Below are 144,179 nucleotides of genomic sequence, written 5' to 3' on the forward strand. Positions count from 1 at the left end.
TGCTTTTCAAAAAAGACTAAGAGGAAAAGAAATGTGGCATCATCGTAGATTGATCTGTACGATTTAATGAAGTTTAGTAAATACGTAAATTTTATGTTGGCTAAGGCTGTGACATGAAGACTTCACCCATTTGTTTTGATTATACTTGTGATTGATAGTGTTATAATGCCAAGCAGTCTGGGCTCCTAAGCATGATCAGTCATTCACTCAATTATTCAAATTAAGCATTGGGTATTACAACTGCAGCCTTAACCTCTAATGTCTTGCTTTACCGCTGCTATAAATTAAACTCTTTATTCCAAAACATTTTGAAAGAGAGGTCTCAAACGTCTCATACTTTCTGCATTTACAGTATAAAATAGTTATTTTTTTCATGACTTGGCACACAGCAGCTGCAACAGCCAAACTCAAGACCAAGAAGACCAATCAGAAAGTTGCTGAGATTCTCTCTTTCACAAGTTTTATTCAGTGTTCAATGTTCAAATCTTATATTAATCTGAATTATTCAGATGGGGCAGGGTCATTCAAATACTTATATTCTGAATTTTAAACAAATACTTTGCTGTGTAAATAACTGAATTAGTGCCTTTACCATATGCCTCTGTCTGTGCTTTTAGACAGAGGCCTAATTTATCTATTTCCAGAGTTTTCTGACCAGAAAAGAAAAGTAAGAATGAACAAGAACAATCAGACAAACCCTCACACACTTTATTTAGAACAAAGACTTGGCGGCTTGTTCAACAGAAAGCTAGCTCAGCAAATCAAAGTTGACACTGAAAGCAAAGCAGGTATGTTGTGCTTAAATGGGACCTAGCATGCTTTTCATTATAATGTTACAATGTTGGATGTTCATATTAAACATGGCCACAGTGTCAAATAATTAGTTAAACATATGTAGAAGTTATCCCTGTAAGCAAAAAGCTCCATCTTAAGACTTATCTGAACGCTTGGTTGTCAAAGTTTTTTTAATACTTTCAGTCCGAGCTGACAGCTCATGACAGATTTCTTCATATTGACATCTGCTCTACACACAGCGTGAGTTCACTGCTCTGTGCTACTAACATTATAGTCTTTCCCATTGTTTTGGGGGTAGTCACGCCAAGCCATGACTCGAGTTGAGCTGGCATGCTGTGAGTGTTTTTCCATTACACAGCTGGGCAAAGTAAAATAAGTAGTTTACCTGTTGGAAGTGTGCTGGTCTTCATCAAACATCATCATCACTATGGCTGTTGCAGCTTGTACTATTCCTCCCTGCATTATGTCTAACTGATCCACTGAACAAAAAACTCAAAATACCTTCATATCTTGTGTCAACTGTTTTTTAGCACCACAAACGAAACTCATTTCTTTATATTTCCGGCACTCTGAGCGTATTCAGTGACAACACGTTTGAGTTCCTATAAATTCTTCAGAATAAAAGTTTCCTGTTATTTAGTGATTTAAAAGATTTTAATATGAATCAGTAAAACAGGAAATGTTGGGTTTGCATCAGCAGTAACTCAACACGACTCAGCAGGCTTCCTGAAGCTGACCAATCAGAACAGAATGGGCCCATCAGGATGGGGTATATAGGGCCAGTATAAGGGAAATAAGGAGTTGAACTGTGAATCATGCAAAGCAACGATAGCGGAGTCCCATAATTAAAATGTAAAGTTGGAAATGAGCATTATAGGCCCTCTTTCATTTTAAATGAAAAGAGAAATGACATGGTCTCCATGGCAGTTAAGTTCAAGCAGCCAACAGAGATGCCACTGTGTTTTACATAGTATATCACTCAGCAAAGCATTTGTACATGTACAACAGTACGAAGATATATAAACAGTATGTGTGTCATTTAACATGATTTTCTTACATTATGATTCAAAGTATGTTTTGAGATACATACTGTAGAAAATATTTTTTTTAAATACAGTAATCTAGAGAATTATAGCACTTAGATACATTTCAAGAACTGAAGAGAGAGAAATGAAAAGCACTGAGACAGCAGCCTGTTAAAAATAAGAGCAAATCCAATCAACTTTGCAGCCACATGTTTCACATGAGCTTTAAACTCAGACATTGGGTTAAGAGTCTTAATTTTTTTTTATCTTTTTGCAGACAGATCCACCAGTCGTGGCCGATCCCAGAAAGGATTTGTCTCTCATGTCAATGCTGGCCTTAGGGACGATCAATTGCTTAAAAAATAATGGGATCTCAAACTGTGACCTTGAAAAGAGTAGGTTTGTTGGCAGCTCTTTGTTGACAAAGGAAATAGTTTCTGGCTTTTTTTAAGGTCTGTCTCGATTCAATACTGACATGGCAATACAATGTACATGAAAATAGATCTTGGTTGCTCATTCTGAGCAAAAATACAATCCAGTTTATCTGAAGCTAATATGATGCTTCAGCAGTGTGAGTCACAACAGGAACTAGCAGGTGAACATAGTAGAGCATTTAGCTGCTAAAGAGACTTTCCTCAGTAGTAATTGTAGAGCAAAACGTGAAGTGAATGTTAGACTTATGGGTGGTCAGAAACGCAAATCTAAATGAATGCTATGAATGCAAATGTTGCTCCATGTCTGTTCGGTGTGTAAATAATAAACTGTTTGCTAACAAGTTTGCAATGTTAACTTTATAAAGTGTTAATATGTCAGTGTTGTGTTTACAGCTTGTTCCACTTCCCTTAATTGGACAAAATATATTTTAATTCTGCTTTAAACATAAGCATTGATTTCATTTCATGGACAGAACATACAATTTTTTTACTTATGTCCTATATACAGTTGCAGCACCAATTCTATATTATTATGTAACTACATCAGTTAGAAAGTCTTCTGTGATAAGTTAAATCACTCAACATCCTAAAGTTTCAAACTGTTACACAGCATCAGCTCTGCGCTTGAAGGACGTACTTTCACATCTTCACACTGGGTCGGTCGACTAAAGAGGTTATTTTTCTAAAATTCAGGCGTGTCACTTTAAAAAGTCTGTGCTGGCTGTTGGTGTCTTCCTCCTCTAATGGATGTGCAGCAGATTTTGTAGCAGCAGTGAGCGAGCAGTAGCGGTGCTTGGCTCGTAGATGGACCGGAACTGTCTGTCTGTGTGACAGAGCTGCTGCAGGCAGGCCACCAACTCTCCGCTATAAACCTTATGTGTCTCCAACACCTGGCACTACCCGCACTGGCTGTCTGTTTGATGTGTATGTGCGCGTGTTTGCATGTTTGGAGTGTGTCTTTAACCATGTTGGACTGAAAGTGACTAATCCTCGCTAACAGATCCCTCTGAAGCAACCAGATGCTCCAAAAGCCAAATCACTGTTAACCGCTGCATGACCAAGGTGAAATGCTCAGTACCCTTGTTTTAACAAGTTTAAAACTTTATCTCCCAGCTCCCACAGAGACCACAGTGAAGAGTAAACTCTGAAAGAGTGGATCATCAGATGTAGTTGATGTGGATACACACCACCACGCTCAGCATCCTCCTCTGTGCCGACACAGATCAAGACCTTCAGCAGGAAGATAACTCCAAAGTGGATGATTGCTTCTTTTTTTTCCTTTTTTTTTTGAAGTGCATAATGGCTGTTGCGCAGATGTTGATTAGTTTTTGCACTAATGGTTGAGGTTAAGATAAAGGTGTGGGATGATTATACTTTTGAGAAATGGACTGCTTGGAACTTGGAACTGCACTCTAATTTGACCCCTACTGTCTGTCATCATCATGCATTAAACAAACACTCTATGAGTTGCGTGCCACTGTTTTTGATTCCAGTATGTGTGCAACAATGACAAAAAACATATTAAAACTAATCACACAGGCTTCTGGTGTGTATGGATGTTTTTTTCCCATAATGCGATACAAGTCAGTCAGCAGGAGTGTCACGTGGGACATCTTCACATTAATATTTCCTTTTTCGTTTTCTACTCTGCATCTGTCTGTGTGTGGAGAAGACAGAAAGAGGTCGGGTATTTCACTTTTTTTTGAGTTGATGACCACTTAAAACTTCTTTCTTAACAACAATCATCATTCCTCCCTTCTTTCCCTCTTTTCCTTTATTTCCTTTTTGTCTCCACGCTGTCCAAATCCCACCTACGCTGAATGTCTGTCTGCCTGTCAGAACTCTCCATATGTGTATTTATGCAAGATCCATCATGCTTCTCCCCACAGCGCATCTGTATGGGTTTTTAATTGTTTGTTGCAGGATGTAGCTGTCACGTGTCGGCGGCACACAGGCGGTGATTTGTGTGAAGTGAAATGAGTGTTTAGCGAGCCACCGTCCCGCCCCACGACTTTCATCTGCCAACAACCATCTTTATTGATTCCAAACAATCTGCCACGGTGGTGAAGGCGCACAGGGAGGAGGGAGGTGTTGGGACAGAGGAAGGATAGGGGTTGTATATAAACTACAAAGACTATCAAGAGGAAATTGGGAAAATGCCCCCTTTTCTATAAAAGCTTCATCTGTCACAAAGGGGATTGTCTTTTCCTCTCCTGAGCTCTTTGATTCTCTCCCTGTCTGGGCCTCCATTTCTTCCTCCTCCTCATCCTCCTCCTCCTCATCTCTCTTTCTCACTGTTGTACTCTACAGGATGGTGGAAAAAATAAACAGATGGAAGAGGGAGGGATAAAGAGACAGAGAGAGGAAGGATGTAGGAGTTCAAACTGAGAGAGGGGGAGGGAAAAAAAGGTAGGGATGAGAGGATGCAGAGCCGGCGGGAGGATGGAGGGAAAAAAGGGATGGAGAGCCTGATGAACTCATCTAAAAGCGCTCTGGGTTTTTTAATAAGCAGCAGACTGTGAAGCTACTCTCCGACCAGTCACTCTGAATAATGAGAGAGAGAGACGGAGGATGAGAGGATGAAAAGACAACGAGACTCATTATCCTCCGACCAATTTTCATCACTGTCCCGTCAGTAATCTCTCTCTCTCTGTCTCTCTCTCTCTCTGTCCCCCCCCTCTCTCTCTCACTCTTTCTTTCCATCGGACTCAAACAGTCTACAGCTCTGTTTGAGATGACAGATGAAGGCCAATTACGCAAACTTACTTTAACTTGAAGGCTGATTCCCTGCCATCTTCAAGAACATACACTGATAATCCTGTTGGCCCTGGAAATTACTCGCCGCTCACAGCCAGCTAACACACCTGTGTGTGTGTGTGTGTGTGTGTGTGTGTGTGTGCACGAATGTGTGTGTGGCTTTTAATTCCCTCAATAGCAAAGACCGTGTGTGAGAGGGAGGAAGTGCGTGTGTTGAAAAATGTGCACTGCTTGTTTAGTTGTCAGTATCCGACGGTAGTGAACATTCAGGTGTTTGATGAAGAATTATTTCAGGCTGATGACTGCTGATGCTGACTTGGTTTGTTGCAGTCTAATAGGTGACTGCCTTGTCAACATTTTTTTGCCACTTAAACACATTTGTTCTATCCTACTTGAGTTTATTCCGGCAGAATTGTTTATTGCTTTTGCTTTGTGTCATTTAATCTTCTCTCATTCAGAAGCTGTATTGCTCTGTTGTTGCACTGCTTCTGGTTTGGTTTGGCTGAAATGCTCTTATGTGGAAAATTAGAGAAATGGATGATTTTGCAGTTTTTTGTTGCAGCAAGCTCTCCCTGTGAGATTTTCTGCATGCTGTGTTTCAGCTGTTCATTGTGTTGGTGTTGCATGCCTGGGCAGTGCAGTTAATTGCAGTGTGATAAGTTTGTTATTTATGTGTCATAAATAATATGTGTCACATATGTAGCACAAAGCCGTCAATTATCACAGTCAACGTTAAACTCTCAGAGTCTGTGTATGTTTGGTCCTAAACAACTGCAACCGTTATCACCCATGATGAAAAGATTGTCAAACTATCAAGTTTTAATTTAGTATTAATTATGAAATTACAAAAAAATTGGTGAAAAGTTGCACACTGATGTGTTTTTTTTAAGTTCAAGTCAAAAGATTAATGTTTTGGCACGTTTTTCTTCTTTAGGATAAAGGTCAGCATTCATTTACAAATACGAATAGAAAAACGTTATTGTCCACAATGTAGAAATGCACCTTCTGTTTCACCATAAGACATGTCATAAAAACATAAAAATATATTTACGACAATAGATCATCTCAGCATACGTATTTATAGTCAGCGCACCCTGTATCTTAGTCTACTGAATCCCCCTTGACAGCACTTGGGACAAAGGACTTCTTATAGATATTTCTATTAGCTAGCTGTAATATATAACGTCTTCCTGAGGGTAAAAGTTCAAATTCATTGTACAGTTTGTGGGTGAGAAGGGTCATTAATAATTATGTTAGCTTTACTTCTTAAGAGTTCATCATGCATACTACTCAGCTGCTTTTGTGGCCTTCCTAAGAGGTCATTGTTCACTATTTTCTGCAGCTTGTTCCTCCTCTCAGTGTTCAGATTACTGTGCCACGTGTTAAACCTAGGGTGCTTACCACTAGGCGCTTATAGACAGTGTCCATTTACTAATACTGTCATCTTCTTCCTCCATATTGTAATTTTTCTATTGATAGAATTTATTTATTCTGTTGTATCCTGGAAGAGAGATCCCTTCCTATATTGCTCCTCTGGAGGTGCACCCCTTCTCTTCTGTTTAAAGCGTTTTTAATGTGTGTGTTTTTACTTTAAATCTGAAACAAGGGTCTAAGCATAGCAGATGTTGTATACTGTAGGGCAAGACAAGTCTATCTGTGTGGCAACTTTCAATAATATGGCAATTCGAACTGCTTTACATAACACATAAAAATGCATTAAGACACGTTTAAATAGAATTTAAAAGAGTTAAGTAGACAATAAAACTAAGCTAAAATAGAATAGGAGATTACAAATGGTAATGTAGTGTGATATAATATGATTAAAAGCCCCAAATTTTATTTGATAAAAGGCAGCAGCAAACAGAAAAGCCTTGATTTAAAAGAACTGAGAGTCGCAGCAGACTTCTAGCAGTTTTCTGGGAGTTTGTTCCAGAAATGTTGCATAAAACAAAAAAGAAATGGAGCATAAACACTGAACGCTGCGTCTCCATGTTTAGTTTTGACTCAGGGGACAGAAAGCAGACCTGTCCCAGATTATCTGAGAGATCTGGACATGCATAATGTAGCAGCAGATCAGAAATGTATTTTGACCCTAAACCATTTAGTCATATTTTATAATCAATTCTTCAACAAACAGGAAGCCAGTGTAAAGATCTGAGAACTGGAGTGATATGATCCAGTTTCTTGGTGTTGGTGAAGTGGAAGCGGCGATCTGCACAGTAGGTCAAGCCTACTGGATATTGGATAACACATACTGGATAACACTTTGGCCAGTTTTAAATCCTGCTGAGACATATATCCTTTAATTCTTGATGCATTTTTAAGGTAAAAGTTGGCTGATTTTGTAAATGTCTTAACACGACTATTGAAATTAAGTTCTGATCTGAATTCATGACTACATAAAGGTTTCTGGCCTTGATATGTCCTAGAGTTGAGCGCTGTATTAGAAATGTTATTCATTGGCTCCAAAAACAAGTTATTTCAGTTTTATCCTTGTGTAATTGAAGATGTTGACATATCCAATCATAAATATGTCCAATTCACTTAGACACAATCATTTGACTGACATACTGTATACTGTAGTTTTCTCAGACAGCTGTTTCAAATCAGTTAGGGCAATCAACCTGGATGCAGAAATTGACTCAATATAGAGATCTTTACAACCATGAAAGGTCTTCATCAACTCGTGAAAGAACAAACATTTCTGGACTGATGGGTACAACCACAACAGAGCAGTATTAACTGTGAAACAATCTCCCAGCATTTGTCCTTTAGTGCCCTTTGTGACCGTTTGTTGCAGACAGCTCTCTTCTGGCGTACAAGTGTCTGAATCTGCAGTTGTCGGATGTTATCTCCCTGAAGGGCCTCACAAAGCTGCAGGCCCCTCAGAGGCAGAGGGTTATGGCTGCTGCTGTTGACTTTCAGGTCGTCACACAATCACGGTGGCAAACACCTGCTGGCCTTTATCTTGCAGTCAGCCAAGCTTTATTATTCCAGCTGGATCTTGTTTGGTAAAAGTGCAAAAGCACAAAATAAATGGTGGTTTAGGGCACTTTTAATCACAGTCATAAACACAGCAACAAAGGTGGCTCATATTAGCCTAAATACCAATTAGCAGTCATTATTACCGCTGTGGGATGTGAGTTTTACATGAAACATCAGACAACTAAGAGAGCTCCAGAGTTCTACTAGTGTATATCAAGCAAAATAATGACAGCATATGACAAACACAAAGAAAAGTGCATTTACAAAGCAGAGCAGTGACCACAATTTGAAACCACCAGCAAATATGATGGCCACAGTTCCTCTCAGGCAGTCCCCAAAACGGTTTGGTCATTTAAGGCAAAAATGCAACAAAAAAAAAGACATTTTGTGAAATGTCATCATCTGTTTTTTGTGTGTTTTTTTTTTTTTTTACTGTTTTGCCATTTAAAGGTATTACCATTCCATTAGTGTAAGTGGTACTTCAATGTACCATAGATAGACTTATCACTTTTCTAATAAGCTACAGTATACAACACCATCTGTAAGTATTTGCACAGTGACTCATCTGTGGTCGTGCTGGCTCAGTACTACGCTACATTAGATTTGAAAGGAAACAATGACAGTAAACGCCAACTCACAGCTTTTAATTTGAGGGTGTTTGCATCTGTATTGTAGCCTCGTCATTGTCCTGCTGCGCCGTCCAGAAATTGGGTAAACAATGTATAAAACAAGATATACCATCAGTCACTCTTCCATTTCAAATATGCTCAAGTAAAATGTGTCCAGGCTGCACTCTGTATCACAGACACTACAGCAGTGGCTTGAATTCAAAGAGAAAATTGTCACATGAATATAGTTGTAGAAACTTAGTTGATGTTGATGTTGAGAGTCAACTTAACACTAAAATGTAAACATGTAGATGAAAATACAACCTTATAGAAATGTGATAGAAAGCAGAAGCAGCTATTCTATGTCCTCTATGTTTGCACTGCTGTTGTATGTGATGTATTGTTACAGCTATTTCATCTGTACTCTGATTAATTGCAGCCTAGCTGTGTGGTAATAAAAGAAACTTGAAAGGCAACGGGGTCATGTTAGGGGACAGTAAAACCTTTTAACAAAGAAGTCCTACATTTCTGCATTGTGCTAATGTAAAACAAATTATAGGGGAGTTAAATTAGTCCTGATGTGACTGATCTCTGGACCTAGGTTTCAGAAGAGCGTATGTGCAGTATTGGACTGTCTGTGCGAAATCAGTATGTATTCGTGAAATGTTTCAGGCCTTTTAAGGTATTTCCCTTCTAAGAAAATTGTGAGTCGGCAGCAAAGTGTGGGTGGAAAACAGCAGCCGGCACTCAGAGAGGATGAGGATCCGGCAGTTAGGTGAGATGGGTGATGTGTATGGATGAGGCCATGATGGAGAGAGCGAGAGAAGAGGGAGGAGGGCGATGTTTACGGGTGGGGGGTAGCGAGGCCAGTAAACTGCTTGTGAAATGAAAATGGCTCTTTAGCAGAATCCAGGACACTTGGGCGCTGCGCTGGATCAATGTCTCTGATTTACTGTCTGAAAGCCTGTCAGAGGGAAAGAGAGGCAGAGGGTGGAGATGCAGGCCGGAGGAGGGGGAGGCCGGACGGAGAGAAGTTAGAGCTTGAAGGTAGAAGAGTTCTTTAATGGAAGGAGAAAGAGGAGAGACAGGCAGAGGTAAGGATGGAGAGGGAAATTGTCCGTCAGAGTGACAGTGAAAGGAGGCAGAATCAGAGGAATTGCCCTTCAAGTCCTCACAGCGCAGATACAAAATCAATCTGTCATGGCGATGGGGAAGGGCAATCTTGTTTTGTGCAGGTAATTGATGTGGCCATTTGGGGTAGAATCAATAGGGGACACATGGCGCTTCTTAAATCCTTACTATCCCACAGAGGCCAGCCATACTGACAAACAGGGGAGGGTACGTAGGCTGTACACAAATCCTTAACTTGACCGGTCTTGGAAGCAATGTGTATTCTGTTGGTGACCAAAGCACCAGTGGAGTCAGATAAAGGTGGCGCTTTTTTTCTGCACACTCAAGAAAGTGGTGTAAACTATGAGGTAGAACCACAGACTGTATATAATGGTGGACGTAGCGAGGTGTGATGTCCCCTACTGGTTTGCACTGGAGACAGTTTGAAGCATCAACGTATTATAGGAACTGGACACTGGACTCACAGATGGCGTCCTTTCCATTAAATGAAAATTGCTCGCCTGGCACATACGCAAAAAGTATTGTAGCTGGCTTCAATATGCACAGCAGTGTTTGTCCTGCTGGTCCTGCCTCAGTCCATAAACTTTACATTGGGATGACGTCACAAATTTAAAATCATTTTTCAAGGATGTAGTAGACTTTTACAAATATAAACCTTTCATGGATTAAAAGTTGATAATTCAAAAAGTGATAATCGACCTCATTTGCAATTTGTCATGTCCTGTCAACAGTTTTAGCCTTTAGATGTGGTTTTGGGTCCACGGCCCTAAAACTGCAGCAATATCGTGAATGTCCACAACGAAAGAACTACAGCAAGGCTGAGTAGCTGCATCCATATCCAGTTCTCTTAATACATCCATGGTTTGAAGTCTGTGATCGTTTATCTTTTGCGTTAAGAGCCAGAACCTTTGATATAAGTAGCGTGGGTTGTTGCATTTCACCTATGTGAAGCTACTCAGGGAGAGCAGCAGGTGAGTCAACCGTCAATCACAGCTGTCAATCAACGACAACACAGCAGACATCAAAGTAACTATATTATTAACAGAGCAATAATTTTCTAAATGAGCAACAGTGCACTTATTAAAGGCCCAAATTAAATGATTAAGACCACTATGACCATAATAAATTGTTGACTTAGCTAGTATTTCATAGTCAAGTTTTTTTAATGGGAGTTAAAGGCATGTTTTGGAGTCAGCATCTAGTGGCCGTTGGTGGCAATGCACTTTAAGGTATTTCAGGTGCTTCAGCCTCAAGAGGTGCTAGTTGCAGAAAGAAAACAGTCCAAGTCATGTCTGTCTATGTGCATGAGTGTGTGCATGATGTGTGACTATGTTTCTTAGAGTATCTCTGTCTGATTAGGTAACACACACACACACACACAGGTGGAGCTCTGGGGCCGAGGACGACAGGCCGGACGTCTCGACAGGAGTGTTTTCCCGCACCTTCAGGACAAGGCAAGTCTGAGTGGGGAGTGGGGTGGTGTTTTATTTTTATTTTGAGTGTTTAATGTATTAAAAGGGGACGGGGTAATGAATTATAATCTTTAATGCAGAAACCGATCGATACCACCAAGAGAATAAATCAGCTTTTACTGAGAGCGTCAAAGCCCCTTAATACACTAGGGGAGAGAAAGGGAGTGCATGAGGGAGGAGGATGGGTGGGGTGCAGCGGGGACAAACTGTTAGCAGAGGAGGAACGATCCTGTAAGAGAGGAGGATGATGAAATAGAGTAGAGGGGAGGGGGTGTGGGGTGCAGAGGAAAGGATGGAGAGATGGATGGAGGCAGAGGGAAGGAAGTTATAGATGAACAGACTCACCTTTAGGCTAACCTCATTGAGTAAAAGCCTGGTGAAAGCACAGAGATTTTGACAGTTTTGTGAGGAGGCAAGGTTGCAGGGTCAGCCGGTGTGCAATCACACACACGCACACTTACACTTGTTATTCTTCCAACCAGCTGTATTGTGTTCTCTCTCAATGATACAATTCAATTCAATAGGCTTTGTTGGCGTGACACTTGACATGTGTGGCCAAAGCGTAACTATGGTTATGAAAGACAATGTTAAGGAATTAAATTAACAAAAATAATGAAAAGAAAAAAAGAAATTAATAGAATAAAAATAAATAATCAAATAAATTAAATTATAATATATTACTGTCAAAGTCAAGTTATTATTGGTAAAATCTGAATGTGATTTTAACAATGCAAGACAAGCAAAAACAATGCAATTGTTCATCCACACTGATCCCCTCCCCTACTTCTATTGCCTGGAGCAAAGTATAATTAATTGAATTACTCTCTGCTGGGAGAAAATGCCTAACAACAATCCGTGAGTTACAACTTTTTATTAACCCAAAGTGAAGTCTCAGTGGTGTGCGCTGAGTCTAAATCAGCTGGACTGCAGAAACATGCCTGGAAGGACTCACTCAAGAAAAAAAGTCAGGTCTGCTTGATTTGGATTCAGTTGATAGTTGCACAGATTCATCGCAGAAGCACCAGGACTAGACAAAAACCTAAAGCATCTCTAAGTATTTAGGATGCCTAGCCCGTTCAGTTAGCAGGCTAAGTGGTTTAAGCGAGGTTTTGGTCACTGGAGGCACTTCAGTTAGACTCAGTCATTAAAATTTGATAACTCAAGACAAGAACTGGAGGTAAAGGAGTTAAGGGGGGTGATGAGGAAAGATATACTCAGGCAACAGAGGTGGAGAGGTTCTCCTTAGTTAGACAACAGAACGAGGGACCTTCATCAAGAGAGAGGAAAACATTGAAGAGGAGGGTTGAGAGAGTGATGTTCGCTGATAGAGTTACTGTACACCCCTCAGGTGCTCAATAATTAAGCAGCTGAGCAGATTCTTGAGATCCAACTGTGATGTCAACCAAGGCAGCCATCCATCATTCATCACTTTAGGAATCAGGGGTAGATATGGCTCTTAATCACTCATTTTGTGCCAAGCTTTTTCTTACAGGTTTTTCTTTCTCCAAGCCTTTATCTTTTTTTTGACAGATTTTGTTTTGCTGCTACTTGTTATGCTTGCAGGCTTCCCTCAAAACACTAGTTTTTTCAGTGATAAATCCTTCTGAATAAACAGGGTGCAAATTGCAAGCAAATCAAACTGCTGTTTTTTATTCATCGTCCTTTTCGAGTCCCCCTCTTTAAGAATGTCTTGGTAATGCACTGATTTATAAATGGAAAAAATAACCTGTGAATTCTCTCACAGCGTGCGTAACCACAAGGCTTCTCCATTGAGAATTTAAAGCCTTACCCTTTGCTTTTTGTCTGTGGGCGCTGTCTGTCTGTGTGCCTGAGGGCGTGTGATTGTTGCATTGCACTCATAATAAGCCTCTGAGTGACTGGCAGAACCAATATCTTGCTATCGCTTTGCCCTGCGCTCACTCAGGCGGCTCGGTGTGCAGCCCCAGTCATGCATCTCAATTCCACAAACACAATGTTCGGAGCTGAGAGAAGGGCCCTGCTTTTTGATTAATGTCACCATGACAACTACATAATTCATGAATTGTATTAGCGATCCATTTGTCATTTGCAAATCATAATTCAGGATGTGTGTTTGGGGAGGGCAGGCTGGAGAGAAAGAGCTACGGCCTGCTATTATCCCTACTGTTGTCTTCTGCACACTCAAAAGCACCCCGTGCCCTACCGGAAGTGCTGACGTGTTCTCGTCCTAATCTGGGAGGCAGAAGCTCTTTGGAAGCTGACTGTTTTATACAAGGGACCTTTCAGCTTTATGATGAACTCTAAGGTCTGCTCATTTGGAAAGCTGCATGCTAATTCCCCCACTTCATCCGTCTGTCTGTCTGTGTGTAGCTGGCTCCACACTGACACCATTTGGTGCAACAGAGAAAGGAGTTAAAGAGGATTCTCATTAAAGCAGTAGTGTAGATCATTTGCCATTAGATCAATGACTGGGTTTACACAGGAGTCCTAAAATGAAATGGGATTTTCAGTCATACTGTATGTGAGCCAGATGGCGAGGTTTCTCCATGTTTATCCCACTGTACACAGATCATATCCAGAGGTTACAAGGAGGTTTATCATTAGATTTATTTTGCTTCCTGCATAAATCCGACCTTCAAGTCTTAGTTCTTCACTTAAAATACAGTTCTTAAATACATTTCCGTGGCACCTTTATGTGCATTTCGTGGATCTATTTGTTCACCTTGTTTCAGAGCTAATATTCCACATTTTATGAGTTCCTGGTGTCTTTTCACCTTGATGCATGTCTCACGAAATATGTGATACTTCTTTGACTCTGAGTGAGCCAACTTTAAAGAAGAGGTGATCAGAGGAAACAGCAGGAACACCGAACATTTTAGTTAATCCTATAAAGGTTTATGGATGACGGGATGAAGCACTTCTTCTAGCACTCAACTTTAATGCTTAAGTGAAATTTGCATTTCTCTGCTCCACTTGGATATTTCTTCAACCACTTAACTATACATGTATATGATGTCCTTAATTAAATCTACTTTGATATTCCTTTTAATTGAGTAGTTTTACACACTGCAGAGAAGCTGTGTTTCTGTTAAGTGATTTAGTGTTTTTAGAGCACCAGAATATGAAAAAACTGAAAAAATCTACATTAAAAAAAAATAAAAATTATATTTTTCTTTTAACCTCCAATCCGCTGGTCCTTGATGAAAACAAAAGAGAAACACTTCAAGACGAAAATAATGTTTTTAAGGTAATAACATGGTGTCTACGAACTTCTAACTAGCAATATGAAGCTAACAGTGTTAGCAACAACTGAAATGCTTTGAGTTGCAGTTTTCACAGTTCTGTATTCCCATTTCTAAATCTTCCTTAAATGATTCCCTCAACATTATGCTTGATAGAAACTCAAGACTCCTCTGCATAATGTAACAACCCAAAATGTTTATGTCAAGACCACCAGCTTGACTGATTTCAACGTTGTTTCTGAGAACTCATTTTGCTCAACAGCTTAAAACACTAACATACATTATCCATGGGCCCCATGTGAAGAACAACAAAGTTGTAAACAAAACATCTTTCCATGGTTTGCTGAATTCACTCAAAAGTGAACCAGAAATTAAAAATGTGAATTGATTTACTCTGATTGGATGTTTCTTGCAAAAAATGCACCTTGAATCTTCCCCTGAATCTCTATGTACAGTCGTATACCTTCAACTTTTTATCAAAGAACCAAATATTTTCTAACACAGATGTTCATCTTTTTTGCTGATCATTTAACTGGGAGAGTTTCATGCCGGTCGAAGCTATAGAAATTTTACAACTGTGAGTCACATAACATCGTCTGTGGGAAAGATGAATGGGATTTATAGCCTGAAATAGCTCGTCCCACCACAGCAGCATGTTGTACAGAATATGGATAATTAACATTTTCTGCACTAACTGGTGTAGTTTTAGGACAAAATTTAGCTTCAGTTAGGAAAAGACAGGTGCTCAGGTTGTTTAGCGACCAGTGTTTTTATATAAGCTAGCAAATCACAGTCCTCTTGAGTGCTTTTCTGATGTCACACACACACACACACACACACACACACACACACACCTTGGGCCAATCATTAATCTGCACATTTATGGACAAATACATCTTATTATACATGCATGCATGTGGTGAAGAAAAAGGGTAATGTTGTATGTGTTCAGTCGATAAATAAATAAATGTGAGCCAAGGAGTTGAAAAATAAAGATAATGTGATATATAAATCAGGAGGAATTAAATTATGTTTTAATTTATTTTATCAAGTGATTGCTGGTGAAAGAAAAAATAAAAAAAACTCTAAGCTCTGGTTGAGGGTTAATAGGAAAGGTAAAACACTTCATATTCCTTTTTACGCTTCATTTGAACTATTTATGAGTTGTCTGAACTTTAACTACCTTTTTTCAGTTCTGGAGCTCGAGAGGTGGTTAATTTCTTCACAATCAGCGACACAGGAAATCATTGACTGAAAAATGTATTCATTCTTGTATTCAAATATACTCAAAGGATCTCTTATTTAAAATAGTCAGACACACAAAAACATTTTGCCGTGAGCACATACTATAAAACATTCTTGTTTTAATTGCAAGCTGACTGCAGTTCAGGCCGTCGGGGTGTCGTCACTGGAATGTTGATTGTCTGGAAGCGGAGAAGATCACACTCTAATTAGCCGAATATTAGCTGTACACTGAGTGATTGCAGATGTTATGAACATTCTTTGGGTGCTCTTTTACTCTACAGTCCATTTTTATTCAGCTTGACATTTAGCTTGTTGCCTCATAGACGTTTTCAAATGCTCTGCACATAGCACACTTTTAAATTCTCTATCTGAACAAGTCATTTATTCTTACTTTAAAAATTAACATTTCTTTCAACAGGTTGAAGCAGTGTCTGAAATATTTTGCAGCTTTTCTGGTTTTAATGAAAATCTGACTTAATGACTTGTTTAGATTGACATTTCTGAAAGGCACACACATACTATAAATACACATCTTCCTTATTCACCTCTGCCTTCATCCTCCTCTATGCCCTCCTGACTGGTCAGTGGTGCATCTGCTACCTGGGGAGCATCTGTTTCACCTCTCTCTCCTTCCCAGAGGATTGTAGAGGTATTCTGGTTGGAGCGCAATCGCAGGCGGGGCGGCGTCTTGTTGTCGCCAGGACTGAAGGACTGAGAGCCTCCTCTGGCCAAGCCCAACCCCCAGCCATGACGAGACCCCAGCTTACGACGGCCCCCGGAGCCCAGGCGCGTGGTTGGACTCCCGGGAGCCGAAATGTCCGTCTCTGTTAGGGACGACACTTTTCTCAAGGGAGAGGGAGAGACAGGGGCACTGCGAGGGTCTGCAAACAGTGGGAAAGAGAAATTATTAATATTGTTTTAATCTTTTGCTTATATATAGAAAAAGATGGCAGTGATGTTTAAAATCAGTTAAGGCTGATGTCATTTTAACATCAGTAAATCACTGGTTCATTCATTCTGCTATGAGAATAATTGTTGAACAAGGTTATTGACAAGCTGACTCTCAGCATTTGTCTGCACCACACACTGTGCACCACCAGGCTGAATAAATCTGCCGGATTGTTTTACAGCACAGTGCTTCCAGTGCAAACAGAGTTCAAGCTTTCTCACAGAAGCAGATGTTGCAATAAGTGAAGGAAAAGTTGTAAGCACAAAGAGGGGTATGTTTCTTTTTAAGTATTTACTTGGGAACAACAGTAACTCCTGTGACACATCGATGACTGGTGCATTTAACTGCTAATGAACGCTTAATAAAACCTACGTTTTAACTGTACATTAAGCTACATTTAAAATGCAATGACTATTTTCTTTTAAAAATATCATTTATCCCATATGAAAAATTAGGATGATACAAATGATACTTTGAGAATTGTGGCTGCAACCACGGTAAAGAAATTAGCTTTATTCAATTTATTCAAATTGCATTTCTAACTCTATTAAAGCACATAAATAAGGTATAAAATCAAGTGTAATTAAAAGTATGTATGTATATATATACTTCTATAATATAATAACTTAAGAGCTTTCAATCGATACAAGCCTGACCATTATATTTAAAAGGCCAATCCTAACCTATTTAACAGTAGACTATATCAAATTGAAATAATTTTATTATGATTTAAATTATTCATAAATTGACCTGGCCTTAGTTTACTGAGACTGAGATTGGAAACAGAGAAAGGAAATATCTTAAACTTATAGGGGACATATGATACACATTCACACTATAGTTTTAACCTGGGTCTGTACTGGAATATCTTAACATGATTTACAGGTCAAACAACTCCTTATTTAACTCATACTGACCCTGTATGCAGCCCCTCAGTTCAGCCTCTGTCTGAAACAGGCTGTTTTAGCTCCTGTCTCTTTAAAGCCCACTCTGTTCTGATTGGCCAGTCTCTGGAAGCTACATCGGCAAACCATGCAACAAACTACAATAGTAGGATTTCACTACTTTTTCTCATTCTTTACTCGAAATGCCAGATACCTTTATATATGTTTTTTCCAGAATATGATGTGAAATATGCGAGCGGACAACGCAAACGGCACATGTAAAACAACAAACTACTACTACTACGAACTACTACAAGTAACAAAGCATTCAGAGCAGATTGAGGCACTGGCTTTTGACCTGCAGGGAGAATTTCTTCATACGTTAATCTCATCTGACATCATAGCAGTATATAAATAAGAGGAAAAACAACCAAAAACATATGTCCTCTGTAAGGAGCAAAAGCTACCACTCATCTCAACCATGACCTCATTTATTTAGACTAATTAAACTAAGATACTTGATATCTTTTAGTCTAAAGACTACAACAAATCAGGTTGAAAGATACTCGGCTTCTTCCACTTGGTGTTGAAAGAATGATTCTCTCTCAGGGTTACAGGCTCAATAAAAAGCCATCAGTCCTTTTGTTGAGGAACAGAAAGAGCCACCCTCCAAGTTTTGGTCCTGGCACACAGTTAAGGAACCCAGGGGAAATAAAATTAAATAGGGACAATAATAGTACATCAAAAGAGATGGGAAAAAAACATGAATGCAGACTGTGACTTAAATCATGGCTTTGATAATGTCTGCAGAGTTTTTTTTCCTATTTCTGAGTTAGTAAATGCATTCCACAGTCAAGGTGCATAAAAAGAGAATGAAGCCCCGCAAATCTTTCCCTTTCAACATGTGGTTAGCAGAGAAAGTCGGCCTCAGTCGGTCTTGGCACTCTACAGGGAGAGATCTGAGGAGAAGAGAGTGGTATCAATGCCGACCACACTTGGTAGTCATGAGATGATTTGTATGCATGCCTGTAGCCTCGCTTGATGGGGTGAGCATGTGAGCATATCTTTGTGAAAGCTAGTCGGCCGGTGTTTGTGTATGTGTGAAAGAGAGTTGGTGTGCTGGGCGTGTTTGTGTGTGTGTGTGTGTGTGTGTGTGTGTGTGTGTGTGTGTGTGTGTGTGTGTGTGTGTGTGTGTGTGTGTGTGTGTGTGTGTGTGTGTGTGTGTGTGTGGTCTCACCATGCTGAGGTGTGTCTGATGTAAATTCAGTGCTGTCGGCCAGATTTTCCACACTGCCCGCGGCGGTGAAGAGGGCGCGTCCCTCTCTTCCTCCTCCTCGGGGTTTGATTAGCTTTTTCATCCTGTCTGCAATCCAGTTAGATTTCCTACGAGGACACGGAGGACAGAGACCATTTACAAAGAGGGGGTTAGTCAGAGGAGTGTGTGTCTGTGTGCATGCTGACACCACCAATCAATCAATCAAACTTTATTTATATTGCACCTTTCAATTGAAGCAAATGTAATTCAAAGTGCTTTACAAGTATTCGTTAAAAGTAGGATGTTACAAATGGATTTAGAGACTAATACACAGGAAAACAACTCAAAAGCAAGAAAAAAAAGTTAATTGAATATACGACCATAAAAGATGGGTAGTTAAGATCGTAATAGATTAACAGTAAAAATAACACAAGCAATAAAAATATCAATAAAAAATAAAATTATGAAACACTACACAACATGAATAGATTATAGTAAAACAGAAAGAAAACAGAATAAAATAAATAATAATGATGATAATAAATAAAATAATGATACAACCATGAAATGATAAAAATACAACATAAAATCCAGATTAAATGGATGACTTTTTAGTTTAGGTTTGAAACTATCAATTTTCAGCCCCTCTCAGATCCTCTGGTCGGCTGTTCCAGCGGCACAGAGCGTAATGGGTGAAAGCAGCATCTCCATTCGGCACACATTATGTTAACACCCTGATTTTCCAGAAACTATTAACTTCAGTGGCCGCATCCTGTTCACAAAATGCATTGTGCTTGTGTGTTTACTGGCACAAAAATTTCAGTATGAGAACAAAATGTTCTTTGAGCTGCCAAGTGCTATTTATTATGCCAAATGATGCACTTTGTAACATGACATCAAGAAAATCCATTTGGAAAAGTTATAATTAAATTGTCATTACCATATTCATTTGTGTTCTTGGTGAGCACTTTGTACACTACAATACTAAGAGTGAAAAAACATGGTTCAAAATGCTTATTGACTGGAGTGACTAAAGGGTAAACAAACTATAGTAACCATTGCTTTCAGGGCAAAGGAACATGTCACCTAGTGATTATTAGATTTTGGAGGTCTGTGGCACAGGAATAAAATATATCAGGCTTTGGATACACAAACAATAGTTGTGAGTAGATCAATTTATTGTTGGTTTGGCTTTGCAGGTGAGATTTGTGACTGTCATGTCTGTCAAGTTTCTGTTTGCTATTGCACATTTCATGTTTATGTCTTGTCTTTCCTGTTTTTATTTTGAAATCACTAACCCTCTGTCTCTGTTCTAGATTTACTTCCTGCACGCCCTTCCCCCGTCCTGTCACACCTGCTCCCTGATTGTTCTCCCCACCTGTTTCCCATCTTCCCTCATTACCTCTTGTACTTTACCTTGTGTGTCTCACAGTCTAGTTGCCAGTTCGATGTACCTCACAGTCCTCGTCCCAGCTCTTATCGTGTATTACCCTGCTTGCCCCTTTGACCTGCCTTTTGCCTCTCGATTTGGAAACTTCTGCTACCTGACTGCCTGCCCGTGTACCGAACCCTGCCTGGTAATAAACCTGCCTTTCTTGCCTGAACCTGCTGTGTTGAGCATTTGTGTCCTCCAGCTCTGCGCTCTTAGTTCATGACAGAACGAACTGGCCATGACCGACACAGCCGACACAGATCTGGTTCGTAATGCCATTAGAGCTCAGGGCCAGAAGCTAGCTCAGCAGGAGCAACTGCTTACTACCCTGTGCTCGAGTCTGAGAGACCTGGCCACACGGCAGGACTCAATGATGCAATCTCTGGGCGGGCAGGTTAATTTGCTTCTGGAGAGATTGGACAACGCAGCCCTCCCTGTAGCTGCGCCAAATGTTGGGCCGGAACCACCGCCCATCCTGGCTGCTGCCGCACCACCACCTGATGCAGCTGCAGCACCATGTCCCCAGTTGTCTCGGCCTCAGAGATTCTCAGGAGACTCAGGTGATGTCAAGCCATTTCTCACACAGTGTGAACTCCATTTTGAACTCGAGACTGCTGTAAGGGTGAGCCAGAACACGGTTATTCATAACCCTGCTCACTATGAAGTTAAGGTTAGTTTTCACTCGCACAATGCTTCCATGGTGGTGCCAATTTTCATAGACTCTGGCTCTGATGCTAACCTCATGAACCTCTCTCTCGTCAGGAGTCTGGGTCTGAGCCAGCTCCGGTTACAACGTCCCCTCGAGGTGAAAGCGGTTGATGGCAATCCTCTGGGCCGAATTACCCACCGTACTCAATCAGTAAAAGTCACGTTTCCTGATAGTCATACTGAGAGTATTAGTTTTCATGTTTTTCCCGCCATGTCCCATTTGGCTATCCTCGGGCACCCCTGGTTAACCAGACATAATCCCAATTTTGATTGGGTAAAGGGTCAAGTTTTGTCATGGGGCCAGGGCTGTTACCAATCATGTTTTGTTCCTCAGCCAGCATTGACTCACCAAGACCCGGATCTTTATGGGGTACCTGCTTGTTACCACGACTTAGCTTTAGTGTTCAGTAAAGCGAGGGCGAAATCTCTTCCTCCTCACCGCCCTTATGACTGCGGTATTGACTTGTTGCAAGGAGCTACTCCGCCTAGGGGTAGGCTGTTCTCTCTCTCCTCCCCAGAACGTCAAGCCATGGAGGAGTACATCCAGGACTCGCTTACGGCAGGGATTATCCATCCTTCTTCTTCACCTGCGGGAGCAGGATTTTTCTTTGTGGATAAGAAAGATAAATCCCTGCGCCCATGCATAGATTATCGGGGCCTCAATGACATAACAATTTAAAAACAGGTACCCTCTCCCGCTCATCTCCACAGCCTTTGAACTCCTTGAGGGAGCCAAGGTATTCACTAAACTAGACTTACGCAATGCTTACCACCTCATACGCATCAAGCAGGGGGATGAATGGAAGACGGCGTTCAACACCCCTACAGGACATTATGAATATCTTGTCATGCCCTTTGGTTTAACCAATGCTCCTACTGTTTTTCAGAATCTTGTGAATGACGTCCTACGGGACATGCTCAATGTATTTGTGTTTGTGTACATAGACGACATCCTGGTATTCTCCCCCGATGAGGAAACTCACAAGGACCATGTCCGGAAAGTGCTACAACGGTTGCTCGACAACCAGTTGTATGTCAAGGCGGAAAAGTGTTCCACAAGCCCTCGGTGTCATTCCTGGGGTTTGTGCTGTCTGAGGGGGAAATCCAGATGGACCCTGCCAAGGTCTCTGCAGTTGCAGAGTGGGCCACGCCTCGTTTGAGGAAGGAGGTTCAGAGGTTTCTTGGTTTCGACAATTTTTATCGCAAATTTATCCGCAACTATAGTTCCATAGCTGCTCCATTGCATAACCTGACCTCTCCTAACCAAGCTTTTGTCTGGTCCATAGAATGTGAAACCTCTTTTAACCTCCTCAAGAAGAGCTTCACCTCAGCGCCTGTGCTCAGACTCCCAGACTCCCGCCAGCAGTTCATAGTCAAGGTGGACGCCTCTGATGTGGGTGTTGGGGCAGTACTTTCACAGATTAATCCAGATAATGGTAAGCTGCACCCTTGTGCTTTTCTTTCCAAAAAACTCCAGTGCAGAACAAAATTATGACATTGGGGATAGAGAACTGCTGGCGGTGAAGGTGGCTCTGGAGGAGTGGAGGCACTGGCTTGAGGGGGCGCAACAGCCATTTCAGGTCTGGACTGACCATAAAAATCCTGAATATCTGAAATCGGCCAAAAGATTAAACTCCAGGCAGGCCAGATGGTCTATTTTCTTTAGCCGATTTGATTTTGTCCTCTCATTCCGCCCTGGCTCCAAAAACACCAAACCTGACTCTCTTTCTCGTATGTTTGACCCAGACAATTCCAATCAGGCTCCCAAAACCATCCTCCCAAAGTCCTGTTTTGTTTCGGCCTTCTCCTGGGGAATTGAGGACAAGGTCAGAGCGGCTAGTGTCAGCGTCCAGGTTCCTCCGGAGTGTCCTGAGGACAAACTGTTCGTGGTCCCAGAACTCCGGGGGGAGGTTATACATTGGGGACACACCAACAAGGTAACTTGCCACCCGGGGATCCTTAAGACCCTGTCTGTAGTGCAGCTGCGTTTCTGGTGGCCCAAGATGAAGAATGATATTAATTATGTTAACGCTTGCACTGTCTGTGCCATGTATAAGGTGTCCCATCGGAGACCACCAGGGGAGCTTCTGCCCCTCTCAGTACCCAAGCGCCCATGGTCGCACATTTCCTTAGATTTTGTCACGGGGCTTCCTCCCTCTAGTGGTAACACTGTTGTTTTGACTGTTGTTGACAGACTGTCTAAGATGGCTCACTTCATCCCGCTCCCCAAGCTTCCTTCGGCCAAGGAGACAGCCGAAGCATTAATTAATCATGTTTTCAGGATTCATGGCTTCCCTGAGGATGTGGTCTCTGACCGGGGCCCGCAATTCATCTCCAAGTTCTGGAAAGAGTTTTGTAGTCTGTTGGGAGCCACAGTTAGCCTGTCGTCAGGTTTTCACCCACAGTCTAATGGACAATCTGAACGCCTCAATCAGGAACTCGAAAAGGGCCTGAGGATCACTGCGTCGCAACACCTGGTCATCACAACTGGTCTGGGTGGAACTTGCTCATAACTCCTTACCCTCTGCATCATCTGGTTTTTCTCGGTTTCATGTAGTACATGGTTACCCACTCTCTCTCTTTCCTTCCAGACCCTGATAGCTCTGTTCCATCTGCCCTGTCTTTGGTTCGCCGCTGTAAGAGGACCTGGGAGCGAGCTCGCCAGCACCTCCTGCGGCAGTCCACCGCATATAAGGCCGCGGCGGACAAAAAGAGGTCGTCTGCTCCTGCTTACTCCAAGGGTCAAAGGGTCTGGCTTTCGACCAAGAATCTGCCACTCAGGGTGGAGTCTCGCAAGCTCGCCCCCAGGTTCATCGGCCCCTTCCCCATAACCAAGGTTGTTAATCCTGTCTCTGTCCGTCTGCGTCTCCCTAGGTCCATGCGTGTCCACCCCACATTTCACGTTAGTCATGTCAAACCAGCACTCACCAGCCAGTTCTGCCCTCCAGCCAGGCCCCCTCCACCCCCCCGGTTCATCGACGGTGGTCCAGTTTTTGCGGTCAGGAAGCTCCTGTCGGCCCGCCGTCGTGGCAGGGGGATCCAGTACTTGGTGGACTGGGAGGGGTACAGGCCGGAGGAGCGGTCCTGGATCCCCTCTCGGTTTATTGTCTGCCCCTCACTTATTCGTGATTTCCATGCCTCGCACCCTCAAGCACCTGGGCCTTCAGGAGCCGGCCCTTAGGGGGGGGGGGGGGGTACTGTCATGTTTGTCAAGTTTCTGTTTGCTATTGCACATTTCATGTTTGTCTTGTCTTTCCTGTTTTTATTTTGAAATCACTAACCCTCTGTCTCTGTTCTAGATTTACTTCCTGCACGCCCTTCCCCCGTCCTGTCACACCTGCTCCCTGATTGTTCTCCCCACCTGTTTCCCATCTTCCCTCATTACCTCTTGTACTTTACCTTGTGTGTCTCAGTCTAGTTGCCAGTTCGATGTACCTCAGTCCTCGTCCCAGCTCTTATCATAGACCAAGCCATAGCCTGTTTTCGTGTATTACCCTGCTTGCCCCTTTGACCTGCCTTTTGCCTCTCGATTTGGAAACTTCTGCCTGCCCGTGTACCGAACCCTGCCTGGTAATAAACCTGCCTTTCTTGCCTGAACCTGCTGTGTTGAGCATTTGTGTCCTCCAGCTCTGCGCTCTTAGTTCATGACCGTGACAGTAAGAAAAATATAGAAAATTGCCAGCATTGTCCTTTAAAGAGGTGACACTTGGCTTCCCATGGTGCATTTTGTGCATGAAACACTCTTTGACATACAGTGCACCTGTACAACAGCCCTGCATATATCCAATCTTTGTGACGGTTATACTGTTCAGTTTGCCAAGTTGCAAAATCATTTTTTTGTCCACCAGCCAAATGGCTACTGAAAGTTTAGATTTTACCAGCCAATAGATTACCATAGTTTTTTTTGGCTGGTGAGTGAAGCAGTCACTTGCATATTTTCCCAGCATTTGGCTGGTAGCTGGTGCTAATTTAGTGCACTGGCTAAGACATATTGAGGCATAGAGAATGTTGAGTTGAATCAGCTCCTCTCTGAAGAAAACTGTATAAGGATGTGGGATTTATTGATATGTTATTGATTCACAAGTTGTAAACTCCACTACCTTTGAATACATTTTAGGCATTAATCAGTATCCTGCACTTACCGTAATCCTTGAACTACCTCCTATTTATTTTTCTGGTTTATTCGTAATTTCTTTTTCAATGGATTTTATCCTTTGACTTTTTGTTTTTTCTTTTTTACTTTCCTTATTGTTTAGTTATATAAACACAGACTACTGCTGGGCTGATATATTGAGTTGAATTGTACAAGTACAGAAAACTAAAACTCACAGCTCAGTGAATTAGTACAACATTTTTATATACTTGGCCTTGCTGGTTGGAGGTAGCATGCTGGGCTCGAGGACTCTGTACTGATCCATAATCTTCTCCACCAACTTCTGCTTCTCCCGACGGAGCTCGCCCAGCTTCTCCCTGCAGGAAACCACATGAAGCATCAGAACAAAGCAGCTGAGAAGAAAACTCTGACCAGGAAGGCTGCTTGATTCATTTCACACAATTATTATCAGCGTGAGTAGATGGGATTATTCTGTGAGTGTGTATAAAACCTGACTGTGTGATTCAACCCATTCCTAAAAACTGAGAAATAAAGCCAGATCAGAAAAGAGACTGCATTTGGATGTTAATGTCGATGTGCTGCTGCTGCAGACAGTTCGAGTTCGAGCTGTGGTATGGTCAAACACAAAGGCATTGCGGAAAAAGAGCCTGCACTCTCAGCAAACCTCCCCTGGATAAAAGACAGCTGAGGATAAAAATACTCAACACAAAGGCGCTGACACTGTCAGCTGACCTCTGGCCACCGACACACAGCTGTGGGCGGAGAAGATCCGGGATGTTAGAAGAGATGAGCACAAGTCAGAGGGAAAATGACACATTTAGTTTGGTATCATTTTCTCTGTTTTAGGAGCATGGATGGCAATGATGGTCAGTTGATCCACCACTGAAATATCTCAACAACTATTGGAGGGACAGTCATGAAATTTTGTACAGACATTCATTTTCCCCACAGAATGAATCCTACTGACTTTGGTGACCCCCTGACTTTACCTCCAGCAGTATTATCAGGTTGAAGTTTTTGGTTTTTACTGAAATATGACATTACATTACATCTGACATTACTGTCAGATGTAATGTAATGTCATGTGCCAGATTTTTTACACAGAACCATCTGAGAAGTTGTCCTTGGAAACTGTTTAAAAAACAACTTGGCAGGCGATTGGATGAACCGTCTGACTATCACCATCTTACCTTGCGAGGCAGATGGATTTGCAAAATCATGTGAGAATCCTTGTAGGACGCTGATTGGTCCAAACCACCGGAGGTTCAGACATGAGTGCATAACTAACCTGGCAAGATGGATTCTCATATAATCTTGTGGTCTTGCAAATGCAGCTGCCTCGCATGATAAGCACACTTGAAGGCCAGTACAATTCATTCTGTGAAAGCTTATTGATAGAATGTATTTTCTCTTTTGACAATGTCATTATGAATTTAACTTCTATGTCATATTTACCATATTAGATATGATGTAATCATATTTTGTGTCATTAACAAGGAGTCCTGAGTCCTGAGTCCTTAGAGACCATTAAAATAAAATGCCCTTGGGTGTACATATAAGGAAAGGAATTTGTTGTTCAAGCCTTTTGAAGGAATGGAGAATGTCTAGGGAATATTTTATAGACAAGGTTGATGAAAAAATCTGCTGAAACTGTTAAGACTAAGGTGAAGGTCTTTTGAAGTTCCATTAATGAACTGCTGGTTATACACTGAATATATAATAATGTGTATGTGTATGAGCAGTCGCACATGTGTCCATTAAGTCTGCTTGATCTAAAATATTCAGTCATCCCACCCTGTTCTACTCAAACCTCCTGAAGGATCCCACCTAACACTTAGAAAGGCTCTTCATGTTTGCTCACTAGATACACAACATTTACCCCCAACTTCAGTCTGCAATGGAAAAGTCACAACACCATTTGTTCGATTTCACTCGCAACAAAAGTGATCATTTTCTTGTAACTCAAACACTGTCTTTTGCAGTTTTCAAGGATTTAAATACATTTTGGCAGACACTTTTAAAATGAGAATTAAACAAAGAGTGTGACTACGACGGCTGTCAGGAAAGTAAAGTGCATGAACTCCTCAAATCTGCTTTTACTTAAGAAAGTGTTTTGTTTCTGAGGCAGTTTATCTGAAATGTAATTCACTTTTTTTCTCAATCAGAGAAATTTAATATTTGGAGGATTTTTGTACCTGACCTGTTTGTATCTGAACTATCACATCACATGGACTAAGAGGATGACTGTTTACGTGTTTCAAGTTGCACTTGTATTCTTCGAGTTTCATTCCAGCTATGAATACAAAGAAAAAGCTGAACAGGAGCCTTGACCAGACTGTGGTTCGCCTTCACTTCATTTTTTAATGAGAAACTGCTGGCTATGAGATAATAACATCCGTCTCTTTCTGCCCTCTGTACCCTATTTGGACTTTTATCCTGGTGTTAGTTTGGATTACATTCTCATTATTAAAAAAACACACCACAATGTACTTGGCACAGCACTAAACTGCAGGAATAAATGCCCCAGTTTAAATAAACTGCAATCAGCAGACCTTGTGATGATAATACATCATCAAATAATTCAGACTGAAGAGTTACAGCTCTGTGCACAAAACCTTATACTATACTTGCTGTTGCTAGTTGCTAATTAAAATTTAAAAATGCATTTCTTCTACTCAAATAAAATGCTCCAATAATATTTAATTTTTACATTCAGTATCCTGCAGGGAGTGTATAGAGCGGTACAAGTTTAAGAATCCAGACTTGGCAGAGTCTCGCTGACTTTTATTGAAGGTCAGCCCCTCTTCTTTTCCAGATTGACGCAACAGCTTGATATTTGTGACACGTTGCCAATCGTGTCACTCTGGCCAATTAAATTTAAGCTGCGCCTGTCGTCAGTATGTGCATACCTGCTACCTGAGCACTGCTGAGTTTTATCTTAAACAATCATACACAGTACTCTAAATAAATATTACTTACTTTTACCCCTCAGTGTGTCTGAAGTTTAGGTTACTTTAGTTTTGTTCTTCTTTCTTTATGACCACCGCTTTGTTTACATCAATTGTTTTTCACCCAAAGGCACTGTGTTGTATCCATAGGGGCTGACAGATGTGTTGCATGAATTTCCTTACTCTTTAAAACATTTACAAAGCTAATTTTTGGGGGTATTTTGGATCCTGCTTCTTTTTTTCTTTTTCTTTTTTGCATTCATGTTTATTAGCTTGCAATCTTCTTCATGTCTGTTCTTTCCTGGTGCATTGCAACCTTTCTTGGTACATTAATGCCACCAGCTGAGGGTCAGTGGATTAAAGAAAATCAAAGCCCCTCCACCAAAATATTGGTCAAAAACTCCACAGGGTACATTTAACCTTCAGTGAGCTCAATACCAAAATCGTTTCCATTGAATATCAATTATACATAAACACAATACACATATTATTTATCTGCTTGTTCCAAAGAGTAAAGCTTAAGGTAAAATATTTGAAATAAAACCAAACAAGATATGACATCCTATTTAGTTAGACGTGCTGGTAGGTGGATTTTGTTACCATTTGGCAGAGCTAGACTTTCCCCCGTTTCCAGTATTTATGCTAATCTACGCTGTTGCTAAAGTCAATAATGAATAAACTTTAATTGTAAATACTTGTAAATACTAATATCTTGTTCATCCTGTTATCCCAGCATGCACTCGGTGAGATGCAGAGGTCACTTTGGACCACTTTGGACGCCTCTAGACGTGCAGTGTATTTTCTGTTATGATTAACATCATAATATGGAGTAAACGTTTTTATACATTTCTGTTGGTCTGTGCAATGCTTGGCTGTTTAACTGAACACCTTTTTTACAGTAATAATGACCAACCAGGTGACCTGCAGCTGCATGGCAGGGTGCTGAACTAAAATGTGCTGTGAAACACTTACATATGTTAACACTGACATTTCTGTCAGTAATTGAAGGGAAAAAAGAGAAACACGGGTGGATAAAATTATCCTTTCATGAATCAAGGCTGAAAATTAACGTACAAAGAGATGTAGAGAAATGTGGCTCATTAAATGTAAAGGGTGAAGGCACCCCAGCTTGCTCACTATTAGTTCTGGATTAATCTACAACCAGTGTATTAAACATTTAAAAGGACAACTGCTGAGTGCTGTTGGACTGTGAAATTGTTGTCTCAGACTTAAAACTTCACATAAGTGCTTTTACGTAACGCATATGAATTACTGCCTGCAAAGTAATAAATGTTATAAAATATGCTCTCATGCAAACATTACAATCAGTTTGTACCTTCTTGTTGATGTAATTTTAACAATGCTGTTAAGATGAAAGTGAGGAGAAATGAGGAAGCCTTATTTCCTCTTCAATCCACTTCTGTTTTCAGTGTGTGTGTGTGTGTGTGTGTGTGTGTGTGTGTGTGTGTGTGTGTGTGTGTGTGTGTGTGTGTGTGTGTGTGTGTGTGTGTGGAAACTGACTGGTACTCCTTCTCTTCTGTATATTGCTTGTCACGGCGCTCCAGGGTCTGCTCCAGTAAAGCCCGGTTCTCCTTCAGCAGGTTCTGCATACACACACACACACACACACACACACACACACACACACACACACACACACACACACACACACACACACACACACACACACACACACACACACACACACACACACACACACACACACACACATACACATACATGAGGATGGGCATCAATCGCTTGGTAAGATCAGAATATGTAGTTTGTGTGTGTATCTGTTTGTATACTTAATAGCCTGTAGAGCTGCAGCTAACTAATTATTTTAACCAATTAATCAATTAAGCAAGTAAATAAAGCTTTATTAAGTCATCTATAAATGTTGTCTATGTTGGAAAGTGGATAACTGTTTCCCAAAGCCCAGATGTCTTGGTTTGTCCCGACCAACAGTCCATAACCCTAAGATATTCAATTTGTTATCATAGAAGACTGACTCATAGAATAAATATGAATATATTTACATTTGAGAATCAAAGAATTTCAACATTTTTTCTTAAAAATGACTCAAAACAATCGATTACTAAAATAGTTAGCAATTAATTGTCTGTAAATCAACAAATCGATTTATTGATTAGTCTGTAAGAGCATACCTGATAATGTGAGGATCTCTATGAAGGCATACCCAATACAGTGTGTTTGTGGTCAGGTAATGTAAAATGACATGGTAAAGATCTTTCAAGGCATCTATACATCCATTCATATTGAGCTGAATAGCAGTTTGCAGTATTGTGTGTCTCAGAATTAAAACAACACTTTTATAGTGTTCATGATGTCAAGGGCAGCTATGTTCAAAGACACCTGGTTATTGGTGACTGAAGTCCTGGGTATTGGTTATAGAAACTGCAAACTTAATAAATAATAAGACTCTACAGCCATGCTAGCAGATTTGTAACACAGCGGTGCTTTGAGGTAAATACTTTCTGTCTGTAAAAATTTCATGGCAATCCAACCAACAGTTGTTCAGACATTTTTCTCAAAACCACTTTTACGACCCGGCCTGGGGGGAACCCTGGTGCAACATGAAAGATGAGACACCCCTCTTCCTAACACCCAGGAACCAACGGCACCAGGATTTGCAGCCTTCTAAAGGTTTATTTTAAAATGTTTTAGCTTCAGGGTGGGTTAACAGCAAAACAATAAACCAAAGGGAACTAAAGCTAAATAACCTACTCGAACAGTAGGAACAAAAATACAATTCACTAACCTACCTCTAAGTGTAACAGAAACAGGAGAAGACAGAATGACACATAAATGCTACCCGTCCCTACCAAACCTGGGCTGGTACATCATGTTAGCAAATCTAAATACAAAATCTCACACTGAAATATTTCTGTAGGAAGTGGAGAGAGAAGAGCCCGCAGGAGCTGGAAGAAGCCAGCCTTTAAATTGCAAGCTTGGGGGCTGAAACCAATCAACTCCCTGGAACAACCTACACACTCGCACAGTCACAACCATTCAATCAGACAATCAGCCGATCTCACCTGCAGTCCATTACACACAGACACCACAGCAGGATCACCAGAGAGAAGGAGAGAGATCAACAAGACATGCACAAATACATAGAAACATCAACCTCATGGTTTAGCTAGAGGAAGAGTCGGCTGAGAGTCAGGAGGATTCATACTCTGGGAGTACAAATATCATGTCCGTCCATCAAATAGCTGAGATATTTCAATCTGGGCACTAAGTGGTGGACCAACCAACCTACAAACGGACATACAGATGCCGCTAGCATGGCTAAAAATGAACAAATTGAAAAGCGATATGATAGAGTTCGTTGAGAACTGACTGTCTGACTGACTGAAAGGCACAAACACAAACTGCAGCCTCACAAATGGCCAAAGACTTCACTCAGCTGCTCTATGAAGCCTGAGCTTTGACAGTCTCATAAAGATGCTGCTAAAGGCAGAGATGAGATTTGAAGCAAACACACTAAACAAAATCAGGTGTATGGGGCAGTGAAAAAAGGGGAGGGAAATGATCTCTTTTGTACATGTAAATGTGTAGAAAAGTTTATAAAAGTACCAAACTTGTTTTTCAAGAAGGAAGAGCCATAACTGAACGGAACATTTCCCCTCATTTCCTATTTGTGAAACTGCCTTCAATTATTTTTGCATTCTTGGTTCAGTTCTGTCCAGTCCAGACCCATATTTTAGCACCACCAGTGCAACAGGTTCATCAGTAACCTCTCTTCTGCTCCATTTTCCTTTTGCAAAACAGTATAATGAGAAGCCTGAGTGTTGGAGCAGGATGAATAAGATGTGTAGTGGAGCTTATGGAAATGCTGACTTTAAAACTCATATATTTTGGAATAATGGAGAGTTTAACTTGAGTGGACAAAGAAACCATCAGGCAAAGGCAGAAAATTGAACCAGAGAAAATGACATTTGTGACAGATTAGATTGAGTGATCATACTCAACAGGGAAATTAATTCTGCTTGTTTATTTTTAGCATTGATCTGCTATTACTTCATCATTTACAGGAACAGTTCAATGTTTTTCGAAATGAGATAATTCACACTTTGAAAGTTAGCTGAGAAGGTCAATACCACATATGTCTGTGCAAAAAATATGAAGCTAGTGTCAGCAGCTGGTTAGCCTATCTTAGCATAAAGACTAGAAACAGAGGGAAACAGCTAGCCTGGCCCTGCCTACCAGCACTCCTAAAACTCACTAATTAACATGTTATATCTCAATTGGTTAAAATCAGGGTGAAATGAAAACTGCCTTTTTAAGAACACTTTTAGATCCCCAGTAATATTGTTCGCCTATTTAATAGTATGGAGTTTTTTTTAAATACCAAAAAAATAAATTTGACAATCCCACTTTTCAACGCTCAAATCAAATTCCTCCCAATGTTATGTCCCACTAGTCTATCCTGTTTCACCTGGAAATACATCACGATGGGAAGTTAGGCACTCTTGACATACTGTTTCCTCTGTGTTTTAATCCATACAAAAAACTAATTGCAAAAGTGACAGAACACCATTTTACAATTTCTTGGCTAGGATCAGAGTAAAGATCACCTGCATTTTGGTTGTACTGAGAGCCCAACACACAACACACGATAAATATGCACGGAATATTTGGCATGGAACAAAAGAAAATGGGCTTTGAATGTAAAAATACACTTACGCATGTAAAGTTTAAGTGAAACATAAGCTGCTACGCAGCCTGTGTAAACAGCTGTGTTGATTAAAATTGAGGCACATATCTAAGGCGTATGACTGAAAAACACAGCTATCTTGAATCCTGCGCTGGGTCTGTGTGATTCCTTTCTGTGTACAAACTGAATTTCTACACATATATCAGACCAGCAGACTAAATGTCCTTCAGCAGCTTTTACAGGACCAGGTGATTTAGGAATGGTTTGATGAACAGTTAATGAAGCAGCAGATCGAAACATCTGCTGGGTGACTCTATAGAGAACGAATCGAATAATATAAAAAGCTAAATTATTTCAGACACATTATACATTTTGAGTCCAAACATATCTGTGTGTGTTTACAAGAGCACACTAACCCACTGACCTCTAACCCCAAACATGGCACACAACTAAAAGCCCAGCCTCTTCCCACCAGCCACAGGAGCAAAATGGACAGTTTTGGGAATTAACTACTTTGTTTCTTCCAGATACGAGCAGACTGAATCAACCAGAGAATTCCCCTCACTCCACAGATGAACTCCGTCCTTCCTCCTCGCTCATGCTGTCGCTAGGTTCATACATTTGGGGAGGATAAGCCACATTCCTTTGATTCACTCTCTTTCCTCCTCTCCTCTTTTTAATTCACAATGAGTATCTGACGCATCTAAGAATAAGTGAAAATATGTATCTTCACTTTAACCAATGTAAGTGTATTTCTTAGCTATGGTTTGACTGCTAAGACTGTTCTTAATAGTTCTTAACTACAGATTGGATATTGGTGTTGGGTTAGGGTTAATTTCGTTAATCAATATTGCAATTTTAAGTGTTTTCCTACTGGCTTTCATAATGTTTCAGGATTGTCAACAGGAATGGGTGAGTGTCAAAGCAAGTAGCTTTTAAATATTCAGTATGGAAAGTTATTCCCATTTAAGTTGAGCGCCAGTTTTCTCTTTACACAGAGATATTTATTAGTAATCAAGGTGTTCCCTCCTCGATCACCAAGCCAAGGATCCTTTTTATTTCATAACAGGCCTCATAGTCTATAAAAAGTTTTACAACTCTTTGTCTGGTGCTTTTTGGCTTGCTGACCGCTGCTGCTTCTTCTGTTTCACTCTCTGCCCTGCAGCTGGGTCGGCCTGATATTTCAGGCTTTGTCCCTGTTTTTTCTGTGGCTGAGAGCTCCAGAAAAGAGAAAAGAGAAGACTGAAAAATATGCCTAAAGCTACAGACCAAGTACTATTAGCCATTACACACCATTTGCCATACGAATGATCGACTATTTTTGTAATATCCAATTCCCCCCCCCCCCCTTTTTTCATGTAATTAGACATATTCTTGTACTTTTTGGGACTTTTTGGTTAGAGCTCCAGTATCCAAACTCTGCAGTCTGCCACTGAAAGCAACAAGGGCAGAACTCAGGCTGTGTGCCTGCTGAAGCCACACAGCAGGCATGCAGTGATTCCGGGACCAGATCCACCAAAGCAAAAGCAGTGAACCAAAGTGCTTCACTGAACTTGCAGCAGCAGTTCTCATCTGGCTGACACAACCAACGATCACTGAGTCTGCTTCGCCTTGCCCTAGGCTTTCTAGGAAGTTCCCCTTATCAGCCCTTCATCACCACGGAAATAGTAGGAAAACTATCTGCTACACTTCTGTCTCTGAGTTGATGCAAAGAGCTTTTCAAAATCAAATTTTATAGTTAATTGCCCCTCATTGCATTTTTGTTTTGTTTGGGATAACATTCATTCATTCATTCATTCATTCATATTGTCGCAATAACTAAAACATAATAAATATTTTTAATTTACACATTCATTCATCCATTCATTCTAGTTGTATGTAGATATGCTGAGTGTTCCCTTTTCATCCTGATTAGTTCAATATCATCATATGGTGTATTTGTGATTTCCTTTATAACATGAGGATTTCCCGTATTCAGAGTTCATGACTCTCAGATAAAAGACAGATCAAATTTGATGTAATTTCTTTTCCTCCTAATTATTAGTTAATAAATGTATTTGTTTGTTAATTAATCAATGAAGGTGGTGCACCTATATTATATATTACAATTGCATAACATTAATTTCCAAGTGTAGTAACCTCAGAACTCCATAAAGTCTGTTTCCAACTGTTTCACCCCTTTCCTGCTTGAAGACAGTTTTCAATATTCAGCACTTGTTGGGCAGCTCTGAAGGCAAAGGAGGGCCCTACTTATAATTAGGAACTTGGTATTCATATAATGTTTATACCAATATATCATTTTTTCTGATATGTCAAGCTGAAATTGGCTTTATATTAAAAATTTGAGATCAGACAGTCACTGTTTCCACTAATGATATGATAGCAATTCATCCCTGACCACAGCTATGTAAAATAGTCTCCAAAACCTGCCATAAATATCAAATAAATGTGTTTAATTGCCCAATAATGTTTTAAATAAATATGTTTTGTTTTTTCTAGAGTGTAATGTATTCGAGTGTCTCCACCATGAAGCACTAAATCCCTTTTTTGCATGCAAATGGTCAACTGGCAGCTTGAATACAAAACACCTGTGTGTGTGTGTGTGTGTGTGTGTGTGTGTGTGTGTGTGTGTGTGTGTGTGTGTGTGTGTGTGTGTGTGTGTGTGTGTGTGTGTGTGCGCGTGTGTGTGTGTGTGTGTGTGTGTGTGCGTGTGTGTGTGCATGTGTGCGTGCGTGCGTGCGTGTGTGTGTGTGGAAGGGGAGCCTGGTCTGTCATAGGCTACTTTTCGGGATGAATTTTAGACTTAAGACCAGTTAATTGGGGACCACTTGTCCAACTGGGAAAAAGATGATTTTTGGGTCATTGGTTTTTGTTAGGGTAAGTCTCCAGGAGATTAAGCCCATGTAATGTCCCCAAAAATGACCATGACGTGTGTGTGTGTGTGTGTGTGTGTGTGTGTGTGTGTGTGTGTGTGTGTGTGTGTGTGTGTGTGTGTGTGTGTGTGTGTGTGTGTATGTGTGTGTGTGTGTGTGTGTGTGTGTGTGTGTGTGTGTGTGTGTGTGTGTGTGTGTGCGTTTAAAACCTGGTACTCGCTGGTGCGGATGGCATTGTTGAGGTCCAGGCTCTGGTTGGTTTCCCTCAGGGCGCTTAGCTCCCCCTCCAGTCGAGTCCTCTCCAACTGGGAGGCGCTCAGCTCCCCCCTCAGCACCGAGCCCTGAGCCAGCAGCTCCGCCTGTGACGCCAACCCCTCCTTCTGCTGGGCCTGCAGCCTGCAGCACCAACACACATAGACTTTACTCATCACTGTCAATGACTACATTTACATGCACAATATACTCTGTTTTTTACTCTTATTCCAAAAAAGACAATATTCCTACTAAGTTGTTTACATGGCTAATGAAAATGAGTATTCCACTAATATTCCTGTTAAGATGCAGAGGGTTTTGAAGGTTTCCCTCTGCTCCAGTGGAAACAGGAAACACAAGATGTCTGCAGGCAATGAAGTAAACCAGCGAGGTGAAAAACATCGGTGAGTTGCTGCCCGATATCTATAAGTGACGTTGATATGACTGATATAAATGTATAGTTACAGGCACATCCAGTACCAAGGTTGTCCTGTGATGTTTACTACACTGCTGAGTGTTCCTGGTGCATCACCATCATCACCATCAGTCAGGATAATAACCAATACTCTCCGTCCCCATCGTGAAGAAGGCACACTCTGTTTTTCCAGCCTGCTATGAACAGCTCTCCTCTCTCCTCTCATTCCTCTTCTCTGTCTGCCTTCCTGCTCCAGCATATGTCATTTTGCCTGCGCAGGGGTGTGTTACACAACCAGCCTGTTGTGCATCTCTATCCCAGCCTTGCAAACTATTGGCTGGTTAGTTTGTTTACAATGCACAGAGCTGACCGCTAACCAACAAGAGGCCATGTGTTACAAACTTCAACAAAAACTGCAATTGAGACTCATATTCTGAATGTGCTGTATACATGTCCAAAAAATGATCCTAAAACCTGAATAATATCAACATATCCCACATGTCTTAATTGGAAACTGCTACATTCAGAATAAGGCAAAAGTACTGTCATATTCAGAATAATACTGGAAAATTACTGTGCATATAAACATAGTTATTGTGTGTGTGTGTGTGTGTGTGTGTGTGTGTGTGTGTGTGTGTGTGTGTGTGTGTGTGTGTGTGTGTGTGTGTGTGTCAAACAAAGTGCCTTGTTTCATTGTTTAGTAAGAGCTCTCTGAGTAAAGCTCATTACTGTATTATTACACAACATGATGAGTCCTCACAAAGCCAGACAACCAGTAATAGATAAATCTGACATCATCTCAGACAAAATGGTTGAAGAACACATTATGGAGCATAACTGGAGTCACTAAGTGGTTATAGTAGCATTATAGAGGTAAGCAATCATCTTTGTTTCATTTTCTAATGAAAACTGTAATGAGATGAGATGAGATCTAACGATCACTGTGGGGGAAATTTTATAGTATTCAGTAATAAACATTGGTGGACATTTTATCTTCACAATGTGTTTTCAAATTGCTTTTGGAATTAAACTTTTAATGTAACTTAAAACTGAATCACTGCTCAATATTAAGACAATCAGCTATGGTCCACATATTTCCTTGTGGGCAGCAACAAATAAATATATTCAGGTCAATAAACCTATTATTTTCTTAAAAGCTTGGTCTATAATAGTAAATAGTAAATATACTGGAAATGCACATCCCGAGTTCCCAGAGCTCATGGTGACATCATCAAATATCTTTTTTTTATCCAACCAACCATCCAAAACTTAAAGATATTTAATGTACGATCAAAGACGACTAAGAAAACCCATATTCACATTATTCACATTTGAGAAGCTGCAACATTTTGCAACTGAATTGTTGCCTAAAGAAAATATTCAAACCATTAATTTTTTATAGACAAAGCTGCATGTACACAGGGATACTAACTTTATTTTTTGATGTAGTTTTTCTATTGTGTCACCAGCAAAACAGGGTTTCCTGTCTACAGTTTGACAACCCGTCATTAGAAGTATGTGAGTAATCTGGTTGATTAACTAACTATGGTACACACATGAAGCTCATGATTATCTTTTCTTATTATCTGTCTTTATACACCTGCCACAATATGGTCATATCTCAGATGAATGAATGTGTTCAGTCTCAAATCCTTCAATGTTGTTTGGTGTTCCTTTAAACCCACAAAAAGATTTATTTGTTGCCTTCATCCTGTTTTTGATGTCTTGTGTGTTGTTGCCTTGTTTTTCTGTGCTACTGTTTAGTGCCCAAAAGCTTTAAATCAAGAAAATGTGCATTTTCCACCTTCCTATAGCACATTTGCATTAAAATAATTACTGTATTGCTCCCTGTGCTTCATATAGAAACATTAATGCTGCTGCTCTCCTATATTCAAATGAACTTGGGTGCAGGGGGAAGGGTAGGGTAAAAAGATGATTGTGAATGTGATACTAAGGAAGCTGACTGGAAAGGATATTTGTTACCTCTCATTGTCATCTTTCAGCCTCTCCAGCTCCCGTTCTTGCTCCATCCTCCTCTGTGAATCTGCTTCCATCTTCTCTCTCTCCATCTTCATCTCTCGCTCTCTCTCCTCTAGCTGTGTTTTTCCATCCAGGAGCTCCTTGTACCTTGAGATTGCAAACACAACATTCACCCCCACAAGAAACTACGACATTAAATGTGTGGCTGAGAGAGAAGATATGTGTGAGTTTTTGTGTTAGACAAAAAAAGATTTAAAATGATGTACAGTTCAGATTTCATTCTGATTTAATGCATGCTTGATGCAATGATTTAGTGCGTGCTTGTACCTGGCCTCCAGCTCCCTGTGCTGGGCCTCCAGGCTGCGGTTGTTACTGCGTAGCTGAGAGTGTTTGTCCAGCAGCTCCTCCAGCTCCACCTCCTGCCGCTGCTGCACTACCGTCATCCGCTCGTTGTCTCGCCTCAGAGCATCCACCCTGGCCGCTGACTCCTCCCGCTCCCAAGCCCACACCTTGGACTCGGCCTCCAGAGCCGCACACCTGGCCACACTCTCACTGCAGCGCGCCAGCACTGCTGCATGCTGGGAGCTCAGTGATGCTTGCTCTACCTGGGTGTGTTGTTTTGTGTGTTTATATGATACAAAACAGAGACATGATGGTTTAACAGAAAGCCAACGAGCTGTAAATGTCAAGTTTTGCTAGAGGTTTAATAAGATTTTATCATATTTTATCAACTTTTATCATGTTTTATTCCACAGGAGGCTACCACCTTGTAGAACTTATATGTACTGCTATACCATTATAAGAAGTAAGATGAATAAAAATATGTAATATGTATGTTATAATAGTTTCCCATTTTTTTCCAAGGGTTAGATGAGAAGATTCATACCGCTCTCTGTCTACAGTAAATACAAAATCACATCAGTTGCCAGGCAACCAGCAGAAATTCCAGGAAGTTATTGTACCGGCCAACCAACAGCGCCACATATAAACTAATCCTTGTTAATAAGGGAATTTTAGAGGTGCTGGTAGGCAGATTTTGTTACCTCTGGCTAGCTGTTGTCTTATGTTTCCAGTTGTTAATTAGCTAAGCTAAGCTAACTGGCTGCTGGCTCTGGCTACATATTTACATATGATATGAGATATAAGAGATGTTTTGATCTTCTTGTCTAACTTTAAACAAGGAAAAAACTTAGCATACTGTTAGCTAAGGGGGACTATCTGTCATCAAAGCAGTCTTGTAGTCCAATAATGTAACAGGTTCTTAAAAAATCTTTGCAAAAAAGATTTTTAAATTTATGACCAAAGGCTTACAAGTTTGAAGGTAAAGGTCCAATAAACTCTTTTGTTGTCAATATGGATGAATAACTTCAGATGATGTTGTCTATCTGTGTGTTGGGTCACCTGTAGCTGGGTGTTGAGTGTCTGCAGTTGGGTGCAGGACTCCTGCAGGCTGATCGAGTGCCGGCGCAGAGCCTCCAGCTGCTCCTTCAGGTGCTCACACACTTCCTGCGACTGGGACAGCCGCGAGAGCAAAGCCTCCTGCTCTGCAACTGCCACTGCTTTCTGAGAATCAGAGTGAGGAGATGCAGAGAGAGAAAGAAATCAGCTTTTTCATTTTCCTATGGCGAGAGCATAAACAGATATGTTGCTGCCACGTCAGAGGCTGTGCTACCTTTAGCATACACACACACACACACACACACACACACACACACACACACACACACACACACACACACACACACACACACACACACACACACCACTCAAAATATCCATATTATTTGAACTTGGATAGATTCTGCAGCTGACCTTTCAAAGGGCTCCCAGTCAGATAACAGCTTTATATGACATTTGTTTCAATCTATAAATATAGAAATTAAATTAATCTTATGTCATAAATAAAGGTTGTAATTAAATTCTACAGTGTTGCCACATTTTCAACTTATTTCAAGTGGACTTGACTTTGTAAATTCTGCTCTGATGAATAAAGAAATATGTTGATTGGCAGCAAATTGAAAAATGTTCATCACAAGCTTTCAGAGTTCATGGTTACTTTTCAAAATGTCTTGTTTTGTCTGACTCCAAAAACCCAAAATAATCAGTTTATTATTTTGGAAGAGTTTGACACCCAGAAAACATTTACATTTTAGATTTTTACCATTTTTACTTATATGATATTTGAATATTTAAACCTGATTACTTTTCTGTCAATCAATTAATCACTCCAGCTCTGATCCAAATTTAAAATTTGAACATTGAACCATTTATATGAACATTTTAGCAAGAATTGGCAAAGCAATAACACATTTCATATTTGCATCATCTGTAAAGTCTGGAGCTGAGTTTTTGTGGATTTTTGGATTCTTTTCACATTGTCTACCAGGACCTGCTGCACAGGGGTTTTCTTCATTTTTCAATAGTGTTTTTAAAGTTTCTGCCTTTTCTACTCCCTGCCAGTGTAGCAACAAGTCTACCTGCACCTTAATATGACTGAGATAAAGAACAGAACTCTCACTTCATCTATCTTCATTCAAAACTTAAAATTCTTAACAGTTTTTATGCAGCACTGAGCAATGCATTGAATGAAATTTCTGACCTTGGTGGTGCTGGGAGCCGACCATTACAGTTTGATGTTAGAGTTTATGTGTGTCTGTGTGTGTGAAAGAGAGAAAGAGTAAGAGCTAAAGCAAGAGAGAAGCAGAGGAGATAAGGAAGATTAACAGTAGTCGAGGTGACATTATAAAAACTGATGAGCAGAGATAAAGCTGTAGTTCTGGAAATAAAGTGCAGCACTTGGGAAGTGGTGGGCTAGTGTGATTTGATAGTCGTCAAGCATCCCTAGAGCAAGAATTTCAACATAATATAGATCATCTCCCTCACACAGAAGTACTGAACACAGACACACAGGAGACATCCTGTAAATGAGACTACACAGATAACACACCTCTTTTTCCAGTTCTATCAACCTCTCACTCAGCTGCCTCTCTGTCTCTCCTGAGGAAAGGTCACAACCTTTACTGGCCTCCGGGGGTTGATCCAGAGGTGACGTCTCCTGGATTTGTGTCTCACAAATGTGTGATTTGTTTGAGGGGTCTGAATTTGAACTAGAAGTAGCGTCTATGTCCGCACTCCCTCTTCTCTTTTCCAGCTGGAGAAGTGATTCACTAGTCTTCAAGCATTGTGACAGAGACTCTATTCTCTCCTGTGATTGGCTGAGAGAAAAAGTTGCCCCCTTTAGTTCAGCTTCGGTTTTTTGTAGTTTCATGTTCAGGCTTTCGACTTCAGTGGATAGATCGTGGGAACGAGCCTTCTCATTGGACAGGTCCTGATAAGACAGAGATAGAAAGCAAAGATTATAATCTATGCACAATAAAAACGATAATCACCATGAGACTAAATTGACTTTATGTTTGTATATATTAAATTATTGTGAAAATGTGTCTATATTGCATTTGCTTAAAAGTAAAAATCTTCACATAATCAGTTTGATACTATATCACTGTATGCCACAGTATGTAATAAACCATTCTATTCCTCACAATGGTATAATATACTTTTTTCTAATTACTGGACAATAAAAATGAATGTAATGCATCACTCAAGCTTTGTTTGGCTACTACCAATAACATTTAACAAAGAGACAGCTAAATGTTTTTCCAATGATTTAACCATATTTTGTTTTTATGGAGAGCAAAGCTAGTTTACCACTGAGTCAGTCCACTGCATTGGTCCAAACTGAAATATCTCAACAACTGATTGGATTGCCATTCAATTTCATGCAGACATTCATTCATTTTGTACAGACATTCTTTGTCATTAGGCAAACTTTGGCGATTCCCAATTTTTCATCTAGCACCACCATGAGGTTGACATTTGTGGTTTTGAGAGAAATGTCTTTAAATCTATTTGATGGATTGCTGTAAAATTTGGTTCAGACATTTATGTTCCCCTCAGGATAAATTGTAAAAACTTTAATGATCCTCTGACTTCATCTCATGTCATCATCAGGATAGATTTTGAATTAGTCCAATACTTTGGTTCATAAACAAATGCTTACAAAACAAATAGCATTCCCTTCAGCAGCACTTGGTCATTACTGCTAATAACCAAATCGTTGCCTGGTAACACTCTAAACTAAGATTGTGAACATTAAATCTGCTAAACATGAAAATGTTAGCATTGTTATTGGGAGCATGCTGACATGAGCATGGCTGTAGCTCTTAGTCTTGTTTGAAAATGATCAAAGAGCTATCCATCATCCACAATTTGTGTTGGGTAACTTAATTATTTCCAATAGTAGACTGCATTGTGGGACACTGGAAAATCCAGAAAAAAACATATTGTAGTATGGGACCCTCCACCTCATCCTTGCAGCAGTGTTTATATGTTCAGTCACTGACAGTGGCTGAACAACCACGTCACACACACACATACACACACACCTGGGACAGGGAGCTAATCTTGGCCTGATCATTTGCGTACTGTTCCTGCAGCTGCTGTTTACCCTCCTCCATGCTGGTTAATCGAGTGCTGAGCTCCTTCTCCAGGTCCTGCAGTCGGGTGCAGAGCTCCTTAGACTCAGACAGCTGCTGACACACATATCTACACATACCCACACACACACACACACAGACACACACACACACACACACACACAGGTCAGACAAAGGCTGAATGAAGATAGAGTTGACATTATAGATAAATGCGCGGTGCAGCCAAGTAGGTCCCTCTGATGCCTTGTAAAGTTAATTGCGTACCTCAACTCACGATCAAGGTTAAGTGTGTGTACCTGTGTTCAGTATCCAGAGCCCGAGCTCTCTGGTTGCTGTGCTCCAGGGCCAGGGTCGTGCTCTCCAGCTGCTGCCTCAGTCTCGCCGCCTCCCTGTCCCTCTGCCTCCCCTCTTTCCGCTGGCCATCCAGCTCTGACTGACACACCTCTTTCTCCTGCTCCAGACGTGAGGCCTCCAGCAGCGCCTGGTCTCGCGCCCGGGCCAGAGATTCGACCTCCACCGTGGCTTCACGGAGCTCTGCTTCCAACTCCTCCTCCCGACGTCGTGAAGTCTCCAAACTTCGCCCCTGACGTTCCAGCTCCGCCCTGAGAGTCTGGGTGGTGAACTCTAACTGTTCGCCCTGGCATAAGAGCAAAGGTGGATAAGTAATGGTCCAATTCCTACTGGTCACTTTGGATTACATTACAATAAATAACTAATTCCCAGAAGTGAAACCAATTTGGCCGCCCATGGACAATCATAAATAACAAAAGACACTGTAAGTACTGTAAGATACGTCATAACAGACAACATATGAAAAATGTACAACAGTAGTTCATATTCCAAGAGGACATTAGTGTAGCTCAGGAACTGGTATCAGAATTAAAACATTATGTTTATTTAATGCAACTGATCAATTAATAAAAAAAAGGCTGACCATAAGTAATACATCTGAAAATGGCACCAAAAAACTGGCAGTTAATATGAAATGAAACCTTAAAATTAACAATTTGTAACAACAACATGCAGTATATGATATAAAAACAAAGAAATGGTGCCAAAAATGAAACCCATATCTAGGAAACAAGCAAGTGTCACCACAGTACAATAGACAACCTCCTGCTGAGTATCTGGCCTTCCTCAATGGACACTCAACGCTGTTTTTAAACTACTGAAAATACTAAACTGAGGATGTCCTTTAAACTGAAGTATGGTTTGAAGTGGTTCATTTGTTTTATAACTTGTGGAAGTTATACACAATGATTTCATGCTTTTAGGAGCACTGTTCTCTCTGGATTTGAAATACTGAATGTATATTTAATCAATCCCTGCAATATTTCCAAGATTTTTTTTCTGCATGAAATGACTGAATCAACACAGCACTTCATTTTTGCTCGTGTTTCAGTTTGAACAGTTCAGTTCAGTTCCTGCTCAGCAGCAACAGGGACAAAGACGATGTTGATCTGTTGTAATTTCCTATTTGTGCTTTATTTTTCCCTGCAGCTGAGTGTACTTCATGTTTCATTTAACACTCAGCATTATAGTTGCCATTGAAGCTGAGTCTGTTATTCTTACTCTGAAAGTTTGAACACTCCAAAAGATAATTATCTCAGAATTTTGAGAAAAGTTTTCATGGAAAATAATAATTTTGCTCTGTTTCTTTGAATTAATGAGATATCTCCAAACCCCAAGAGAAGCTTTCATTCCTACTTAAGAGCTCCATTTCTTGGAAGCAAACATGTTCCGCCTGTTTAGTTTAATCCAGTTTTATGTTGGTTTTGGTTTGAAACATTGGGCGAAACTCATGTCTTTAAGTAATACAGATGGTATTGTTATTAGTTTGTTGACTCTGCACAGGCACCTCAGGACAAAAGGTTTTATCAAAACATAAAAATAGATGAAACAAACACACTAGACTAACTACAGAGCTAAGAGGTTATTTTAGTTTCCAATTTCTACCAACGATTGCAGTGGGATGATTCGACTTTAATACTGTTAGAGAAGACATCTGGATTAAGGGATTTATCTGATAACCTATTGGCAAAATAAAACTTAAAACAGGTCAAACAGGAGAAAAAGTATAATGCACTGTTCATAAAAGAACACAGAAAGAACATGAAAGAAAACGTGTGTATTAATCTTTCAGGATCTACGCCTTGCTGTCCTTACCATAATTACACTATTTTACATGCATTTTATTTTCTCAATTGAATGCATTACACTTCCATAAGAACACAACATTGATCTCAAACATATCTGAAAATATAAAACTGTGTTGATTTCAAGCTCAGGTTTTATAATTCATAAACTGAAATTAAAGCACAGTAAGTGCATTCACTTTTACACTGTGTCCAAATATTAAAGGAATACTCCACATTTGTATCTGGATCTATATATTGTTTGATGTACAGTACTAGAAAGATAATGATGGCTAACTAGGTGGTGTCATGAAGTTCTTAACATTTAATGTGCATTCAATTGGAAACTATTATATTACAGACACCGTTGAAAACATCTCTGAACTTGACTGTAGCCATGTGCAGAAGCATTTGGGACCTTCCCTTCATAAAAAGATGGAAGATAATGTGTTAGAATCAGAAGAATAGTGTGTGACTCTTTTTGAATAGGAGGTTTTCATGAATCCCTTTGATGGTAATTCTTAAATGCTTATTTAACAGTTCTTTTCCTTAGCTTGCATTTTCTTGAATGTGTAGGAATTTCACTGCGAAAAGCACCTTAAATAGAATTCTACACTTCTAAATCCTGCAGTGGAGTGTCTTGGGAAAAAAGTTGATATGTGGTTTAAATTGAGTTTTCTCCTTGGATCTACATCAAGGTAAAATGCAAGTTAATGTGTTGAAAAGCTTCAATCTGTGATCTCTCTCCTCTGAGTGTGGATAAGTTTCTTGTCAATATGTGAATATGATAGTTCAAAACACTCACTCAGTACTGAGAGCATAAAAACATCATGTTTCAGACAAATCTGCCTCTACAGTTTTCTCAATGGAATAATTCACAGCTATAAATGTATTTAAGTCCAACCATGATCTGATGTAATGCATTTAATGTAACTAAGTAATTATTTAAAGAGATTACAGAGAAAAAGATCAGCTATTAAAAATTGAGTAAAATTTTGTCACTATGGATTTATATTACATTGAAAATCCTCTGCTCCCCTTCACTCGGGTTTTACATTTTCTTTTCTCTGCCCTCATCCATCTTCCCCGAGGTAAAATGACATCTGCCATGGTCATGAACATGTTTGGTGTCACAGCTGCATCATGCGTGTGTGTGTGTGTGTGTGTGTGTGTGTGTGTGTGTGTGTGTGTGTGTGTGTGTGTGTGTGTGTGTGTGTGTGTGTGTGTGTGTGTGTGTGTGTGTGTGTGTGTGTGTTGGTGCATGTGTACTCTCCAACCTTGCGCTGGGCTGTGCGCAGGGTGTCCACGGTGCTGCGTAGCGTATCCCTGTCTCTCTCCAGTGCAGCTCGCTCTCCTTCCAGGGTGGCAATGACCGTAGTCTGCATCTTGTGAAGCTCTGCTTGACTCCGCAGATGGAACAGTTCCTCCTCCATAGCCAGACCATCTGACTGAAGAACCTAACGTACCCCAGAGAGAGAAATGGCAGGATATTCTTTCAGCTGTGCAGCTATCCATCAGTAGACACAGACATCCATAAAGGATTATCTTACTGTTGAAAAAACATTCCCAGAAAACATTTTGACACTGACTTGATGTTTTTAATAAATTACACTTTAATACAATTCTGTGCTAAATGGAAACTATGCAGTTGCTACGTGTATCAATGTGTGAATCATGGTCATAATATACTGTATTTCCCATATCAGTTCAGAGGGATTTAATGATCATTTTTACTTTGCTTTAAAGAAAGATTATGTAACTTTTGTTGCACAGCTGCTGTGTTGCCACAAATGCTGATTACAATATAATCACAGATGGACTTTCTCTTTATTTTCCATGATTCTCTAGAGTCAGTTGCTTTAAAGGCATTAGACAACCAGAAAGTAACAAACATGTCTCCTGTTGAGGTCAGTGGGCTTACTAATTTATTTACTGTATTTTTGTGATGAAAGCATGTTTTTCTCAGTTTATCAGTGAAAGAAGTAGAGAAAAGTCATACATGAAATTAAATGAAACAGCAGTGTGTGTTGTGATGTTTTCTAATATTAGCCATCATGAGCTACTGGTTGTATCAGACCAAGGGAGGTTGTAGTTTCATAACCTGTTAGTATATTAAATCGTATAAGGGGTGTAAGCTATTTGTTCTCTAACGGTTTAATAGTCTCACTTTAATATCACATTTGGAAAATGTCATTGAACATAAAACATATTCTTGTAATGATTGTACTTCTCAAATCCATTGTGGGTGTTTTCTTAGAAATTACCGGACATTAAATCTATCCACACATTCATTATATCTCCAGATCTCTATTATTACTCCTTTTAAACTAAGTCAAGTTAACTCAGGTTAAGTAAGTTGACCACTCATCCATTCATCCATCCTACAGTACTTACCTCTATCTGCCTACGGGCCTCTCCCAGACTCTCTGCAGTTTTCTTCAGACGCTGTAGTTCAGCCTCCAGCAGCACCAGCCGCTGCTCAGCTTCCCAGGCTTTCTTGCTCTGCTCTCCCAGCTTGGAGCGCAGGTCCTGGGCTACAATTGCCTGTCTGTCAGCCTCCTCCTGGGCCTCTTGGAGCTGGGTCATCAGAAGCTTGACATCAGGACCAGCCAGGGAGCATACAGCCTGGTCTACAGCTGTGGTCTCTGTATTATCTTCTTTGCTTTTTGGATGATTTGGGAACTCTGAGTTTGTTGTTACTACAGTCTGTTCTTTCTTTATCTCAGTGTCCTTCTCCTGTTTCTCTCTGTCTTTCCCTCCTCCCTCTGCCTCCCCCCTCCTTTTGGACTGGATCTCCTCATCGCACAGTTCTGCTTTTCCACCTTGACCATGGAGAATCTCTTCACCAACCCCTGATTCCCTTTGTATCCCGATGATTTGTCCTCTTCTTTCCCTGTCCTCCATCAACCTCACTGTTCCCTCACCCTCTCCCCTGCAGTATTCGGAGCCCTGGACTCCTCTCTCCTCTTTCTCCACCTCCTCTTTGTCTGACCTCTTCATTCCTTCATCCTTCCTCTTGTCTTCTATGTGTTGCAATGTGGTCACCAGCTCTTCTAGGCGCTGCTTCAAAGTGGCATTTTCATTCTTCAAGTTTTGAAACTGAAAAGTATAAAGGGAGCACAATGGAAGAGAATTTTCAAAGCTTTGTATGTACTGTATTTGTGCGTCTTTTTTTGGCTTGTTTCCTTTCTTTTGGTCCTACTGAACATGAATGCACCAAAGCACTTTTGTTTTACTAAAACTGTATCCAGATTCAATACAAGGAAGTGAAAAAGAAGAGAAATATGATTAGGTGAGAAGGAATTACAGATTGATTTAAAATATTTTTTGTTGGTTGTAAAAACAGCTCTATAAAAATAATCACAGAAACCCCTGACCAGGCTGAACTGGGCAGCCTGAAAGAACGACAGGCAAAAGCTATCATAAATAATAGTACAATCCAGAGTACATGGAAACTCTGTTTGAAATACAGTGCATGGCCGTGCAGCTGCTCTCAAACCAATTTTCATTGTTCTGTAGATTCATACAGTTTACAGTTTGATTACCATTAATTCAACACAGTTGTTGTAGCAGCTCCAGATGTTTGTAACCAGATGTTCAAAGCTGAGTTACATCCAATCACCACGTTCACTTCTCATGAAAGCAAAAAGTTAACAATGCACATGGGAAAATGTGCTTATGTATTAAGCATTTAAAATACAAGACTCTTTTTATACTTTTTATAACACACTTACTGTCAGGCTGCAACTTATTATTATTATCATTTAATACATTTAATATAATTTAAGTATCACATGTCAGAGTAATGTTTGAATAGTTAATTTAGTCTGACCAGCAGTCAAAACTGATATGATACACAAAAAAATTGATCAATTCAGTTTCTGTTGACTACAGGAAATGAGACTGGTGGCTAAATATATTCACATTCGACATTCATGAACGTCATTTACTGCTCATATAAAACAAGAGGAGGTCTAAAATCACAACAGATTACATTCCACGATCAAAGATGTGGTTTGATCAAGGATATTCTTTCAGTTTGTGCCTTTCAGTGTTATTTCTTGATTGGATGTGAACAGTGAGCTCAGCAGTAGTGTTCTCTAAGCTCACCTCCCTGAGTGTGTTCTGATGCTCCGTCTCCAGGCATGCCAGCTCATCCTTTGCTTCTGGCGAATCAGCCTGCAGTGAGGAGAGATGGATGGTTAACTCCACCAGCTGTTACTTCCTGCTTTCCATTCTTGTCTACACACTGAAGGTGCAGATAGGAAGGAGATACATATCTGACTCAGTCATACCAAGTTAACTTGAAAGGTGGGTGAACTGTTCTTACAGTTCAAAGACATAATAATTATTTTAAATGTAAGACACATTAAGGGAAACTCTTTATTGTTTACTTTACATATTATTGAGCTGAACATGTGCGATAAGCTCTCTCATCTAACTGTCTCATCTTCTTTTTGAACTCCTGCCATCACTGATCCCCAAGACTGTTTCATTAATTGAACGCTGAAGTATGTTGTTAAATCTGATGACCTGCTTTGACCTCCAACCTTTAAGGGATAAACTGTTATGGATTGATGCTACCAGTCATAACCCCTCTGACCCCTGAACCCTGACCTCCTGCTGTGCCTGCAGCTCCTCCAGACATCTCCTCAGTTCAGCGTTCTCTTGCTCTGCTCCCAGCAGCCTCAGCGCCGATGCCTCGCCTACTTCCACACTCAGCGGCTTCTGATCTGAGAGAGAGTGATGGAGAAATAAAGAGTAAAGGGAGGAAAAAAATGAAAAAAGGAAGGAGAGACAGATAGAGATGGAGAATAGGAGAAATGGATATACAAAGAGATTCACTTGGTTATTGTTGATGAATAACCCATAGGCCAGCATAACTTCCACATATTTTCTCTTATCAGTTAATTAATTATGTCTTTAATGACAAGGTGAAGAGAGGCAGGTGCTCTGACCAATCAGTTCGCTTAGCTCCCCGTCAGAGTCCAGTTCTGATTGGAGGAAATGGTGGTGAACTGCAGTAACTGGCATGGGAATACTGCCACCATCGCCGCTGCTGCTGCTGTGCCTCAGGTCCGCCTCGAGGCTCATGTTCATCTCCAGCAGCTCATCAACTCGCTGTCTCTCAGTGTCCCATTCCTATATACACGCGCACACACACACACGCACACACACACACGCACATGCACACACACACGCATTTAAGGGGCACACGCATAACACATAGGCTACATATATTGTAAATGAAATACTACTATGCCATCCAAGAACATGTACAAACTAACTCTTACACAGATTTTAAAAATGGCATTTCCTTACATATTGAGTGGTAATTTAAAGACACACATGCATACACACACAAACATAACCAACAATACAAATGTTGACAAACACATAGGCAAGCATTCAATTGCTCACACTCAAATATAATCACAAATGTGCACAAATAAGGAGACAAACACTCAGATACACATACATAGCTCCACCCACCACTTCCACATCCATGATCCTGTGACGCAGCAGAAGATTGTCCCTCTCCAGCTCTCTTACGGTGGAGCAGCGTGCGCGTGCGTCCGCCAGCTGCTCCTCCAGGAGAGTTTTGGTCTCCTGCAGCACTGCACACAGCTGCTGCTGCTCCTGCAGGGGGCGCCACACACACAGACAGGAAACATGAATTTACAAGGTTAGGTGGGGTCTTTTGAATGGCCCCCTGTTTTGATTGTCTTGAACATGTGGCTGATACAATGCAGTTCTAACAATTGATTCACACTCTTCTACAAATCTACAGGAGAAACACAACAATGTGCCAACAAAGGCATATAAGAAGACTGCAAGCCTACACATGGATATGAACAATGCAGTGTCAAAATACCCTTTTCAAATCTGTTTTGTAAATGTTTAATAAAGTGAAATGGGATCACAACAAGTTTTGGTGCAATTTGGTGAGTACAATGCAATTAAAACTACCAATAATAACCCAACTTGCTGTTTTTTAAGTGTCATACTATGGATTTTTCTTTTAAGGCATTTCTGCAACAACTCACTTTGAATCTGGGAAAACAAATTACAAATCCAAAAACAAGCAGAATTTATCCTGACAGCTAATCTGTTCTGTCACAGCGATGCAGAGCAAAGGCAGAATGAATCAAAAAAGGCTGAGAAGGTGACAAGTGAGGACACTGTGAGGTGTTTTACAAGGATATGCACACATTTTCTGCCTCAGAACAGTTATACTACCATAGAATAAATCTCATTTGGATGTAAAAGCTCCAATAACTAAAGCCATACTCCTGCTCATTGTCAATGAAGCAGCTCAAGGCTGTAAATCCTGATGACATCACACAATATAATCTTATTCTCTGGCTTTGAGCTTTTGAGTTGTTCTTACACACTCTTGATTGAAATGCTCAGGGCTGTGAGAGGGAATATATAGCTTTTGAGATTAAGTGGTACTTCTTTTTGAGATATAATAGCTACTCAGAGGAAGATTTAACAAGAAGGTCAACACCGGGTATATTGCTGGACTGTGTATGAAATGCTAGAGGGCTTTTCATTTAAAATGACAGATACAGGGAGTGGCCGACCAATGGTGTAACTTCATCACTCAGTCAGTCAGTCAGTCAGTCAGTCAGTCAGTCAGTCAGTAAGGGACAGACTTATGCATTTATAGGGCTGGTTCCTTCAGTCCAGCCAATAAGGGGATCTTCTCGATGTGACCTTCACTGGTAAGGGTGATGTAAATTCATCACTTTGAAAAGAGTGTGTGTTTGTGTCTGTGCGTGAGAGATTTCAACATATAACCTGCTACCAAAACAATCCAGATATATTTTACGTTGCATATGTCGCTGTACTGCTTGTTTTCTTTTCTGGTGCAAATGACTTATTCAGTAATGTGAAGTGTAGTTTTGTGAGTTTTCTGTGTGTGTGTGTACCTTCAGTTGAGTGCGTGTGAGCTCCAGGCTGCGCAATCTGTGTTTACAGCTCTGAAGCTCAGTCTGGAGCTGCTCAGCCCGCACAGCTCGCTCACGGGCGCAGTCCAACTCGTCCCGCAGTGCGCGCATGCCCCTCAACTCACCCTGCAGAGAACGGTTCTGCACACACAGACACACAAACACACAGAGAGAGAGAAACACACACATACACACACACACACACACACACACACACACACACACACACACACACACACACACACACACAAAGCATACATACATACACCAGTGGGGATGAGGTCAAAAAAGGTTGTGAACAGATCTGGGATGTGCAGTAAAGCAAATGTTGACAAAATTTGATACAGGAAGAAAGAAATGTGTGTGTCTGTGTGTGTTTGTATATCTATAAGGACCAGCTGCTCTAACAACAATAGCATGAAAGTGGCAGCATTTTGCTCTTCTTATTTCTACAAGATCTCAGTTTAAAGTTAAATATTAGGATTATGTTTAGATTAGATAGTAAGGTTTACACAGTGATGGGAAAAGTCTTCAGATAATATAAATGAAGATACACTTCACTCATTTTGTTGTAGTACCAAATACTGTCCCTGAGTCCCCTGAGTTTTGCAATTCTTGGATGTTATTTGGTGCTATAACAAAATCAGTGAGTTTATTTGTAATGGTAGCATTATTATATGTATATATACAAGACTGATTCAGGAAAGTCTTCTTGACTGTGAGAATGGTATATGAGATGGGAAACTCCAAATATCAGACATAAATGTGAGCTGAATCGACTTTAGATGAGACTTGTGAACATGCCCGAACAGAAAGATTTTTAATCAGGATATGTTGCACCTCTGGATAAGTGAGGTGAAATCCTTATTTTGTATGTTTGATTTTCTTTTCAATTTCCAAAACAGATTACAGAGTAATATTCATGATGTACAAAGAAAGATGGTCCTTTGATGTTTGGTACAGACCTAAATTAAGAACATACTGCATTGTATGATGAAAAACAATGACAGTGTGGAGCCTGATGTGAAGCAGAATTTATCAAAGAGTCAAAGAAACATTGAGGTACATTACCATTAGAAAAAGGCAGGTTTACTGATCTCCCTGAAGAGAAAAGACTCTGTTCGCTGAATGATTTAGGTGAGACTGTAGAAGAGGCTGATCCTTATTTATTACTGATTATATGATGATTTAAGGGCTGCAGTATTTGGTAAAATGTCCTTAATTTTTGAAGAGGTTTTTCCTGGATGAATGAAACTTGAGCTGTGTTTCAAAAAGGAAACCTTTTGTGGGGCTGATTTCATTTGTAAAGCCTGCTGCAGAAGACAAAGATCTATGTTTGCATTGTAATGTGAGAACTACAACCTTGTTTGACCCTTATCCCTGCCTGTAGTGATCTGCTCTGCTCTGGATTAGCGTCTAAACTGTCAAATTTAGCTGAGAAATTAGGTTAACAACAAACTATCCTCGGGCAAAAACTGTAGTGGGATGCAATGTGTGTCGTCTGCTCGCTGTTCAATACATAACCTGAGAGGAATCTAATAAGTGGCCATTTTAAAGCCGCCCGTGTGTGTGCTGTTGGCTAATTCTATTTAACGCCTCACATTCAGTGTATTATAGCTGCTGCCATTTGAGTTAAGTAACATTTGTGACAGAGCCTCTATATGAGTCCAAACCAAGCAAACAGTGTCTCTTTCTCGTAAAAAAGGGAATAAGTAAGACCTGATGTCAGGTTTTGTTTTCAAATCTAGAAAGTCAGGCACAGTCTTGAAGAAGTGGGTACAGTTCAGCTCCTACTGCAGACCTTGAAGCATGCATCTGTATGTGGACAAACCTCTTTCTGAACTTTTTTTAGCTGTTCTTCCATTGTTTGAATCTCCAGCTTGTAATCCAATATCTGATCACCTTTATCTTCCCTAGGAAACCAGATAAACATAAAACCATCAACACCAAAAATGGACTGTCATATTCATTTTTCAAAACATTTATGTTGCTTAAAGGGAACATATCTTGCTATATTTATATATCCTAGAGCTCTACTGGTATATCTTTGCATGATTCGGTTTTTTTAAACTCATTATTCATCTTATACTGGCCCTTTATGCAGCCCCTCAGTTCAGCCTCTGTCTGAAACAGGCTGTTTTAGCTCCTATCTCTTTAAGGCCCCCTCTTGATGAGCCCACTCTGTCTTGATTGGCCAGGTCCTGGAAATTGCACAACTGCAAACTAGCTTCAGCTCCGAAGGTCATGTAAACAAACTATGAAACAAACTATAATAGTAGAATTGCACTGCTTTTTCTTGTTCTTTACTCAAAAGGTCAGCTTCTCAAATACACCCATACATGTAGGAAATCAGAGCTGAAATACGCAAACAACCATAGCAACAAAGACTACGGCACAGACAGCCATATGTGGGCATGTGCAAGCAATCTGTTAGTTTGATGGTGAATTGGTAGTAACATTACAAACGAACCAGGACTAGCAGGTAGCATTGTTACATACCTCAAGTTTGGGAGGTATGTTTAACATCGACATTAAACATGACAACAGTATTAAAAACAACAACACAAAAAGCATTATATGTCCCCTTTAAAATGTTATACCAGTGATACATTGGCTGATAAAACGATTACAAACAACCTGAATCCAAAAATGGATTTGACTGGGCAATGCTGACCTTTTTCATATAGTCAGAATACAGACTGTGAGTCTAATTAAAGGAGGATTATGGCAAAGAGTTGGCGTTTTTTTTCCCTTTTCGTTGCTGAGTAACAACTCACAGCTATGTGTATTTTAAAGTGTAACAAAATAATTTTCACATTTTTCATTTTGACCTTTATCACCTTTTGTAAAGGTTCTTTTGAGTTTTTTCACACACAACACACACACGCACGCACACACGCACACACACACTCACTCACAGTTGTTGTTTAAGGCGGCGGAGTTTGGCCTTGCTGTCTGCCAGCTGGAGCGCCAGACCTTGGGGTGGCTCCTCGCTGTGACCAACCAGGGCCGTCGTGGTTGAGTCAGCCTGGGCCTCATGCTCCCGACACAGCTCTGCTATCCTCTGGGAGATTGAGGGAGAGTAATGGGGCGATAGATGTGGTGGCAGACAAAGAGGACAGAGGGAAGGAGAGATTTGGGGAAGAGAGGAGAGTGAGAATGGCAGATGAGGGATAAAGGAGGAGATTAGATGCAGGAAATGTTGGATACTTACAAATCTAAGTCCTCTGAATGTTACAGAAGTAATTTATAGTGAAAAACTCTTCATTGTGAATTGACTGAAAGTACAGTGATGTGATCATGTTTGCACACTTCTTTGTTTTTAGTACAATTTTCTGCAAAAATGCCGGATCTCAAATTTCCTGTGACACTTACAAAAAATAAAAAAAATCTTTTTTTATCAGCTACAAAATGCAAACACAGAGCAAAGTGAGCCTCAGTTTATTGGGCTTATTTGAGTGTGTGGAAATCATTTGATCAAAATGTAATATCTCGTGCTGTTCTGATCTTACATTAACATTTTAACTAAAGGTTTAGAGCATTATTAATTATACAAAACTGTGATAATTCATTTAATAATGCTATTTTATCCAATAAAAGCTGGTAAGAAGTCTCAGTGGAACCTCAGTGGTTCAAAGAAAGAAAACACATTATTATTATTATTATTTATTGAAACTTACATGGATCCCAAAAACATTTGTCAGTGAACTTTACAGTAAATTCAACACTATACTCAGCCTCTTAAACTGAAATGAGATTTAATTTATGTCAAAACTGAATTACTATGACTGCAAGTGGTAAATACTAGCAACAAACTGAATATGAGAGTATTGCATATGAAATGTTGATCAAATAAGTGACCCAATTAAGGGCTGATGATTTAAGGCCTACTTATGCATGTTCTTATTTTCATCTGATGAAATTTCATAACTTCATACAAACAGACTCATCTTATGACACTTGTGTAATAGAAAGCACTTTATAGGCACCAGACAAAAACACACCTTTTCAGGGCTATTTTTGTCTTTTAACATTTCTTTTTTTCTTTTCTTTTTTTAACATTTAAAATCCGCAAAAGTGGCTGAAGGATACTCAGACTTGCAGTCACTGAGCTACACTGAGTGTGTTGACCAGCACTAGTACTACAATTCTGGTTTTTGTAATGATAAATGTTTAATCTCAAAGATGTCAAGATGGTATACTCCCTTGTTGGAGAACCTTTTTTTTTCTTTAATGATTTTAATACTGATGTTTTTCCTGTATTTACTGTGTACTAAGTAATATTGTTTGAATTACTTCTGCAACTTGTCCATCACTACTTGCCGCTGCCCCGGGACTATAGGTGGATCTTTTAGCTAAATCTGGTACAATAAATATATGGTAGATTGTGCATAAATAAAACTAAATAAATCAAACATCCCCTGCAAGCAACAAACTGAGGACGTTATCATTGTATTGTATGGTGTCTGTCTTAAAACACAAGAAAGCCCCAAAAGATTTAATTTAAACTACTTTTGAGGCACAGAAGAAATCTGGAAATTCAAGTGATTTACATGCTCTCAAAGCACTGTAGCCACAGCCATATATGCGTCTGACTACATTAGAGCTGCACCGATTGGCTGATTATTTAATTGGCAATTGTTTTAATAATCAAATAATAATTTTCATCAAGCAAAAACCACAAACATCTCCTGGTTGCAGCTTCTCAAATGTGATAATTTAAAGCTTTTCTGTATCATAGAAGATGAGAACTTAATTTCTATGGATTTTGGACTGTTACTGAGACATTTGAAGGATTTCACTGTGAGATCTTAAACATTTTTAACTGGCATTCTTGACAATTTTCTGACACTTTAAAGACAAAACATTTAATCGATTAATTGAGAAAATAATCAGCATACTAGTTGATAATGAAATAATTGTCAGTTGTAACCCTAAACTCCCATCTCTCTGAACAGGTGTAGACAGTATACATGTATGTTAAGACACAGAGCAGTATAGTGTTCCTCTGCATCCAATCAACTGTATTATACAACAATCAGTTATTATGAAATGTTTCTATCATGGGTTACAGTATTTCTCCCATTGATGTGACCATTATAATGTGATTTAAGTTGTTTGCATACCTGCAGGTGTGTGTCTTTCTGTGCCAGCATGCTTTGGATCTGTTTGGCCATATAACTAAATACCAGCTTTAAGTCCACACCTTCCACCTCCACCAGCTCCTCCCACTGAAGCGGCAGCACCATCTGAGGGTCCTGAGTCACCTGAAACAAGAACAGTTTCTCAGGTCTCGAGTGTTTGGATAACCTGACACAGAATGGCAGACCTGGGGACAAATGTTGCAGTCTGTCAGCATTGTGATTACCAAGCAGCGTCTGCGTATCTGTGTGCAACATGGGGGAAAAAAATCTTTGGGAATATATCTGTTAGGGAAGTGTGTCCAAAAATACCTGACTAATGAATGCAAAACTAATGATCATGTAGACAGGTTTGAAATGTCCCCGGGCAGAAGGCATATGAACAGCAAGCAGGGGGTGCATCCATCCACACAGGAAGAGCACCTCTCACCTCTATGATTTATGAGGCTGAGAATCCTGGCACCAAACAGGCATGTGGGCAGCATGCTGTTACTGTAGTTCAGACACGCTGGTATGCAACATGCTGTTTTTGTAATGCTGGCAATTATTCATGGAGGGTATTTTTAAAGGAGTACAATTTGGCATTCATGTTTCATTGGAGGGGACAGAAAAGAAGAGAATGGCAGAAAAAGAGATGAAGGAGAGAGGATGATGTGACAGAGGAGGAGACGTGTACATGAGGGGTGGAGGATCCATCCTACGGTGGCAGCTAGGGGCACCCAGAGGTCCTTAAAAGGCTTCCAGCAGAATGACAAGCAGCTCATTTTCACATTTACTTGAAGCACCAGGAGAGGGTATAATAGTTTCACTCTCTCAACCTACAGGTCAAATTTTTTGCTAAATCATTTTTAGGGGGGGGCAAATCCCCTTAGAAGTGTCTCCTCAGGACAATATCTCTTCAAACCGATGGTCAGTCTGTGAATGCCTTTCACATTTGGAGGGTTCTTGATTTAAATAATTCTACACTCGAACATACCTGCTGAATACAGTTGGCAATGCCTGCCTGGGTCTCAATGTCCAGAGACTGGATCTGCTGAATGAACATCTCTTTATTCTCACACTGCAGACACAGAAGGATGAAATGTCAGGTTTGGTGTGCTGGATCAAAATATATCCATGTGTCAATATACAGTATCAGGTCATGTTCCTTTCGTTAAATATCATATTTGATATGGTCCACACAGACAGTCTCCTCACTGACTGTAAAAAAGGTCTGCAAATATGCAAAAAATCTGTCAAAGAAATACTGAATTGCAGATTTGCAAAAGAAATCAGCAATGCTGATCCACCTAAAATGAATCCTAATGATCAAAGTTTTAATAATACATTTATTGAGAATGGTCTTCATGAAGTTTCTGAGGAATTTCCATCCTCCAGCCGGATGAAAGAAGAGACAGAAGAGACAGCTTTGCTATTTTTTATGTGTTCATGTTTTGTTGTCTTACAATTGTCATGCACCACGCCGTTGCTTAGGTCATGCTTGTATCTTCCTTTTAATTTCAGTCATTTCCTGTTTTATTTTTCTGTGTGACTCATCTTTCCTCCCGTTCCAGATTCACTTCCTGCCTCTCGGGTGGTTTCTAGTAGGTTTGGTGATTGTCTGCCCCACCCAGACGTGTTTCACCTGTGTCTGATTACTCACACCTGATTCCTATAGTCTCCCCTCTCCTAATGTATTCAGTCTGCATCTCCACTGTCCTTGTCCCAGACTTCTTGTGTTTATTTCTTAGCATTAACCTCCCAGTTTATGACCAGCTTTGTATATCATTTCTGCCTCAGCCTTCTCCCTCGGATCTGTTTGCCTGTGTTGCTCAAATCAGATTGAATGTGACAACATCTTCATGGTGTAGGTTTTTTCCATTAAACTGACGTTCTAGATACTACAATCAACTAAAACTCCTTAACCAAAAGATCTCCATTTAACTAATTATGTGACTTTTAAAATCAACTCGCTGCACCAGTGATGATTTGACTTGTCCTATTAAAGGTGGTTAATACTTACACTAATATGTATTTTATATTTGTAATAATTTATGATCTATTTGTAAAGATATTATCACTTTGTTTTTTATGCAATCAAATATCAAAAGAGCCATTTTAAATCTACTTTTGATTCAGTGATGAAAATTTACAAACACAGTGAAACACTTTAAAGGCACTGTAGACTGCACTAGTTTCCTCTAATGTGAAAATGTTCTATAAATACGGCAAAAAAAATGAATCTAAAATATGTGGGGCTGCAACTTACTATTATTTTCATTGTCTGTTAACATAATATTTTTTTCAATTAGTTTTGGCCCATAAAACATAAAAACTGTGAAAAATGTCCAACACAATTTTCCGCTGTAATTATTTTGTCCAAACAACAATCCAAAAAGACATATTTCTGTAATGCAAGTCAATGAAGCAGCAAAAATGAAAATGAAATCATAAACTGAGGCATTTTTGCTTAAAAAAACCCTAAATGATTAATGCCAATTAATCATCTGTTGATGGATTTTGCTATTAATTGACTAATCTTTGCAGCTCTAATAATATGAGCCATCTCAGATGTCATTAATTTATACCTTCTATAGAACCACAACACGCGCATGGCTGACATGTAAAATATGGAACATCAGTATAAAATACTGGTTGTATCGACCTTCAGAAAGCGTGATTGTCATGTGAATGTGTGATCACCTGCACAGCACATCCTAGTAAGAGCAGCAAAAGTCGCCTGAGTTCATCCACGGCTGCCTCTGAGGACAGAGAATAACTGTCATCATCATCATCATTATCGTCATCATCTCCAACCCCCACCATCAGCCTGGCTATCATTATCACCTTAATGCATTTCACAGATAGCAGAGATACGGACTTGTATATGAAGCATAATTACTTCATTGCTTCTGAGAGACGTGATTCTGATACGATCATGCTCTTATCTTGTACCTGTTAGGGGGTCCTGACCCAGAATGGCAACATTTGGGAGAGGCATCAGTATCAACTGCTGCAGGTCTTCCTGAAAAGAATAAATAGGGAGAGTTTAAAGGAAAGCATGAAAGTGATCACCTGGCCTGTCCTGTCTATCTGCCCACATAAGCCCAAATAAATAACAACAGAAAAACTTTCCACCATCCTGCTTCAGTTTGTAGTGTAAACAAAGAGCAGATATCTGTTCTGAGTAACTTTTATTTTGCTCTTACAGGTCCACAAGGCTTCTATAGATTAAGTTTTATTTATTTCAGGGAAGCGCCTTTTCAGGCTTCTTTAAAGTAGCAGAAATAGAAGGTGCCATGAATGATTAACAATATTTTAAAAATAATATATAATATCTGCATTTTTTCTATAGCTGCCCTTGTGGTTATACAATATGGGTTATATGGGGGCAGTAGTCAGCAACAGCACTTCGAAGCTACGACAAACACGGCACAGTGTGTATATATATATATATATATATATATATATATATATATATATCTAGTACATATATATATACCATTTACTAACCAAAGATTTCCACTGCCACAAGCTACTCCCTGGACCCGGACAGTACATTGGCATGGTTGTTATTATTAGTAATTATCACAGATTTATCAGCAATAAGTTACAAGAATTAGCAGTACAGATATGCCAAAGATGTTTAAAGTTTAGAAAGTGTCTTTAGTTTTCCACCAGAGAGTACTGAAAAATATCCTGCTCAGTAAATACGTTGCTCACAATTATTTAATAACCAAACATAAGTAATCTTTATCAAAAATGTTTGTTTATGGGGTGTCCTAGTGGCTAAGATTATTCCACAGTAGTTCAAGAGGTCAAACCACACATGAAACAACAATAAAATACAATAAACCATCAATATCATTATCAGATTATTTAAACTAACTATTTTTAATTGTATTGACGTCAAAAATCAAACATGGGCTGATATCTACTCACTCTCATTAAAACAGCCCAATCTCAAACACTAAATATCAAGAACAGAATGTATCAAACAAACTGAACGTATAAACCTGGTCAGTAACAGACCCACTTTACTAGAACCAGTATACATAAGATGGAAACTAAAACCCACTTGATAATATTACATCAACATAAGATAAAATAAAATGAAAACACAATACACAGACTTAATACTTCAGTTGTGGTCATTTGAGAATGAATAGGCGAAAACTAAAAAAAAGTACTTCACCATGTGTACACAATCTTTAAATCAGGGCCTAGGCTTCTGAAGCCATAAGCAAACAGAACCTCCCATTTCCCAATGGACACAAACTCACCACCAGTCTTGATAAACCAAAATAAGCCTGTTTCGGCCTACCCTAGAACATCTTCCCATGGGTTTTACTTCACTATGGGTTTTATCTGTGTTGGGGGCAACCCAAAGCTGCCTCAGAAAGAAACCACCCTTAGTTGCGCTGTGGGAATTAAAAAAACACACACACCGCAGTCTTTTAGAGTTTCTACTATACACAGTGAGTAAATTGTTCCTAAATCATTTACGGCAGGCAATATAACTCTAATTTGGATGTTTCTTCTTTGGTCCTGCACTAGGAGGGATTTATAACGTGTCGAAGAGTAAACGAAGGTCCAACAACACTGTGGTCAGCTTGTTTGAGTAAGTTGTAGTTTCTGCTTCGATATCTTGGACAAATCTCTTGACAGACTCTAAATGACACTGAATCAAGCTGGATGGCAGACGCCTCAGACATTCCCAGTCCAGAAATCTGGCTTCACTGGCAGCAAGAAGATGTATATGTCATGTGGATCTGCAGTGCCTTGCTCCCCCTACATTGCCATCAATGCGATATTGGGCAGATGACTTTGCTAAAGGAATTTAAGCAAAGTCATCTGCCCACTACTTTATTACTTTATTTAGTTGGTCTTAAACTGTGAGAAGGACAGAAGCACTTCCCTGTTAATTAAAAATGTTTTTGTCAAAGAGCCACACACTGACTTTGGCGAGCTCCTATCCCAACTGCTCTGAAAGCCTGTTCACATTCTCCTGCAGTCCATCGATGCAAAAATTACCAGAGTACAGAAGCAAGTCACAATTACAGCTCTCTCTCTCTCTCTCCACTATGTACTGTAATTTATAAACTGAGGGGGGAATAAATGTACCAAGAGGCAAGCACTCCCTTCAGCAGCTCCATTGTGTAAGGGTGTGCCATCAGAGGCATGTGCAGCCAACCTGAAGTTTTTGCTCCTTCAGGGCATGTGGGATATCAGCCACTGCAGCTCTGTGTTGGTCATTGTGCATCTCACAGTTCATGATGTCAAACAAGACTTCTACAGGAGATTAGCCAGAATGAAAATTATATAGAAGCTTCTTGTTGTTGTTAGCCGCATGCAAATGTCCTCTCATGAGCAATTCTGTCTGCAGCATGATGCATTCGAAATACGTGCATTCAACCAAATCCTTCCTGCACTGTATTATATAAATCATCATTCAGTGCAGTTACATACCCTGCTTAAGTAAGACATTAACAACACGTGCAATTAATTATCTGCGCTGTGCTTAGATTTTCAGGTTTACAGGTTTCCCTTTTGATGTTAATTTCAAGAGGATGTACAATGTTTTCCAGTGGCTCTATAGTAAAATAGAAGGAATTAGTCTTTATCCCTCTGTGAGTCTGCCACTGAAAATAATCTACTCTTGCATTGTCCTGAATTTGGAATACACTTTGCCATCAAGCTGCTGCAGTCATAAAGAGAATTAAAATCCATCTGCAACATTATCTTTTCCAAATAATTCCTCTTTATGTTGTTTGGACTGGTTTTCATGTTACCCACAGACATGTTCCCTTAACGATTCCCAACACGTCTGTGGGCTGTCTCCCTTTTTTCTTTATCTTTACTTTTTTTCCTCCTTTAGGATTTAGACACTTGTGCAAACCAGATTTCATCTACAGTTTGTTTGAAGTTAATTGAAACATCATTTATTGGATCCTCAGAAGCCTTAAAAATATCTCAATTTACTGAAGACCGACATCTTTGTTAGGTCAATAAAAACATAAGCTCAAAATTAACATTTAAAATCCCATTAACAGACAGCCGAACACAGAGTGCCTCCGTTCAAAAGGCATCAAAGGCTGTTCAAATAGAATAGAATAGAATAGAATATAATAGAATAGAATAGAACAGAACAGAACAGAAAAGAACAGAACAGAATAGAATAGAACAGAACAGAGCAGAAAACAGCAGAATAGTACATAAATAACAAAAAATAGAGCAGAACAAATCGAACAGAATATAACAAATGACAGAAAAAAGAACAGAATAGAATAGAAAACAAAAGAATTAAATAGAATGACAATGAAAGAGCAGAACAGAGTAGAACAAAATCGAATAGAAGTGGACAAATAGAATAAAATACACTAGAATACAGCCCAGTAGAGACAACCACACAGTACTGTTAGAAAGAGTATACTATTTATCGTGCTCTCAGCTTCACGCCTGTAGATGTACACAAATAGCACAGTAGCTGTATTAGAAAAGCTGAGGTCATAGCAGAGAAAATTACACTCTGCCAGGCTGCACACACTGCTGCTGTGGCCACCACACTGATGTCACTGTGACACACACACACACACACACACACACACACATATAAACACATACACAGTAACACATTGTCTCCAAAAAAAAACCTGACAGTGAAGTAAAACTGTGACGAATGTGGAACTAACTCTACAGCAACAGTGGAGCCTATTCTGAGAGCACCTGGTGAGATTCTAGTGTAATGCCGACCTGATGTGAGCTTCCCAATTATCGCCAGTGTCTTTTGCTGCTCTGAGCTTCCAAGGGACATTAGTGATTCACTGAAAATTAGGAAGTGAAACCTTGTAGACTTGTGTTCTTATGTTGTGTGACAAGCTAAGCAGTGCATGTTCAGTCCACCTGACTAGTACACGGGGAGGTTTTCTCTACCGAGAACAGAGGCCTTTGAATCATCCTGAGGGGAAAGTATTGTGTAATTTCCTCAAATGCCACCTACAATGCACATTATGGAATGCATGATGCTGAAAGCAATTTGATAGAGAGTTATTCTCTTTCCTCCTGCAACCTCCTAACCACAACTGCAGCTGAAATATTCAGCTCGCCACTCCTCCATTTTTCTCACCCCATTTGCCTGATAATAAGCCAGGACACATCTACTGAGGATGGAATTTTTTTTGTGTTTCATCTTCTCTTTCGTACAAATGTCCCACCACCCCCTGTGTGCACTTCAAACTTTTAACAATATCCTTAGGAGGAATATTCGAGTCTGTAACTTGAGCTTTGTTTCACTCCTCAATCTTCCTCCTCCACCATCCTCTATTTTTTGCCACCTTACAGCAAGACAAATGCTTCTCCAGCCCTCCACCATCCCCCTGTCCCCCACTATTTGTTGTGGCTTAATTTTAGAAGTAGTTATGTTTTAGAAGGATATTTCAGTGTTTTAAAAGGCTTTTCTATTCATAATGAGTTGGGAGTCATTCAAGTCCATCCACAATAAAGCTAATACAACAGTATTTTGTAGAACATTTTGGCTAGAAATTGCGTGTGCAACTGAACAGCGCTGCACAATACTTTTTTCTAACACATATCAGATGAAGCTCAATTTAGAGTCAGACCATTCCCAAATGACTACATGGCCCGGCTCATTACGGTGTTACAGACTATAACCTCATCATTACCTGTCTGTCTGCTGACCTGCTTTACTGCTAAGATGATGCCACTGAGTTTTAAAGCATATCGAAATATCCATTCATACTCTGTTAAGGTAATATTTATATGAGGATAAATCAATCAACATTACCAGTTACCATCAATCAATTACCATTTTCATATGTAAAGCAACTACATTGCTGCCAGCAGCCAGTTGGTTTAGCTTAGCATAAATGCTAAAAACAAGCAAAAAAAGGTTGCCTGGTCTGCCAACCTGCATTTCTAATCCTCACTAATTAATACAGTATATCTTCTATATTTTATACTCTGTGGTTAATCCATACAAAACTGTAAAAAAAAAAAATCAAGTTGTGGTTTTATGTAGGGTATGTGTGGGACTAGGCTATTTAACGTCCATGACTCAGAAAGTCATTTTTACAGTTCAGTTTTTGTACCTATTAAACAAACAACATATAATGTGTCGATTAAGGCAGGATTTGTTACTTTAAGGAAGAGCCAAGCTAGCTGTTTCCCCCGTTTTCAGTCTTTATGCTAAGCTAAACTGGCTGCTTGCAGTTGCTTTATATTTAACACACAGACATGAGTTGAAACGATGAACTGAAATACACTAAAACTCTCCATAGGATCTGTAAAGTTGGGTGATGATTCATGTAGGTTTGCCTCAGAGTGACCCCTTTCCCTTTACACAAAGCAATTTGATCCATTGTGAATATAAATATATGGATGACTGCAGCTTTAAAGCCATTTTACTTTCTTTCTAGTTGTGGCGTACTGATAGTTACAATGACATGTAGATAAGACCACATTCTTGACCTCAAACAAAAACTTTTAGGTCCACCTAACAGATTTTTCCAAGCTATCAACTGTTAGTACATGAGATACAGCATGTGGGTAGGTTTTGTTGACCTACTATTTGACTCGTCTGTGAAAATCTATTGATGCAAAATTAGTCATCTGCACTAAGATGTGATTTCAAATGCAGAAGTACAATGCATGATACTTCCACATGACTTATGAAATACATTTACTTCCATGGTGATCAATAACAAACTCTTTTAAATCCTATCTCAGTATTTAAAACCTGTGCTTGCTCTAATGACTCTCAGCCCATCACTCCTAATTTCCCTCCTGATGATCTGATCTAATATCTTAACCCCCGCCCACCCGTGACCCTCGCCTACCTGGTAGAAGGCTCTGAGGTGTCGATTTAAAATAGAAAAGTTCTGGACTCTCAGCATGTGGTCATCTTTCTTGCTGTCATACAGCCGCTCCACCTTGGGGTTGGGGTCTCTGGGACGAACACAGAAAAGACACAGCGGTGTATTTACTGCAGCTTGATCAAACAGCCAGGCACCACGTCTCTCCAGATGAGAAATTCTTATGCAACAGTGCATTTAAGCAGAGAGTGAATAAAATTTTAATGAGCCTGAGAAGCAGGCGGTGAGAATCCACATGCAATTATTTGTTGAAATAACGGGGCTTAGGTCAGGCCAAATTAATCAGCTGTTCGGCAAACACTGACTAAGATCTTGTCTTGCCAGTTGAGAGAGAAATGCGTTTATGCTACTGAAATTTGAACATGGAGATAAGGAATTCAGCAGAGATGACTAACAGGGTGGCATGTATGCAGAACCCCATTTCATGATTCACTGGCAATTTGTGGAAAATATGAATGGGTCATACATTTCTACCATCCTTTTCACACTGGCTGCAGAACAATGTGAGGTTATGAAAGGGAATGTGATAAGTGTTACATCAAATGTATTAAAGAAAAGAAAAGCAGAATCCTACTTACTTATGTGTTGTAATAGTTTACACACAAACGTGTGCCTTGAATTTTAATTGGACAATGAGTTGCTGGCCAATTTTCACAATTTTTACATATTAATAAAAGCTATTGCCAATTTATACAACTAAATGCAAGGTTACATTCAATTTAGGTTTTTGCATTAATTTTCTTACACAACTGACTGCAAATGAGCACTTTAGACTGCTTTTAATTTTAGATTTTAATTGGCATCTAACATTACAGATTGACTGGGAAAGGACCTCACATGTTCATGGAAAAAGCTCTTATTTTCTCCTCTCTGTGGTCACTTTTATTGCAGCCTGAGCAAGGTTGCAGGGCAATGAAGCAAGAAAATCTTAATCAATCTTACATGACCCTCATGACCTCATTGAGGAAAATCCCGTTGGTCAGCCTCAGATAACGGTCCCGAACACTCTGCGAAATTGAGTTTACTTCCATGTACTGGCTGTAGAGCATGACTCCATCCTCCCTTTCCACCATCTTCTCAAACAGCTGAACCTGTGAGAGCCAGAGAGGGATTATGTCGTCTGTGTGTGTGGAGAAAAGCACAGAGTGTGTACCAGCCAGGAGGTGGACAACGACAAGGAAGTGAAGGCCAGAGAAGAAAATAGGCACAGAGAGAGACAAGAAGGGAAATGGAGAGGTGAAAGCATTTTCACAAAGGAAGCCACTTGAGTCAGTGCACCTGTCTGGACAGGTGGAATCTGTGCGCTCACACTGGGAAGCACTTCACAGGGACAGGCAGCCAAGCAGGACCGCAGCCAAGGTCTCTCTCTCTGCTAAGAAGAGCTGTGCCAAAGCAAACTGCAATATAATGAGGTTTATTCCCCACCTGCACCTTCTAAAAACTGCACTGTTGGTAAACAGAGTAACAAGCTCGAGTTGTTTCAGCTGATAAGGTGTGGCAGAGGAGCTCGGGACCCTGTGCGACAGGCTAAACAGGGTGGCAGAGTGGTAGACAGTATGTCCTTCAACATATGAGAAGCAGGGTGAAAGCTCTCGTGTCAATGCATAACTGCCCTTGAGCAAGATGCTAAACCTCTGCCAGCTGCAGGCACACCATGTTGAACCTGACCTCTGAACCCGCTTTGGAAGGGGGAAACAGTACAGAGAATATCCCCACAAGGTTCAGTATAGTTTCACATTATATCATAATCTATGTTCATTGACCAGAAGGGGAAAAAATCCCCCTGGGCTGATTGGTTTCCCATGTGGAAAACCCAGCTGGAAATTCAGTCTGTTACAAACACAACACACATCCTCCACCGACTTTTAGGGAGGCTATATTTTCTTGAATATACAGAAGATAACTTTGTATTATTTTCAAATCAGTACAGCCCAAGGACATGGAAGTGTGAAGGCTAAGAGAGACAAAAAGCTGGTCATTAAGACACGGAGGAAGCTGTTAAAAGCAGAAGTAGTTTGTTTGTTTGGCTGTACACAATAGGAAGAAGACAGTATCTAGGCTTTTTGTGGCTATTCTAAGAGAAATAAGGTAAGTATCTGTGACTAGAAATAATGTACATTTTGATACATCTGAACTGAGGACAGCTCACTGGCTTCTATACAATCCTCAAGGTTTTATTTCCTCTTTCTCTCTTGTAGAAATGACCTTTTCTCTAACTGAAAGCGGTAAATGATAAATGACGTACCCATTGCGCCAACGCACTCTCCATGAATTCCTCTATTATCTCCATAATGTTAGAATCCATTGTGGCGCTATAAGGGCCGTGAACACACTAGAGCACACAGCTAATTAACAAATATCATCAACGCCACGTATGTATTGAATCAAAGAGAGAGGATCCATCTTGCGTCAAGTGAAGTAGTTTGACATTTCTGCGGCCCTTCCCCTCCCTCCACCCCACTGTCTCTTCCTCTCTGACTATGCGTTTGCTCACTTCAGTTTCATTGCAAAACCACACCGGAATTTTCAAAACGCACATGTTGCGTTTTTTTTCCTTTTTCAGACGTCCGTTTTCATACACCCCCCACACAGTCGGCTAACAGAGAAATCTCAATATATTGTTGCTTAAAATAAAACATGCATTGAGTTTGGTGTGAACAGAAAGAGTTTGAAGTTTGAAAGGAGCTTTATTTCGCAGGTAACAAACAACAGGCCTCACATGTATTTATACTCAGTGCAATCTACTTTAAATGAATACTATCTGCATGTAAAATATGTAAATGTGTGTTTGTCTCCTTAAAAAAAAACTAATCCCAAACAGATGTTGATGTTGCGCTGAAGGAGGAAAATCTTGTGAAAACTCACTGGTGTGTACCCGTGAAAATCAGGAAGGATTGAGCACACGTTATTACCATAAAGTTGTCTGAGTGAAGCTGCTGTTGCTGCAAGAAAACTTACTGTGTTACGGTGTCCTCTGGTGGTGTAAATCAGAAGCTCCTATTTGCCCATTAAAAATGATCCATTACATCATTATTTCCGTAACAAAACCACTTTGAGATGTCTAACCTTTAATTTAGGCCTGTGCAGAGAACACAGTTTTACCTTTAATATGTTATCACTGCATCTGCAGTGGAGTCATTTTATAGACATGGATAGGTTCGTACTTGCTATATAAACATATTTCTATCCCAATAGCTACATAGATAGTTTGCATATTATCAATAATTAATACATGAACATGGTCCACAATATGTGTCTCTTTGCACTTAATGAATAAGTTAACATATTAAACACAATATTTCAAGTGTAAAACAACAGTCAGGTGCCCATATAAACACTGAAAGAAGGTTTTCTTCACTGTAATCATTCAGCCTGTTTTATACTTGCTGTCCATATTGGCTATTAAAAGATCTTCAAATGTGCTTTCAATGTAAAAGATAGGGGCCAAAGTCCACAGTGTGTCCACAGTCATTTTGTGCAAAAATGCATCTAAGTTGATGTGAAGCTTATATGATGCTTCAGCAGTCTCAGTTAGTCATATCAAGTGGATATCTGCCACATTTACAGTTTTTTAATAATCAGATTCTCTCTTTATGTTTTTTAGTTGGACTGCGGTGAACGTACAGTAACACAAAGAGAGACTTTGGCATTAAAAATACTGTAATGTTGAAAGATATGTAGTTTAATTTAATGAATGGAAATCTTAAATGTTTAAAGAGTAAGACTATGAAAAATTGCTTGCAAAATGTGTCTGTTTGTTTTGTTTTCTATTTAAAAAAACAAGTGCTAACTGGACTGGGTCACTTGGGTGAGGGCATCTGATGATCCCGGGTGTTCAGGTGGATCCAAAGATGATGTACATCACAGGTTGTTTCTCTGTTAATACCTTTAATAAATATAATTACTATTTTTGTTGTAAATATTTAAGAAATATAATATAATATTATTACCAAAAAATACTTTATATTTACCTTTGTGGTACTGCAGTATTAATTACTAGATTGCTACAGGTAATATTTCTGACGGATGTGATTAAGACTGAAACCAAAAAATTCAGCCTCACTCCTTTATCAAGTTATGTAACCTGTATTTTATAATAAATGAAAATGTCTTACTGCAACAACTGAAAGTAGGTTTATCTGTTTGTTACGAATAAAAGAAAACATTCAGTGGACTTGTTCTGTGATAGGGGTTTATTCAAGAAGAAGGAGCACACATTGGATTGTATTCTTTGCAAATACGGAGCATTTAAAAACTGTTTTGCTTTATAAAAGACCTTCCAGCGCAACATGTTAGTGTGCTGTTTCTGTCACTGTATGACAGAGTGTGTTCTTGTGTGCTGTCAGTGTGTGCTGATACTGCTGCTGCAGCAGTTCTGGGATTAACTACACCAGGATTATCAGATTGTTTCAGAGCTGCCAGAATAGACAAGATGACAGCTTCATATAGGGCACCACACACACACACACATATACACATGCACACACACACACACACACACTTAATCCAACTCTCCTTGCTAAACTCAGATAACCCACTGCCAGTTAATTTACCTCTCCGTTATATGATGTACAAAAGGAAGCAGACACTACAAAGCCGTTAAAAACTTCTACCTTTAATAGGTTATATAATTCATGTGCATTGCCAGTTTAATAGGTTACTAAGCATTTCATCGCAGTTTAGTGCAAATTCTATAGCTGTGAGATGAATAATACAGTGCACATGGGATGAACTTTAGCATCATGTGATTGCGACTTTGCCAACTTTGAGTCAAAATCTCAAAAATAATTAAATATGTGTCTGTGAGTGCACTCTACTCCCATTTAAATTGAATGTTTTCTCTTCTAGTTACAACAAAAAGTACTACACATCTCCTGAACAGATTCTCTGATGGACACACATTCATGAGGTCCTGCACAGAGGAGATGTTTGTTTTGGTGTCTGTGCAGAGCCTGGTAAGATTCCCTATGTGTTGCCTTGTTTGGGCCATCTGTGAGGGAGCTGCGGCTGCTGCATTGGTGGAACGTTAATCAAGCCTAATGTGTCAAAACCAACAGGTGTTCTACCAGCCACCAGCCAACTCACACAACCAAGAAACCTCAGACACAAACCCCTCCCCTGCATCCATTCCTTCTCAACTCATATTTAATAATTTTCCCTCTAGCTAGCAGACTTCTCTGCGCTTTCATCCTCAGGGGACTCTTCAGCACCACTGGGGTCAACCTGCCCAAGCTTTAGCATGGTGAGGACATTGATTTTGGCTTCTTCAAAGGTTTCCTTTACTCCCTTCTCCAAGAGATAACCCTCACTTTCGCCCTCTGGGTCCTCCAGAGCCATGGCTCCTTCCACAGCCGTCTGCAGGTACCGCAGGCTCACAAGGACTGAAATCTGGACAGAAAGACACAATAAGGATGCTGTTAAAACTGGGTCTAAAAATCAGTGTCAACAAGTAGTGTGTGTCACCAAATGAGATGCTGAAATTTTGCCTCTTGAAAAAACTGGTCTAGATATAACGGTAACCTGAGAAGAAGATTCACCTTTATAAAATCAGTCCATCCTGTTGTATCACAGATGTGAACTTTGGCTTTTCATGTAAAAATCTTTCCAAGCTATACATTTGTTTTATGATGTGTTATGATTTTAGTGTGTGAGCCATTTCAAAGACAAATTGCCATTATCTTGTGACAGATAATAGTAAAAAGTTCATGTTTAAAAAAAACAAAAAACATTAGTCTGATTTAGTCATGACACCAAAACGCTTTGGAAAAAATCAACATTATTGAAAATCATGTTTCAATAATGGATTTAAAGAATGAATATTGAGATGGAGAGTCCATATTTAAAACATGCACACTCGTATTATTGTTGAAACAAAATTGGATTTTCATCCCCAAACTGTGAACTCACATGGCACCCATCGGTCCCTGTCATAGTGAATGTACAAGAAGAAAAAACACCATACTGAGCAGCTGCATAAAAACATTGATTGTTTGAGTAGCTGTAGGCTATGTGTAATGATGCTCTGTTATACATGTGTGTGAGCGTCCTGTTCCAGCCTCTGGTCTCGCTTGTTCTTTATTTAAAGAGAATGTGCCATCAATACTGTGATCTGGCACGGGAGTGAAAGTGAATGTTTCATTAAAAGACAGAAATCAATGTGTCTCAGTGAGGTTTTCTTTTTTTCAGCTGTCATGGCTGTTTTTTTTGTCAGTGAAGATGCGTCTGTCAGATATGGGGGGGGGGTTAGTGTGTGTGGGTAATTTTGAGACAAATAGCTCAGAATAATAAAAAAATTCAGTAAAAACTTCGATTGACTATTTCCTCTAGAGAATGTTTTAGGCTGTCATGTCACCAACCTGTAGGAAGATGACTGACAGCACACCAGGACCAGTTGAATTCAGTATGCCTATGTAGTAGTCGACCAGAGCCTGCCTGCAGCCACGGCTGTACAGGTTGAGTTCTTCTGACTGGAACTCGTAGTTGTAGTGGGCTGAGTTGTCTGTCAGTTGGTACCGAATGCAGGGGCGCGGAGAGGCAGGATTGCAGCAGGTGAAAGGAATGCCATCCAACAGGTAACGCCCGTCCACGTTACTCCGGATACGACTGGAGGAGACAGAGGAAGGGGGGACAGCAGGAAGAAAGTTGACGGAGAAGAGTTAGAGGAGAGACAAAGAGAGGAAGGAACGAGGAAAAGGCGAAAACTTTTTCATTTGAAGTAATCTTCTATGGGGTAAAAGTAAAGAAAAGGCCTGGAGTAGTGCCTTTTTACAGGTGTCATCTTGTCATAACCTATCTGTTTACTCCTTCCTTTTCATTTATTCCGTCTTTTACCAACCTCATGAACAACCTTTTCATTCATTTCTATCATTCCCTTCAAACGTAAAGGCCAGATCTATTTTTAATACACATCAAATAAGTCTCCTCCACCTTCACATTATTCTTTTTCTCCCAGCATCCCTCACTCCTTCCTCTGTAACATATTGTTTGACCTTTTTGAATGTGAAGTCTACTTATCTGTCATCTAGACCTCCACCTCATCTCTTTTTGCCTCATCTCTGGCTTGTACTCTTCCCTCATCAGTCCTGTTGACTTCATTTCTCCTCTCTTTCTAATTCATCATGTTGCCTCCCTGCAGCTCATAATATGCTCATCACCGTATTGATATTCACTCACTCTTTGACATCCTTGGAGGTGAAGTCCAAGTATCTGTTGCTGACCCACTGAACCTCAAACCAATCCCTGAAGTTGTTGTTTCCACAACAGCGAAACTCCATCTGCAGACGATCGATGGTCTCTTTCTGAAAACAGCGGCCTGGCACATCTGTGTCCTTGTAGAAACGAATACCATTCCTCAGACCCACCTGAGAGTGAAGACAGGAAAAAGAAGGGGGGGGGGGGGGGGACATCTTTAAGAATGTAGTTTTGAGCTTTTTCTATATTACAGAGATTATCAGTTAAATTTGAAACGTATTTTCATTACACGTTGCCTGGTTTGTTGGTTAAATTGTTCCTCATTTTAAATGAATGGATATACAACAAATACGAACTCTAACTTTTAAACAAGCTGTTATCCTTTGCTTTATTGTTGGTTTAATCTGTCCATTGACAATGAGTCGCTGTCTACAGAAAACAATACATTTTTTTCTATTTTCTTAAATGTTTACTGTGGTTATGTTTATTATTGTTTATATTCAATTTCTTTTCCTCTTTCTATATATACCCATTTCTCAAAGTGTAGTAAAATTGCTTTTTTTTTAATGTGATTCTGTTTATCATGTGAGTTTTTAGGAGAGGTCTTTTAATATGCTCTTAGCTTCCAACCTCTACCGCACATGCATTTGTTTACTTTAAATTCATGTATAGCTGAAGATATGTAGGTAAACTTGTGTTGTTAAATAAATAGAGCCCTTTTCTATCCTAGATTCCTACATTTTACCATTTTACTAGCTGAAGGTGAGCAGGATCAATGTTCTGCTTGAGACAGGTACTGAAACCTTCCCTGCACCCTGACCTCCTGTCACCCTCTCAATCATTACTCAGCCTAGTGACCTCACCTTCAGGGACTCCTCCAGGTGTCCCTGCAGGGCGTAGCTGAGCACCACGACAGCAATAAGCAGACAACAGAGAAATGCAGCTGTGGCAAACCAGGCCAGCAGGAGAGTCTTCCAACGTGGGAAGCGGCTTGTGTCCAGGGAGTCCTGACAAACTCGACTGGCGACCCAGTTAGCTCCTATGGAGGCCAGGCCCACCATTATCAGTAAGTTGGGCACCACGTGGATCTCTGTGTTATCCATCACCTCAAGAAAGAAAAAGCACAGTCAAAGATAGTAGTTTTCATAAGAGCTGGACACGAGCAGCAGCCAACTGCAGGTCACTTTGTCATTTCCTCTACCCACTTTAGCAAGTAATAATCCTGCATTCAAATAGCATTATCTATTCTAAAAATGACCTTGGCTGCCAAGAGATTCAATTAGCTGCTGATATGCTGGATGCAAAGGCTACTATGGCAATAAGATGACAAATTGAATTCATTGCCCTGGTTACAGCAAAAGTCAATTATGGACTGAGTATATTATTGGCTGAATTCAAATTTCTGTCAGCAGTAAAAACACCTTTGCCCCATTGTTGTTTTAAAATTACCATTAAAAGCCCAGCCCAACACTGCTATCACCTAATCACCATCATGTACTGTGTGTGCAGCTTGCTGTTGTCTGAATGAGATGGTTGATATTTGTAAAAGTATGAAAGCAGTTAATCCACTTGTGAATCACTGTGAAAAACTATTCTGTTGGTCACAAGGCTTCAGATTGAGAGCTCAAAGCAACTGCAATCTCTAAGCTACCTCTACACCAACTCAATAACACTTTGCAACACAACTAAGAGATTATGGAACCCGTTCTCTCATTGGAGATCAATACATATCTAAAGGCAGGCAGTCATGGCCCGCAGCTTTCCTGTGTTGTTCACCGGATAGGCTTCCAACCTATCTGAGTCAATCAGTGATCAATCAAGCCCGATGACCAGTTGGCTTCAACAAATGACAATCATGCTGATGTCATGACCTTCCCCTTACTGGTCACATTACTTAAATTCAAAACCCATCGAGGCCTGATGATTTCGGAGAGAAAATGTCGATTTTAACATCCACATGACTGTACATGTATGAATGTGTCTCAGTGTCACTGTGAGTGTATGTACATTAGTATAATGTGTGTGTGCAATGGCAAAACAATGAGCATGTAAACCAATGTTTGTGTTATTTAGACTGAATTCATAACTTCAGCCACACTTGGACTTCTAGTCTTAATGTACTGCATGTGTGTGTTTCCCCCCTCTCTACCTCGGCCCGTCGGAGCAGCTCTGTCTTGAGATAAACCCCGAGACAAAAGATGAAGGCCCCAGACATCACTGCCAGCCAGGACAGCAGCCACAGGCCCTGGGCCAGACGCACCCGTCTCTGCTGAGTGAACGTGAGCTTCAGCAACATGGTTCACTACTATGTACCAATCAACACAAAAAGGAAGAGAAAGGAGGCTCCAGAGAGAACTGAGGGGAAAGGAGAGCAAGAGGAAGGAACTGGTCAAAAATAGTGTGTCAATCCAGAGTTCTCCAGCTGCGTGGAAAGAAACATTTATGATTTGGTTTCAGTGTTGTTATAGAATAATGCTGCAGTGTTGCAGTGGTCAATGCAGGCTTTGCACTATAGGTGAGTTATTAGCAGGTTGAGCTCATGTAAGTTGTTCCAGGTGCAGGGGATAAGCAGGTAGATCCCTTAAATGGTAAAGGACGCAGCCGATCTCAAAAGGATAATCCAAAATCTTTCACTTGGATGTTGAATTTCTCCAAAAAAGATTCTTTATAATTCATTCAATACAAAACAATCTTGAAAAAAATGAGAAAATTGTTGATGAATGAAATTTGTGAAGAATCAAGATATTCCTTTTCCAAGGGATGACAAGTTGTCCCCTCAAGTAATTGGTCACACTGACGCAGTCCCCCTTTCGAGATGAAACCAATGATTTCTTCCTCTTGACGTGATCTTGTCTTTTAATGGTGCCCCTCTGGGTCTGTGCATGTGCGGCGCCCCCCTAAACCGCTGTTCCCATGGTTGGAGGACACAGAGACTGGCCAAAGTCGAGAGTTTGGAACCGTAATCCTCCAACCTAGTCCCTGGGATCCTATTAAGATGCAGGGGCCAATAAGAAAGCAGGCCAATGTCTGTTCAGCAAACTTGTTCTGATAGACACATAGACTGGGAGGGTCTATTGAACTGTTATGACAGGTGGACTTACCTGACATTCATCAGTACAGGTTGGGCACTATGGATGCCTAAGAGACAAAGGAAATGTGTGGAGACTGATAGGGCTAAATAGTAGCGACATTAGTTTTAAGTTAACAATGCTGGTAATCTCTGGTTATGCACGGTGGGATATTACATTAATAAAACAACCAACTTTAAATTGCCATCTTTCTTCTTAAAATTATCTGGGTTTATGTCATAAAAATGAAGTAAACCATGTGATGATTACTTCCTTTTCCGCTGCAAAGATATTCATTGATTCATTTATTGACTGAAATGGGATGAATATTGACCTCAAAATGATCCCAGACACTCTGATGAGGAGTCAGGCAGAGGCTAGTTCATTTAAAGTGAAAGTAATGCGATGGAGAGGAGAAGTACACTTGAGGAGGATAATTAAAAGCGTGTGATGCAGTGAGGGAGATTGGTGGGGGTGGATCTATAGGATTAGATTGCTATTATAAGTATTTATGACCGCTTGAGTTGGAGCTGTAGTTAGGTCAGAGCCAGTCTCACATTAGCAGCTCTTACAAAACACCAAACAAAAAGCATACTCTCACGCCATAAGTCTAGATTGTCCACTAATTTGCTTTAGCATTACCATCACCATTAGTACCATAGCATTTCTGGGAAAGTAATTGAAGCTTGCTCATACTGACATAATTAGCAAACTTGTTTTCCCTCTAGTGGCAGAGATGGCAGCGTTTCTCAGTCAACCCGTATGCCTCGACAATTAGCAGGCATACGGGCATTAAATTTGGTGTGGATATCCAATATCATGACATGATTTAGAGATTCCCAACTTTTCATTCTTCATTTATTTTGTATTTATTTATTTTATAACTATAACTCATATTTGTACTCGCACTTTGTTACGACTGTTTTGAAAGGTGCCTTACAAACAAAATTATTATTATTAGCACTGACATGTTTTTCGTGTTGTAATCAGTCCTCCTGTTCATATTGACCATTAAGAGATCCCTTCATGATGTACCTTCAGTCTAAGTGATGGGGGACAAAATTCACAATCTGTGCAATTTTTTTTTTTAAAGTTTATCTTAAGTAAATATGAAGCTCCAGTCATCCAAATGAGTCAAATCAAGTTCATATCCTTTAAAGTTACTTTTTAGTACCAAATTCCACCATCATTATTCTTCCACCACAGCTCGACAGGAGAACACTGTCTGCTGAGACAAAGATTTTTACTAAAATGACAGAAACAGAAAATATCCACTTTAATTGACTAACTCAGACTGTTGGAGTTTATTATAGGAGGGGATCTTCTAATAGCCAGTGTGAACAGGAGGAATGATTACAGCAATAAAACCTGTTCCTGACTTGCTTTAAGACACACTTGAAAAAAATTGAGTCTTTGAGACGAGGGATGACGTCTCTATGTTATATGAAGAATGATTACTCTTCATGATGTTTGAGGTTGACAAGAAAAAAAGAACAAAAAATAAAAAAATAATGAACAAACTTCTGTGACCTGAGATACTGCTTTAATTAATCATTATTATATTTATTGTTGGAATAGTTATACTGGTACAATTACACATTGGTTAACGTGAACCAGCAGAATTCATATCTGATAAGGGTTGGGCGACTATACAGATAAAAGTAACATTACTATGTGATGCTGCTCTCTACCTGACCAACAATGTCACAATACTACACATTATTACAACTTAATGTCACTTAACTGTACAACAGCTTACAATAACTACTACTCAGGAATCATGTTGTTTCAGAAAGGAAGGGCTAGCACATTTTATGTATCATATATACATTTACACAGAGAAAATCAAACATTTACAAGATTCCCTACATGTACAGTAACATTACAATTGTTGCTTTCTGTTAACTTAAAGTTATATTTCACATAAAAGAGTAATTTATTTTAAAATATTTTAAAATGTAAAATTTAGTCTGAGTTACATATCATTCACCATCTGCTTTCAGTTCTAAAGTGTCATTTTTGACAATTGTACAGTGCAAACAACACAAGGAAACACAAAATGGATTATTAAGTTTGAAAAAAAAATTGGAGTTGGATTTTTTTTTTAAATTGAAAACAAATCTTGCATTGATGTTGGCACTGATGGTACAACAACCTGCTGTTGAACTTACTGAAAGAACTCCCTCAAGTGTCCAAAAAGAGACGCATTGCCTCAAGTGTTTAAAGGGTATGCACACGGTCCCTGATTTGAAAAAAGGTTGTTAGCTTCATTCAGTCTTTATCTAATTCAAGAGTTATCTATTGAATTATATGAGGTGGTAGCAAACTCAAGTCACATTTTATATCAAAAAGTGATAAGTGATCATCTCTGGTAAGAGACTTCAGTGATGAATAACACTTCATGCTAACCTTTTATTTCTATCTAATGTCCTTGATGTCATATTTTAAAGCAACACGAGACCAGTTTCTGTTTTTTTAAATTATGTTTTTCATTTCTTTTTACATTTCTTTAAAAAAATATTTATTTAAAGTAGATTTTTCCCATCTTCACGCTTGATGTCTATCATCATAAATGTTGTTGATCATTTTATCTCTACACATGGCAGCCACTAAACACAGAGGCTATATTTTGCTACAGCAGTGGCTTTGTGAATGATGCCATTTTATGTTATCAATGTGCTTTCTGTTGATTTAGGAGGAAATTATAGGGTGACAGGGAACAGAGAGTAAATGACACGTTACTAGAATTACTGCCTAAATGGAAAGATAACATATTAATAAAATTGTTGTCTATAATTGTATTTATCTTTCCTTTTACTGCAGGCGTTCTCATTTAAAATATTTCATCATTTAATTGTTAGTCATTTAATGTATCTGCTGCTTTTTCAATTCCTTTTGTTTGTTTGTGAAAATCTTGTAACTTCAATTTTGTCAATTGTTATATTTCAACATAATACCAAAAAATAACATTCTTCTCTCTGGTTAATGAAATCCACAGCTAAACTACATTACATATATCACATATTACATTATATACAAGCCCAGAAAAACAACAATGATGTTTACATATATATATGATACATATGAGCAACTAATACTCTTAATACTCTGAGACAGAATAATTTACATTCACGTTGTTGGATGACTGTCAGTCTGCCACTTTGCCTGCTTGTTCCGCCTACTGCTGCCCACCCTGCTGCTCCTTCCCTCCACCAGGTTCCTTATGGGCCTGCAGCTGTTGCATGAACTCATCCAGGATCTGCTGGGCTGACATGGAGGTCACATCCACAGCGTCCTGCTCCAAAAGCGTTACCTTTACCCCTCCCTCTCCACCCCAGCTGTCACCACCCACATGAGCTTGTGGGAGGTTTGGAGGGGTGTTGGTATGGTTAGTGACCTGGGAAGGCTGCTGTTGGCATTGGGGATGGAGAGGTTGTGGTCTAGCAGCATAACTGGCGGCCATTTTCTTATAGATAGCAGTGCTGATGTCGGCCACAGAGAAAGGCGGGCTGTGGCTGGACTCGTGCTTGCCTGAGAGACAGCCTTCAGTTCCTGTTGTTGGCACCCCCTGTTTAAACGGCATGAAGGCTGTGGCCCTCTGTGGACCTCCCTCTGATTTTGTAACCCAATCATGCGTTGCTTCCTCCACTTTAGGAGTGTGGGATTGGTTGTCTGCTTGTGGGGAGGTGGTAAAGTGGCTGACAGGAGTGGGGGCTGTCAGAAACTTCTGTATGGCCTCAGCAGAATCAAAGTGCTTCTCTAATAAATCCTTTATCAAGCACGGCACCTGGGGTTTAAGACGTCAAACAATGAAAATTAACTCTGAGTTGAGTTCATGCAAAAGAAGAAGAAACATTACTTTACACATTCCTAACAGTTTTCTATAATGGATCATAAAGATGCCATCATCTCATTTTCTGTTTGGCCTACAGTGTCATTTCAGTGCATCATCAGTTACAACACTTGTCACAGCGGATTATGAGCTGTGCACCCCTAGAGACAGACACACAAAGCCCCCTTTTACTTTCCATTCCCCTTGTCCTTAGCCCTGTATTGCTCCATGTAGTTTTGCATCTTTTCAATGACATTTTGCAGGTAAGTCACATGTAAAGTGCTGCTGTTGGTTGAAGACTGCACTTAAACTTCCGTACCACATTTTGTTAATGCTCAAGATGAAGACAGACTGTCTAACTCCTTTTGAGACCTTCCTGCTGTAGAAAATCCACACTATCATATACAGAATACTATGTGTGGTGTAGACATGCTTCTTAAAGCGGAACTATTCAGCAAACTTTACCAATCTTAACGTACGATCACTTTGGCTGAAGTATTGACTGTATTATGTCACAGAAAAAAACAAATAGGCTAATAAATCCCACTCAGCAGGATCAGAAGCAAAATGCAAGATCAGGATAACTCTACAGTGACACATAGTTAATAAAAGTCTGGGTGCCCCAAAGGGCCTCTAAACCAATGCCTAGTAGGCCTGTTAAATAATTACTTTATGCTTTCACATACATCTCTAGGATGCACAAATAAAAATGTATTTAGTTGTGACATTATTTACCATCTTGACCTGAGGGTGTTCCAGTTTAGCTTGAGATAGGAGGAGCAGCTGTGCAAACACAGGTTTAAACACTGGTGCCAATGTAAACAGGGAGTTGTGGTTTTATAGTATTAAATGTCAAAGTTAGAAAACTACCAGCCTAAACCAGGACTAAAGACGACAAATCCATACCAATACTGCATTCGGTTAAAAGGTTTGCAATCTGTCTGTATCTACTGTTTGTGGATGTGTTTGAATGTGTATCTGTATTTGTGTGTGTCCTGACAGGTGTCCAGCAGATGGCAGTGTGCTCACATTAATGTTCTCCAGGGCACCAATGGTCCTGTGGGCATGCTCCAGTTCTGAGCTCAACTGGGACACACGGTTGAGTAGAAACTTCCTCTCACTGCTCAGGCTCTCTGACTGCACACACAATAAGTTATATTTACAGGAAAGTACACAGGGGGATGTAAATGTTGTTTATCAGGTACAAGATAAAATCGCTCTAGTGGTATTTTTCCCGGGGCTTTCCACCTAAATCTCCCTGCAAGTTTCCTCACCGCTATGTGCAGGTGCTCCCCCAGCAGATTATTGGCTTGCTTGGTCCCAGTGTGTGTCTCCAAAAGGCTGCAGAAGAAAAAGAAAGAATTAAACTTGGGATTTTTTTGTTTGTTCTATTATTACTATTACTGTGCTATTACTTTTAAATTATTTCTAAACAGCTGTTTGTGAGGTCAGCTTTCAACCACAAACTTTGCAAACAAATGTGTGACAACTGACACCAAACTGGAGCCCAGTGTGAAGTGACCATTCACCCCAGTTGCTCCAGTCTATTGTAGAATGTGAGGTATGTGCTGGGTGGGCAGTTGTTTGCTAAATAAGAGGCCTGACTGGGCCCGCAGCAGAACAAGACTCTCATTGGTGAGTGTGAAGAGATAAGACAGATGACTTATCTCACTGTCTCTGTTGGCCAAAGAAAATGGGTCACTGCACGACCAAAACACCCAGAGAACCGCACAGGGGCAAATATGTGGGCTGTGCTGTTGCTATACTGTTGTCATCCATTATGTTCCATGGATCAATTAATCTATAAAAACTGTTACATAAAGCCATAGATTGATTTGATAGATTATTATTGATTATCGGGGGTATGCATTTGAGGCGACTGTCCATGGTGTCAGTATGTGTGCAGACGTCATTTTATCCTACATGTGAGACTCACGTAGCTAATCTTAAATATTTATTTGTGCATGACAGTCCACATATATAAGGTGGACATGTTGAATTTGTTCTGTTTATCATACCAGACCTTTTATACTTCTCCTTGACATTGCTAAGCTCGTCTCTGGTCCTCTGCAACTCCATCTCCAGGCTCTCGATGCAGACCACCGTCTGTAGCAGGTTCTGGTGAAGATCCGCATTCTCTTCCTGCAGTGCCCTGAGCACAGAGGGATGATGGGAAATGGAGTTTTGTCACAGAATGCATTTTTTACCTGAGATGATTTAGAGGCGTATGCTATGTGGACAAAGATGAATATTTTAAAGAACTTCTGTTATTGATATATTACTTCAATAAAGTCTGAAATCAAGGAGCAGAAGTTACAGAGCCAGGAACCATTAAAAATGATTCATGCACCTCCATTTTGAGAAACTATTTATTGTCCCAAGGAAGGGCAGATAGGGTTTGTTTTGTGTTTTTTTTGTTAAAAAAAACAAACATAAAGGCCCTTTACACCCATGGTACACAAGTGTTTTTACTTACTTACTTTAGACTGACTGACACATTCCTCACACCCTGTTAGCTTTGTTGTACCTTTATCATTCTTACTTGTGGACAGGGTTCAATGACGTCACATAATTCCTATCTGAGTTTCACCCCAACTTCCGCCTAGGTGAAAACACCTGTGTATGTGTGCAGAGTAAACAAACATGTCTACAAAGATAGCTGCTACATCAGATTGTATAATAATTAGCCAGATGTTAGCTAAATGAGTTGAGCATACTGTAAATGTTTTCAAAACAAGATAACCAATAGAGTCCCCAAAAGGCCAAAGCATAAGTGGCCACAAAAGCAGTGCATCAGACGACAAAAAAAATATTCAAAAATTCAAAAGGTATGTGTTGGTGGAAAAATACAATATATAGGAAGTAGTCAATTTCAACTCGCATTTTATAAGAAATTAATTATAATTTTATAATTTTTAATTTAATCGTAATGATTCTAAAGTTAAACTCATTTTACTTTAGGTGTTTATGTTATTTTGTCCTACCCTTCTTCCTGTCATGTATGCATATTGCTAACTACATTCAGATGCTCACATAAATGATGGCACACCTCTTCCCATTGAAACACTAGCGGAAGGAGGATTCTCATTAGTACGATCAATAGCCACTGACCCATCACAAGAGAGACCAACAACAGAATGAGAAAGGGGGAATGCATGAAAAGCAAATGTGAAGTGGGCAGACAGAGAGCACTTACTGAAGGTGATCAGCTTCACATAGCGTGTCCTAGAAAAATGACAGAAGGCAGATAAGAGCAAGTTGTACAAGAATATCATAATAATAATATCATAAAGGGAAAATTAGGTCATTTAGGATATAATAGTGGCCTAGTTGGCTTTTCATACAGAGCACACATGCAGTACAAGTTTCATTTTGGCTCTGTACTCCAGCACACTGAATTGAAAATGAAACAATCACTTTCTGCTTCAATTTGAAAGCGTTAATAATATAATATAATAATAATATGTGGCAGTTCAGGCCTGCTGGATGAAAAAGCAACCAATCACATAAAGAACAATAATTGAGTAAGAACAAGGACACAACAACCTTTCCTTTCATTTTTGTACCCACTTCTTACTTCTTACTGTTCAGTCTTACAGAGGCTGCAGCCTGGCCTAGTATGCACTGTGTAAAAGGCACACTACATCCAGGATGTGTCAGCAGTCCATTACTGAGGACATGACAGATAGAATAAAATATTGAGTTATGGCAGATCTGCTCCCGGAAATGGAGTCAACAGGAATTGATTTGTTCTGTGAAGCTGAACTATAGCCAGCTTTTCTGCTCTATGTTTGTGTGTTTGTGTGTGTGTGTGTGTGTGTGTGTGTGTGTGTGTGTGTGTGTGTGTGTGTGTGTGTGTGTGTGTGTGTGTGTGTGTATGTGTGTGTGTGTGTGTGTGTGTGTGTGTGTGTGTGTGTGTGTGTGTGTGTGTGTGTGTGTGTGTGTGTGTCTGTGTGTCTGTGTGTCTGTGTGTGTGTGTGTGTGTGTGTGTGTTTGTGTGTGTGTGTGTGTGATTTTACTGAACAATAACTAGGACAACCAAGCGAGACCAAATCCTATACCATAGCCCCATGGAAAAAGGCAGTGTTATGTAATGTTTTGTGTGTTTATCAGTACATGAGTGTAAGCCTGCGCAGATTCTTACATAACAGCAATGTGATACAAACTCTTATCCAACCAACTCTCTCTCTCACATTCTGTATAGTGCTGGTTGCTGTCTTATATTGTTAGTTTCTCATCCTACACAGTTGAACATACAGCAGCTCAGATCTGAGCCTTGTAAGGAAAGAAATACGCCATTTAAATTGATGAATCAAAAAGTTTTCCAAACAGGTTTCCCCTAAAAGCACAGAACTATCTACTAATGTCTGCTGCATTGCTGATGTATGACTCAGCTTGCAGTGCGCAGCATTGGACCCATCCCACACAGAGTGACTCAGCCACACTGCCTCTGCAAAAGAGGAGCAACACTCCATTTGTTATGCTCATCCTGTTCTTTCTATACCTCCCCTTCATTGCAGTGCTGTGCCTCTACAAGCTTAATAACTGACCTGTTTTACAATTAGACTCATGATTCATAGAGTGAATCAGGTTTCTTTTTCAGGATCATGACTCATGAGGTCAAAATACAGCACAATATACAAGGAATATAGACGGTTATAATAGTATAATTATACAGTTATATGGTATTATAATTATAGTGGTATAAATTGCTGCATAGAGGTCATGTTGCAGGTTTCAGTTGCCTATTTTCCCATATCAAGCAATTGATATTTCAAAGATTCATGTATTTCTCAAAAATACCATTGAAAATCATTTTTGTTGTCACACTGAGGTTTGTCAATCATGTGTTGCTCAATTGCTTAGAAGACATACAATATAAATATCAAATAAACAATAATATGAAAATTATATGAGCTGATCAAGCAAAACTAGACAGATAAGCTTGTTTGTTAAATAATCAAATTGTGTAACATTAAGATAATTCAATTTACAACCATGTATCACCCAAAACACATCACAAATGCTTTCTGAATTAAGCTATTTACGTTGCATTTGCGACATTTCCGTTTCAGATTAATGATCTGAGGCCTGAAATCTCTCTTTCCTTTCTTTCCCATCTTGTGATATCGTATAACAAACAGCAAAACAGTTAAAGTTAACTCACCCTGCGCGGTTTAGAGGGCCCCACATGCTGCGAATGGTGTTGACTATTGTGCTCAGAGCTGTGACTGGTGGCAGTATCTCTGGTCCTCGATGAATCTGATTTACAAGATGAAGACTCAGATCCGAGGCCTGGTCCTGAACCCTGGGCTGAGGATGGAGGGGAGTTGCCTGGTCCTCGTTGCCCAGGACCAGGTTGTGCCTGTGGAGGCTGGGGCTGAGGGCAGTGCTGGGTATGTGGATGTGGGCTATGGGATGCAGTGGTCTGCTGTTTGCGTTGGTGTCTTTGTTTAGGGTGGCTGGGTTCAGGGCTGGTGCTGGTTCCATCGGTTAGATTAGGGCCACACCTGCTATACCTGTCCCCTGATACGGAGCTGCCACTGGGTGACGGCCTCCTGTCTTTACTGCTGCTCCCATGGTGAGTATTGTGGCTGATAGAGTTGGAGTAGAGATGAGGTGGAGGGCTACCATGGTGGTTTCTAGACCCGTATGAGATCAGTTTATCGGGATTGGAGCAATCCGAGTGTTTCCGAGAGCTGCTGTGAGCTGCTTTCTCCTGTCGGCTGTGCTGTTTGGGATGCTGATCCCTCTCCTCACCTGAACTCCTTCTGTGTTTCTTGGGTGGGAGCTGAGGCTTGACTGGGCCAGGTGTTTGTGCTGGGGCAAAGGCCTTGCCAGTAGTTTTATCTTTGTTCAAACCCAAGATGTTGAGGTCTGATGGACTTATGACTTGTTTTGTTATCTCATCCAGGAAGGCTGAGAACTGCAACTTTCCCTGTACAAAATTTGCCCTGGCTTGTGCCTTCTCGGCGTGAGTGGTCACTTTGCCTTTCTGTCCACTGGGAAGTTGTTCTTTAGCAACTCTTGGGGACAACACCTCCATCGACTTTGCTTTGCGGATGTCTGCATGAGGTTCCCTGTTCTTGAGGATCCCTTTGCTGGGAAGTTGGATGGAGGACACTGCTCTCTTTGGGCCTCTGGAGACTCCTAACACAATGTCCTCCTCACTGAATGCCAGGCTTCGGTTCAAACTAGCTGTCTTATACAGAGGTCCATAGTTCATGTGTGGAACCTTGGATTGTTCTCCTACCTGATCACTTTCATTACCCTGTAGAAGGCCTTCTTCACTCCTGCTGTGACCTCGGTCAAGGTAGGAAAAACCACGCTTTCCCCTCTGTTGTGAACTCCCATTTGACTGACTACATACAGTGCCATTGCTGCCATGTTTGACGGTGGCAAAGACAATAGGCTCGCTGCTAACATCTTCCCTGAAACCCCTGCGCACATCTGAGATGTTGGAGCAGGACAGAGAATGCTGTGGCCGCTCAGTGTGACGAAGAGAGAAGGGATCATTTGCATTTGCCTCTGTGTACCAGGAGGAAGAGGAGGAGGAAGAGGATGAAGAGAGAGAAGAGGAAGAGGCCCTAGAGAGAGTCACATGAGTGTCATGGTTGTAAAGTATCTCATCCTCTTCACTGTGTTGAAATTGGTGTGTATGATGGCGATGGTGGGTGTCACGGTGAGAGTTGTTATGGAGATAGTGACCATGTTGATGCTGGCGGTGGTGCCCATGGCTTTCATCTGTATTTCTGTCTGAGTCATCAAACAACGTGTACCTACAACAAAACAACACAGGAAATTGAGAAACTTTAATGATGTGTTTGCATCACTTAATATTAAATGTACAGATAACAGCACATTTGTAACTTATAACAACTTCCAGAATATGTATGATTGATTTCAAAACTTGGCACAATAAACAAAGTTGTTTTCATTAGCAGCCTCTGTTCTGTAATGGAAAATGATCGAGTACATAACTTGGCGCCACCATGAACTCTCTTATAGTTTTTGGGGTTTTTTTGTTTTGTTTTTTGCTTTAGTTTTTGTGTGTGTGTGTGTGTGTGTGTGTGTGTGTGTGTGTGTGTGTGTGTGTGTGTGTGTGTGTGTGTGTGTGTGTGTGTGTGTGTGTGTGTGTGTGTGTGTGTGTGTGTGTGTGTTTTTATGAACTGTTTCCACTGAACAAACAGGAGTTACCTTTGCATGAGAAGAACTTCTTAGCATAAGACAGTATGTTTCCCCGGATCTATGCCCTGAATTTTTTATTTCTGTTTCTCAGTTGGGAAACATACTGACCCATAGAGTACTGGCCTGTGCCTGTGTCTGTGCCCTGAGGCGCAAGAGGAGAGGGAGATTGGCCAGCGCATCTGCACTTCTGCGGAAGAGGATTGCGGATACCTTCACCTGCAATTTTTCTGTCAAACTTACATTCCATTGCAAACAAAATGAACAATGCTAAATTTAGACAACCCCAAAAAAATCTTTTAAAAAAAAGACCAAATGTTAAAACGACTTTTTTTCTGTTCCCTAAGACCTGGCTCTGTGATTCTCAAGGAATACATCATATATGTATTTATGTATCCCATCTAAAACTACAATCAAATACCAAAATGATGAGCCCTGGTTCTCAACTGAACTGAACAAAGAGACTGCCTTCAAAATTGGAAACACAGATGAGTACAAACAGGCCAAGCAGGCCATTTCAGAAGGCCATCAAGGAGGCCAAACAGAAACACTCCCAAAACTTGAAAGAAACATTTGCACAACACAGCCACCATCTGGAGAGGACTGCAGGCCATCACAAACTACAAAAAGAAAACTCTTCACCGCTTTTCATGATTATCAACTTGCAAACTACCTCTTAGTCTGAGTCTGAGCCTGCTCCCCCAACACCCCTGCCTCCCACTTCACGCCCTGAGTATAACAATCCTCCATGCTTTTCTCCCATCCCCCATCCACCCATCCAAACAATAAGATGAGGAAGTCTGTAAACTTTATAAAAAACCCATAAGCTAGAAAAGCCCCAGGACTGGACTGTCTCCCCAACCACCTTAAAGTTGTGTACAGACCAATTGGCCTCTGTTTTCACAGACATTTTTAACCAGTCCCTGTACTTCTGGTCAGTTCCATCCGGTTTCAAAAAATCTACTATCATCTCTGTCCCCAGAAAGTACAAGATCTAGGAGCTGAATGACTACAGACCTGTTGCATTAACATCTGTGGTCATGAAGTTTTTCAGGAAGCCTGTGCTGAGACACATAAGGCCATAACAGATCCCCACATGCACCCTCTAGAGTTGGGTAACCTGGGCCTTTATATCCTCCTCAAGCACCAGAATCCTATTTCTGGATTTCAAAACCATCTGACCAGAGTTGTCCCAGCTTGGTGTGTCTCTCTTACAGATAGGATAGGATGGGTAAGCATGCCTCCAAAACCCTGACCCTCAGCACCATGCTCTTGCCCTCGCTATTTACCCTTTGCATTAACGACTGCACCTCTACCATCTTCTACGTCAAATTTCTCAAATTCACCAACAACAACATGCCAATCGGCCTCATCCATCATGGCGAGAAGTCAGACTGTTTTGCTTGTTTTGAAAGCTGAGCCAAGGCAAATTTTTTGTGTTTCTGTACTTGGCAAATAAATGATCACTGAATCCTTGACATTTTAGAATGTACATGGATTGTATTTCTCAATTCTTGTACCATTAAATCTGAAAATAAATGTCCCAGACTGGAGAGAATAATCTTACCTTTGTGACTGAGCATCTTGGTGATGCGGAAGGTGATGATGATGGTGGTGGTGGTGCTTCTGCAGCTTGATCTCGTCCGGGGCAGAGGGGTTGTGAACAGGCTTAAAATACTTCTCCATCACCTTTCTCTTTCCTGGTGGCAGGCTGGCAATGCTGTCTTGGTTGGGTTGACTTTACAAGTGGTGCTGATGGTGATCCGTGTTGGTACTTGGCTGTTTCCTCTCTGGAGTTCAAGTGTCTTTCTGGCTAATTTTTTCTCTGTAAGGCTACAACTTCTTTCTCGATGTCAGCTGAAAAGATCATCACTACAGACTCTCTGCAGTCATTCTGACCACAAAAATAGGTGTTGCATATAAATAATGAATAATACTCTAAACTAGCTAATAAGGAATCTTCTAGAAGCGTGCTCACAATAAACTTTACAAGAATAAATCTCCAAAGTATCTAGTTGTTGGATTGTTTGTGTACCTACATGAATAGGTTTGTCTCCCTCAGCATCTGGATGCAGAATAATGGGATCACTGCTCGTGAGCAGGCATGTATGAATTCCTGGATGGTGGCTTGATCTGACATCACGCCTGATGTAACAGCTGGAAGCTCATTGAACCAGCTAAAAGAGCGAGACCTTTGTCCTCATACAGGGGACAATCGAACTGGTGCCTTTGGAACATGATCTATAACAGGGTTCAATTAACCCACTGATGTAACTTTTTAATGTTGTTTTTTTTTTTTTTAAGTTTGTGGCTCCATACTACAGCTCAACTTTACGTTTCCACACTTTAATTTCATGAAACGTTTTTCCTGACTTTATTTTTCATTGCAGCTGTTATTAATATACAAAAAGCATCTTTGAGCATCACCAGTGCTATTGAACTGCATATAGTTGTGTCATTAATTTTAAAGTTTCCAGCAACCATCTGGCGGAGGCCTACATAATTTCATTTACTAGGGGTGGGGTGACTATAGGCTACATATATAATGTAAGAGGATATTATGAGATTATGTTATACTGTGGCAGCTATCCCCTTTAATATTTCTGATCGCATTAAACTATTGTTGTTAATGTTGCAAATAAGCCATATTTGCTTGGTCATATTGCACTGTTCTTAAACTTTTTGAGTTAATGTGTGATTACCAGAAGATTTAACTCAGGCCCTGCAAGCATTCAGGCTATAGTAATGATTTGACTTTCTGAGCTGCACTCGGAAGAATTTTATGTTTTTCAATCTTTGCTCCTTGTGTTTGAGCACTAGAGGCTTCTAAAGTTAGTACCTCATAAAATGATAGCTTCCACTAACTGAGCTTCCATCGCCTTAACAACAGTTTCTTTGCAGCAGTAGAGGCTTGTTTAATTAATTAACTGTCAAGTTATTTCATATATTAACAGTATCTGGTTTTGTTTTCACAACACATTGAATTATGATATAAAATGACATGTAGTCTCACATGACAGAGGACTGTGGTGGTATTTTAACATTTCACATTTCTGACAAAATTACTTTTCACAACAATAACACTAATTATAAACTATAAGACTCCATAATGACGTTGATAAGTAAATCACAGCAAGTTCTTGATCATCTAATAGAATTAAAGGCCTTTGTTTGGCTTAGTTACCACATGAAAGACGATGCTTATAATGTGTGGACTGACTATAAAACCATGAAAGAGATCAATTCATCAAGGTTGGGAAGGACTGAAACTTATCCAGAGGACAACTCCCCCACACTGTTGCTGATCAATGGCAGAGAGCTTTGATGAGAATAGTTACATAAGGTCAGTTGCCCTGATTTATCCAGGGTAGGTACTGTAATCAATGTTAAAAAACAGTTATGCAGATGAACACAGGAGAGGGACACAGAGATGTCATGTTTTGGGAGACCAGACGTGTCAGATTGCACGTCCTCAATGCTCCCTCTGCTGGTGGAAAAAAAGTAACTCCCACTGAGGCCTTTGCAGCACTGGTAATTTTCCACCCTGTCATTACCACCCATTTCCAAGCTCTAGATATTTCTGGATATTGCTGGTATTATCACGTACTGCAGCCAACGATAGCACTGTAAGTACGATAATGTTCACACTAACTTGGACATTAAGCCGACAGACGAACAATGAAGGCCATCAAAAAATGGATTTACAACCACATAAGAAACATGTTAAAATATAGCAAGCACCGCCAGCTTTTAATGAAACTACTAAACAATCTACCAAAAGAGGAGAACACACATTATTGAACATAAGCCATCCAAGTTAAAGAAGGAGATGAGCTGGCTGTTTTTCTATTGTTTGTCAATCACAAACAGCGTATCATTGCAGTAAAGGGGAAGTAGATCCGGCGATTCAACCACATTCTAGTTTGATCCGGTTTGTAGGACCGTGTTGCACATATATCAAGATTAATCCGCGCAGCCAGTCGTGTGACGTCAGCTGTTTTGACGTTATCGCATATTGCTACCATGGTTGAATAACAAAAGGACAAACTTCCCCATTGAGTGCCTCAGTTAGAATATATATTTGTGTATATTATTATTATAGTGTTGTGTTTAGGTATTCTTTATATATAATTTATTTCCCCGTATAGATTAGTTTGTTAATCTTGCTGTTTTGACAACCGAAATCAACATTTACAAGAGTTTTTTTTCTGTCATGCGAAAATGGGACTAGTTTCTCGTCGGATGAATACCTCCTCTTGTTGGAGCCGAATTACTCAAACTGTATAAAATGAGCCCTTGACGCCATTTTTCCTCACACAGCAGCACAAACGAACCCGACCTGATAGGAGGCGTCTCAGGTTAAACCGAAACTTGTTTTTCTTTGTTTTTAGTACTTCGAGATTCATTTATTAGAGAAGAAGATAGTAGATGTATCTACTTAGCTTGATATTTGTTGAATATTTGACTTTAACGTGTTTAATCGAAGCTAATAGGCGGACTTAGGCCGTTTCGAAGACAAATAGCTTTTTTATTTAAATACGTGTATTAATGTTTTGTTTAAATGACAAGTTTAATCCCGCAAATCTTACGTGAAATCGAAAACGACCTTCACTCGAAACTGAAGAATTTTATTTTTTATTTTTTGTGTGAGACGTCACCATTTAGTTATGGTGATGGCGTTAGGCTAAACGAGCCAAATATAGACTAACGTTAATGCTAACGTTGTCCGCATATTACTGCGGTCGTGAATGGACACTCAAAATAGCGCCTAATCGATTATCAACATATCAGATTATCGATATGTTTTCTTTAGAAAACAGAGCCAAAGTCTTTGCTTTTCATGGTCCTATGGTAGTTTCGCTCAAGATGGGAGCCGTGACGTAGCCGCCTGCAAACGTTGGCTATTGGTTGATTTGAACAACGCGGTAACGTGGCCGAGCTGTCCTATGACGACGGTAGGCTGACATTTTTAGGGAGTGGTCAGCTAGGTTAGCAACTGTTAGCCCTGGCAAACTAAACGACCGCTTGTACTTTTTGTCAGCCCGAAGTAGAAGGGGGAAAAGAGCAGAAGAGGAACAAAAGTCTTAGTAACCGAGAACGTCTACTGTTGTAAAAGACTTATTTGTCCATACTTGGCAGAAACAAAGGCAGTGAAGTCAGAAGTTGAAGAGGCCAAGACGAGAATGATCAGACGATCTCTGAAAATACAAGAGCAGAAATTTTAACTTACAAAAGTCAGACACTGAAGAGGCCAAGACAAGAATGAGCAGACAATCTCTGAAAATAGAAGAGCAGAACATTTTATTCACAAAAGTCAGACACTGAAGATGCCAAGACAAGAATGAGCAGACAATCTCTGAAAATAGAAGAGCAGAACATTTTATTCACAAAAGTCAGACACTGAAGATGCCAAGACAAGAATGAGCAGACAATCTCTGAAAATAGAAGAGCAGAAAATTTATTTCACAAAAGTCAGACACTGAAGATGCCAAGACAAGAATGAGTAGACAGTCTCAAAATAGAAGAGAAGAAATGTAATTTACTAAAGTCGGTATCTGAAGAGACCAAGACAAGAATAAAGAAGAACAATAATACTAAACACTTCAGAGCAACCTTGTTATGGAAAGGAGATATTATAGAAAACACTTCAGTTAATTAAGAAGTTACATTGAGTCTAATGCAAATATTATTTAATATACGCAACAGTCTCAGACTAATGAGAGGCCAAATCAGCAGCGGACATCAATAATGTAGACTGAAGAGAACATGCTTAAACTACTTTTTCCACTAAAGGAAGCAAAATAAGAAACAAAAGCTTTATTTTAGCTATTTGAAATTGCGGACCAGGTCCTGGTTCAAGTCTTTGTCATTGCTTGGGTGAAAACCTTTTTAAAGCAAGCAAGCCATTTTTTAATTTATTTATATTTTTTAATCACTTGAGTTCCACTCTGTGACTTTTTGTCAGGCGTTATGCATTTACAACATTTCAATTGCTTTAACCAAAGTAATAGACGAAAACCTCAGATTTAAAAACCAACTTTGAAGAAACGACAGCTTTCTTCACCAGAGCCCTAGCTGTAGCTCAGAGCCACAGGCTCAGGATTTCATTTTCTGTTGTCAACTTTATAAAAAAAAAAAGATGAGAAAATTATTTTTTTGCTTTAGCGAAGACAGAAGATTTTTTTTTTCTTCGGGGAAATGGACTGAGTTATCGTGGGGAGGAACGGACTTAGTTATTAGAGGAAGAATGGACTTAGTTATTAGAGGAACATCGCAGGACCAGCGTGGAGCAAGGCCGTGGGACACAGGGAGGACCAGAATGGAGCCAGGCAGGACAGGACCAGAGGGCATGGAGGGAGGATCAGAGGGTCCAAAAGAGCAGCAGGCAGCAGCAGTCATCGAGGGTACACCAGATGGAGCCAAAGGCGCAGGGCAGGGTAGCAGCGCAGAGGGGCCATCACTGACGCAGTGGCAGCAGATCCAGAGCAAGCCAGCCAGCCAGTGGTCAGAGGGTGGTGGGACAGGGCATACAAGTGTCTTCTAGCAGCATCAGTTTAAAAGGAAGGGATTGGTTTGTATGTTGGGTCGAGGTAACATTCTCGGGCAATTTAGTTTTCTAAATTTCTTTCCAGTAGAAACTGTTGTAGAACACAATGTCTCGCACAGCTCTCTCTTCCTTTTTTCAGGCAAGCCGTATAATGGTATCGTACCGTGGATTTCCCTCCTGTTGTTCGCTGACATAAGTGTGGTGGTGTCTGCTGTCATGAATGCCTTGGTAGTGTGCTGGAGAGAGGAGCGTCTTATCGGGACTTCCCTACCCCCTGCAATCAGAAGTAGTTCCCCAGCCGGAGGGAGGGGCATACCTTTGTTGGTCAATAGGTCTACCCCCAGAGAAGTTTTCAGCATTGGAGTGTGAGAGTGGATGGTCTCCTGTGCGACCGATTGAGTGTATTCAGCAACCCTTCAGTGCTTCAGCAGCGCCTCATTGGTACAAATCAGCTACATCTACCTCTTAACCCGAGCAGTGAGTTAATGCATGAAATGTACATGTGGGTGTAACTATCCTGTACATAAAGTCATTATTACCTAATGCTGTATAGTATCCAGTAGTTTTGTAATCCAAAGAAATGCATTGAAATCGTTTTTGACCCTGACTACAATAGATTTTTGGGTTAAGGGGTTGGGGGGTGGGTACCTAAAACGTGTTTCGAGTTCTTCTTTTCACAGGCTTGGCCCCTAAAGGTGACCCATCGAAAGAACCCCCCATGCTAGCTGCTCTGTTGAGCTCATCTTATTTACTGTAGTGCTTTGGATCGGGATCATGTGCATCAACTGCGGTTTTAAGAGATATAGGAAGGTATTTGGTGTTGTTCAATTAAGTCCATTTAGAATTCACTATTTATCAATTCTACACTATTTGGAAACGTGTTGTAAATGAGGTTTGATGCACATGTCTTGGGTAGCGGGAGGGTGGGTTGTGGGGCGTTAATCAGTCTCTTCCTAGACTTCACAGCTCCTCGTTACCCAACGCAAAACGGCTTGAATAGGAAACCATCCAGTCGCACCCAACAAGATTCAAGTGGACACTTTGCCTCCCAGGATAGCAACCTCAAAACTAGCCTCCTGGTGTAGCAAGAAGCTCTATTTTCCCAGGGAGTGCGGTAACAAGTCTCTTTACTAGAAGTCATTGTAATTCTGTACAGGCTGCAAATTGCTTTGTGTGGTTGGGAGGGGCTTTTTATTTGTGATTCTTGCAGATAGTTATATGGCCCGCCCTTCAAAAATTCTCCATTCAAGTCTACGTCTTCAGTTCATAAGGAAGGAATCCTTCGCGTTGAGGCCTGTGGTATTTAAATGCTTCTTCTGGAAAAGTTAAAATTAATTTTTGAATTGTGTTCATAGTCATTCAGTTGTCCTTTTCTAAAAAGGCAGTTGTACTTGTAGCTACTGTAATGCCAGTAATTGTGTTGTAGTTCTTTACTGCTTCATTGTATTTGGGGAGGGGTATTGTGGGAGAGGCTTTTTCCTTTTGCATTTTTCAGTGTGCTGTGTCCTGTGCGCTTTCCAATACCCGAGATCATCAGGAACTCTCCTAACTCATTGTATGTTCAAGTTTCCTTGCGCAGCGAGCATCACGTAAGGTCACTAAATGTGTTCACATTATCTTTAACATTCATTGTCTGGCAAAATGCCTCCACTGCAATTCCTTTGCAATTAGTTACTATGCCTTGTATTGATAATACAATGAGTGAACTATCTGTAAAGGATTTTCTTATTGCATAATAAATGCATAGCTTGTTGTGATTGAATACAGTTTTGGTATGCATTTGTTCTTTTTGGGGGCTTGTGTGGGGGAGCTTTTCTTGTGCTTTTTCAGGTATGACTAAAGCTTGGAGCTTTGTAGCGCACGGATGTGACCTGGGCTCGAATGAAATCCTTTCAAAGTGGAAAGTGAAGGCAGATAAGTTGAATCCATCAAATATTGATGTTGGAAAGCAGACAATTGTCAACTGTAGACGGTCACTTTATTGAATGGGCTCAACTGCCCTTTTCTTGAGATGAAAGAAACTTGCTATACTTGATTGTAGAAATAGCACTGTTGTGCTTTCTTACAAGATTCTCTTTGAGAAGATTTGATGGACCTTCCTTGATTCTGACGTTATCTGCAGTAAAGCATTTGGGTAAGGATAACAATAGTCAGTTCTATGATACTGTGGGGGGCATAGGGGTGTTTCTTGTCTGCCTTTTTGATCTTACAGAACAGTCCGAACGAAGAATGCAATCTACGTAGGACAACACAGGAATCATCTTTGAAATCAACCAACAAGCACGTTTGAACAAATGGAGTCAGGTCATGTTTTATGTATGTAGATAGGAGTAATTAGTCCTCAGCTACTAGCCCTTATGCAACTGTGTAAGTGGCAGGTCAGTCTGTTGTCTCCAATAATTTGCAATCGCGCAACTGTGCGAAGTTTTCAAAAATGAAGTAGCTGAGGAAAGCTGTGCATGGTGCGGCTTCAATCTGGTCTGAAATGCAGCGCAAATGTGTTGCTATAGTTTTACTGTGCATTGGTTTTGGTTGGGTGTATCCCTGCACTTCTCTTCACAGAAAGCAGAGTGTGAGACTGGTTCAAGCACGAGTGAAGTCTTCTAACCTGGAGTGTTTAGTAAGATGTTGGTTTTAATTTGTCAAATTAAACTTCTGTAATATAGTTGACAAAATGACATCTTGGAACTGGCTTTATGTTAACCTCAAATCATCAGTAACAATAATGCTTTACTAGCATATTCCTCTTTGGCCAAGGGGCCCTGTTGCTTTGCATCTTAAAATCACAAGATGAGTAGAACTCAAATCTTTGAGTATTGTGTGGTGGGTGTGTTGTGTAGATCACTCTGTTTCAGATCATTTTCGTCTGTCCACTCCGATCTCGCCTGCCTCTGAATGCAAAGCCATCTGTGGAAGCTGTCAGCGAATATGAGTGTGGCCCCCTGAATGAAGTACCAACCCCCCTCTGTGCGCTTGAGCTTAAATCTGACCCTCCCCCCCCCCTCGACGTCCTTCGCAGAAGCCCTGCTCTCTGTGTGTTTGTGTGTGTGCCTCTTTTCTTTTCCCTTTTTTGGTTTCTCAGGTCAAATTTCCTAAAAACAATTCTTTTATTTGGCATCTGGGATGGCCTAACCTGTGATGAAACACTGAGAATCCAGTCACATTAAGATCAAGAGCTGCAAGCTTGTCTCGCTAATACTGCATCACTTCAGTCTCATGGGTGCTAAGTTAAGTAATTTTGGTTCCCTTGATTTTCTTTAACATACCATGGCTTTAATGTGTAACTCAACATGTTGCATGCACATCAGCTCTACATAACATTTTATACGTAATACGCACAACTCTAGTGTTCATGAAGTCGTTGTCAACATTACAGTAGTTTTTTTGGTCAGGGTTTTATTTTTGGGGAGGGGGAGGGGCAACATTCTTCTCTCTTTTCAGATTTCTCATTCAGGTTAACTTTCTACTGAGCCAGGCGACTTAAACCTCAGCAGGAAGTCATGGGAATACTTGGAAGAATTGAGCATCACTGAGGAAGAGTAGCTGGTACACGCTCATATGCTGTAAATGACTTTATTGGCATGATTTGTCATATTGGATGAGCATTGGTACAAGTGTGGGGTTACTGTGGGAGGGGGGTGGGGCAGCTTAAATTGTCCTGTCTTCTTTTTCTTCGTTACAGCTGTAAACATGGCAGTTCGTTTTACCCGTGACTCCTGCCAACAGCTTTGAGTATCACCAGGGATGCTGGTTTGTTTAATATGGATACAGAGGAAGCGCTCATACAACAATACAGTGTCGTTCTGGGAAATGCTGGGGATTGGGGAAACAAGTTGTCTCTTTCTTCTAGTTTCAGCCTCGTGACCAAGAGAAATCCCCCTGTGGTGACACGATAATGTAGCGGCCAGGTGTTTATGGGCTTTCTTTTCCTGGAGGAACAAACTTACTTGTTCCTCCAGGTTTTGCTTTTGCCTTCTTAATACAGCAACAACAAAAAAGCAAAAGACTCCGGTGGCGGCACTCTTGACTTTGTCAGGACAGGGTTCAAGTCCCTGCGGTGTCTTGCTTTTTCAGTTTGCTGTGTGGGGAAACTGATTTAGTCAGTTAAACATGTGACAGGAGCTACAGGAAAATGAATTGGTCCAAAATATACTGAATGTTGTGGTTTTAATATATAAAGGAACAGCATTGAAACTGAAGACTGTTAAGGATGTTATTGAAATAGTTTGAATTAAACCATGTTAACATGTTAAAGATTATTTAAATGATCAATAAAACCGTCAAATCTAACAAATCAAGCCTGTTCTTCTCACTGACTTGTCCACCTGTTATCTTTGCTTAAATCGTTTTTCACTTCTTCACTACATCTTATTTTTAGACCTGCCAGATTGATTTATGTTTGAAGTACATTTTAAGTTAAAATTAAAACAAAGTTGTAAAGTCCTTCAATTTGGCTATAACGATACATCATTTCAAATATATATTTTCAGTGTTGGTGAATGAATTAAGTGTACAATAAATCAAGATACTGCATTACACATCTTATTGCATTTACTAAAGTTTTCATATTAAGTTTTAAGATGTGGTGCCTGTCGAGTTGTGTGTGTGTGTGTGTGTGTGTGAAGCCCGAGAAGGTGAAAGCAAGTTACTGATGATCCGTCTCACCCCAAAACAGACAACAGTCCCAAACACAGCTGCACAATGAACACAAGAATATTTTAACTTCGATCAGACCGTTATTTAAACTAGCCAGTGTATTACATTGTCAGTAGTAATGTCCATGCTGAAAGACTACAGCACTCACAAAAAAGTTGCTAAATCTGCTACAACTGTGAACCTATTTTAGGATAAAAATGTGAAGTGTCTGAATTTTGTTGTGGAAAAGTCTTCGATTATGTCACTGTTGCCTAGTCTTTGAGCCTCCTAACTCCTCAGTTTCAGGTTGTATGTTAGAATATCTCAGGTCAAATTGGTTGTCAAAAATGTGTGCAGAATATTTTAATGCCTTTTGACTCAACCCTGAAGCATATCTGTGACATCATCTGAATATTTTTACACAAGTTTTGACGTGCCAAAGATGTGAAGAGCCCTTGAACAAAACTTTTGTGATATTTACGATTTGGATTAGAGTGGAGGTTGCCTTGTAGAGCAACGAGTCTTGCAGGTATCTGTTTTCAGGATGGCAAACATTAACACAAACATACTGAGGAATATATAACATTTAAATGTCGACACAGAACGCCTCCACAAGACAGGTAATTATACAGGATTCATCTTAGAGCCCTATCATCAGTTTATATTGCGCTTCAAATGGTGCATACATACTTGCAGTTGATCAAATAACTAAACCAAGTAACACATAATCAACATGGGACCTATGGGGTCCATGAGGGTCTGGGGCCCAGCTGGTAATCCAGCCCTTTAAATCAAGTCAAGCTATATTGCCAGTCCACAATATGTATAGGAAATACAGAGGAGTGAAATTTCTTTGTGTGTGCACAATAAATACAGGATAAAAATCTAAAATATACATAAATACAAAAATGTACACATTAAGGTATGTACCATTATATGCAAGATGTAAACATAGGTTTAGTTTGGCACTACTATAAACTTGATTAAGGGTATTGGGGTTGTGGGTTTAAATTATCTCATAATTTGTCCATGTCTACAGGTCATTACTTGGTATTGACTTGAACATTTATAACCTCCTCCAAAAACATAATCACAAATTGTGCCTTTAACTAGAAATGTACTTTAATTCATTTAATTGAATGTATGTTTAACCGTTACATACTGTTCATATTCTGACTCTTTCAGTATCTCCTCCTGATTATAGTCTTTATAGCAATTGAATGACCCACAAATCTATGCTTTATACATAAATGCTTTATCGATCTTTAATAAGGAGGTGATAAATCCCTAATGAAGCCTTGAGAGCAGAGAGAGTGATTATTTTGTGTCTATGGAGAAAAAGCATTTACAGTCACGCTATGGTATGATGTTGTGTTACATAAAACAGAAAAAACAGGATTTCAATAAATGTTAATGAATGTGACAAATGCAACATCATTTAAAAAAAACAACCTAGATCACCCTCAAATAATATTATTTCCATGTTTGTATGTTCTGGGTCACTTTAGGACAAACATTTCAGGCTAAAAGAAGTGTTTTACAAATGTAAATATGGGTCAAGTTTGACTTGAACAGAAAGTAAGGATTAGGTTTGTTCTTACTTACTAATAAATGTGTTTGGGGTTACCATCAACCTTTTGCGGAACCAATGTGCAGGAACAAATTCCCAGGGAGCCATTTTTCATTCGTTCCTCTTGAAAAGCCAGCTGTCCAGCAAGCAATATTATTTTCCTAGGACGGCGAAGTCATGACCTGGCCTACTCTGCCTCTGATTGGCTTATTGTAATAGCCCTGACCAATCTCACTCCTCGTTCTTAAGCCTAACCAGAGCGGCAGTGAGAATTAGCCAATCAGAGGGCCCTGTAGGGCGGGCCAATACTTTACTGTACTAGGGGGAAAAATTGTCCAGCAGCAGTCTGTTTCAAGTTTTACTGTCGCTGTTTGTGTGTGTTTGATGAGGTGTGGTAGAAAGAGGAGATGTGGTCCTTTTTTGCCAGGGATCCTGTCAAAGACTTTGCTTATGAAATTCTACCAGACACCCAGGAGAAGTCTGGGATATGGACCTTACATCGGGGGAAGCGAAAGGTAAAATCCCGCCGCCGATGCTGCGCTAATGGTTAGCGATAGCTTGGAGGCCTGTAGCCGGTGTTTCGTCGTAACGAGTTACCGTGTTAACTGGTGACTCGAATTCGAATGCGTCGTGGTTGTCGTAGTGACGGCAGCGCGTAGGCGTCTTAGTAAGATACTTAAATTATCTTAAATTGAATGTTCAGTACAGTTTATATCCGTCCGATCCGTTTTGTCTGACAACAGGAAGTGTAGGTACTTATTATGTGGGGAAAATATAGATTAGCAGAGCAACTAGCGTCTCATGTAGAATTTGACACTATTATACAGGTGAATTGGTTAAATGTGGGCTACTTTCCGATTTGGGATAACGGCAAAAAATCCCATGATATGCTATATGTTTGTTTGCTACATTTTAAAAAGTGAATGCATCCTGCTTTGTGCAGTTTAACGTGACTTATCCCGACGCATCCTGCTAAGAGTCACCAGCTAACACGGTCACTCTTTAAACCGGAACACCGGCTAACGTTAGTGTCTACTCGCTATTTTGATTTAGCCTCTATGCATACGATGTCCGGTGTTATGCCGGGGTGATTATTCATCAGCCGTGTCTGTATGTTTCTTGTCTATATTGCTGATTCATTGTCAGTGCTGATTTGAGTCGTGTGGTTGGTTTATGTGACGCTATTCTCCGTTTTTGCTAACGAAGTGAGCTCAGGCTTTGTTTACTCCGGGAGACAGACACGTATTTCTCGCCACGTCACCTCGTTTTAGCCGAGTTAACAACTGCAATTGAAACCAATTACACTTTAATGCCTTGTCGCTTTAATAAAGCTTTCGTCTCCCACCACTGACGGCTACTAACAAAACTGACTGTCCTCATCAATGTCGCTGAGAGGCTCAATCATCGTCATCATCACTGCAGGGATCAATAATTACAGCCAAGCACCTGTTTCCTGTTTTCATCACCCTGAATCATATTAATTTTATTTCTTTAACTTTTTCCTCACCTCACACCCCTAACCTAGACCTATAAGCAGGGGATTTTTCGGGGGTTCAACAACAGCAATATATGCCACATACAAGTGGTACACATCACCTGAGAGCTAGGAAGCTGAAAGACTCATTTGAGATGCAGTTCAGTACTGTGGGTCAAGTCTTTCTAATCATAAATCTGTAATAAACATTGTGTTATAAAGGCTTAGAACATTATGATGGAGGTAATTGTTGGAGGTCATAAGTTGTTTCAGTAATTGTTTGGTTAATACCATTTGAATTGACAAAAATCCCTCCAAAATACCACACAAAGACACCCAGACCTCGAGGAACATCAAAGAAAATTCATGCTGTGATTTCATATCAAAATCTTTTGACAATTGGAGATTTCTGTAAGAAATGCATTTTCTGATGATTGGATGGTGAGCAATCATGTTCTAGAAATTGAAAACCTTGTATTGCCAATATATCTAGGGAAGCCACATATCCTCTGAATACCCCAGGTTGATAGTTTTTGGTTGTAAAGTTTCATATGCTTGACCATCCTAGATGTCACAATAGGTTATTTTGTACAGTGAGATCAAGTTTCAAAACTGGTGTCACTACAGTGAAATGGCTACTGTGGGGATTAACATCAACACACATTAATACAACTGAATCTACAAGAGTCTAATTTTTCCAGTCATACCCAATTTATGCAATCACAAGGATCTGGGACCCCAGTATGCAGAAATATTCAAATACAAGTGAAAATAACACATTAATACTGCATGGGATTAACATTAGGAGACTTGTGAGTGTACCCATTTTCATTTAGATAAAAATCTTAATCATCAGCAGAGCCACCTCCATCATCATGGACCCACTCCACCCCTCCCACCATATCATATGCCATCAGGGAGAAGATACAGAAGCATCAGCTTCAAAACCAGTAGGAAGCTGAACAGCTTCTTTCCCCAGGCCGTAAGGCTTATTAACTGTCTGTCCCCCCTCCCCATATACACAACCACACACACTCTAATCCTTGACAGCTAGTCACCTGTCAAGTCAAGAGACTGAACGCACTACCTGCACTTCGTGAGAATGGACTATTGTGATTTTCTTTTTATTGATTTTATTCCTATTTATTATTATTATTAGGATGTTTATTATTCTATTGATGTTTTATCTGCACTGGGGTCACTGATGAGAATCAGAATTTCATTTTCTTGTGTATGCAAAGGCACAGTGAAAATGACAATGAACTTGAACTTGAAGTGAGAAGTCAACAGACCCCTTTGGTAAATGACCATGCCAGTTTTTCCCTCGCCAAAATGTAGTATAACTTTGGAGTGTTATTTATCCCCCTTCCCCTCTATAACTTTAATTATAAACGTTTAATATAAGTTTGACTCATGTCACCCCAACCTGTGTCCTCAGACCAGTGGAGAGCCGGTGTCTGTCTTCCTGTACGAGATAGCTCAGGGAACAGAGCAGCAGACCCAGCTAGCCAAGGCTGCCTTCAAGCGTATGAAGACCCTTCGACACCCTAACATCCTGGCTTATGTTGATGGATTGGAGGTATGTGTGTATTTGTGTGTGTCAGTGATTTTTCACCCACTGTCATTGTTTAGAGGAAATGTTGTTCGGCCTGCTTAGAGGCATGTTGCTTGTGTCATGGTGCCAAATTGTCATGTAACTATCAGTTAATGAAGTGTCTCATCTGTTCTTCTCTGCATGTTTGCATTCAGATAGAGGTGAGTGTGAATATGGCGGTAGTGATAGTGAGTCCTTTTCCCATTTGTTTGCTCATCAAGATTTTAAAATATCTCCACTAATAGTTCACCTATGTTGTACCATTAGTACCATTAGTATACTACTATCCATAAACTGGTGCGTCTGACAGGATAAAAGAATGAAACATATCAAGGTAAACAAGACTAGCAAAGCCCTTCTCATCCATCCATTGTTTCCCTCCTTATCCTTGTTAGTTAATTGGACTGTTTATGTATGCTTCTGAAGATTGAAATTGAGCAGCAGCTGGGAAGTTGTAGAACTCCTTCATTTACTATGATTTCCATCTTAAAGTCCTATTTAAATGTGATTGTGTGTACAAGGCTGAGCTGTGTTTGCTAAGATAAGCCTTTATTGTCATTGCACATTGCACAATCATACCAAGTATAATAGTACAACGAAATTGGACTACTGTCCCCTCCGGTGCAAACAAGCAAGTTCAATCAATCACATATAAATTAAAATAAATACAAAAGTAGCAGAGCATAAAAGTGCAATAGAGATGAGTCATGTCAGATGTTTGCATTTAGTATTGTTATTGCCCTGTTAAAAACACTGTCTCTCAGTCTGTCAGTCTTCACTCTCTGTAGTTGAGTAGATTTAGGTATTAATTGCATTCTTACATTGTTATATTGTCCTTTTTTAAGATTGTTTTTTGGCATTTTGCATTTATTTTAGTTAGTAGAGAAAGACAGGACACATGGGGAGAGAGAGGAATATGACATACAACAAGGGTCCCCCAGCCAGAGACTGAACCATGGGCGCTGTTGTTATGTGATATGCACCTTAATCATTAGGCCAACAAGGCATTCCCATATAATGTCTTTTAATAGAAATCTGCACAATAATGTTGACAATAATGATCAAGAATACATCAGATTACTGTGTTTACCCTCTTTATTTTACCGTGTAGTACATTATGATGACCAGAAACCTAAAAATGTAAATCTTAGCTACAGTTGTTATTTAGCCCTCTAGTTGTGTATTTTTAAAGAGTAGCTTGAACAACAAAACTGCCATTAATCAAAGTTCATCTTGCTTGTTGCAGACAGAGAAGAGCCTGTACCTGGTTACGGAGCAGGTTACTCCCCTGGCTGTTCACCTGAAGGCCCAGGCAGAGAAAGGGGGATCTGGCGAACTGGAGGTCTCCTGGGGACTGCACCAGATTCTGGTGAGATTTTGGTTTCAGAGGAGCCATTGTTCAGCGTTTTCTGTCAGCGGTCCTCTGTAAACTCTCTTTTCTCTCCTTCTGCAGAAAGCTCTGAGTTTCCTGGTCAATGACTGCCACCTGCTCCACAACAACTTGGGTGTTTGGGCTGTTTTTGTGGATCGAGCTGGAGAGTGGAAGCTTGGGGCACTTGACCATGTGGTCCCTGAGCAGGGTGACCCAAGTGGGGTGTCGCTTCCTGCCCCTAAAGCAGTTTACCCAGACATGGAAAAATATGACCCACCAGAGATGCCCAACAGCAGTGGAGAGAAATGGTGAGAGTTTAGAGGAAGTTTATAACAGTGTTATTACAGACAATAAAGATACATAAATACAATTTTGATATATTGATCCTGTTGTGTTGTTATTATTTATTCTATTTTTCTGAAGAAAAGTGTGTGTTTGAACTGTTTATGATTGTTGTAGGGCAGGGGAGGTGTGGCGGCTAGGCTGCCTGATCTGGGAGGTGTTCAATGGGCCACTCCCTCGCACTTCCTCCCTTCGCTCATTGGGAAAGGTACGTCACCTCAACAGTTTCCTTTGTGTAATTTACTGCACATCACTGATTCATTATGAGAAACTGCTAGTGTTCAATATCTGCTAAAAATATCCTATTATTGTTATTATTATTATTATTATTTTGCAATCTAGACTTAATGTTTCAGTAGAGATCTCTGAGAAGCTCAATTCTCACCTTCAGGGTAGGCAATATAAACACACATATACAGCCCATTTTAGCATTTCATAAACAGGGAAAATGCTGAATATGTATTTAGAGTTTTGCATCATAAATGTTTGCCAAAGCTTTCTACATTCCCTTCATCTGTACCACTTTGAGGCTGACTTTCACAGTGGTTTCAGAAACATCTCACATAAATCTTTATGAAATGGATAATAATATGCAGTCAGGTGCTTCTTTGAGTGTTGTAGCTCACAGTGTGGTATGTTGTCCTCTCTGTACCCACAGATCCCCAAAGCCCTGGTCCCTCACTACTGCGAACTGGTGGGCGCGAACCCCCGCGCTCGTCCCAGCCCAGCCCGGTTCCTCCAGAACTGCAGAGCCTCCGGAGGATTCCTCAGCAACAGTTTTGTGGAGAGCAACCTTTTTCTGGAGGAGATCCAGGTCCATAGACTCGCATAAAGACCTATTTATTCACAACAGTGATTATCACTAATGGTTATCCACTACCTGAAGTATCAAGATAGAAACTATTCTGCCAGGAAGATTGTTTAATTTGGAGAATCAATCACTAAAACAATTATTTAGTTCATTTGTTTCTTAGAAAATTCATTCATTCCATTGTGAAAATTAAGTTTTATGGTAAGAGTGAATTAAAATGTAATAGTACATGTTTCTCAGAGCCCAAATTTCTCAGTCATAGAGCAGCTTTATATTCATATAATGCTTTAATTCAGTGCATTGTACACATTTCATCCTGGACAACTTTTCAGACCCACAGATCCTCTCTTGCTTTAATCCCTGGTTTCTCTTTAAAATGATCCTCTTCAGATCAAGGAGCCAGCTGAGAAGCAGCAGTTCTTCCAGGATTTGAGTGACAATCTGGACTCTTTTCCTGAAGACTTCTGTAAACACAAAGTCCTGCCTCAACTGCTCACTGCCTTTGAGTTTGGCAATGCAGGCGCCGTAGTCCTCACCCCCCTCTTCAAGGTAAATCCCAAGACACTTTCACACACTTATTTAAATCTTAGAGTATATAACACATCAGCTTCAGGCAAACAAAGTCAAATATTATACTGGTATTCATATCCAAGTGCTTCATTTAATTTCAGTACACATTTGGAAGTCTCTGCTCAGCTCTTTTTAAAAATCTCACCTCACTCTGTCTGCTAGGTGGGGAAGTTTCTGTCAGCAGAAGAATATCAACAGAAGATTATCCCAGTTATCGTGAAGATGTTTTCCTCCACAGACCGAGCCATGAGGATACGACTGCTGCAGCAGGTACGTAACTCACTACAGGCCTGTTTCACTAGTACTTGTGGAGAGAGTTTCCGTCTTCCGCGCAGGAGTTTGATTTGTACCCTATGACAAAATGACTGGAAAACTGGAAAGCTGACTCATGTAGCTTTGAACAAATGTTTCAGACATTTGGAAATATTGTCCATTTTATATACATGTCATAGAAATTAGGTCTGAATAAGATATTTTGGGTTTTTTTATAGTCTGCTACAGGATAAGAGATTTACTGAATCTAACATCATTTCTCAACATTTCTGTCTTCAGATGGAGCAGTTTATTCAGTATCTGAACGAGGCAGCAGTCAATTCACAGATTTTCCCTCACGTTGTTCACGGCTTCACAGACACCAACCCTGCCATCAGAGAACAGACTGTCAAGGTATTTGCATACTCAAACCACAAGCCGGAAGGAAGTTAGCACACATGACTTCTATTCTGTATGTTGTTAACCTGCTGTAGCCGTCACTCTTCTTTCTCTCCACCTCCAGTCTATGTTGCTGCTGGCTCCCAAACTGAATGAGACCAACCTGAACCAGGAGCTGATGCGGCACTTTGCCAGGCTGCAGGCCAGAGATGAACAAGGCCCAATCCGCTGCAACACCACCGTCTGCCTGGGCAAGATCGCCTCCTACCTCAACGCCGGGGTAAACCACTAATATGTAGTGCAGATGTTTTCCAACCACCTTGCCGTAGAACTCCACCTACAGTAGTTTACTTCCTTTTAAAAAATGTATCTCTTTTTTTTTCACAGACGCGACAGCGTGTTCTGATTTCTGCCTTCTCACGAGCCACTAAAGACCCCTTCCCAGCTTCACGCTCCGCTGGCGTTCTGGGATTCGCCGCCACGCACAACTACTACAGTATAACAGAGATCGCTGCCCGAATCTTGCCCACGCTCTGTGCCATTACCGTTGACCCTGATAAGAGCGTCAGGGACCAGGTACACATGACTTTAGGGATTTTTTGTTAGTATTGTCTCTTTGCTGTTCAGATAAGAAAACATCTGCACATTGGTATTGTAAGTAAATTCAAAAGTATTTTATTAGCCATCAAATGTTATAGAAATCTTTTGACTTACTGATTTCATGATTTTCTGCTTTTTTAAAATGTATTATTTCATTTATTGTTTTTTTTTGTTACTGTTGCCCTTGTTAGATAAATAAAACAAAGGCTGGATTGAAGCGAATGGTGAATTACAGTTATAATTGCAGTGATACGAGTACTCTCCCCAGCTGAATTACAGTTATGATTGCAGTGATATGAGTACTCTCCCCAGCAGTAACATGAGATGTAAACACTGCATGATACACATCTGCTACCTTGTCTGTTTTGAATTGCAGAACAACATGGCCAGGAGGAAAACAATTTTAGTTCTGCAAACCTTTATTGATTCCTTTCACAGAGACACAAACAACAGGTGTAACAGTCACACAGCAGAATAAGGGAGCACAGCGAACCCTCGCCTCTACAACAGCATTTATTACAAGATAAATAAAAGACGAGGAAATGTAGTCAAGTTAAATTATTTAAGGACAACATAATGGCAGATTGTTGGTGCAAAAAGAGAACATCTTTAATCACAGTTTCAGCAAAATGTCAATTTGTTAACTAAGCACATTAAGTGGATCGTTGCTGACTCATGACCCCAAACAGCTTGGCAAACACTGCTTTGCTTGTTTAATGTAAACACTGGCTAAATAATTCATCTTTGTATTTAGATGTTTAACCACTGTATAAAACATTTTCTGTTGCCATATAATTGAAAATTGCTGCTGGATTTCTACTCAGAATGTGCTATCCTACTCCTCTCTCTCTTTCAGGCGTTCAAAGCCATGAAGAGTTTCATCTCCAAGCTGGAGGCGGTGTCAGAAGATCCGACTAAGCTGGCTGAGATAGGTATGTAACGCACCTCACTGAGCCACAATTTGCTCTCTACATTCATGTCTCATTCAAGGAAAGCAGTGGTTGCTGTGACCTCTGAAATTAGATGTTTACATAACCAGCTCATGCTGAGGGCAAATGAAAACAACATGTCGTTCTGGTGCATGTAATTATACTGAGACACTGCAAATTATGGAGCAATTAAAATATAGACACTTTTGACCATTAACGTGTCATCAGAGTATAAATATTCTTTCTGATGCTCTTTATGATGAGGCAGTTTCATAAAAATCTATCAGTTTCACTGTATTTAACAAGTCACGGGCGATCTCTGCTGAGTGGAATTTCCTCACATGAAAGTCTCTCCTGTCTGTCCTGTAGAAAAGGATGTAGCGTCTTGTGCTCAGCCTGCAGGTGCCTCTTCCAGCTGGGCCGGCTGGGCTGTGACTGGCATGTCCTCGCTAACGTCTAAGCTGATCCGCAATGCTCCAGGGACAGAGGGAGGTCCAGCGGCTGAGGGTGACGAGCCCACCAATGCCACCAGCCCCACCGGTGCCACTGATGCAGCATCTGTACCTGGTAGGGATATATTGGATGTGCATGGACGTTATGCATCATCTACTGACATACATTTAGCCTGTTCATGCTGAATGGGTTCCACTAATGAAATTGTGTAATATCCAGTTACAATATTCATACTCGATATTCATGATATTCATTCAATCAGAGAGTCATTAGAGGAGAATATTTCCTGCTACTGAAGTCACTATAAAAAACAATATTGACAAAATTAAGACAAACAAAGGAGTCAGACCTTCTGCCACCTTGTCTTTAAGACATTATTATAGTCTGTGGAAACCTGCTAGTGAAGTACTTTTCAATGACATAAATACTTCATAAATAATGACTCAGGTTGTTTACAATAGAAAGACAGTGAGGAGAGCCTGGAGAAAAAAATGAGTAGACCGGCAGTACAACTGGGAGTACACAATAATGTGCTATATCTGTGTTTATTATTATATTATATCCTGTCTGTAACAATTGGTTCTGTTTGTTTTATTTTTTATCTCTTGTTCTTTCTTTCACAGATTCTGAGGATAAAACTCCACAAGACGCTCTGGATCACCAAGCTGAATCTAGTCGTGCCATTCAATCTCAGACTCTAGAAGTGACGGACAATGATGAGGAGCCAATAGGAGACCGCTGGGATGAAGAAGAAGATTGGGGAAGTTTAGAGGTAGGATTTTACCCCCCCTGAAAGAGAAAATTGCTAATTATTGTAGAGACGTGTACATTTATTTTAGATTATGATGCTTTTCCTATTAAGGATACAGAGAAAGCTCACACTGAGACGGATGACTGGAACACTGATTGGTCTGGAATGGCATCATCCAAGAAGAAGGCCAGTGACAGAGGAGTATGTGTCCTTTAGTTTGTCTTGTTCATCTCATGATATCACTAGATTGCAAACACTACTAATACTACTGTAAAAAATGTCTTGTTTTGTTATCATGTAGGTTGGCCGGTCGTCCTCCTCCATGGCGGTGAAAAAACAGAGCTCTGACTGGAGCAGCTCCGGATGGGATGCCGACGACAGCTGGTCCAATGAGAAAGAGGGCCAGTGTCAGAGCTCTGCGGGCGAGGAAGGCTGGGGCAACGACTGGGCAGATGAAGAGACGGACGCGGCCTCAGCAGACAAGACGCTCCCCTTGCCTGAGGGGGTGCGATTAGCCAGCGAGTACAACTGGGAAAGCAGCAGCACAACCAAAGGAGCCAGTCAGAACGACCTATTTGCCAGCGTGTCGCAGAGAAACACTGCTGCCACGGTGAGGAGGGAGGGAAGTGAATGTGAGACAAAACTGCTGAGATGATGATGCAACTTACACAGTCTGAATAATTATAATATTTAATTGTATAGCACCTTTCATACAAGAAATGCAGCTCAAACTGCTTTACAACAAAGGAAGTTACATACACCAAGTGTCTTACTTGAGAAGGACATAAAAAAAAAGCATTAAATAAGCATAAAAGCATAAAATAAAAGCATGTTAAAAAAAAACATTGACATAAGATAAGAATAACAAGTGAAAATGTAATACATAGAATGCACAAAAGACAACCACCTAAAATACTGCATTCTGTTAATGAGAATGTGAACTTTAGGCTATGAAAACATGAACATTAAATGAATTAAACAGGGGTGCTGACGTGTTTAATTGAGTTGTGTTGTGTTTTCTCTCTGTCAGGCTGCAGATGGATGGACCGCAGAGGCAACAGGAGACTGGGGCACTGAGGAGAGCTGGGAGTCAGTGGATGGAAGCCAGGGTGAGTCCATCAGCCTGTCTCCCCTGTCAGGAGCAAGGCTCTTTTTAATTGCTCAAAATGAGCACATTCCTTCAACGTTACATAATTTTCACCAGGACTTTTTTCTGTATGCTTACTTCTATTCAGGTATTCCCATTAGACAGCTGTGATGTATCGACTTTATGCCTTTTCATTGAAATGTCTTTCTTTTTGTGTTGACCAGGAGGTCTCAGCAAGGCCGAGCTGTCCAAGAAGAAACGGGAGGAGAGGAGGAAAGAGCTGGAGGCAAAGCGGGCAGAGCGCAAAGCTGCTAAAGGTCCTCTCAAACTGGGCGCACGCAAACTGGACTGATGGGGATGGAAGATCTGAGGGGGGCGGGGGGACGGAGAGGGAGGGGCACAGACTGCAGTGACTGAACCCGGACCAGTGGATGGAGGCTCGACATTCCATAAGTACAGGATCAGAGAGAAGTGTCGGCGGTGAGGAAGATACTGTGAACAGTCCCTGTTGGACATGATGAGGAGAGGAAAACACTGCTGATGCTTAAAAGACGACTTCCAGCTGTTTATCCTTAAGAAGCTCAGAGATGGGTGAAGAATCAAAAAGCAGCGATCGAGTTGAAAGAAAGGAAACGAGGGTAGAGACAAATAAGCGGAGAGACTTTCAGCACTGCTCACAGCAGAGACTCGAGTTGATTACCCCTCTGTTTGTTTTTTAAATACATAACTCACAAAGTGGCAGTTGTAAAGTAAATGTATATAAATGATGCATCTTGTCTTAAAATGACATGAAGAAAAGACACTTTTTTTAAAAATGGAAAAATATATATATCAGAATTTCAGAATCAAACATGTAGTATTAATATACTGAATGTTTTTCAGTACACACACATTCACTCACTCACACACACACACACACACACAGTGGATATGAATGTTTTAGTTCAGCTGTCACTAACTTGCAGACTTTAAATCAATCCATGCATGCACTTGTGTATTTGTGTGGCCTAACTAAAACTTTCATGGCCAGGAATTACAAATGTGTTGAGTTTACTTTCCACACACAACACTGTATGTTACTGTGCCGACCTGTCCTGAAAGGCCACACATTGGACTGGGTTCAGATCTGTAAATGTATAATGTGCACTCCTGACACACAGCGGAGCAGCTGGGACACAGACGGAAGTAAGAAAATTGAGGCTCGATTACTGATTTCAAGGGGAATTTGTGATTCTTTTGTCTTTATGAGGTATAGTGCTGCGGTAGAGGATTTGTGGAATCAAAGATTTATTTTTTAGTCTTTTGAAGGTCTCGTCATGCATTTGTACCTGTAAAGTCCTGCTCACTTAAACCCTTCATGGTCATTTAAGGAAGTGATATTTACCCATCAATAATTTTTCACGGTGCTGAGTGTGGTCGGGGTAAAGTTTATTTTACTCTTTTTATTTGTGCCTTTATTTATATTGCAGATCTGTTCTGTAAGATCACATCCACCAACTACAAGATTTAAGTTTCAAATGTAGTCCTCAAATCCAGATTCTGTTTTCATTGTCTGTCTGTGTTGGATATGGTACTGTTCAGTATGGTGTTATTTTCAATATGAAATGCTGTATAGATAAAGCAGCTGACACAATCAACAGCCACCTCCACTGGAACCATAAATGTCCTGGTTTGGGGTGGTCAGGTAAAGGAACTATGCTGCATTAACCCTGGTGGACGGAGGAAGACTGAATGAATCCAAATCATGTAGCATGTGAGCTATTCTAAAATAAAAACAACTAATATAAACTCATGTTTCTTCTCTGCATTGAAGGACCGTCTGTCTTAAGTGTCTCAAAATCAAATGTAATGCATGATCCAAATGTGTCAACAAGCCATTTGCCAGGTGAGCTGTTAAAGTGGCTCACTAACTTCATTTAGTTTCAAGTTTATTTTATTTATATAACACTTTAAAAAGCAAACAGACTTTGCACTGAAATGCTTCACAAAGACAGACAATATATATGCATATACAAGCATGAGAGGATCAAAATGAAAATAGAACACATTTTAAGCATACATTTAAAACCCAAAGAAATCAGATAAGAAATAAAACTCTTTAAATACAATTAAAAGCCAGAAAATAAAAGTGAGTCTATAGATGCATTTTAAAAGTGTCAACAGACTGCAGCGTTCTGGATAAATTGTAAGCGGGAAATGGTAGATCGAGGGATGCCATGGTTGAGTGGTGAGTAAGTGTATTTGGACTACTTACACATTCAGTCAGTCTGCTATTGTCTGCCAGGCTTTTTATTTCAGTTTAATTACACGGGATGTATTTCTCTTTAACATATGTTTCACCTCTTCATTAATTTCCATGAGCAGCTGTTGCTCACTTGGTGAGAAGTGCAGAGAGCGCACATTTATCTGAATTACTTAGACCTGGCTTGACCTAGCTGCATATCCTCATCCTGGATTGGCAAACGTGCAACGGATTAAACCAGGATGAATTGATGAGACTTTGTCCAGCCTCGCTTTTTCATTTATCCTGGATTTCTTAATTGTGCTTTTGTGCAACAGCCCTCAGACTGAACAAATAAGACACCAGGATTAATCAAGCCTGGCTGTTAGAATAGATCTCCATGGTAATGTATGTGCCCCTGCTTTTGTGCAACCGGTCCCGGGTAAATTCAGCCAGGATAAACGGGAAATCCCAGCTTAATCCGCTATCTAGGTTTTGTTCAACAGCCATCAGGAGTTCAGTCAGAGATGTTCAATCAGAGGCTTTAAAATTAAAAATAATTCAAAGGACTCAAGAGGAAAATTAATTCAAGGCTAAAACCAAACCAAGATCAGATGATTAAGAGAACTACACCATGTTGCTCCTGAAAGGAAGACAAAAATCATTACGATTTCCACAAATTCTTTATTCAAAACAATTACGAACAATTAAATGTTAGAGGAAGACATGGTGTTATAAATTCTACCAAAATGGTGTGCTCATTAGAGATATTTCATTAAAAAAACCTTGTTTCAGCTCTGGGCCCTCACTTCATCAAGGTTGTCATACATAAAATGGTACTGTATTTGTCTTTTCTGTAACAACAATTTCATTATGGCACTTTAATTTATTGTCTTCAATTTTCTGGTTGTATAGCTTATTAGGTATTGGTTGATTACAAAGACCATTTAGACTTTAATTCAAGCCACTATCAGTATCCTTTTTTTTTTTCTTCATCCAGACAAGTCTTTACAAACAAAACAAAATAATAAATCTCATATCCTTCACAATCCACAAAATATCTACAGTCATGAGAAAGATACATATTTATTCCAAAATGTCATATTAAAACAAACATATTTTATTTGGGCACCTTAATTAGTGGAAATAGTGTTTGTTGTGCTAATATGTGCTGTTTGTAGAAATTTTAAAAAGTCTGAAAAACACAGAGCCTTGATCCCAAACCAACTAGTCTTGCATTGTTATTCAAACTAAAGACGGCAAAGATTCTGGTAAAGTTGACTAGACGCAGTAAAAAATTAACCACATCACTCATAAATCACAGATGATCATGATAAGTGATTAGTTAGGCTTTGCTGGTGATCAGTTAATCAAGCTGGGCAGGTGACCCGGACGTCGATCACTGCGTATCCTCTTTTTCTTTTTTGCTGCCTCCAAACAGAGCTCCTGCCAGAGCCACGATGCCGAGACCCACCATTGCAGCCACGCCTGCGACCATGACTGTTTCTCCTGCCTTACGCACCTGCACACACACACACACACACACACACACACACACACACACACCTTTTAGTTAGAAAACAGGAAGGAGTCTTCTTCACATTCAAAACCCCATTAAAATCATCCATCCCAGGCAAATGTAGGACTAACTATACCATATTATTGATCTTATTTTAATACCATTCTTTTTTTTCTTGTCACAGGCAGACAGCAGAAATGTGAATTACATGGTGGGAGTAATTTGATAGGTTTTTATGTTTTTTTTATTTAACCTTCCCAGCATGAAACAGGTCACTATTATAATCAATTTTAACTGACATTTAACCTAAAAGAGGACATATTATGCTTTAAGTGGTTTTCTGTTATTAACATACTATTATGATGGGCTTCAACTAGCTAAGAAAGCTTCATTTGTGACAGTTTTTTCTACCTAGAGCTGACGTCGGCTGGTCGCACATGCCCATGAACAGATGACTGTTCTGTAGGGGTTTTTTTGCCGAGGTTGTGCTCATTTTTTCCACAGTGTTGTTTACATTGTCCACTCTTAAATTTCAGACTAGATTCCAACAAGAAAATCCTACTACTTTAGTTTGTTTCGTGGTTTAATTACGTGGCCCCTTGAGCTGGCCAATCTGGACAGGGTGAGCTCATCATTTTGGCTTCACTGCATTGGCTTCCCGTAAAATCTAGAATAGAATTTAAAATCCTTCTCCTCACTTTTAAAGCTCTAAATGGTCAGGCTCCATCATATCTTAAAGACCTACCAGAACACTGCGCTCCCAGCATACAGGCCTACTTGTGGTTCCTAGTATCTCTAAAAGTAGAATAGGAGGCAGAGGCTTCCTTTTTGATAAAGCTTATAATTAGGGCCGGCCAGGCTTGTCCTGGACCAGCTCCTAGTTTATGCTGCTATAGGCTTAGACTGCCGGGGGACTCCTACTCCCATGATGCACTGAGCTCCTCCTTCCTCTCTGTCTCTCTCTCTACCCATCCATCTATATCCATTAACATTCATGGGCGTTATACAAATAAAGATTGATTGATTGATTGATTGACTCATCGGAGGGGGACCTTAAAAGAGACACAAGCTAAAACAGCCTGTTTCAGACAGTGGCTGAACTGAGGAGCTGCATAAAGGGTCTCCCCTCTTTGGTTGCTACATTTCAACATGGGAATTATTTTCTCCTTCATATTGTTTCTGTTAATGCTGAGAGGACTCATGTCATTTTTTTCGCGGTAGCTTCTCTTCTCAAACTCATGAATTAAATTATACTGGTTACACTGAGTCTGAATTAGGTGCTTTTTTCTTCTTCACCTCTTTACCGTAAACGTCTCTTTGAATGCTGCTGTTGTTTGTCAAAAATCAACATATTTCCACTTTTATCCACATGACTTGCACTAATGTGTATCATGCTACAGCAATAACTCAGCACATTAATATCACTGAGTACACAGTGTATTCTCAGCAACTAGTATATTCTAGTTATGGTTATATCTGTAGTCTCTATCTTATTTTTATTTATTCTATTGTGTTTATATTTGAGTTAATGTAATTGTATTTGTTTCTTTTGTCTACATCATTGTTTTTGTGTTTTGTGACCCACATTAAGTGGCTGCTGTCCGATAAGTGATAATTCTGCTTTGTGTTTAATATTGAGCACATAGTGGGTAGTTGTGGTGTAGTGGAGTGGAGTGCATTATATGGAAAAGTGTTCCTAATATTTTTCCACTTCATGTATGTTAATGGAGTGAACAAAATATTAGGAATATTTTTATAAAAGATTCATAAACGTAAAAGTTACAGCAGAGCTATAGTATTAGATTGCATTAGAGTGTTCCTAATAAAGTTAGTCTATTTCCACTAACCTGCCGGGACTCTGCCTTGCCGTAGCGCAGCTCGTTGGCAAAGTGCTCACAGTTTCCCCTGATGACGCAATACGGCAGCTCCCGGCCCACAAGCGCACGAGCCTCCCTCACAATGATGTTGATCTCGCGGGGCTGGTATTTCTTGTCTAGGCTGTTGTTAATTTCCCAGTGATGTGTTCCTACCACGTCCCACAGCTCCTCTTTCTTCACCACAGCCTTCTCACTGAGGACAGACATCACACTGCTGGAGCCTGCACCCGGGACCTCAGCTAAGGACCGATGTATGACAGAAAGAGAGAAACAGACACAATTTGTACAGGACTTCTACATCAGACATTGTTTTTTATGGTTTATGAATAATGGATCAGTTTAATCAAACAAACAGTCTAAGTTGGTAATCTGGACAGAAAAACTGCATGTGACACTGAATGTGGTCTGTCAGATAAGGGTGCTTTGTGCTCCAGACTGGGGCTGGTCAGTATTTGGGTACAGCACTGCAGACAGCTCTATGTGTGTGAGTGTGAGTGTGTGTGTGTGTGTGTGTGTGTGTGTTTGTGTGTGTGTGTGTGTGTGTGTGTGTGTGTGTGTGTGTGTGTGTGTGTGTGTGTGTGTGTGTGTGTGTGTGTGTGTGTGTGTGTGTGTGTGTGTGTGTGTGTGTGTGTGGTGTGGAGCGGACTCACATGGTGGTGCCAAGTGAACAACAAAGCCATCTCCAATATACACAGCCCAGTGCTGATAGGTACCACGAAAGATCTCAATCAAATCCCCAGGCTCCGGCTTCTCGTCATACTTGGATCAGAAGACAGAAAAAAAATGTCACTTTGCAACAGACAGTTTGTTAATAAACTGCAGGACATTTGACCTCAATTGACTCTCTGAGACAATCTAGGTTAAAGATTAGACAAGTAACTGATATTAAGATACAATAGGCTCTAGATACAATAGTACCTTGGTCACATGCTGCAGAAATGCACAATGACACATCATTTATATAATAAAACACCATAATGGCACAAGAAGGACAATATACTGTAATATACTGATTTAGTGATGATCTTACCAGCGTTGGGGCCATGTCAGTGTGTCTTTTGTTTCGTTTCTTGCTTGATGTTCCAAATGAGTTTCAGAACCTACTGGAACAAAACATGTGACACTTCATTTCACCCAGCCCTATACACAAATATAAATTGACTGAGGCTGTTTATTTAGGTTAATTTCCCCAATTTTTAATATGCTATCAACCTGCCAGGGACTGCAGATGAAAATTAGTCTGCATGGCTCAATCTGGCACATTTAACATGATGGACTCAAGTGCTCATATTAATTAATGCACATTGATCCCTTTTAAAATGAAATTAACATAAACATAAATATGGGTTGGCAAAAAAAAAAAAAAAAGCTTTCACTTTGCTTATCAGTATTTTAATCATGCTCTTGATTTTCTGTGTAAGCTCAAAACCTTGTAGGCTATCTATTAATAAAGCACAAAAAGAATATAGTTTTCTCATTCATGTGTTATATCTGTGCGATTCATGTTTATTAAAGTTTATTATTAAAGTAAATTACCTTTCACCTACAAACAACCGAAGGGTGTGCCGTAGATTGTCAGCTAACCATAACAACAACACTACTAACAATTTCACATAATTTTGACGTGGTGGAACATTACATTCCTCTAAAATGGGTGTGTTTTTTCAGTTCAGTACGAAATAAATTCACAGTTTTAGCAAATATCAGCCACTAAAAGCAGTACAAACATCAAGGTAGCCGCAGCAGGCTGGATATTGTTAGCTTCAACTGACCAGACCACTGACGTTACATCATCTAAAAATAAACACTGTAGCATCGCAAAAAACAACTCCACTGATATTTCATTTAGTGTCTATAAATAGTTCACTAATTCTCCTCCTTACCTTAGCGTTAACTCGGATGTCCACAGCTTGTTTTAACACCAGAGACGCCAGCAAAGATGCCGACACCAAAGCTCAGCTGTGAGCCGACAGCTGATTGTTGGTCAGGTCTTAGATGGTAACTATAGATATGCGTAACTGTCGCGAGATTTATACGCGTTGCTCCTTTATTGTTTTTCATTTTATAAAATAATTATGTTTTATGGTGTGACATCACTGTGGTAAACGTCTGGTTAGGTTCAGCAGTTGTGAAAACAGTTGGTGAGGGTAGATTATGGTATAGGTTAAAATGACTACTCTCGCGAGATCTTTCGCATATCTGGGGATAGCATTTAGACAGACAACAGATCTCAAGGTTCAACTACAGCCCCAGGCCTTCAGAATAAAGGTAAAGACCTTGTGTTCATTTGAATTGAATTGAATTGGTCTTTATTGTCATTGCACTGAGGTCAATAAAACGAAATTTAAAACAGCTCCATCCTCCATCACTCACACACACATCTCACACTTAAATAAAAGAAAAATAGATGAAATATATACACATATAAGTACATACACACACACATACCCATGCACACATACATACATAAAAAGTCATCAATAATTTACTTCCTCTGATTAAAGTTATTTATTATTAAGTAGGCCTAAATATTATCGTTCACTAATACTCAACTAAAACATGTGGGAAACATTTTAGTTAAGTGAAATAAAAATAAAAACTGATGTGATATTGTGAACTTAAAAAACAAACTGAAATAAAATAAGAATATAGAAGAAACTGTCTTTAGTTTTAGCCTCTTAGGTCAAGTGTCTTAACACACAGCAGGCATGAGGAGATACAGTACTACCATATTACCATATTATAGGTTAATACAAAAACTAGCGCTGAAACTAATAAAAACTAAGTAGTTAATTATTAGTTTGAACGATAAAAAAACAAATTGAAATGAGTAAACCCATTCTAGAGAATAACTCAAACTAAAGCCTGAATTAAAAACAATAATAAATTATAAAAAATTAAATAAAAACGAAAACTAATGAAACATACAAAACTACAACAACTCTGCTTCTGAGATATTCTGTAAGCTCATAGATCAATTGGAGAGTGGCCATAAAGCACAGAATGATATTGATCACTATTTTGTCCATTCATTGACTTTATGTATAAGGAGATGGATAAATATTGTGCAGTAAAAAGGGTTGTAGTAGACAAACTTTAAGTATAAAACAACCATATCAGAATGGTGAATATAATAAGTAATTAGGGCCCGAGCACTGACAAGTCAGTGAGGGACCTATTGCTTTTGCCAAGATTCTTATTATTAGGGCCCGAGCACTGACAAGTCAGTGAGGGACCTATTGCTTTTGCCAAGATTCTTATTATTAGGGCCCGAGCACTGACAAGTCAGTGAGGGACCTATTGCTTTTGCCAAAATTATTGGTGGCCTGATTTGGCCTAGCTCAGAGGACAGCTAGGCCTAGCTGTGGCTCAGAGGACAGCTAGGCCTAGCTGTCGCTCAGAGGACAGCTAGGCCTTTTCTCGTGACTAAAATCTGAATTAAAAGACACATAAAGCCAAACAGTTTGTTAGTTTGGTAAAGATAAGACAAAGCCGGCTCATACTTAAATCATACAGCACGATGTGTTTCAGGAAGTTGTTTTTTAATCTGGTTTTAAAAACTTTTGTCCCTGCGTGAAGTTTGCGATCTACAGGTTATGATTCTGCTGCTTCAATGAGCACAAATGGGGAAAAAAACCCAGTACTTTCTGTGTTGTTGACAGTCACAGATGGCCATGTAAAAGGATGGCATTACATAAGTTGAAACTTGATCAACTTGGAAGTTCTTTTGCTTCAAAAAGCCACATAAAAATTCAGGAACGTTCTGATACATAATTGAGAAGTGGGAGTTGTAAGAAGTCAGTATTTTTTACAGATTCCCTGCAAAATACTGTCTTTTTAAAAAAATGTTTAACCCTCACATACTAATCATATTCAAACTCTCCACAGCATCTCTTCATAATTAGTCTCAGTATAAAATGTATGCACAACAAATCATCCATGAATACCTAATCAAGGCAAGGCATGGCAAGGAGAAACATAATTTACTATCAGACTATATGATGGTCCAATTCTACACAATAAGGGGGAACATGAGGAGTTATTAATTATTAATTAGTTTTTAATAAATATTGGTCAAACACTCAGCTGCTTTTCCTATGGGATCAAACTAGGGCCATAAAGATTGTGTACCTGTAGAAATAATTTGTGCGTCTGTAAAAAAGTTTTATACCTGTAGAAATAATTTGTGCCTGTGCAAGCATTTCTTCGACAGACAATCAAATGTCCTACCTTCCACGTGCGACATTGAAGTTAAAGACACAACACTCAGGGCCTCAGCTGTTGCAGCTGCTTTTATCTGGCTGACAAAAGGTGTTTTCTCTTTGTCTCTGACTCTCTCTCTCTCTCTGTATGTGTGCGTGTTTGTGTTACCTGTGTGTTTATGCACATTAATATGTCGCATTTCTTTGCTTTTTTGTACTCATCATGTGTGTCTGTGTGTGTACATATGAGTGTCTGTGCATGTTTCCATGCACACATTGATGTGCATGTGTGTCGCAATGTTTAATTTTTCACTATGTATGTGTATGTGTGTGTGTGTGTGTGTGTGTGTGTGTGTGTGTGTGTGTGTGTGTGTGTGTGTGTATTGCAGCTCAGGCCTCCTACGGTAATAGGCCAGTTCCACACCTTGTTCTTTGGCTCGGTGCGGATGTTCTTTCTGGGCGTCCTTGGCTTCGCTGTCTATAGGAATGAGGCCCTGCACTTCAGCTGCGACCCTGATCGCAGGGAGCTCAATCTCTACTGCTACAACCAGTTCAGACCCATAACACCTCAGGTATGACTAAACTAAAAGGTACCACAAATTGACATGGAGTCGTAGTCTACTGGTAGACCCATTTCGGTACTCTAATATTACAAAATGTATAGCACTGAGGTAAGCCTTCAGTGGTAGTATCAGCAGATATTAGATAATTTCACATAATGTACATCTGTCTCTGCACATATGTCGGCTGATAAGTAGCAAAAGAAACTGTAAGGAAATGACAAAGATATGTTTTAGGTAATTTAAAAAAATAGTGCCATCACCTAATTTGTCCACGAGAGAGCACTGACAAGTATAAAAGGCCCACAGCGGACCAATATTGGTCACAAATCTTTAAAGAAAAAATGTTTAATGATATTGGTGCTTGTTAAAAATATTGACAGATACATATTAATTTTTTAAATAGTTAAATTTAGCTTGTACATTCCTTACATATTGTATGAGGCAGCTGGATTTGCGAGATCACAACATGAGCTCACGTGAAAATCCATCCTGTCAGGCTTCAAGTTACACAATTATGTCCGAACTACCAGTGGTTCAATCAAATCAGTGTCACGCATGCAGCTGCCCCTCAAGGTAACACAGAGATAAACAGATGGTTAATTCACCTGCCAAGTATTTTTTAGTGCCAGCACCTTTTCAAACAGTTTCCATGGGCGACTTTTTAGATGGTTCTGTGTAACCAACCATCTGGCATGTAAGGTTACAAAAACATTTGCAAAGTCAGAAAACAGAAAACTTTCAAAGGTGGTAATCAGCATGATGTGTTTTCCAAATTAGTAGAAAATCCAATTTAGGAGAGATAAAACATTGTAGCAATCATTAAATTCCACTGGGTTCCTGCCAGCCTCAGTTACAAAAGACCATACCATATTTTATTTTTCTTGTTGTCTTCCATTTTATATATCCTGTAATCTCTTTCCACAGGCTTTTCTCATTTTCCACCTTGCCTCCTTTCTCCAGGTCTTCTGGGAGTTACAACTGGTAACAGTGCTCGTTCACGTTCTTATGCCGCCACTTCAAGCGCATTTTTGGTGGCCTGAACATACATGAAAACTCACCAAATTGGACACACTCGTCAAGACTCACGAATATTATTTTTTGGTATAAGCGCAACCTTTTCAGTGCCAAGATGACTCTACAGCGCCCCCTAGAACATTAAAAGTTGAAGCCCCGCCATGAGTGAAATTTAGGATTCATATATATCATGACCAGACGCACAAAAAAGCCTCTTGGACCCATACCGTAACTCCAACAGGAAGTCGGCCGTGTTGGATCACAGGTGCATTTTTCCGCCATTATCCCCATTTTCAGGCCTCGTACTTTAAAAAACTCTTCCTACAGTTTTGACTCCAGAGACTTCAGATACGAACTGTATCATCCTCAGACCTTGATGATGTAAACTTTACGACAGATTTTACCTACGTTATACCAGATGGGCGTGGCAGTCGTTTGTTTGTATAAACAAACAACTCCTTATAACTCCTCCATACATTGTCGGATGTTTATACATGTGAAATGTCACACTTGGTGACGCCGTTTCAATTTCAACATCATTGGGGGTGGGTGTGGCAAGGGGTCTCCATAGCGCCCCCTAACAGCAGGTCATGTGACCACAAACTTTGTCTGATCTTAGTGAAATTTACAGGACTCATAGCACTCATGGGTAAACCCCCAAATTATTTTTTTCAAAATTTTCACTCTAACAGGAAGTGAGTTATTGTGCATTTCCTGCGTCAATTTTCCGTTTTTTCCCACATAGTTTAGACGACTTTCCCGTCTTCACAGAATCACCAAATTGCCCACATAGGTTCACACTCAGGAGCACTTTCATTTGAGACCATAATTGCCCCTGGGCGTGGCACAACAGCTCAATAGCGCCCCCTAATTCCTTTATCCATTTTGTACATTTTACCAAACTCCTACACTCACCAAATTGTACACATACTTCAACAGTCACACAGATTGACTACTGACAAAGGCTGTGTCTCAATTCAGGGGCTGCATCCTTGTAAGGACGCGGCCTCGCGGTCTTCGAAGACCGCGTGCTACTGAGGAACCCCAGAAGGATGCATAAACCGTTGTGAAATGGGACGGTCTAGCCTTCGAAGCATTTCCTGGTTGCGTCACCAGCTGCGTCACCAGCTGTTCCCTTCCATAAGACGGGAAAGGCACACACAGAAGAAAAAACACACAGAAGTATAAGACAAACAGAAGAAAGAAGAAAAAAACATAAGAATAAGACAAACAGAAGAAAGAAGAGGTGGTGGTGGTGGTGGTTGGAGATGTTACATATTTTATTATTTTTTAGTTATAGTATCATATAATTTCATTATTATAACAAATATTTCAAATACTACTCATGTTATTTAAAAAAAAAAGAAAAAAAAAGAAAAGAAAAGGAAACGGATATTTATCATTGCCACCTAGTGGATGATGCGCAAAGCAACACTGCTTGACCCAAGATACTGAGGGGACCACATGAAGCCACCTGAGCTAAGTGTTATAAAAGCAGAACTGGTAGCGGAGATGACGGCGGCAGCAGAAGCAACACGTGAATGTCTTTTGCACAGCACATTTTTGAGTGTTTAATTAATTATTAATCTAAATGATTTTGAATTTTATTGTTTTTAGTATAATTTGTTTCGTTCGTTTAAGACCTTGGTCAATATAATTTTATCTTGCTCAGCCTATTACATTATTTTTTATTTTATTAATTTGTTATTATTATTATTTTTTTTATTATTGTAAATCATTTGGAATTTTAGTAGTGTTGTATTTAATAATACATATTTTGTTAATAGTTTGTTCATAATTGTACATAATTTTCTGGAAGTCGGCCATCCAGGCAAAAATGCTAAATCTTGATGATTTTTTGGCCCTTCACTCACATTCCTTTGTGCTGAGAAGTCACCCAGACTCATTTGTGGTCTTAGTTTGCCATCTAGTGGAGACATTAACCGCATCACACAATGTTCAATTAAAGGCACAGGAGCAAAGATATCTACATGCCAGTTTTGACAGCCCTGCCACTGCCGCACGCACCAACGTGCACGTACGGCGCGCGTTACAGTTGGGGGGAAAACTGGGGGGTGCGAGGGCCCTTCGACACTGCTTGCAGTTTTAATTATTGATTTATTCTTGTTATGACAAAGTCAGAACTAAACATGGAGAGGCAGTGTTCAGTTTTTATGTTTCACATATGAACAAACTTCCAGAAACTGCACATTTACTACAACTCTCTTTTAAATCAAGACTAAAGACTTCTCTCTTTGCCTTTGATTAAATCAGATTTGAGGCTTTTGATCAATATCTTACACTGCACTGTAACTTTTACTCTCCTACTTTATATGTTTTATTATATTTTAACTTATTTTTAAATGACTTTTTGTGTTTCCATATGTCACATTTTGTTTTGATGCCTTTTAAGTTTTATTTAAAGCACAAATTGCACAAATTGCTGTGTCTTCGAAATGTGCCATACAAATAAACCTGTTTTGCCTGAGTGTAAGTGTTAAGGATGAGGTTCTCTTCCAGTTAGAACATTAACAATTCAATAATCCACAGATGTTTCAGAGGGAAATAAATAAACTGGGATCACAAAAGAGCAAGTTGATTCAAAGATCTTAATGGAGAATGGCGAATCTTCTTTTGAAACTGACCAGATAGGCTACTGAAGAAGTGAGAAACAGATTATAGTCATTTGTATGCATGTAAGAGTTGCTCATTATTTCAAGGTCAATTCTTAAATTCAATTTAAAATGTGAGCTTGAAAACAGAATAAGTAATACAGCACTTTGTCAAAATCATCTGAATAATGAGACAGAGGAGCTTCAGAAAGTGGTAGATAACAAATAAAGTTGTAGAGGAACTCCTGAATTCGGGTCCTTAAAACTTCAGATTTGGTGAACATCTTCACTAAACTTTATGGTTCACATAGTGGGCTGTGTGGGGTTAAAAATACACTACAAGCCCTTAAATTGATCCATTAGTGTGACATTTTTGGAGACTTCGATTATTAACTCACAGGATGGAAATTGCAATTTATTAAAGCCGTTTTGGATCTTAGAATTAAGTAGATCTAATCAATTATGTACTGTTTAAAGAGTTATAAATACATCGATTTATGTTTTAGATATACAGTGTTTTTATATTGCAATTTGTTTTTTCAAATAGATTATTATGTAAAAAAAAAAAATCCATCAGATTATATCAGTAGCTCAGGATTCCGTGTAATATAAATCAACTTCCCAGTTTTAAATACAGTATTTTCTCTAATGTAATCTAAAACATTACCTACTGTTGGTGCTGCCAGGACATGAGCAAAAAAACACACACTTAGATTTGAATGTGTTTTAAAGATGTTGGCATTTTTTTGTACTGTACTGTAACTTGACCATCCTCACTGTTCTGGGAGCTTCATTTTAGCAGCATAACCAATAAAATACTGCTGCTTGGTGTTTTTTTTTTTTTAGTCTTTATCAGACAACGACCATGAACAAAAAACATTAATCTCAAAATAAGAAGAGATGATTTATGCTATGAGCTCATTTCCATCTGCAGTCCCTGGGCAGGTACACACAGAGCAACCACCAGAAACTAAAAACATCCATTTACATGCAACACTATTATGACATAATCTATTACAATACAAAATATAAAGACAAATCTAAAAACACACATCAGCATATACATACCAGCGTATTCATCCAGCACAACTTCAATTTTGGTCTCAAGGCTTATGTAGAGCAGCGGAGCCAGAGAAGAGTGATACAAACAGGGAACAAACTGTCTGTCAGGTCATATTTGTATCATTTACAGCCACTGTAGACAGACACAGTCAGCTGTACTACTGGATGTGTGTATGTGTGAGATAAAATGTATATGGGGCCTGGCCTCACGTGACTTCTGCCAACACCAATCAGAGGTCCTGTTGTTGCTCTGTGCATTCATTTCACATTTAGTTTACACATGTTTAGGTTAAAGTGTTGATAAAAAGAATTGTAAATGTTAATGCAGGAAACAAATGAATTGTGAGAAGGGATATAATATATTGTCCTGCTATTCCATTTAAAAATATTTAATTCAATATTTACAGACAGAATAAGGAAACATAATTATTTATTGTATTATAATGATAAGTGAAAAGCTTATATAGTATTGCTGGCATGGGACTTCGCCTGGTTAAATAAAGGATAAATAAAAAATAAAATAAAATGTCAGGTATTTCCCAAGAGGTAACGTAAACAGAATATGATCTAGGCATCTGATGCATTTTTACCCAATGTGTTGTCATTCTCCAGTAAGCTTGTCTGACAGCAGAACATGATCCACTGACTGTACTGTGTATCCAATATGGACGGTAGATATGGAAAAAATGCATACTCACAAGAATATAAATGATAAACTCACACAAATTCATACAAAATGTTGTACAATTGTCGTACTTTTTTTGTGTTTGTTCATACAGAAAAAAACCCATTAAATATGAACTATAGATAAAATACTATAAACGTTTATAATTAAGACCATACCAGCTGCTGCTAAGGTAAACAAAACTACATTTTACGGTGTCAGCTAAAGCAGATTCAGGTAAACAAACAAACAAACAAATAAACAAATAGACAAATAACTCTAAACAGTAAGTACATTTATTTTCCTAGGATGGTGAAGTCATTACCCTCTCAGGTCTGCCTCTGATTGGCTAGAACTCGTTGCCTTTGTTGATTTGGTTGGTTAGATTTAGGCATGAGTACTGTGACAATTAGGATTAGGGTGAGAATATCAAGGTAAACCGGTCATAAACAGAAGAGGGAGGGTGATGACTTGGCCATCCTAGGGAAAGAAACAGAGTACCACAGTCTGACTGTATAAAACGATGACACCACTAGATGTCGCCACTGACGTCATGTGTCTGAGTCAATATGCCTTTTTTGTAACGACGAAGAAGATCAAACTTCCGGCTGCGGGGCGCCCTTTCGCTGTATTTTATCCAGAAATTTGATAGAGATTAATAACATAAAGCTGTCATAAAGCTCACATCGAAGCTCCGAAAACCGACAAGAGGATTTGATGTGACGCTTAAATGTTAAAAGAGCAAGCGATGTCGGTGGTGTTTGACGGGAGTCCGCTGAAGGCGATGCAGAGCTCACACACTCACGCACCGCAGACTGCTGCCCTGAGGTGAGACACACAGACACACAGAGAGTACATGTAGAGTGTGGAGTCAGTCTGGTTTATGTCTTATACTTCATACTTTAGTTAACTGTTTACGGCAGGATATGTCTTACCACATAAAATGTGTATTTGTTACTTTACTACTCTACACAGATACTATTGAAACTTAGTGTTGTAACAATAGACGTCAGAGCTTTAGTGAGCACCCTGTCAATTAATCGACTATTCATGTAATTTACACAGGGTTAAGTACGGAAATATTGTTTTACTGTACTTATTTACAATGATCAACAACTAAAGTATCTTCAAGTAACTCAGTTTCATTTTTATCCAACAGCTGTTTGTTTGTTTTGTAATTAGGCGATTAATCATTTAAGAGGTGATACCGTTATTTGATTAATGGACACAAATTAATTGTCAACTATTTTGATAATTTATTTATTTGAAATAATTTTCGAGCCCAAAATGCCACACATACTTTAGTTTCAGCTTTCTAATTGTGGATATTCTGTGGTCTTCTTTTTCCTCTGATAGTAAATTGATTTAAGCCCTACTGATAAATCTCCTAATACATTTTCTTAATCAAGAGGTTTATGTTCTGAGCCAGAGAACACTGAAAAGTCACTTTTAAAAAAACAAAACAATTTACTAAATCCAATGTTTGGTATTTTTGATTGGAAAATGATTTTTTTAAAAGCTATAAATATCCAGTTATTAGAATAGCTGCTGTTTAATCATCTGTCAATCTAACCAATTGACCAACCTATCATTTCAACTACAATGGAAATTGGTGTAAATGAGTTATATTTTTTGGGCTGCAATTACTGATTATTTCCAGAATTAATTAATGTGACATGAAGCTAAAACAATTCATTTATTTATTGATAAGTCTGTCAATACATCATGAATTGGAAACTGTTGATAATTGAAAAAGAACAAATGCAGAACTTTGCTGTGTTTCTTTGTCTTATGTGATAGTAAACTGAATAGCTTTGGTTTTCTACTGTTGAATGATCCAAACAAACAACTTGAATACACAGATTAGAAAATAGTGAAAATCATTTTGGCCTCATAAATTATGTAAACAATGAATCAATTATTAGAGTTGTTGAGAAATCATTTAAATACATTTACTAATTTATTAAACTTTCCACTTTGCCAAACCTTCCCTCCTGTCCACCCTTCTCCTCCAGTGGCCAGGAGCTTTCCCAGGAGATCAAGTCCTTCATCAGTGGCGTTGACACAGTTCAGGGCCGGAAGCTCAGTGTGAGGGAACACGCCCGCTGTGCTGTGCGTCTGCTGCGCTCGGTCCCGGCCTGCAGGGGTGCAGTGCTGGAGCATCTGCGAGGCGTCTATGATGAGCACGTCTCTGCCTTCCTGCACAACCTGGAGACAGAGGGTGATGCCAACTCTGGGGTCAGCTCCAACCTGGAGGATATCATACAGGTCAGTTGACACAAGGCCACAAATAAGGACTTGACCAACATCTTGAATATCGGGACGGGATTAAAATAGCGGAGGGTTAATGAAGGTCGCAACATTACAGGTTTTGTCCTTAAATCCTCATTGAGTTTCTTTTCTACAACGTTGTCTAGATGAAGAGACTCATATGAGGTTGTCAGTCAGGCCCAACAGAAACAGATCCTGATCCACCCTAAATTATATGTATCATTGCATTCATTAAAAATCTGGTGGTCAGGAATTTCTTGATTATTTCTCTGTCTTTAGGAGGTTCATGGCGTGCTGTCAGAGTTCATCCGTCTCAACCCAAGGGCCTGGGCCCCCCTGGTGTCTGCCTGGGCTGTGGACTTACTGGGCCAGCTGAGCAGCAAGCACGCCGGCCGCAGGGTGGCCCCCCACTCCTCCAGCCTCAACGAGCTGCTCCAGCTCTGGATGTCCTGCGCTGCCACCCGCTCCCTCATGGAGGCCTACTCTCAGTGTTTGGCTGCCATGCTGGCCTGGTGCCCTGATGCCTGTGTGGATGCGTTGTTGGATACCTCAGTTCAACATTCCCCGCATTTTGACTGGGTGGTGGCTCACATCGGCTCAGCCTTCCCAGGGACTATCATCAGCAGAGTCCTAGCCTGTGGGCTCAAGGACTTCTGCTCCCACGGTGCCAAGGACCAAGGGCTAGTGGTGATGGGAGTTGAAAAAGGCAGCAGAGTACCAAAGATTGGCTCAGTGGTAGGAATCCTTGGACACCTTGCAGCACACCACTCTGACAGCATCCGGAAGGAGCTGCTCAGGATGTTCCAAGAGAGCCTCATCCCATCCAGCCCTCTATCTCCTACTTCATCCTCAACCTCCTGGGAGAGTTCCCCTCAACTCCGTCGAGCTGCTGTACCATTTTTGCTCCAGCTGGCTGCAATGTCCCCCAACCTCTTTGGTGCTGTCTCCGCAGAGCTGGTAGAGCTGCTGCGCCCACCTGTCCTGCTCCAGCTGCAGGCTTTGCTTCAGGGGCTTCCCAGAGAAGAACTGGATAACATGCTGGGACTGGCTGTCCACCTTATTAGCCAGAACCCATCGGGAGGGGCCCGGGTCCTCCGCTTTCTGGCAGACACAGCAACTCCAGCCTCAGTCATTATCTCTGGCCCTACACCCTCCCCTCATGAAGGTGTCAGAGAGGGCTGCGACCGCCTTCTCCAGATGCTGCTTCTGCATCTCCATAAACTGGTTTACAACCGCTCGGATGGAGTTGAAGGAAATCCTCATCACTCTGCTTCCTCTCAGCCCAAGACAGTCATCCCCTTCCTGGAGGAGCTGCAGACACACGTAGCTGAGCTGTGTGCTGAGACATTGAGACTGGAGAGAAAACGTCACCTCTGGCTGCATCAGTTGCTCTGCCTGCTGTCGGTGTACGGGGGCCCCAGTGTGGCGACCGAAGCCCTTTGTCAGCTTCTCACCCAGGCCCGCAACCCAGAGGAGTTGGCTCTGGCCTGGCAGCTCCACACTACACTCTCCTCCTGCATGGCGGGACTAATTCCTGCCGCTGTAGCCCGCTGTGTGGCGCAGATCCACACACATACGCTGGGACCCCGGCAGCTGAGGCAGCTGCTACTTAACCTGGCTGCAGCCATCCAGAGTCAAGATGAGGAGAGAAGAGGGGCGCTGAGCACTCAGTCCACCATGGCTGTTCAGATGGGCTCCGCAGTCTCAGGACACCTCCATGATTTTGGCCCACTCCTTCTCCACGGTGATCCAGTCGTATCACATGCAGCAGTGCGTCTCCTGTCGGTCAGCCCACTCCCTCGCACCTCTTCCTCAGCACACCTGCTGCTGCTCGCCCGTGCTGCTGTCACTCATTTCTTTCTGGCTCTGCGGAGGAGAGGAGAAATGGGGAAGGTGGGGAGAGATGGAGGACAGGCAGCCGAGGCGGTGAACTGTTCAGTCCTGCTCCTTTCCCGATTTGCTGCATACTCTTCTCTCACTCTCAAAGCAGTACTTCAGCAGCTGGTTGAGGGATCGCTGCATAAAGGCAATGCTGACCTGTTTGGAGGGCAGACCGCAGACATGTCGGGTTCTCCCGCAGTCGCTCCATCTGTGTCCCCTGACCTCGGAGCCTCACTGATCGATATCAACTGTTGCTTTGGTACAACTGTCAACTTTTCTGGCAGTGTGTGGTCTGTGTTTCATGCTGGGGTGATTGGCAAGGGGCTGAAAGTCCGCACTGACACACCTCTACCTGACCCATCTGGGGTCATCCAGGTGAGTTGGAGAATTTTAGGTTTGTAATTCACAATAGTTTCAGGCAACGTGTGTATCAGATTAAATAGCAGCAATGCAGTTAAATCTGCATTTTCCAGCATATATAATAGGTCATGAAGGCACATGGTCAGCTCTTTTTTTTTTTTTTTTAGCATTTTACCTATATAACCGCATATTCCTATGTTATCTCAAACACACCTATATACTTGTGATACAAGAATTTGTGTCATAAATCTAATTGGCCTGTTTCACAAAAGACATTTTGACTTGTCATAGTAAGAAAAGCACAGATACAATAAACGCAAATTAATTCAATTTAACTCTTAATTCTTTTAGCTGCTTTGACTTCAGATCCTTGTAATGTGCATGCTGGCTCACTCTCACATTTGAGTATAACAGGGAATTTGTTAATGTTATAAGTAACATCTGTGCTTCTCTACTTTTAAGTTAAATATCTTCTGTTGTTGCAGCAGAAAAGACTGAACATGTGTAACCGCCATTTTCCTCTTTTTGTAGAATACCCAGACTCTACTGGCTGTCGTAGTCCAGTGTTGCAGCTCCTCTGGTCTCAACGGCTCCATCAATGGCTCACGACCATCATCGGACCCTGATGAACCACCGCCCATCAACGCTGAGGCAGCCAAAGTCATTGCTGTCACACTGGTGGAAAATGTGTGTCCGGACGTGGCCAACGGGGAGCTGTCCTGGCCCCCTGAAGAACATGCCCGTACCACTGTGGAGCGAGACATCCACATTCGCCGGTACTTTGAGGCCCATCCTGTTCTCTTCGCTCTGCTTCAAGTGGTGGCCGCTGGACGCCCAGCTCTCTGCTACTGCTCAGCTGTGCTCAGGGGCCTCTTGGCCACTCTGCTCGCCCACTGGGAGGCGTCACGTGAGGGTTTGTCCACAGACTCCCAGTGGCACCTCCAGGCCTCCTGCCTCCTGGTGTCCTGCATGGGAGAGGGCCAGCTCCTGCCTCCTGTGCTGGCCAATGTCCACGAAGCCTTCCCCCACCTCGCACCCTTTGAAGTGAGGCTGCTGCTCCTGGCTGTGTGGGAGTATGTGAGGGGTAACGGGCCAATGCCCCAGAAATTTGTCTTCAGCTCCGAGAAGGGCCTTTTCTGCAGGGATTTCTCACGAGATGGTGACGTGGCGAGATACGTGGCGCCGATTCACAGTGTCCTGCATAAAAACATTGACAGATTGGGCCACCTCTGCTGGCGCTTTCAGCTCTGACATGTAGAGGGAAGAAAACTGTAAAGAGCAGGTGACAGGAATAGAGAAAGTGAAAGAGGTGGAAGACTGTGTTACATGGTTCTAAGACGTTGCTATCACTGTACTTTTCATTCAGTTTCATACATCTGTGTGTGTGTGTGTGTGTGCGTATAACTTTTGTACCATATTTTTAGACTTGATACTTTTCTAACTAGTTGCTTCTGAGAGAAAGACAAGTGGCATAAAGAATGACACACATACAAAATACAGCCTTAATATCTCATTTTGATTAGAAAACTCAATTCTCTCCTTTATAAATTATTGGTATAATTTTCAGATTGATCTCATATAGAACATGTTCTGACTGCAAACATGCCTCGCATTTCTTGTTATATGCACAAAATGTTGTTTCAACCACTTTACAAAATAAAATTTCATTTGGTCCTCGACTCTGTCTTGAATCGAGACAACATCAAAACAACATCAATGACTGAGTAGTTCCCAACTGTTTACAGATTTAGTTTGTTATTCCCCCAAAGCTGGTTATCACTGCTCATCAAACTTTAAAGTTCCCCTCAGGTCAAAAATGTGTTTTTCTTGTTTTTACAGCTGAATGTTGGAGCTTCACTGCAGAGAATGATGTATGTACCGATTTTGACACTGGAGGGCTTTCAGATTTTCAACGAAAGTCTGTTCTCATTGAATATACGATTTTAAGGGCTTGGCCTATGAGCATGATGTTTGACATCACAAATAATATGGAGCCAATCCTGGTTCAAAATTCAATTTACACAAGTGTGATGTGGAAACTTGAAGCCTCCAGTGCACAAACACTGAATATACTTGACAGTGAAGTATGAGACATCCTGCCCAGCAGTTAAACTTCTGAAATTAAATAATGAAATATATTTACATCTTTATAGATTATGGGATTTTTAATGAGGGAGAAAGGTTGTGTGGGAAAAGCATGTGTTTCAAGCAGAGTATTTTATTATATATCTTAATAAACAGATCCACAGTTTTTCAAGTCTGTCTTAAAACAGTAGTCAGGTGCCTAAATGAACATTGAAATAGGTTTTTCTTGCCATAATCACTCCTCCTGTTCATAACCATAATCCACAACATTTCATGTGATGTGGGACAAAAATCCACAAGCCTTCCTTAGGTGCAAAAATGTATTTAAAAGTTTATCTGAAGCTAATATGAAACTTCCAAATTAGTCAAATCAAACAGATATCTTTCAACATTACAGTCTTTTTAGTCCGTCCTTTTGTTACAATACTTCTCTGCTGCTCAACAGAGAAACGCTGTCTTAGGAAACACAGTTTAGAGCGAACTTGATGCTAAAAGGACCGTAAATGTAGCACATATCCACTTGATATGACCAACTCAGCCTATTAAAACCTCATGTTGGCTTCAGATTAACTTTTAGATGCATTTTTACACAAAATGACTGTGTGGTCACTGGATTTTGGGCCCTATCACTTACATTGAAAGCACATTTGAAGGAGATCTTTTAGTAGTCAGTATGGACAGGATGAATGAATGAATTACAGTGAGGAAAACCTCTTTCATTATCATAAAGGCACTTAAATGTTTAAGACAGACTTGAAACCTTTGGGAACATATCATTTAATACATGTCTGGAGGGGATCTTTAAATTAGACATGAATCAAAATATGCATAATTTTGTTTAATAATTCATCTCGGCGCTGCTCAGATTTTATTACAGGACTCTTTAGGAGATCCCCTCATTGCTCATCAACCTTAAAGATTATAAATTTTGGTTATAGAAATTATAAATCAAGGGTGATTCTAGGATCAGACCTTTAGGGGGCTCAGCTTCCAATGAGAATTTGACATACAATGCACTGCAATTGTTCAAACCCCTGCTAAATTACTCATTTCAGTGGATAACGTAAATTACAACAAGAAATATTAATACATAGTAAAGTGGTTTACTTTAATGTATGATAATAATGGTCCAGAATAAACAATCACAGATTTCTACAGAGAGGACTCTAAGATAGTTAATGAACCCTGAGGGAAAGATTATATATTAATGACAGAACTATCCAATGTGCATTACACCTGTTAAAATAAAACCATTTGTAGCATAATTGTGTGTCCCATCTCTGACAGACAGGCTCGCAAAATAATTAAAGTTGTATAAAATATTTTTTAGAAAAATAATACAATAATTACTTCTTTATTTTTAGGGGTGCTGAGATCAAATTTAGTGGTGCTTGAGCACCTTTAAAAAGGGTCTAAAATCGCCACTGATTATAAATACATTATAAATAATCAATGTGTTGCAGAGCTGTAGAAACAGGACAGATGTCTGCACTGCTCTGATGACGTGTCGCTGCCTGAGAGGATAAAGATACATGCACATCATTTTATTATCACTCACATTTAAAAGTGACACTGCGATTTAGTGAAAACAAAGTACATAAACTATATGCTGTAATCCTGACAGGTTAATTTACAGCGGTTGGCTCAATTGTCAGGATTTAAACGTGAATATGTGAGTGAGTTGTAGAGAGTCTCACTGTGTAAAGGATCTTTGTTGCGGACTGAAATGGGCGGAGTGTAGCGGAGGCACATTAACCAAGATGGCCACCTTCACCGAGAGGTAACACAAAGCTGTTCCGCTGTTTTATCGTCACTTTATCATCTGTTTTATCTATTACCCGTGTACATGAGATAAAAGACTATCGCCGTGGATCCTCTCTCGCTAAACGTGACCAAAAAAAGCGCAATTTCTGTTTTTTAATCGTCTTTTATCGGAGATCCTGCTTCAATTGAATTAATTGACAGGCAGCTTGAGCCGCTGTTAGCAAGGTTAGCTCGACATCCTGCCACAAAGAGGATGTTACACACAGAGATACAAGCAGGCCAGTGTCAGTCTGTAACCTCCTGATGCTTTATCGTGATCAAATCATTTATATGAGCTCGTGTTTTAATGGGATGTTTTCAGAAGTTCGCCTGCATGTTAGCCATCCCTGGTTAGCTGATGTGTCAGCTAATGCTGCCTCTTAATTTCAGCTCACATCTACTGGCTCTGACAGTGAATATGAGCCTCTACCTGCACACTCAGGGTGTAACTTGGTAAACGGGATTATGGATGCTGTTATAAGTGTTTTGTGAGCTGCTGCAGCAGGATGAGGAAACGGGAAATCGGGTTTTAAGGCTGCCTGTGACATTTTCTCTCATTTTACCACCACAAAGAGATCAAAGTCCGGCCGTGTGTTTCGTGTACATACTGCAGCTTTGCTAACATCCTGGGTAATTACGTACTACATTGCTCAATCAGATGTGTATGAATGAATTGGAGAGGTGACTGTTAGTATGAGGGACCGGCTCACAATCTTTGAAGTCATACCATTTATGTATTGAATCAGGGTCATAATCATTCTTCCTGTTCATACTGACAATTAAAAGATCCTTTCATACGTAATGGGGGGCAAACATCCACAAGCCCTATTTTGTGTTTATCTGAAGCTAATATGAAGCCTCAGCCGTCCAAGTAAATCAAATGAAATACATTTCAGTTGCTTTCTGCAGTTAATAATCAGCTTCTTGCAATCTGCAACCATGCGGTTAAATGCTACTAAATCCTACACACTTCCCATTTATAGCCAGGATGAACAGGAGGAGTGATTACTGCGAGGAAAACCTTTCTTTCAAAAAATTTGAACTTATCCTTTTAACCAACTAAAATAATCCTTGGTTTCCTTTGTAGGATGGCACCTTTCCTGGTGTTCTGGCTGGCTGTGTGTCTCAGCGGGACCTGGGCTGTGGACAGGGGCAACTTCAAGACCTGTGACCAGAGTGCCTTCTGCAAGTGAGTGGAAAGATAGAAAAATAATGTATTTATTCTCTTCAAGTAAGTGTTTTGCCCTTTTCCAGGGAAGAACACAAGGTTACTGATTTATCAACATGGTCCACTCTTGTCGTTACATTTTTAACAGGCGTCAGCGAGCATTGAAGCATGGTGAGTCTCCCTATCGAGCCCTGCTGGAGACTATGGAGCTGACCAACACCAGACTCACCCTGCAGCTCATCAATGACAACAACAAGGTATACCCCACACAGGGTTAGGAGAAATACATGCATACTAGTTAACATTATGTAGCTTCCTCATCTAAGTCTTACAGCCACCAGCTTTCAACTACCATTGGCATCAAAACCAATAAATGTATTTATCTGACTCGTGGAGGCGATTTGTGCAAGTTCAGGTGATACAGAGGCGTCCTGGTAGCCGAGTGGTTACAGCGCATACCATATATACACAACATCCCTGGTTCGAATCCGGCTATGGACCCATGTTACATATCGTACCCACTTCTCTCTCCCCTTCTTTCCTGTTCGCCTCTATGGCACCAGCTTACTAATAAAGTGGTCTTCTTCTACTGTTTCCCCTTCCCTTCTTTTCACCCCCCCCCCCTCTCACTCTCTCTTTGGCCCTCAGGTGCGTCTGCTGCTGGAGCTCTACCGTCTCCAGGGAAACATGACAAGGGTGAAGATTAACGAGCTGAAGCCGTTGAAGCCTCGCTATGAGGTCCCAGACGTTCTCATCAGGGAGCCACCTACTGAGCCGTAAGTTTCCCGGGGTTGTCAGCTGACCATGAGGTGTTGGGCGGGTTTGGAGGTTTTGACGTGTAGGTAGCGTGGTGAGTGACATTACAGAGTCAAACGGAAAAAGCAAAACTAACATACTTGTAGTGTGTAGTGCTGCTTGTGTCAAGTCAGTTTTATTTATATAGAATCACAAATTTGTGCCACATCCTCTATTATTAGCCTAGAATAGATGGAAAGATTTCCAATAGGTGTGTGTGTTCAGTGTAGCAGTGATGACTAATAATATGGAGAAAGAGAACAACAACATTGCCCTATTCCACAGTATACATTTTGACATCATAGTAGTTCTAAATAATGAAATTTACTATGGCTGAATTTAATTTAGCTGCTTCAGTTTTGGGATCCTGGTATTGTGCATGTTGGCTTACTGTCATGACTTTCCGGACCACGTGAACAGACCAGAGCCATTGTTAATGTCATTATAAAAAGCTTTTCCTGCTATGACAAGTCAAAATGTCTGCGTTGAAAAAGCCTGTTGTCCACCCACAGTGCATACGTTGATTTTAAAGTTGGCAGGCATGATGAGATCTGAAAGACTGAACATAAAATGTAGGACTGTAGCTAAAATTATTTTCATTATCAGTTATACTGCAGATTATTTTTTGATTATTTTGTCAAAAAAAAGAAGACAGAAAATAGTGAAAATGTGCTATTACAATTTCCCAGAGTCAATGAGAGTGATCTTGTTTTATATTATAACAGTGTACAAAAACTCAAAATATTCAGTTTACCATCATGAATGCCAAAGGAAAGCAATACATCCACAATTGAGAAGCTGAAACCAGATACGGATTTGGTATTTTTGCTTTAAAAGAATAACTAAATTATAAATTTATCAGAATGGTTCATCAGTGCAGCTCATAAATTATTTTAGTGAAATAAAAGAGTCGTGCTTTTTTGGCTTCGTCTCTTAGAATCTCATCTCTTTTTCAGCCTTGAAGTTTAGTTTGGCGTCAGAAAACTAGCATTTATGAATTTGGAGTAGATAATGGATCAATTGTAAAATATGCCCTTTAATTGAATTCTTCATTTTTTGTCTTCTCTAAACCAAATCTTTTATTTTCACCCTCTCTCATCTTCCTCTCTGCGCTTCAGCCTGTCTCTCCTGTCTCAGGATGAGAATGGGGTAGTGCTGTCCCTGGGGGCGGAGTCTCAGAGGGTCATTCTCAGCGCCCGGCCCTTCCGATTGGACATCATGGAGGGGAGCGATGTGGTGATGTCGCTGAACTCTCGTGGCCTCCTGGCCTTTGAGCACCTGAGGATGCGCAAGGACACGTGAGAAACTACGCATGCACACACACATTGCCAAATACCAGCCCTCCCTTTTTGCTTTTCACTCAGTGGATGATTTCTATTTTTGTTCCCATGAAATTGTTTGTTTTTTGAGTATTGTCTCTGACTCGTTGTTCTGTCCTCTTCTCCCTATCATCCTAGTTTCTCCTATAAAGTAACTAGCACAGTGGCTAGCGTGTGGGATAATATCAAGAGGGTATTCTCTAGGTAAAGACCCTTAAGATTTGTAAGTGTGTATTCTGTTCCTTGTGCTAATGCTGCCAATAGTGATAATAGTAAACTTAGGGACTCCCATTACACCAAAGTCAGTATGTGTCCTCAAATGTGAGAGTGAGAGAGGGGTGTGGCTGAGTGAGTGCATGTCTGTGACTGATTTTATCCAGAATTAAGGGGTCATTTCAGCCCTGACTCTTATTATCCTCACATTAAATAGAATGATTAAAACAATCATAGAAAATTACGATGTTGATTTTTCATCTTATTTCATGAAACAAAGAATAAATCATCCTGATCATGAAACGGCACATTCACATAAAGGATACAGGCTCTGCCTAGCGATGATTTTCACTGTCTTGTCAGATCAATGTCTGAAAACTAAATCACACATGTAAAGTGTCACTACAGCAGATTTAACACTGCAGCTGCATGGCTTACTGGGTTTCTTGACCAATTGGCTTGTCTGAATTATTTGTCATGCTTGCTCAGTTATGATGAGCTAACGATAGCTCCGGGTGCCAGATGTGCACTAGTTGGGATCACAGAGCGACGCTTTTCTGTCTTGCAAACACACTCTGTTTTCCACCGGATAGTTTGTGTCTTATTTTCAAGTTAACCCAACAGCAACAGGGGGGGGGAGGGGGGGTGGGGTGGGGGGGGGGGGGGGGGGGGGGGGGGGGGGGGGGGGGGGGGAGGGGGGGGGGGGTGGTGGTGTCTTTGGTGCAGTGCCATGGCCCCGATCATACCTTATTATATTGTTGATCCACTGGGTACCAGTTGGTTCTTTTAGGAGCCTTTTAGGTGTTACATGCTGCAACCTCTAGAGGCCCTGTCCCATAATGCCTAGCTTGAAATAGCTACAAGGTAGGGAGTTGCTCAGTCCCTTTTGTCATTCGTTAGATCATTTCAAACCTAGTAGAGTACTTGTTAGTTGTTAGTGTTGAATCAGGAGGAAATCACCAACCTCCCTGTTTGTATGTCCTCCTCCTTTTATCATAGCTTAATAATACCCCGATATACTTCTCTACTCTTCACTGGACAGTATGACTTTGCCAAAGTGACACATTTCTCTTTTGCCACCCCCCCTCCCTCACTCCTCCCTCCATCTTTCTGTGCCACGCAGCAGTCAGGCTGACCCAGAGGCTGAGAAGAAAGACGAGGCTGATCCGGCTAACCAGGCCGAGGTACTACACACAAAAATATGCAGTTTCTATCCCTGTTCCTCCTTTTTTTTAACAATCATTTCTGCCCTGTATCTCAGCTTTGATCTCGTTTTCATTACATTACTGTTCTCCCTGTTTGCCTGCCAGGCAGCAAAAGAAGAGGAAGAGAAAGTGGAAGATGGGATGTGGGAGGAAACGTTTAAATCACACACAGACGGCAAACCCAATGGTAGGTCCCCAATTTATTCTCTGCTCTTCCCCATAAAGTGATTATATATTTCACTTACAGCTCATTTTAGCTACTATACTAATATCTCTATGTGAGTTTGGGACCGTGATGTTGACATTATTGCTGAAATATGATGCAAAGTCTTGCATCTTTTTTTAGATTAAGTGAATTACTAATTAAATTACTCATTGAATTTCTTTTTACTTTCCGTCCTCTAACTGATTATTGGTTGTTGTCGTCCGGCAGGTCCATCTGCTGTCAGTTTAGACTTTTCATTGCCGGGGGTGGAGCATGTCTACGGCATCCCAGAACATGCAGATACTCTTAGACTCAAAACAACAGAGTGAGTAGCAACAAGAACAATGACTTTTCTTCGACATTGTGGTGTGTGCACAATTGTCAGTGCAGTCTTCACTGCATTGGATAAAGGCTGCATTTGTGTTTTTGTGTTTCAGTAATGGAGATCCGTATCGACTCTATAACCTTGATGTGTTCCAGTATGAGCTGTATAACCCTATGGCCCTTTATGGTGCTGTCCCAGTTATGTTAGCTCACAACGCCCAACGGACCACAGGCATCTTCTGGCTCAATGCTGCTGAGACCTGGGTGGACATCAGCTCCAACACAGCTGGAAAGGTAAGTGTTTAACAACCCTTTGTCTGAATTCTGACTGCAGAAACCTGTTTCCAGTTTAAAATTTTGATTAGTGAGGCACAGTTGGGTTAAACAGGCCATGTTCAGACCTTCACCCACTCATTTCTCTCTGTTTAGACCGTGTTTGGGAAAATGCTGGATTATGTGCAGGGCTCTAGTGAGACGCCACAGACAGATGTGCGTTGGATTTCTGAGAGCGGCATCATTGATGTCTTCATTATGCTTGGACCAACACCCAAAGACGTCTTCTCCCAGTACGCCTCCCTTACAGGTAGGTAGATGGATGACTGGCTGCTTTGACACCTTTTTCAATGAAATAATTGATTAATTATGTTTAGAGATTCAGGAATTGTACATCATATAATGAAAAGACAGAAATAATTCATTATTATAAAAGCTTTCTTAACCACTTAAATCAAGTTTAATTATGAACAGAATTGAATTTACAGAAGATCTCAAGTGTATTTAACCTTGAGGCATTGGCTCAGGGTTTTTAACAAGTCTGTCACCAGAATAATTAACTCTTATCCAGATATATCCAAAGATACATTTTACTGGCATTTTACAGTGATCTTAACATCCAGCTGTTTTCCTCACATTGAATGTTGTTTTGTTCTTTAGGCACCCAGGCCTTCCCTCCATTGTCTGCCCTGGCTTACCACCAGTGTCGCTGGAACTACAATGACCAGGAAGACGTGCAGTCGGTGGACGCAGGCTTTGACAAGCATGACATCCCCTATGACTTCATCTGGCTTGACATTGAGCACACTGATGGGAAGCGCTACTTCACCTGGGATCCACACAAGTTTGCCACACCCAAAGAAATGCTGCAGGGTCTCCAGGACAAGAAACGCAAGGTATAGATACAAGACACATGACCTGATGTCATTGTACCAGCAGACAATGTCAGTGTCTTCATTTTCATAAGTGTTCTTGCCAGAAGTTGTCCAATGTTTTGGTTTATTTATTTTGCTGTTTTCCCTCTCAGCCTGCCTGAAATCTCAAAGTAAATTACCTGTAGGCAACTTTTTGAAAAAAGTGTTTGTCTTTGATTTTCAGTCAGATTTTTTGTCTCTTATATAATAGATGGTGGCCATTGTGGATCCTCATATCAAAGTGGACAGCAACTACAAGATCCACACTGAAATACAATCTCGGGGTTTCTATATAAAGAATAAAGATGGTGGAGACTATGAGGGCTGGTGCTGGCCTGGTAAGAGACTGATAATACATTTATATATTGACAGTGAATCCTTTTTAAGGTGCTGAGACCTGTGTCATTTATCTCTTAAAAAAATGATGATGATGATTCACACTGATGTTCTTTTCTGTCCTTTTTCTCTTTTTCTTCTCGGGACAAATGATATCCTTCAGGAAGTGCCGGCTATCCAGACTTCACCCGTGCAGACATGAGGACCTGGTGGGCCAGCATGTTTGCCTACGATCAGTATGAGGTGAGTCCCGCGGCTCATTACTTGAGATAAACATTGACTAATCTGTAGTTTCATTTGCTAATGGTAGGCTGAAGTAAACTGAAAGAAGAAAAAGTCATATGTCGGTTGGTGCTCTGTGCTGGTTCTCTATAAGAAAGCACCATGTTCTAACATTAGATTGTACTCAAGAGTCATTTTTATGAGCTCTGACTTATTAGCCAATGAGCTACTCATAGCATGGTAAACAATTACATCACTTAACATAATAAGATCCAGATATTTAAAATGGCATTTATAGTCTCTCATTGACTGTCTCTAACTCCTCCCTGACTCTTTAGGGCTCCATGGAGAACTTGTACACTTGGAACGACATGAATGAGCCCTCGGTCTTCAACGGGCCAGAGGTCACCATGCACAAGGATGCCATGCACGGAGCCTGGGAGCATCGTGACGTGCACAACATGTATGGCTTCTATGTGGTGAGTGCACACAGACACACCCAGAGAAAGAAAGTGTTAAATATTTGTGGAAGTATTGAATCATTTTGTATTTTATTCTCTTAACTCTTTCATGCATGAATGTAACTTGTGTCCCCTGTGGGTCACTGTAGTTGATGTGTGAGAGAAAATTACAATGTAAATTATTTAATTTCAGCGAATGTTTAAGCATGTAGAAAATGCTGTTACCACACAGACAGCAATGCTGCTGACCAAAAATTAGAATTACAGTTTGAAAATACAGGACGGAGTTCTTAAACACACTGGTTAAAAACCCTTTCCTCGTTTTCTTGCAGCAGGATGTGCAGGACATGATTTTCAAATAAAAATTAATCTTGGCGATACATACGTTTTTATATCTAATGTCTGTATACCATTTTCTGGTTTGCTAAAAGTAGCTTTAAAAAGAACATAACTGGATAAAATGGCTCCCTAGTAGCATTTGAGATTTTGTGTTTTTGTTGTCCCCTCCACTAATTGGTGTTTGTGTGATCTGCAGCAAATGGCCACAGCGGAGGGTCTGATCCAGAGGTCAGGAGGAGTTGAGCGACCATTTGTCTTGACCAGAGCCTTCTTCGCTGGGTCACAGCGCTATGGTGAGCCATTTACTGCCTTCACCTTTACTGTACTAAAATACCAGCTCCAACTACACATTACAATGTTTTCAGGTTGCAGCCATAAGTCACACTTCACTGTTTAACTTCCAGCCATCACACACTCAGTTTGTAAATGCTATACTTGTGCACTCTTACATTGTAGTCACTGTTCATAATAATCTCCCCTATTTTTTTGAAAGCTGGTGCAACAAATCATTAAAAATATTTTTAAAAACACATTAAATGTTCCATTGATAATACATTAATGAAGCTGATTTAAAGCTTACTTTAATTCAAAAGTAATTGCATCAAAAGCAAAAAACATAATTAATGATTGACTCCAGTTCCTGGGCTGTGTGCAGATCTGGAAATCTTTGAGTTTTAGTGAATGGCTCTTGAGTATTTCAACTGTATGTTTGTGATTACAGGTGCTGTGTGGACTGGAGATAATGCTGCCGAGTGGGACCATCTTAAGATCTCCATCCCCATGTGTCTGAGCCTGGGTCTGGTTGGAATCTCATTCTGTGGTGGTGAGTATTCTCAGGCTTTACAGTTTGCTGTTTCTCTAGTGGTTTTGATTCAAGTAAAATGGTTAATATTAGCCACACATATTGCCACATATTGAAATGCTCGCCACCCTCAGATTCAGCTGCTGCAGTCACAGATTACCAACTGCATCTTTGTTAATATATGTATTCTTAAAATAATTTGGCTTGAACATAGATCGCCCCCAGAGTGTTTGATGTTGTCATGGAAACATGCTCTGATAAATTGCATGAGGTGTTACCATGGTGATGAAACAGGTTCCCTGGGTAAGGGTAGGTCTGCTGGCTGTAGGTCTTACATACTGTTCAGAGGATGAAGCAGTGCTTGTATTTTATGACCAAATTTGTTTGTCATTGCACCTGCACCAAAAGAAATTACTTTGGTGTAATTAAAAAACTTTTCAGTGACAAAGTTGGACTTAAGCCTCAGTGTCATCATCCATAAGCTCTAAAAGTCGGAGATCTCAAGAGGGTTGGGCTCTGAACAGTGCCGACGTGACTAACACTCTGCTCTTCTGTCTGACAGCTGACGTAGGCGGTTTCTTCAAGTCCCCAAACACGGAACTGCTGGTGCGTTGGTACCAGACAGGGGCGTACCAGCCGTTCTTCAGAGCCCATGCCCACCTTGACACGCCCCGCCGTGAGCCCTGGCTGTTTGGTCCAGAGAACACAGCGCTGATCCGTGATGCGGTGCGCCAGCGCTACACCCTCCTGCCCTACTGGTACCAGCAGTTCTACAACACAAAAAAGACTGGAGATCCTGTCATGAGGTGAAGACACTGCATGAAAGATTGTTTCAAAATCTTGTTGCAATTCACTTTTTAAAGTAGTCTACATGAGCAACTATTTATGTCAGTAATAATGACACAATTAGGCCTTTACCAGCAATTCCCAGGATAATTTTTCATTAACTTTTTATTAACAAAGTTATGACAAGAACCCTGCACCAACATCTATATAAAAATATTACTGTGTAAAGCTGCCAAACTCACACTCCATGCTCTACAGA

The 144,179-nt window shown here is 40.2% G+C and overlaps 7 protein-coding genes and 1 long non-coding RNA gene across 15 annotated transcripts in view; 5 read left to right on the forward strand and 3 right to left on the reverse strand.

The window, feature by feature from the left end:
- The window catches only part of macrod1 (mono-ADP ribosylhydrolase 1), a 117,356-nt gene extending 113,562 nt beyond the window's left edge, over positions 1-3,794 (forward strand). For all 4 annotated transcript variants that reach the window (XM_062425876.1, XM_062425873.1, XM_062425874.1 and 1 more), the window contains one exon: positions 3,368-3,794. Coding sequence is in view for 3 of the 4 variants with exons in the window: in XM_062425873.1 (XP_062281857.1) it covers positions 3,368-3,402 (35 nt within the window). In the remaining variant the exon portion in view is untranslated. The remainder of the gene's footprint in view (positions 1-3,367) is intronic.
- An 11,579-nt stretch (positions 3,795-15,373) lies between these two features.
- On the reverse strand, positions 15,374-68,181 carry ccdc88b (coiled-coil domain containing 88B). Its single transcript, XM_062425445.1, has 28 exons — positions 68,008-68,181; positions 66,705-66,853; positions 65,727-65,835; positions 59,827-59,896; positions 59,575-59,633; positions 57,869-57,952; positions 56,878-57,018; positions 54,670-54,815; positions 53,583-53,664; positions 51,734-51,892; positions 50,292-50,438; positions 49,757-49,940; positions 49,416-49,531; positions 48,909-48,977; positions 47,193-47,897; positions 46,076-46,255; positions 42,960-43,300; positions 42,613-42,772; positions 41,115-41,495; positions 39,569-39,730; positions 38,495-38,772; positions 38,171-38,314; positions 35,730-35,916; positions 29,485-29,567; positions 25,264-25,371; positions 18,744-18,889; positions 16,219-16,554; positions 15,374-15,852 (listed from the first exon to the last, which is right to left on the reverse strand). Exons 1-28 carry the CDS (start codon positions 68,065-68,067, stop codon positions 15,815-15,817), a joined length of 4,824 nt encoding a protein of 1,607 aa, XP_062281429.1. The 5' UTR covers positions 68,068-68,181; the 3' UTR covers positions 15,374-15,814.
- A 2,741-nt stretch (positions 68,182-70,922) lies between these two features.
- Positions 70,923-75,249, reverse strand: rom1b (retinal outer segment membrane protein 1b). The gene is made up of 5 exons (XM_062425218.1): positions 75,103-75,249; positions 73,817-74,059; positions 72,936-73,123; positions 72,119-72,365; positions 70,923-71,150 (listed from the first exon to the last, which is right to left on the reverse strand). Exons 1-5 carry the CDS (start codon positions 75,247-75,249, stop codon positions 70,923-70,925), a joined length of 1,053 nt encoding a protein of 350 aa, XP_062281202.1.
- Positions 75,250-91,357: 16,108 nt separating this feature from the next.
- LOC133986474 (uncharacterized) lies at positions 91,358-95,347 on the forward strand. Its single transcript, XR_009925504.1, has 2 exons — positions 91,358-92,509; positions 92,587-95,347. It is a non-coding gene; the product is annotated as an uncharacterized LOC133986474 (long non-coding RNA).
- Positions 95,348-100,086: 4,739 nt separating this feature from the next.
- Positions 100,087-112,216, forward strand: scyl1 (SCY1-like, kinase-like 1). The gene is made up of 18 exons (XM_062425585.1): positions 100,087-100,305; positions 102,703-102,843; positions 104,105-104,227; positions 104,312-104,538; positions 104,690-104,780; positions 105,231-105,386; positions 105,774-105,932; positions 106,116-106,223; positions 106,506-106,619; positions 106,729-106,884; positions 106,992-107,180; positions 108,061-108,136; positions 108,503-108,700; positions 109,210-109,358; positions 109,449-109,538; positions 109,639-109,947; positions 110,368-110,446; positions 110,649-112,216. Exons 1-18 carry the CDS (start codon positions 100,198-100,200, stop codon positions 110,774-110,776), a joined length of 2,601 nt encoding a protein of 866 aa, XP_062281569.1. The 5' UTR covers positions 100,087-100,197; the 3' UTR covers positions 110,777-112,216.
- Positions 112,217-113,309: 1,093 nt separating this feature from the next.
- On the reverse strand, positions 113,310-118,069 carry LOC133986233 (phospholipase A and acyltransferase 3-like). Of its 2 annotated transcripts, none has more exons than XM_062426049.1 (5): positions 117,925-118,069; positions 117,072-117,141; positions 116,692-116,800; positions 116,012-116,280; positions 113,310-114,167 (listed from the first exon to the last, which is right to left on the reverse strand). In XM_062426049.1, the coding sequence occupies exons 2-5, from the start codon at positions 117,084-117,086 to the stop codon at positions 114,045-114,047; spliced, it is 516 nt and encodes a 171-aa protein (XP_062282033.1). In that variant the 5' UTR covers positions 117,087-117,141; positions 117,925-118,069; the 3' UTR covers positions 113,310-114,044. The 2 variants fall into 2 exon arrangements, with proteins under 2 accessions (XP_062282033.1, XP_062282034.1); XM_062426050.1 differs by having other exon boundaries at positions 117,072-117,144; positions 117,925-118,044.
- An 8,706-nt stretch (positions 118,070-126,775) lies between these two features.
- On the forward strand, positions 126,776-132,349 carry ints5 (integrator complex subunit 5). The gene is made up of 4 exons (XM_062425531.1): positions 126,776-126,986; positions 128,174-128,426; positions 128,709-130,685; positions 131,202-132,349. Exons 1-4 carry the CDS (start codon positions 126,889-126,891, stop codon positions 131,919-131,921), a joined length of 3,048 nt encoding a protein of 1,015 aa, XP_062281515.1. The 5' UTR covers positions 126,776-126,888; the 3' UTR covers positions 131,922-132,349.
- A 2,162-nt stretch (positions 132,350-134,511) lies between these two features.
- The window catches only part of ganabb (glucosidase II alpha subunit b), a 13,664-nt gene continuing 3,996 nt past the window's right edge, over positions 134,512-144,179 (forward strand). Inside the window, exons 1-18 of one of the 4 annotated variants that reach the window (XM_062425196.1) lie at positions 134,512-134,535; positions 135,646-135,747; positions 135,875-135,983; positions 136,375-136,502; positions 137,640-137,819; positions 137,979-138,044; positions 139,177-139,237; positions 139,364-139,445; positions 139,692-139,788; positions 139,901-140,081; positions 140,217-140,370; positions 140,721-140,956; positions 141,186-141,312; positions 141,474-141,553; positions 141,871-142,011; positions 142,529-142,625; positions 143,054-143,155; positions 143,697-143,940. In XM_062425196.1, coding sequence (XP_062281180.1) covers positions 134,516-134,535; positions 135,646-135,747; positions 135,875-135,983; positions 136,375-136,502; positions 137,640-137,819; positions 137,979-138,044; positions 139,177-139,237; positions 139,364-139,445; positions 139,692-139,788; positions 139,901-140,081; positions 140,217-140,370; positions 140,721-140,956; positions 141,186-141,312; positions 141,474-141,553; positions 141,871-142,011; positions 142,529-142,625; positions 143,054-143,155; positions 143,697-143,940 — 2,207 coding nt within the window. In that variant the 5' untranslated portion in view covers positions 134,512-134,515. The remainder of the gene's footprint in view (positions 134,536-135,645; positions 135,748-135,874; positions 135,984-136,374; positions 136,503-137,639; positions 137,820-137,978; positions 138,045-139,176; positions 139,238-139,363; positions 139,446-139,691; positions 139,789-139,900; positions 140,082-140,216; positions 140,371-140,720; positions 140,957-141,185; positions 141,313-141,473; positions 141,554-141,870; positions 142,012-142,528; positions 142,626-143,053; positions 143,156-143,696; positions 143,941-144,179) is intronic. The other 3 variants (XM_062425197.1, XM_062425198.1, XM_062425199.1) reach the window with 3 other exon arrangements.

The sequence above is a fragment of the Scomber scombrus genome, chromosome 9 (genome assembly GCF_963691925.1).
Source record: "Scomber scombrus chromosome 9, fScoSco1.1, whole genome shotgun sequence".
NCBI classification, from domain to species: Eukaryota; Metazoa; Chordata; class Actinopteri; order Scombriformes; family Scombridae; genus Scomber; species Scomber scombrus.

What these genes read in the sequence shown, in the direction of transcription:
- ints5 (XM_062425531.1), top strand. Translation starts at nt 126,889, where the DNA reads ATGTTAAAAGAGCAAGCGATGTCGGTGGTGTTTGACGGGAGTCCGCTG. An exon ending in CCGCAGACTGCTGCCCTGAG is followed by an intron (nt 126,987 to 128,173) that starts GTGAGACACACA and finishes CTTCTCCTCCAG; the next exon opens with TGGCCAGGAGCTTTCCCAGG. An exon ending in ACCCATCTGGGGTCATCCAG is followed by an intron (nt 130,686 to 131,201) that starts GTGAGTTGGAGA and finishes CTCTTTTTGTAG; the next exon opens with AATACCCAGACTCTACTGGC.
- rom1b (XM_062425218.1), bottom strand. Translation starts at nt 75,249, where the DNA reads ATGTTGCTGAAGCTCACGTTCACTCAGCAGAGACGGGTGCGTCTGGCC. An exon ending in ACCTGGAGGAGTCCCTGAAG is followed by an intron (nt 73,124 to 73,816) that starts GTGAGGTCACTA and finishes CTTCACTCTCAG; the next exon opens with GTGGGTCTGAGGAATGGTAT. An exon ending in ACCTCCAAGGATGTCAAAGA is followed by an intron (nt 72,366 to 72,935) that starts GTGAGTGAATAT and finishes TGTCTCCTCCAG; the next exon opens with TCGTATCCGGAGTAACGTGG.
- ccdc88b (XM_062425445.1), bottom strand. Translation starts at nt 68,067, where the DNA reads ATGGATTCTAACATTATGGAGATAATAGAGGAATTCATGGAGAGTGCG. An exon ending in AGAGTGCGTTGGCGCAATGG is followed by an intron (nt 66,854 to 68,007) that starts GTACGTCATTTA and finishes TGGCTCTCACAG; the next exon opens with GTTCAGCTGTTTGAGAAGAT. An exon ending in GGGTCAGGACCCCCTAACAG is followed by an intron (nt 59,634 to 59,826) that starts GTACAAGATAAG and finishes CTCTGTCCTCAG; the next exon opens with AGGCAGCCGTGGATGAACTC.
- scyl1 (XM_062425585.1), top strand. Translation starts at nt 100,198, where the DNA reads ATGTGGTCCTTTTTTGCCAGGGATCCTGTCAAAGACTTTGCTTATGAA. An exon ending in TACATCGGGGGAAGCGAAAG is followed by an intron (nt 100,306 to 102,702) that starts GTAAAATCCCGC and finishes CTGTGTCCTCAG; the next exon opens with ACCAGTGGAGAGCCGGTGTC. An exon ending in GGGGACTGCACCAGATTCTG is followed by an intron (nt 104,228 to 104,311) that starts GTGAGATTTTGG and finishes CTCCTTCTGCAG; the next exon opens with AAAGCTCTGAGTTTCCTGGT.
- LOC133986233 (XM_062426049.1), bottom strand. An exon ending in TGTTCACTTGGCACCACCAT is followed by an intron (nt 116,281 to 116,691) that starts GTGAGTCCGCTC and finishes ATCGGTCCTTAG; the next exon opens with CTGAGGTCCCGGGTGCAGGC. An exon ending in GCAAGGCAGAGTCCCGGCAG is followed by an intron (nt 114,168 to 116,011) that starts GTTAGTGGAAAT and finishes GTGTGTGTGCAG; the next exon opens with GTGCGTAAGGCAGGAGAAAC.